Source organism: Magallana gigas, chromosome 1 (assembly GCF_963853765.1).
Source record: "Magallana gigas chromosome 1, xbMagGiga1.1, whole genome shotgun sequence".
Lineage (NCBI taxonomy): Eukaryota > Metazoa > Mollusca > Bivalvia > Ostreida > Ostreidae > Magallana > Magallana gigas.
The window spans coordinates 39,571,054-39,690,436 of record NC_088853.1 but is presented as its reverse complement, the minus strand read 5'-3'; the positions used below and the strand labels follow the sequence as shown (position 1 = coordinate 39,690,436).

Here is a 119,383-nt window from a genome sequence, read left to right as displayed (position 1 = left end):
GTCATTCGTCATTCTCTCTTTGCTTGATGATGTGTGATGTGCCCGTAGACGAGGCACTGTATCTACAATGTCAAAGTCCACCCAGCTATCTACAATGTAAATGTCCACCCAGCTGACATTTGGTATCAATATACATGTACTATAAGAGTTATCATTCGATAAACTGATGTTCTGCGTATCGGAATTCAATGAATATCATCCGCTAACACTACGAAAACCGACCACAATCACCGCCCTTATGTGCCTTCACGCTATTCGTAACGTAGACACACTCAAAAAAGTCTTAGTAATATTCTGTGATTTTGTGATTTTTCTAATATTGCATTTTGTATACGTGTACATTTACATACCTAATTCACTACATACAATTTATGAGAGAGAGAGAGAGATCCACATTATCCTGAAAAGTGTATTCACTGTATGTATTGCATGTTAAATTGGCACAACTATTTTGTGATCCGATTATTTAACTAATATACAGCATCGATCAGACCCAACCTAAACCTAGAGTAAACCCCATCTAAATCCTAGATTTACTTTTGGGGTTTACTCTGGGTTTACTTTTTGAAAACTTGGGTCCACTCGGGGTTTACTTTGGGTTTACTCGGGGTTTACTTTGGGTTTACTTTCAGGGGTATACTTCTGACCGGGTTTACCCTCTGTGTCTACTCTGGGTTTACTCTGGGTCCACTCTAGTGAACATCAAGTATATCCCAAGTAAACCCAGAAAAAAAACCAGTGTTTAGTTGGGGTTTACTTTCTGTTAGGTTGGGTCTGATCGGTACTGTATACTTATAAATGAAGGCATATTTGTAATTAATCTACAAAAGGCCTGCACCAGAGTAACTGCTGACACCTTTGGTAATTCAACACATATGAGATGATGTCCGTAAGGTATAATTGAATTTTAACTGATAAGTTATAATTGTGAAATTAATCAAAATATAGTGAGCCTATTTAGAAAATACATAGAAGTTAATATTTGACAAAAGTTGAATAAATAAAATGAGTCGAATCGTTTCTTCAGTTGAGGATTTTAGTGTTGATACTCATTCACTTGCAAAGCACGACCTCTGGTGAGAGAATTGGATTATAGAACTTTCCAGAACAGGGTAACCAAGAACGCGGATTGATTAATTAGCAAAAGGTGTAGGACGAGTTTATCATGCATCGCTGGTAGATACCTTGGATTGGACTTAAAGCCAAATAATACAAAAAGTTAATAGATTAAATGGAACAATTAATGCTATTTTGTATTGATGGAAAGAACTTTTCAGAACGGGATGCCAAGAAACGGGTTAACTAATTGACATCATGGCGGAACGTGTAGGGCGAGTTAACCATCGAGCAGATACTTTGAATCCGACAACTTTTGTTTAAATTATGCAAATAAATATACATAACCTAGCGTGTTTTAATTTCATACATGTTCATGTCACGTCAGATTGGTAGTTAAAGTTAGACATTAGTTTGTAAACAGTATTTAATGAAAAGATTCTAAGTCAATATGGATATGATGTAATACATGCATTAAACGGGGAAGTTTAATGGGGGCGCCCCCCCCCCCCTCTTCATATTGTTTTTCAAAACAGTCTTTTATTTTAAATACTTATTTGGAATAGCTATAGAAATCTTACTGAAATACACTAAATACCAATTCACTGGTTTCAAATGCACACAATGAAAACGTTTATTTTTTAGTCAGCCGCAATAAACAGAATTATAGCCACGTATATGTATTTATTATCCGTTTTAGTTAAGATTTGTTATCCCTGCCCGCTCCTCTAAATAACTAACAATGCAGTTTTCTTAAATTTCAATTTTAAAGAATAAGTTAAAGAAAAATCCGGGATTCGAACCCGGGACCCTATATAGCTAAATCAACTGAGGTATTTGGCGCCATATTCGAACCGGTATGAGCCTCACATTCCTCCTCCCTTAAATGATCTTTGTCCTCGAAGATCACCCCATGCTCTTTTCCTGGCAGGAGTTCACCTGTCAGTTCCAGAGATTAGTCACGGCACCAAATGTAACGGGATGGGAGAAATAATGACGGAACCAGACCGGGATTCGAACCCGGGCCCCAGAATTTCTAGTCAGGTGCTCTACCAACTGAGCTATCTGGCGCTGGTTTTCGAACCGCTTTGACCGTCACATTTGATAGCTTTATCTTTGAAGTTATGAGTTTGTATCCGCCTCGGGATGTTCATAGTTACTTTTTAAAATTTGTTTAAAACTTATGATTGTCAAAATAGTGCAAAGTTTATAAGGGATTGAAGGACACATACATTTTTTTAGACCAGAGTTTAAATGGTAGAAGTCAAGTTAAAAGACATATAGAAAGGTAGGAATTAATTCTTATGTAAACAAGTTCGAGTCCATTGTTAACAAGTCATAGCAAGTATTGAATTACAATATCGTTCCTGTAGTCATTACTACTTGTGATTACTATAGATTACATTACCAGTATTTGATGGGTTTTTTTTCTTGTTTATTTTAAGTTTATATGATTTTTTAGGAAAGAAAAAATGCATTTTTGATAGGATTATTAATTAAGATATCAAGCTATTAATTTTTACAAACATTTTCTTTCCAATTTATCATCTTAACACTTTGGTTAAGCTTTTGTTTGTGTGCATATATTGCCGTTTAAGATGTATTTGTTTTTCTAACCATCGTTATGAGCGAGCTGCGTAAATTCCTGTGTTTGTTTTAAAAAGAATGGACATTCATCTATCTGCCAAATAAGACACTTTTGTCAATAAATAAAGATCAAAGAGAATACTGTTAACATATACATGTAATCGACTTCGTGGACTGGGGTTGAACTTAGAATAGGATTAATATACATTTGTATGTTTTAACTACAGTTACTTATCTCTATTGAATTATGATTTCAAGCATTCTACTTTAATTAAATCGATTAAATCACGGTTACTTTTGATAGGAAGAAAAGATGATTACTGATTGTTTGTGATTACAATGTACTTAGCAACCAGTGATCGATTACAGTTTAGCAGGATTACTGATTATTAGGGTCTTCCGTTTCCGACGGAAGACCCTCTTGTTATTCTATTGTTTCTTTTCCTTATTATTTTTTTTTTTCTGACTTTTTTCGAACGCTATTTTTCGTGAACTACATGACCGATTTGCATGAAATTTACAGGACACATTGAGCATCAAATATACTTGATATTATAAAATTTCTGGCTGATGACGTCACTTCCGGTTTGAGATTTTGAGGAATTAGTGAATTTTTATGGACCATTTTGTCCACGTAACTTCTCAAAAACTAATTCCGATAGAAACGTGAAACTTTCAGGGATAGTAGATGAATGTCTGTAGATGATCCTATTTATTTGATATTTTGAAAAATGCGCAAGGCGGCGAAGTTCGCCCGAGCTCAAAAATAGGCACCAATTTTTTTCACGAAATTTTCGCACATTTTCGGCCCTAGCTTTTAATGTGTAAATATTTTGTTAAGACATGTAATGCAAAAGTTGTTCAGATTAAATAGGACATGCGTTTGATTTCAATAAAAAAGGGCTGGCCCCTCAAATAAGGGGCCAAAATTGCTCTTAAGTCTTTTTACAATAACTCTTTACTGAAAAATAATTTGTTATCAATTATAGAACCAAAAATGTTCATTGTATATCTGTTTATTCATACAGTACCATGCATAAGTCATATGTTACGTAATTAGGGGTTTCAAGGGGCCAGAAGTTCAAAACTTTGACCTTTAGTATCTAGAAAAGGAGAAATATTTTGATAAGCATTATAGAACAGAAATGTTTAGAATAATGTTCTTAACAATATGCTACCTTAATAATTTTTGTTGGTGGCCCCAGTAAGGATTTTGAGGGTCGGCCCCTAAAGCACAATTGTTCAGATATCTTTAGAACGGTCAACAGTTTCTGAACACTTGTTGAGCAAAATGTGTTTATATTTACAAGACCTTTTATTTGATATCAAGTCATAAGGGCTGGCCCCTCAAATAAGGGGCCAAGAGGGATCTAAAGTCTTTTTATAATAACTCTTTACTGACAAATAATTTGTTATCAATTATAGAACCAAAAATGTTCATTGTACATCTGTTTATCTATACGATACCACACCTAAGACATATGATACGTAATTAGGGGTTTCAAGGGGCCAGATGTCTAAAAATTTGGTCATTAATATCTAGAAAAAGAGAAATATTTTGAAAAGCCCTGTAGAAGAAAAGTTGCTCAAAATAATGTTCTTAACGATATGGGATCTAAAAAATATTTTTTGGTGGCCCTGGTAAGGAGTTTAAGGGTCGGCCCCTAAAACACAGTTGTTCGGAAATCTCTAGAACGGTTAACAATTCGTGAATACTTGTGTAACAAAATATGTTTATATTTTCAAGACCTTTCATTTGATATCAAGAAAAAGGGGCCAGCCCCTCAAATAAGGGGCCAAAAGGGCTACAAAGTCTTTTCATAATAACTTATTTTTAAGCGATAATAAGTTATTAATCATAAAGCAGAACATAAGAGCTTATTATTCATAATTCAAAACTGAAATCCGTTTTAAATCGGACGATGCAATACAAAGATATAGGGGTTTAAAATTTGATTTTTCCGGAAATTTTGATTCCACATTCTTGGTTAAAAAAATAGTTTTATGTTCAGAGTTAAATTAACTCGTACCTAAAATTATTCGATAATTGTTAAATCGTTATTTTACAGATTCGGATCTGTATTTGCTAAGTCGTTCTTGAAATCGATAAGGTTTGTTAATTCGTACTTGGTATCATTCGGATTTCGTTAACTCGTACAAAGAATAATTCGATTTTTTTGGTCTTTGTTTCTTATGTTTGTTGGTTTAAGAACCCTGCTTCTTACAGGAACTTCTAGCTTTACTTTCGACATTACCGGAAGACCCCCTCGTTGCTTTGCAACGAGCTTTGCTCTAGTTATTACTTGTTATTACTTGCAATATATATTTATTTTATAAGTGTTCCTGTATATAGTCCATCAAATATTCGGAACTCCAATGCAAAAAACAAAAAAAGAAACAATCCCCTTTCAAAATCTTGATAATGTTAATAATAAATAATAAAAGTAAAATTTCACTTCTTTGTAAAAAAAAAAGTAAAATTTGTTGGAAAAGACCCCATCACTTAGTTAGGAAACCAAACACAATTTTAATCAGGAAGTATGCAAGCGAAATATAGTGTAGTCTTTGTTTTTTTCCTCTGTTTTGTGGCAACTTTTGTTTTTCTGTTTTGTTTTGATTTTTAAGAATAGCAAGTTTATGAACAAAAATTATATTAGTGTGACAATCCGGAAATTGTCGTTCCGCCTCTAACAGTTTTTCTAGTTAGTTTTTGTCCGCCAGGTGGCGTTGTTTGAAAAGGTTATATAAGGAAGTGTTTCGCGCGTTAAGTCAGTCGATGCTAAAGCTGCGCTACAGGAAGGTTGGAAAATAATTAGGTAACTGTCTTTAGAATAAAATTGTGTTTTGTTTGGGTTTTTTTATATACGAAGTCTAGACGTGACTGAACAAGTCTTTCCTGACTTTGTGTATACATGTATACTTTTTTCTATTTAATTTATAAACAATAATTACCGTGCTGTAAGAGCCGGAGCTACGAAGAGCAGGAGCCACGAAGAGCAGGAGCCGCGCTGAAAGAGCCGGACCCATAAGGGCCGTGCTATAAGAGCCGGAGCCATAAGAGCCTAACCTGTATATTAGAGCTAGCGCATATATACCTGTACATACTTGATTCTACGACAGGCAGTCGATTTGTGTTTATAATCAGTATATGTATATATTGAATATTTAACTACTAGTCCTCAGAAAGATAACTGAGGGTACCTATCCGCTTCCATATTTCATATTCAATAGGGTTGCACGCTACAAAGTTTTGGTGGCAGCGGTGGGATTATCGCTAGTAGTTTCAATTGTATTTAACTGTTATTGCTTGATTGATTGAGCATGGATTTGGAGGACATAAACGCAACAATTAGAGAGCTGGAACAGCAAATCGCTGCGTATGAAATTGAAGAACGCGCTCATTCTACCCCTGCTGGTTCTAGCAGACCTCACAGCAAAATTACTCCTGATTCAGGTATTGCTACTGCCCAGTTCTTGGAAGATGATGGAGCTGGTATAAATGGTGGGAATAAAAAAAAATCAGTCAGATTAGGGTCTAAAACAGTCAACGCTTTTGCAAGGGATGACTATGATCTGAGCCCCTATCTACACAGAGATGATAAGCAGATTCCAATAGATACACCCCGGGCACCAGTGGAAAATATAACATTTAGAAGAAAAACACGTTCTCCGACCAGAAGAGAGCCACGTCTTCCTGATATACAGGACACGAGCTGTGTTGATCCATCGGCGAGCCGAAAAAATGCTCCAAATATCAAACCTGCGACATACGACGGAACAACATCATGGCTTGATTACAAGTCACATTTCGAAGCATGTGCAAAATTGGGTAAATGGGATGAAACAGAAAAAGGTTTGTACCTTTCTGTATCTTTGAGAGGCAGTGCTCAAGGAGTTCTCGGAAATCTGTCTGACGGAAGAGATATGAATTATAAAGAGCTGGTATCTGCTCTAAGTGACAGATTTGCTCCGCCAGATCAGATGGATTTGTATCGTACTCAGCTAAGAGAACGAAGGCAGAAAGCATCAGAGTCATTGCCAGAGCTAGGACAACATATACGTCGACTAGTAAACTTGGCCTACCCCAAGGTACCGGGAGATGTCAAAGAAACATTGGCTAAAGATCACTTCATAGATGCTCTTGCCCTATCAGACATGCGTTTAAGGATTAAGCAGGCAAGACCGAAAAACCTTAACGAAGCAGTTAGACATGCCATTGAGCTAGAAGCATTCCTTAAGGCTGAGCAGAGACTAGGAGCAGTAACTCCTTCAGTAAGAGCGATGGGGCAAGACAATTCTCCAGACGTAAAAGTTACATCAGAGCCGAATGATGTAAATGCATCAATATTAGATCTTCAGAAATCAATGGAGATTATTATGAAGGAGTTAAAGGAGCTAAAGGGAAAATCGGAGAAGAGATTTTCAAATGTGGATTGGAAAAAATCTGCCATATGCCATAACTGTGGAAATAAAGGTCACATTAAGAAAGAGTGCCGCTCGAAGAAAAATGAAAACTCGTCTCGAAGAGCGTTTTCTAACGAAAAGCAAGACCGAACACAGAAGGTTAATCCATCAAACTCTTCCAACAAAGTAGGAGTTGTAGGAGATGCTGGGATGTTTATCGAGGCATCTATCTGTGGTCTGGGTATATGTATGTTAGTTGATACGGGAGTCACTCTATCGGTGCTGAGAAAAGAAATATTTGATAAAATATCTAGTAAAAATACTACTTTGAATTCCTTGGAAAAAAAAGTAGGACACCCTGTGCTATCAGCCAACAGCGAGCCGCTTAAGGTCTATGGAAAGCTGGATTTGCCAATAACCATTGATAAGCTGATATACAGTGCTGCTATCCTGAAAGTTGACAAGGATAGGATAGGATAGGATGCAGGATGCACGATACATGATAGAAATATAAAAGTTAAGTTCTATCCTATCCTATCCTATCCTATCCTGCATCCTGTAGCCAATCAGATTCAAGTATAAATTTCAGAGTTATTTTGCGAAACGAAAATTGGCTAAACAATGTATTTTCAATGTCAATTTCATACGTTTTACAAGTTAAACATTTAAGAATAATTATTATATCAAGAACGCGGTGCTTAACATTACTGCGCGCTAAAATGTCGGCGCTACATCTTTGTCAATTCGTACGCAAGTACTGAGTTACTGCGAGAATTCGATGCAACATTTGACAACGTCAGAAATAAATTTCTGTATTTACTTCATTTAAAGTCTGCACATTCATAAAAGCTTGAATTTATAAACGACCAATTTGGCATTTTAAAAGATAAACATGTATACAAGAAACAGACATTGCTTCACGTTTCACATAATTTCTTCGATGCCCAATACATGTACATGTAACAGGGACGCATATTTCTGTCCGATATTAACCTGAACATATCGAATTAATAAATGTTAGCTAGCTATAAATGTTTAAGAATTTATGCTTTAAAAATAACTCCGAGTGGTTTAACTATAAACGATGTAAACTTCCTAAAGAAATTATTTATTTCCAGATCGTGTTTACATTTATCGCCGAAGGAATCGCTCGAATAACGAGAATTACGCTCAGTTATATGTGATAAGAAAATAATTTGATAAAAATATGTGACTTAACAGTTCCTCAATAAGTGCATCGAAGTTATTTATCTGTTTTTTATGCATAAATATAATTAAATCAAAAATCGAATCACTTACCTGTTTGTTTACGTTATTGTGTCCATCCCGCGTACGATTTAATTTTACGGTAGCACAGGTAAGTAAATTATCCCGCTCGATGAACATTCGGTTTTAAGATTTAATTATTCATTTTGAGTACTACATTAATTGATAAAATCATTTTATTCTTAAATTTCGTTTCATTTAACTTGCATTCCTATATTTTGAAAGTATGGGATAGGATAGGATAGGATAAAGCTTATTTGCAGGATAGGATGCAGGATACAGGATATAGGATAGGATAGGATAGTTTTGTCAACTTTCACGATAGCAGCACTGTACGATTCAACTGTTGCTGTTGCAGACATATCTGTGGATGCTATCTTGGGTTTGGACTTTTTGCTCAAGTTTGATGGTGTTGTAGATGTGACGAAACATATCCTGAAGATTAGAGATAACTCTATTTCTATGATACGGAAGGGCCACATAGGATGTTTTCGAGTTAGCATGGCAGACACCATTCACATACCACCAAGGTCAGAAATTGTCACAAACTGCAATGTTTGCATACCAGACAAAGAAAGATTGCCAGAAGGTGCAAGCATAATTGAAGGTGATGATGAGTTCTTAAAGTCAGAAAAGGGACTAATAGGGACAATTCTTGTTTCTAATAATGAAGTTGTACCTGTGAGGCTCATGAATTTAAGTTCGCAGGTACAAGTTATACACAGTGGCACTGTTGTTGCAAATCTTTCTCTGGTAGATGACGTGATAGAAGGACCTACAGACATCAGTAAGGAGAAAGCAAAACAACTTAATCCAGCTCTGCAAGATTTGTTTAATAGGTCTAGCAGTACACTAAATGCGAAACAAAAAGAAGCGTTAAAATCTCTACTGTTGCGCAATTCTGGGTTATTCTCAAAAGACGACAAGGATTTTGGTAGGACAAATATTGTGAAACATTCTATTAACACAGGTTCTCGGATACCTATACGCCAGTCATTAAGAAGAACCCCAGTGCACTGGAAAGATCACATAGATCAACAAATAGACGATATGCTAAAGGAAGATGTGATAGAAAGGTCATCAAGCCCTTGGGCCTCCGGTGTGATTCTTGTTCGTAAGAAAGACGGAAGCTTTCGTTTCTGCGTTGATTACAGGAGATTCAACGATGCCACGATCAAGGATGCATATCCATTACCAAGAATCGACGAGACCTTGGATCATCTTTCAGGTGCTCGTTGGTTCTCAACATTAGATCTTTCCTCTGGATACTGGCAGGTTGAAGTTGATCCCAAAGATAGACCTAAAACGGCATTTATCACAAAGAAAGGACTCTATCAGTTCAAGGTCATGCCATTCGGGCTTTGTAACGCTCCAGCGACCTTCGAACGTTTGATGGAGACAGTTTTGTGTGGTCTCCAATGGGAAACATGCCTGATATATCTAGATGATATAATTGTGTTCAGTAAAACTTTCGATGAAATGATCGAAAATCTGCAGAAAGTTTTTAATCGGTTGTTTTCAGCTGGTCTAAAGTTAAAGCCAACGAAATGTACTTTGTATGGACATAAAGTGGATTATTTAGGTCATGTCATTTCACAGTCAGGAGTTGCAACTGATCCTAAGAAAATAGACACAATTAAGGAATGGATTGAGCCAACTACAGTCAAAGAGGTTAGAGCTTTCCTAGGGTTATGTAGTTATTACCGGAGATTTGTAAAGGATTTTGGTTTAATAGCAAAACCTCTACATAAATTGACAAACAAAGATGTCAAGTTCAAATGCACGGATGAATGCCAAGTGGCATTTGACAAGTTAGAATAGGCATTGACAAGTGCTCCAATACTTACATTTCCAGATTTTAATGAACCTTTCATTCTGGATACAGATGCGAGTCATTCAGCCATAGGAGCTGTGCTTTCGCAAAATCAAGGAGGAGCTGAGAAAGTTATTGCATATGCGAGCCGAACTTTATCCAAATCGGAGCGGAAGTACTGTGTGACAAAGAAGGAATTATTAGCAGTTGTTTCCTTTGTCAAGTATTTTAGACATTATCTGTATGGAAGAAAATTTCTCATTCGTACAGATCATGGTTCGCTTAAATGGCTCCTAAACTTTAAGCAACCAGAAGGTCAGTTGGCACGTTGGCTGGAAATTCTAAGCATGTATGATATGACTATAGAACATCGTTCTGGCTCTCAGCATCGAAATGCGGATGCACTCAGTCGCCGTCCATGTAATAAATGCAAGTATAATCCAAACTGGGAGATGGAGAAGTCAAAGAAATCCTGTTCAGAAAAGAAAACAACACATCAAGTATGTGGTATTGAGACTAGAAGTAAGGAAACAGATAACGTTTACAACGAAACAGGAATCGATGACATTTCCCTTGCAGATCTTCAAAAAGAAGACAAGGAGATATGTCTTGTAAAGAAATGGCTCCTTGAAAATATAAAACCCAGTCAAACAGAGCTAAGTTATGGAGGAATAATGTCAAAAGCTCTTTGGGCACAAAGAGATATTCTACAGGTTCAAGATGAATTACTGTATAGAAAATGGAAAGATGAGAAGGGAACACGTTTCCAAGCAGTCGTTCCATTTAAAGCCCGACGTCAGATTTTGGAATACTCTCATGACCATAAAACAGCAGGTCATTTGGGGGTCAGGAAAACCTTAAGTAAGATAAGACAGCAATACTACTGGCCCGGATTACAGAAAGATGTAAGACACTACATAAGAGGTTGTGAGATATGCACTAAATCAAAAAGTTCAACAAAAACCAAAAGAGCGCCTATGAAAACTTTAGGTGCCGGTATTCCAATGGAGAGAATTGCTTTGGACATAGTGGGAGAATTACCAAGAACCGAGAATGGGAACCGGTACATACTGGTAATTTGTGACTATTTTACAAAGTGGGTAGAAGCCTTTGCTATGCCAAATATGGAGACTGTTACCATTGCTAGACTGTTAGTTCGAGAAGTTCTGACAAGATTTGGAATTCCGAGCTCTTTGCATTCTGATCAGGGAAAACAATTTGAGGGAAACATATTCACAGAGATGTGCAAAGTGTTGAATATCAAGAAGACAAGAACAAGTCCATATCACCCTCAATGTGACGGACTTGTTATAAGGTTTAACAAAACCTTGATAACCATGCTGAGGTCATTGGTGGATGAACATCAGTCAGACTGGGATGAGTTACTACCATATGTCATAATGGCATATAGATCGGTGGAACAGGAATCAACTGGATTTAGCCCCAATTATCTTATGTTGGGAAGAGAGGTTCGGACACCACTGGATATTGCATTTGAAATGCCGTCCCAGATCAAAGATATCCCATTACAACAATGGGTCTGGGATCTCAAAGAGAAGATGGAAATGGCACATACCTTTGTGAGAGAAAATTCATTTGGCTCCATGTTGAGACAGAAAAGTTTCCATGATACAAAGTTAAGTTGGAAAACGTTTTCACCGGGAGATGAAGTGTATGTATACTTCCCTAGATTTGCAGTCGGAAAATCTCCAAAATTGACTCAATTTTGGAAAGGGCCATATCGTGTGAAAGATAAGTTGTCAGATGAAAGCTATAGAGTAAACTGTGGTCCATACGGATAACCACAAGTCATTCACGTTGACCGAATGAGGCCAAAAAGAGCCCAATTCTTTCAGGATGAGGAGACGAGCTCTTCCAATCCTATAGCAGCTGATGATCAAAATGATACTGCAGAGCTCGATGAGCCCAAAAGTGAAGACTATGAGAAATTGTCAGATAGGTTCAGAGAGCGTCGAAGACCCAAGTATCTGTCTGATTATGTAGTTGAATTGTAGAAAAAAATGTCTAACTCCCAAAATGATATGTTTAGTTAGTATGATTTTATTTTGCACGTTTAAATACATCTTTGAGAAAACTGATATTTGACGATTTGTTTATGTCTTTCCAGAAAGACAATGCCACAAATGAAGACAACTCCCAGAAAGGAGCGGAAATGTCCAATGTGCAAGTTTAAGAGTTTTGATATGGATGAAATCACAAAGCACATTACAGAATGTGGGTTAAAGCAGCTCAATAAGAGGTATATAGTTGTGATCGACAAGATTGTGAATTTGCCACGAACAAGATGGGGAACCTTACGAGACATAAGAAAAGGCATGCTGAGCTGGACCAGCAAGTTTCCCCGAAAGCAATATCCACTACCACTACAGATAAGCAGGACCAGACTACGAAAAGCGTGGTGGTTGTAGATGAAGAGAAAAGAAGAGAACCAGATGTGGATGAAGAAGATTCGGACAGTGAATGGAAAGAAGCAGACCCTGGCAATCTTCACAACATTATTGGTGATGTCTCCGAGACAGAAAGTGAGAAAGAAGTTCAGCACAAAGAGAAAGATCAGGAAGAAGTACATATTGAAATGATCTATAGAAAACCTACTGTGCCATTACCAATTTTCGCTCCAAAGCGATGAGAACCATTTGTATCTTCTTCTGGGGTTCCCGCACGCCCGAAGATTTGCAGACCTTCAAGTTTATTCAGTACTTCGGCAACGCAGACAGAGAAGAAAGTACGAAGAGTTGAGTGGACAATCACCAAGTGGAAGGAAGGAGACAAGGAGATCGAGCACATTGTCATGATCGAGGAAGAGTAATTTAAAGCGAACACTTCTGTCCAGAGTGAACAAACAATTGTTAAAACATTGTTATACAGGAAGCAAGAAGCTCTCCTGAATCAATAGTTAAATTTATTGTTAATGAAACTATTAAAGATTTTAGAGAAATGTTTTGGGTATTTTGTATTACTTACATGCGGGGTCGCATGATTTGAGGCGTTTGTAATGTGACAATCCGGAAATTGTCGTTCCGCCTCTAACAGTTTTTCTAGTTAGTTTTTGTCCGCCAGGTGGCGTTGTTTGAAAAGGTTATATAAGGAAGTGTTTCGCGCGTTAAGTCAGTCGATGCTAAAGCTGCGCTAAAGGAAGGTTTGAAAATAATTAGGTAACTGTCTTTAGAATAAAATTGTGTTTTGTTTGGTTTTTTTTTATATACGAAGTCTAGACGTGACTGAACAAGTCTTTCCTGACTTTGTGTATATACTTTTTTCTATTTAATTTATAAACAATAATTACCGTGCTGTAAGAGCCGGAGCTACGAAGAGCAGGAGCCACGAAGAGCAGGAGCCGCGCTGAAAGAGCCGGACCCATAAGAGCCGTGCTATAAGATCCGGAGCCATAAGAGCCTAACCTGTATATTAGAGCCAGCGCATATATACCTGTACATACTTGATTCTACGACAGGCAGTCGATTTGTGTTTATAATCAGTATATGTATATATTGAATATTTAACTACTAGTCCTCAGAAAGATAACTGAGGGTACCTATCCGCTTCCATATTTCATATTCAATAGGGTTGCACGCTACATTAGTACTGTTACATATACATACTTAATAACAAAACATTCTCTTAATAATAATGCATGACTTATGAAAGATCATTGAAGTTTACCATCATGATTGTATAAATAATTTCTATAATAGGTACATGTAACGAATTAGGTTGGAACCTTAAAAAATCTAGGGCAGTTTTGCTGTGTGAAAATAAATGTTGGACAATATAGTTTTCTGCAGTGTCATCTATTTTGTGAACATTCCTTTGAATTTTAAAAGAGGTTTGGGCGGGGAAGAAAAAAAAATCCATTTAAAATAAACCATTCAATACCAGGCAGTTTAGTCAACTTATATTGCAAGACCTTTAAACACGGAGGAAAAACGTTGCATTATAGGGGATTGTTAGAATTTTGCTGGCTTTAGAATAGAAAAAACCATGTCTGAGGTACGTTTACAATTTGTCTGTCTTCGGAACCTTAAACCATTTTTTTTTTAAGTTTAATCTTAAGATTTTGATAAAATATTCTATTTTAATCCTTACGGGTTTTATCCTGGTGTTTTAATTTATAATACAGGAAAAATATACACAATTTCGATACGTATAATTATGTGATATAAGTGATATCAATATTTTCTTTTAAAATCCTGTATTCTGATCTAGAAATTAAACGTTTAGAGACTAAATTAAAGTGTCCATACAAAATGTTATGGCTGAAATAATATCAAAGCCTTATTAATGATTACAACTTTTAATTTTCTCACATTCGTTTTGTGCCGAATTAATGCTGTAAATGTTGAAGGAAATATCTTTTTGAATTGGCATCAAAAACTTTTTTAATCGCACGCTTTGCATATCTACTGCCCAGGACGAAATTTGGTCCAACTTTGATTTCTCCACACCCCACCCCCCCCCCCCCCCATTACTCGTTAAATGCTAATTTGATAAAACAAGTCAATTTTAATCTGCATACATTGAATAATAAAGATCCTTTAGCAACTTTGCGGTTTATACTTAAAAGGTTGGAAGCTGAAATCTCACCATTAAATAAACCAGACATTACTGAAAAGTATCATTAAGTATCTTAGATTGTATAGCAAAAAGTGTAAAAAGGTTAGCAAAAGGTAAACCTTTAATTCATTTGCCAAATTAAATGAAATATCTTACACCATTTTTTACGCAATCGATTAGACCTTAATTTAAACATAATATGTTTTTAATGAAACAATGAAAGCATGACATATGTCAATCCTATTTAAAAAGGTAACGTGAAGAAAAATAATGATGTGTATATGCTTAAACTTTCTATATTCTTTCATTAATTTTCTGTATGCAAAAATGCAATACCTATCTTAAATCAACTTGAAATTGATTTTTTCGTATAAATTCATGTACCCGGAAGAGAATTAGAATTGTTATTTATTTTATTAGTTTGCATACTACTTGCATTTAAGTGTCCCCACGGTTTTTTCAAAATGTTGGTGTGCATGTTCTTCGTCTAAAAATAACGATTTTGTCATTTTGAATCATAATTTTCCATTTTTTTTTCTTCTAAACGTTCACTCTACTTTAAACCTTTCAAAGAAAGCTGGCAACCGACAAAAGAGAGAGCAAAACGAAGATAAATCAGACTTTTTTTTTTAAGTGGTCCTCTATTTACTTATATGACCTAAATTTCAATATTCAACACCAATAAATCCACAAAATAAAATATTTTTTAGTTTAGATTTTTTTTTGTTTAGATTTTGCGGGATTCGAGCTATGAACAATGTGCTGCTGTTAATAAGATTACACAGGTTAGTACAACTTTATATCATGGAGTATCAAATACATGCAGCATATCATTAAATCAAATCATATGTTTGATATAAACCCGAAAAAAAATTCTAAAAAAAGTTTGCCAGGTAAGGTTAAAAATAACTGCTTTGCAACTACGATGGCGCCTGTGTTATGAAGGCTAATGTTAGGTAAAATGACTGTTACATGTGTATGTTGTTACGAAACCAAAAAAAGAATCATTGTACACGGCTTGAACTACATCTTTATACTAAACGTTTATTGAAAGGTTTAAAAGTAAAAAACCATTCAAAATACATGTATAAATGCTAATGTTAAGATAAGCATTTTTTTAAGAGAGAGAGGGGGTCACAGAAATGTTGATCTTTTCATGAAATATATACATGTACCAAGTGTTCAATTTCTTACTGTATTTGATGTTATTGTCAATACATATAGTTGATTGTAATTAATAATGATGCAAGTCAATATCTCTACTTTTGATTTGGAAATTGACACAGATGTCCTTTACTATCGCAACATGCATTTAAGGTACTTCACTACACCTTCAAATAGTTTCTCAAAAAAATTACTTGATTATGATAGAGAGCATGATGGATAAGAAGTATATATGTCAAATTGGCGAGAAAAAAAATGTGCAATTTTGGATAAAAATGATATTTTTAAAATCTCCATTCAGTAAATATGAACAAAAACCACAGGTGAATTTGAACTCATGCTCTGCGGTTCACAAGCTACAGGATACTCAAACCACTGAGCTATGACGATATACATCTAAATTGTCTCATACAAACAGATTACCCAAACATTAGAATCGCCATCTTGTGATGAAGTGTCTTAAAAAGTATAAGTCTAGGTGTAGTGAAGTACCTTAAATCAATTGATATATAAAGAAAACGCTTTGCAATGCTTTATTTACATTTGGATAATGTTGACAATGTATTTTGTGTTGGTAGCATATCAAATTTTTTATCTCTGTCTTTCACAAGGTATGTGCCATTATCAAAACATTGTTAAATCAATCATATTTCATATAATCAATTTCATATAGTTTTTTTAAAGTCTATAGTGTAGCATTTTAAGTACCAAAAAAATAAATGTTATTATTTGGCGTTTACTGAAATTTGATTTTATTTTATTTTATGTAGAGAATCAGGTTCAAATTAGATTAATTTGGAAAACTTTACATGATATATAAAAAAAAATGTTTACATCGATCTGATTTTGTTTGTTAACTTTAACTAAAATATCTTTCCTTTCTAGGATGAATCCCATCCGGACTATGTTGAACTATCAAATTCTACGTATGACAAAATACCAGATGTAAGTACAATGCAGTTTTTGGAGTGTTTGATGATCGTGGAATTTGTAAGATTGTATTCATCTTCTTTAAAAACAGACCTCGATATAAAACTTTACTCTCAAATGTAACTCTCTAATGTAAACATTATGGGATTTTTCCAAACTAAACAATATTTTATAGGTAAAGAAATTTAATTTGAAACTTTTTGGTATAAATCTGGTAGATAATTTATTCTGTACCTTTTAAATTCATGCATTCATAACGCAAGGAGAACCCCTTCGTCATCATTATTTTTTTAAGTATATATCTATAATGAATCTAATTTCAAAAAATAACAATAATAGTTATAATAATTATATGTAATGTAGAACATGTTATTCAAAAACTTCAGGTTCGATTAAATGTTATTTACTGTTACGTATATTTAACCATGGACATGCACTACTATATTAAAAAAAAATGCCGTCCTATTTTATCTAGCACCATTTTAATGGACAGAATTCTGCTAAGCTGAATGGATCGCAACACGAATATACGACACCGCTGGATTTTCGGGTAATACAATATTTATAGACATTTAGTTGAATGAAGATTAGTAAAAATGAAATAGCAATTATCACGTCGTCATTAACAAAACAAAAAGGTGTGTTAATTTTATCCTCAATTATAAAAAAAAAAAACTTTTAAGGTATTATTTAGATCATGTACAATAATTTTAAGTGGTCTAAAATGGGAAGCGAGTTAGCATGATGATGTATTTATATATATATTTGTTAAAAATATGTAAGTCAGCGGAAAGATTTGTTTACGACATTTGTGTAAAGTTGAATTGCAGCTTAGCTTGTATTTACAATAAAAAGAAAATGAAACTGTACAAAATAAGTTTCCTTTCTTCAAATCTTCAAATTTAAAAATAATTTTCAAAAATAGTGTAAGTGTAGTTCTGCAGAATATTCATCTTCCTTTTTAGGTTATACATTAAGCTTAAGTTTTATTAAGTTTGTAATACATTTCGTGTAATGAATTGCTTCTAGTAAAAAAAAAAGATAATTGACTTTTTTGAAGTTTTTTTTTTTATTAGAAACTTTATTGAGATTGTGATTTGTGAACCTACATTTTATTTTTATTCATGTTCAGTTGGATTATACATCAATAAATAGATGTAAATTATTATTTTTTTTCATTATTTTGGATAAATAAACGTTTCGAATTAGGATATATTGTAAGGAATTGCATACCACATAATTTTTATCCGCTTTCAAAATATGAAGATTGTAATGGTATTTTGAGATGAATTTTTTCACAGTCGAAGTCTTTATTTTTAACTCAATTAACGTTTTTGCACTCTTAACAATGGACCTTGTAGCCTCTGCATTCCTCTTCAAATGGGATAGGCGATTCAAATTAACAAATTAACCGGGACATGGTTTTATTTTTCATCAAACAGCCCAATTTTCACGACACGTAAAACCACAAGTACAAAAGGCATTTAAATCGACGACATGTGTGCTTGAAGGTCAGGAAATAGAGATTTTCAATGGGGTTCATAGTTTACTTCTCCAATACAAACAGTCACATTCTTAACACATGAGACAGCAACACGTCGTTGATTTAAATGATTTTCATTTTGACAATAGTCGGCGGATTTTTTTAATGTATGTCTCGTGTTTTGATAGAATTAATACAATTTTTACAGCAAAAAATAACATGAAAAGAGTAACAGTTTTAAATGGTGAATAATCATAAATACGCACAACATAAAACACCGACCTTTGTCTTTTACAAACACTAAAGTTTTGTCGCTTTATAGTATTCGTTTCAGTTTTTTTTATTTGCATCATTTCAAAATGTCTCAATTTGTGGAGATCCATATTTTACAGGACTATAGTCTAAAGGATTCATTGGAATATGAAAAACCTATACAAGTTGTTCGCCCATTGAGTCAGTTGCAACCACAGAGACAACAAAATAATTATGTACCCGAACTTCCCAGAGTAAGCGAAAATTGTTTTTATTGTCTATACTGACCTGATTATAAAATGACTTTTGTAATATGACATCCCAATTTATTACAAGACTACAATAAACATGACATATAAATGACATGATTTTTAAAGTTATTACTTTTTAACATTGACAGTTTAATGACATGAAATAGTTTGTCAACGTAAAGCAGTCATTTTCCTGTGTATATCTAGAACAATATTGAATAACATTTACCTATTTTTGTAGAATAAAAAATCTACTACCTAATCTAATGATATTACATGTACAACCTTAAATCAATTTATTTTACAGAACCACTCACAAGATATCCACGGAAAAAGTTTGCCACATTTACAGGAACGAAATAGAATACAAGTATACTGTGCTTCACATCTAACATTTAATTGAAATCCTAATTAATGGTTACTGAGATTCATAACCGAAAATAACCTTCAATTGTTGGTACGGTTATTATAAATTTATAATAAATTACATATTTATCAATATAATCCTTAACTTTTCAGGATACAACGCAACGTCATCAATTGGAAACCAAATTGCCTACCAACCTTAACTTCTCTAAAAGAAGCAAACGTCCTTGCATTGTCGCAGTGCTAGTTCTGACAATAATAATTATAGCAAGTGGTGTAGCAACCTTCTTGGTTTTTCACTTCAAGCAGCAAGGTAAAAATCGAACAGCTATGTAGAGACACTAGCATGTGGTATAAAACTTTATTTTATTTTTAGTAGTAAATACAGGTTTTTTTGCATATGTGATACAGATGACATCACAAACTCATACATGTATCAGCATCCAGGACTAACACAGGTTATCAGCCCTTTAGAGCTGATACAGATCCGTATCATACCCCTTGCGGAACTCTGTCTTTTTTGTTTCGGTTTTTATGCAATAAACCATTTGTTGAAGAAGGCATTTTTAATGCAGATGAAAACTTCAAATGGTATTAAATGTTTTGGAGCAGTTAATTTTAAAGCTGAGGAAATTCCGGTTCTGTAGCTACATGTAGGGTAAAACAATAACATCTCATATTTCTATTCTATGCATGTAGAAACGACTTTCAAATAAAAAAAATTTCCAGTTGATTTTTTTTTTCAATTGTGAATGTGCTCCTGTACTAGATTGTGAAATAGTAACATGATATAATAATTAATAAGAATTAATTACATTTTAAGCCCAATTTAATTGGCAATAAATCCCAACCAGTTTCGTAACTGTACATGGTTCAGTGATACCTAACTTTTTAAATGTTCCCAATTGGTTCTGAATCAACTTCACGCAATGATAATTCTGGTATGCATTTATTTGATTTAAACTAGACAAAAGCAACACTGATGGCCAACAGCAGGATACAACTGGAGGTACGTACGCTAATCTTATGACGGATTATACAACAATAAAACATGCATATACATGTATTTCTAATTGACCAGATATTTTTGATACTGTAAGTATGCACCTGTATCATTATTTAAAGATTCGACGGATATCTTGGTATTGCCTAAAAGTACTTAAACAAAGCCTACGTTTTATAAAATAGAATTTTTTCATGATAATTTCGATTTGGGAAACGATTTGCAAGACATGACCAGTATTTTTATTTTAGAGACAACATCGACGATTCTACCAATGTCAGTTCGCACTTCAACCACTATGACAACTAAGACTGCATTCGTATCATCTTCGGTTATCGCATCCACACTTGCCCAAACGATGGCACCTACAACAGTTGCCAAAACAGAAGTTGTTACAGCATCAACCGCACCAACAACTGTTGTTCCCACCACATTTATTACAACAACATTAAGCCCAACTACCAAAACCGTTGAACAAACGGCAAATCCATCTTCAGCTCCCTCCCCGACAGGTTTGATGAATAGTGTATATTGCACTCCAGCTAAACTGGAGATTATTAATTTCTTTCCCAGTCAATCTTTGAGAAATACCGGTTCTTTTTAATTCTATTGCTTATATGTGTGAAATGAATTCTAATTCCAACTTATTGTTAAATGTTGTTGGTGGGTTATTTTTTATAACGGTAGAGTTGCTATTTTGAAGCAAACATGTACATTTATCAAATGCCAAAACTCAGATGTATACGCCAATAAGAAGAATCAACATAATTAAAGTGACTGTTATTTTACAGGTATGTTCAAGGACTGTAAAGAGCTGAAGTCAAATGGCTACAGCAATAATGGCGTTTACTCTATATACCCATACCTGCCGGTAGAAACGTCAGTCAGAGTGTACTGTGATATGACGACGGATGGCGGTGGATGGACGGTATGGGGGTTTCTTCTGTATCTAATAGCAACTATAACCAACAAAAAATATTAGAATAGTGGTTGAATATAGAAATTTAAAAGTCCCCTTGGTGTATGGCATTGAACCGATTATCAAAACTAAATTATTGTTTGAAACAAAACAAAAAAGGCATAAAAGATGCGGGTTTTTAAATCACAGGGATTGAATTAGAAGCCGGAGTATACATGTATATAATGAAGCATGTTTGTTAGGGAACAATTCCTTGGTTAATCTTTGTTACACTATACAGTGATCTGAACTTCTAGGTTTTTCAGCACAGAAGAGACGGATCTGTAAACTTTTATCTTCTTTGGGACAATTACAAAAAAGGGTTTGGAGAGCCAAACGGAGAGTACTGGCTTGGTATGACAATTTAAAATTTTTAAAAATAACTTTAACAATTATATGTAAAACTACTTATTTGTTTTGTCTTTCAAGTATTTTCCCCCTTTTTTTCTTTTTGTGTTGTTTTTTTTAGGTAGAAGGTAAAATTTTAAAAAGGTCTTGTTAAATAAATAAAATTGTGATTGTTAACATTAAATATGTTTGTCAGTTGTATAAATACCTTTTTATTCAGGAAACGATCATCTTCACCAGCTGACATCTTTGGGAACTTCAGATTTTTACGTACGTCTCGAGAAATTCACTGGGGGATGGGCGCATGCAAAATATAACAACTTCACTGTAGCTGACGAATCAGATGGATACAGAATGAGATTGAAAGTCGGATCATATCGAGGAAATGCAGGCAAGGACAAACAATCGTTTATTCTTTTTTGGAAAAACCTACGAAGAAGCATATTAATTATTCGATAAGGTGTAGTTTCTGCCCCCATTTCTATAGATTTGAAAAAAATTATATCATTTAGATGTTTTGATAAAACAAAAAACTGAATCTTCGAGTTACACAAATTTAAAAGTTTTCTTAATTCTGCTTTTTTAACGTCCGCTGAATGGACCATTTCTCGCATATTCTGAAAACCAGGAAAAATTCATCAGTTTTTCTTTATATCTTTTACGGGGCGCTCTTTCCCGTACAGGACTAATTCTGGGCCAACCGTGAGCTTATTCTCTTGTTGTTGGACCCAGCCTCATGAAACCTCCAACAAGCCAACACGCGTTTTAGTTTTTAGACTTTTATATAGACTTTACATAAAATATTCTTTTACGTTAGTTTGGTATGCATCAGCAGCGAAGGCCTGATTCGAACTGACTATATTTTACAATTTCGAATTATATATAATAAACAATGGAATAATACAATGAAGGATTAATATAATATGTACAGAAGTAAGCTTAATTATCAAACAACTATTGATTAAGTTAACCATGCCATTTTAGCTGTATCGTAACGCCTCCAATACTATTTTGTAAAAGTCCACTAGGGGTTATATGGAGTGTTATGATATTTAATTTATATAGATCCTCGAGATCTTTATTCCAGCATGCTCACACCTGGCGGTTGCGCTAGCCAAGGTGTTTCCGGCATGTCTCCACCTCTACATGGGAAGTAGGCCGTGTCCCAGTCTGTATAAAAAGAGGAGGCAGAAAGACAGCTTGCAGATGACTACTCTTTATTTTGATGTTACAATTTAAAATGACATTTTAACAATATTAACAATATTAATTACCATGAAATTTATCAACATTAATATTAATTACAAATATCTCTGACAATAAAATATTATTTGAACCCTCTGAATCTATAAAAAGAGGAGGCAGAAAGACAGCTTCCATATGACTACTGGAGAGCCGTGTTTCCCGCACCCCCATATTATACGCACAGACACTGCGCTACAACATTCTCCTCTTAATAAGTAAATGCGATCAGGTGCATACTAATGATCTGACGCACCGTGGTCAGTAGTAGCGTTTTATTTAGATTTCTGACCCAGCGTCGACAGGCTCATCACTGGACTAAATAACACATTTCTCCAAGAACATAAATAAACATATGCTATCTATATAACGCATATGCTTTAACCAATTTCTAGTATTTCCGTTATGATAGCAGCATGTACATAAAAGGATTAATAAGATCAAAGATGAAGTGTCAATAAACATGAACAGAAATCAATTAAATGATTAGCTGTCCATCTCTGACTCTTCTTCAGGTAGGATTAAGGCTGTGCTGAATTAAAAATGTTTAAAACAGTTGTCGAAATAGGATAAAAGTTTTTTGTACTAATTAACACAAAGTCCGAAAAAGTTCATTTACACAATAATTAAAAATTGTCCGAAATATTGAATTTCACACCGTGACATGTCCAAGAGTAGCAGGTATATATATATATATATATATATATATATATATATATATATATATATATATATATATATATATATATATATATATATATATATATATCGCACCCATGCCCCAAAACAGTTTTCACATATATATTAATGATCATATTATTTTGCATGTCATATCAAAGAATGGTGTTGGAGGAAACATGCCCTCAAAATCTTTTTTTTTTTAAACTGATGGAATATACACATGTACCCGATTCCCGGCTGAATACGTATACCTAATTTTTTTTTAAAATATCACATTTCTGTTATGGCAGTGATTAGACAACTTATCTTTATAAATCTGAAATAAATATATGTTATCCATTCTTTACGCAAATTTCTAAAGCTCTATTCAGTTTGAATTTTATGGCGTTAAAACACTTTAGTTTGCACATTGTCCTTTAGAAAAAAAAAAACTATATATTATTATTGTAAAAACAAATCATTAAATAGTTTAACAGTTGGCCAAATGATACAGGCCAGATATCGTCCATGTATGAATTTGAATTTTTTTTAGAAATGTACAAAAATCTTTTTCCTAAAATCACCTGTGGGGAATACCCTGTGAGTGTTATATAGGTACATGTACATGTATACTGACCATGGACCATCAGATTATCGTTTCCTCCTCTTTAAAGTTATTATTAACAAACCCGTTTGTGATTATGAATGAAAATCATCAACAACGATATGTCTTTTTTTTCATTCCGTCCTATACAAACTATGTTCAATGATATGACCCTAAGCAAAGGCACGCTTCGATTTTATCTGTCCTTATCTGATTCCTAGCGTTTTAACAGAAATGGGTAAATGGGTTTGGGTTTCTTCTTCCTATAACTTTCCTTTTTTTCAACTTTTATCTCACAGGAGATTCCATTGAAAGCCATGGAACTACCAATACAAATGGCTACAAGTTCAGCACATCCGATATAGATAACGATTTTGCTCCCGCAAGCTGCGCCTTCGCACGTCAAGGGGCATGGTGGCATAACGTCTGTACGTGGGCAAACCTGAATGGAATCTATGGAAACGGAAGTTGTATAGTCAGTGGGAATTGTAACTTTTGGTATTCGCTGACCAACAGCTATAGTGGAGTCAGGACGTCCTTTATGATGGTTCGACGTGTTTTATAATGCCGATGATGCTTCTCTTATGGATTTACATATGTTCATAAACATGAGATATAGGAATGTTCCTGTTTTGTTACATAAAGAAGTGTTAGATGTACCGGAATGAATATAATATCGCTTTCTAAAACATCCAATTCATTTGATATTTGACTTTTGTACTTATGAGTAGTTGGACTTTCAGAATAACATAACATATGTAATTAATGCTTATCTCAACACGATTATGTATAATAACGAATTGTTCGTGTGATAGACAGTATAGACACAACTATGACATGAAGTTTTTGCTTATGTATAGAAGGTAATGTAGAAAAGCACAAATTAATATCACGTTTTACTTTTGTGTAAAATACTTTCAAAACACAGTTTAGTTGTATTACAACGTTTAATGATATATATTTACAACATCCAGTGTCTTTGCCTGTGATAACACTACGAATCGATTTTGTACTCTATAACCCATAATACAAATGACGCCAAATCGAGGCTCCAGCAGGGTTTGCTTATTAATATTTAAATATGTAATCGTACGATGGCTTAAAATTATATAAATATAAGTAATAAGGAATCATTCTTTGAATATTATGAGATGATAATTTCGGTCGGGGTGTGATCAAATCTATCACAAAGCCCTTCGGGCTTTATTGGATTTGATCACACCCCGACCGAAATTATCACCTCGTAATACTCAAAGAATGATTCCTTATTCCTTATATGTAAACTGTGTGTCAGAGAATATTATCATATTTATTAAATTTATCGAATGCATAATTGTGTAATTTTAAGAGGTTCTTTGTTAGAATAGATGATTTATTTGAGCAAATCGTTTTTAGCTCACCTGAGCTGAAAGCTCAAGTGAGCTATTCTGATCACTTTTTGTCCGTCGTCCGTCCGTCCGTCCGTCTGTCTGTCCGTCTGTAAACTTTTTACATTTTGAACTTCTTCTCTAAAACCGCTTATCCAATTTCAACCAAATTTGGCACAAAGCATCCTTATGGGAGGGCGAATATAAATTGCAGAAATAAAAGTCCGATCTGTATTCAAAGCGGAGAAAACCTTGAAACTGTAGAAAAAGGGGGGTGCATTTTTAAAAATCTTCTTCTCAAGAACTACTGATTCCAATTCAACGTAGTTTAGCATAAATTATCCTTATGGGAAGGAAAATATAAATTGCAAAAATTAAGGTCTAATTCTGTTTCAAATCTGAGTTATTACGAAAATAATAATAAAGGAAAGGCGTGTTTCAATCAGTTTAATAGCTTCGGATTCGGCATCCGGTAAAATGGGTAGACAAGACTTGGCCTGGGCAAAACAAAAGATTGGCAGTTATTAATCTGCCAATCTCATTAAAATTTCAGGATATTTGATGGACCAGTATATTTGTATTTGCTGTAAATATCGCTGCAAAATAATGCGTATTTGGAATTGACGATTGCCGATCTGCCCCGGCTTTTATTTTGCCACGGCCCGGGTTTGCGTACCCATTTTACAAAGACTCGTATTCCATACTTCTAAAACGAGGTTCTTTGTTTAAAGCAGCCATGACATTATACGAAAAAGGGTCGACCTGACTATGATGAATTTGCTTTTTGTGCAACAGTTCGCGTATGAAGGGAATTTTTTGAAACATGAAAAATATATTGGTGCCTATTTTGTGAAGTAAATTGAGGCTAAATATTTCAATGCGTTGACAGTTTTCACACATGACGTTGATGTTAGCTTGTTCTGATTTTCGTTTCGTTTTCATTATTTATGCTTTGTAACCTGGAAACTGTCGTCTGTATTTCGTGATTTTTACGTATCAAATCAAACAGAGACTTCGGTAAATCAAACAGTTACGTTAACTGTTTACCTGCGCAAATTAAGCAAAATCTGATGTAGGAGTACTGAAATACAATTCATTCGATCGGTAATTCGGCATTATCTTTTGCGTAATGGTAGATTAATGCAATAGGTTTTTGTTGAGATGCTCGGCATTTTCTCTAGTTTATTCAGTTTAAAAAGAGTTTGATATCGCTTACGGAAATATGTAGGTATCTACATGTATATATATGATTCATTTCGAAAAAATAAATTGTGTTCTTTATTTGTTATACATGTAGTGCATGTTTCTTGTGTTTAATTGTTTACAATTTCTATTTACTAACCATATTTGAGTGTTAAGCTTCGAATTATAAGCAAGATACAGAGATTTGCTCACAATTCTATGTTTGTACACAGATCTTAAAAGCTAAAGATTAAATCAAAGTACTGATAGTATTGAAAAGCGCTAACCCAGCTTCTGTATGTATATAACAAATATATGTATATAGCATTTAAGCTTCTGTATACGCACTATATTTCCTCATCACTGCATGACAGTCCCTGCAATGATGTATGTAAGCCCCGTACATTAATTTCACAATAGCCCGTAAATTAGATTCACAATAGCCCGTGCAGTTATGTGCAAAAACCCCTGAAACTGGTTCCCTAACCAGTTTAAATGATGTATACTTTTGCTTATAGGGGGCGGTTATTCGATGCACCGGAAGTTAAAGTCTAACGACAATAAAGCGCTGAGCTATGCTTAGCGCTTTAAAAAGTAAAAAAAAAAATTGTCAATATTTATTACGAAAATTTTCAAAATCTGTTCTTCCAGAAACCAACTTATTGAATTGTAAACTTAACCTTTTTAGCTCACCTGAGGATGGGGCCACAATGGGGGGTCGAAGTTTAACAAATGAATATATAGAGTAAATCTTTAGAAATCCTCTTCTCAGAAACTAATCGGCCAGGAAAGCTGAAACTTGTGTGGAAGCATCCTCAGGTAGTGTAGATTCAAAGATGTGAAAATCATGACCCCTGGGGGTAGGTTGGGGCCACAATGGAGGGTCGAAGTTTAACATATGAATATAAAAAGTAAATCTTTAAAAATCTTCTTCTCAGAAACTAATTGGCCAGAAAAGCTGACACTTGTGTGGATGCATCCTTATGTAGTGAAGATTCAAATTTGTGAAAATCATGACCCTCGGGGGTAGGGTGGGGCCACAATGGGAGATCGACGTTTTACATAGGAATATACACAGTTAATCTTTAAAAATCTTCTTCTCAGAAACTAATCAGCCAGGAAAGCTGACACTTGTGTGGATGCATCCTCAGGTAGTGTAAATTCAAATTTGTGAAAATCATGACCCCCGGGGGTAGGGTTGGGCCTCAATGGGGGATCGAAGTTTAACATAGGAATATATACAGTAGATCTTTAAAAATCTTCTTCTCAGTAACTAATTCGCCGGCAAAGCTGGAACTTGTGTGGAAGCATCCTCAGGTAGTGAAGATTCAAAGTTGTAAAAATCATGACCCCTGGGGGTAGGTTGGGGCCACAATGGGGGATTTAACTTTAACATATGATTATATACAGTAAATCTTTAAAAATCTTCTTCTCAGAAACTAATTAGCCAGGAAAGATAAAACTTTTGTGGAAGCATCCTCAGGTAGTGTGGATTCAAATTTGTAAAAATCATGACCCCTGGGGGTAGGTTTGGGGCCACAATGGGAGGTCGATGTTTTACATAGGAATAAACAGAGTCATCTTTAAAAATCTTCTTCTCAGAAACTAATCAGCCAGGAAAGCTGGAACTTGTGTGAAAGCATCCTCAGGTAGTGTAGATTCAAAGTTGTAAAAATAATGATCCCCAGGGGTAGGGTGGGGCCACAATGGGGGGGGGGGGGGGTCAAAGTTTAACAAAGGAATATATAGGGTAAATCTTTAAAAATCTTCTCAGAAACTAATCAGCCAAATGATTCTTTATAATTGTTAAGACTTTGGCCCCAGGACAATTCTTTGGCCTCACGAGAAGATTAAGAGTTTGATGTACGTTTTTATCCAATATATAAACTATTGTTAGGGATCTTTTTTAGAACTGCAATACTCAACATATGATATGACTATAAAATCATCCTGTTAGAAAAGGGACTAATGATTATAAACATAAGAATATCCAGGGGAAAATGGATTTTATTTATACAGGATTTACATGAATTATTGTACATTGTCCAGATAGTTTGTATTATGACTCCATTGAGCTGATTTTATCATACCTATTGTTCCTCAGGTGAGCGATGTGGCCCATGGGCCTCTTGTTTGAATTATGATAATTTCTTCCATCAGAACATATTAGTGTTTGCCAAAGGAAGTTTACATCAGATAGGAAAAAATATAGGTAATCACAGATTGCAAAGCTCACAGGGACGAATCATCTCCTTAATGTGGCATCGCCTTTATTAGAGCCACTTTATTATATTATATGAAAGTTATGGTATTGGATATTCATGGATACTGTAGTGTGAATTGACACAATATCGTTTATCATATGTTTCAAAAAAAATTTTAATGTTTGATAATCATGTTAATTTTTATACGGTATTGTAAGATACATTGATTAGCATTGCACTAATATAAAATACGATCTTGCATCTTATGATACTATACAATATTGTGTCATATGATACATTATATTATTATAATTCAATTTTAACAGATAGCACATTTTGTGTTAACTTAAGTCAATAATTAAAAAGGTACTTAATTTACAGAAAACAACAACTGGCCTGTTCTGTCCTTTCAAAAGTACACCAGCAGACTTTACACTGACCAACGTGATTTCTGGCACAAACCTAGGCTTGTTTTTAATCAAGAGGATAAAATGTTGTATTCAAATTCTGCAGTTGAAAAAAAAACTACTCTCTAGCTTCATGACGGAAATTTCTAAATCTTTCTTTTGATTACAAAAATCATTTCACCAGAGCTACAAGCATAACAGTTATGGATGTAGGTGGAATAAGTGGGAGCCATATTATGAAGCCACGAACCACAATTCAAAGTTGTCCTTAAATTGAAATTCTAATTTTGTAAGAGATGAAGAAAAGAGATTGATCGTAAGTCCAATTCCTGATGATTTAGTTGTTCAAGCGAGTTGTTTTATCCTTGCTCAATCGAAATTAAATTAAATTCTCTTTAAATCACCCTTATTTGTAAATGCATATAGCCAATATTGATTTAAAAAATCCTTTTGGTAGGTATTGAAAGTTAAACAAATGTTCTTTGCTAGAATGACGCTTAATGATATTTTATATCATATAAAAAGAGTGTTTCCTGTACATTTGTCAATCAGGCTGAATTTGACAAACATACACACACAGCATTATCATCGCGATATCCTCTTCGTAAAGAGATACGGGACGGGAAAATTAGGACAGGTTTGATAATTACTTTTCTTTTTAAAACTTTTATACATAAAAACTTGAAAAAATCATACAATGCGTCTCACATTTTTCCTGCTGGCTTGCTTTAGCCCAACAAGTTCATGTGATTGTCAATAATAAAAGCATAATTATTACGAATTATAGCAACAAATCAGTGAAGAAGACCACAAGAAAACAAATGCTACTTGTTATTTTAAACATTACAGTGTTTAAAAAAAAAAGTCCTCCTAATTCAAACTCTTCACTACACCTAAACCGTTCATAAACAGGGATCAGAACCCACGAAATAAAATAAGTCAAGGAAATGATATATATTTCAAATCCGACTGATTCAATAGCTGTTTTATGCGTTTTAGTTTTGAATCATTATGTTTGATTAGAGATTATCCGTATTAACAGATATCCAGAGTGCAAGTACATATTTGGTTTTTTTTTCTCTGGAGGTATATATATATATATATATATATATATATATATATATATATATATATATATATATATATATATATATATATATATGCCTTGTTTCAGATATCTAAATATCAAGAGCTTGCTTTTTCATTTTTTTCAAAAGGTATGCCCAAGTTTTTGTCAAATATTGCTCGTATTTTCTGAAAATGAATGTTATTCGATGTTCGTTGGTTTTTTTTTGTCATGAAATATTAAAAAAGGTTTGTGTTTGATTGTATATAAAAAAAAATATAATAAAACATGTAAAACATTGCGGCCAATCAAATCGGCAATGTGACGAGTTATCTATTTACAAAACAAAACTTTAATTCAAATAAAAAAAAGAAATTACAACATCCTCCTAAATTACATGTATTTTATATCTTTATATTTAACACCCCCTTCATACATAAGCAGTAGTCGAGTATGCATTAGTAGAATAAATATTTTGTTTTTGTGTGTGTGTGGTTTTTTTGGTTTTTCGGGGGGGGGGTGAGGGGGGGGGGGGGGCTGGGGATGGGGGGTCCCCCTTTTTTTCATTACTTTTCTTTTTCAGCTGCTTTTTTGAATAATGATAAATGGTAGTTCTCATGAAAAGAATAACAAAATAAAACACTTTATATGATATGTGCATTAAGACGCAATGATATTCCAAAACATTCAAGCAGATATTCAAATAATGAATACCTTGTTTGTAAGTTTACGATAGTTTAAATTGTTTCTGTTTCACTTAAGAAAATGCTTACAATAAAAAAATATTCAGAACAGATCTGCTTACAAAAAAAGGAGAATTTGGTAGAATAAAATTCTGCAGGTCACACCATTTGTACTTTACAATTTCAAAAGAGAGTAAGACCAGGAAGAAAAATAACCTATTCAAAAAAAAACTTTCAAAAAACAACCTTTTTAGTTTAGCTTCGTTTGAAGGCATTTAAACAGGCGGAGAAATGTTTGTTGTGTTTTAATGTAACAAATATGTCTGAGGTATGTAACAAATTTAAACTAATAAGGCAAGATTAACACGTTGAAGCATTTATTCGTTATATGTTGATGAATTATTTTTTATATGATTATCATTTGTCTCTTCGTTTTTTTTTTCTTTTTTACATGGGTGTTTCTTATTTAAGTATCGTTGAAATATCAACAAAGTCGGCATGTTGTGAAATTGAAAAAAATATCCCAATCAGTTTTGTATCATGATCTAAAAATTGCATGCATATCGCATGCATATCGCATTTTTCTTGGTCAGAATTGAGTCGAATATGTTTATAGACATGAGTTCTAAAATAACATAACAAACGACTATTTTTTCTTTCGGATTGATAATGTTGTCCTAGTTCTTCTTAAGTCGAAGGAATTTTCTTTAAAATTCGCATTTAGATATAAGAGGAAAAAAACACGAAATAAGATCAAACTTTTCCACTTGTTTTACCCGGTTTAAGACAAGCTAAGAAAGTAAGTCAATTTTCGTTTTAACTGTTTATGATGTTATTTTTATTTATTGTATACAATGTTAATGACTTTTGGATGCATCATTAACGTCAAAGACTATATGTTTATATCGTCAACAATGCTAATATATATACATGTACATACATATGTATCTAATTTACATTTAAGTGGAATAAAAAAAATAGTTATCAGTTAATCAGAAAATGAATGATAAAAGAAGTCTAGTACTTTTGCAGATTAAGTATGCATAGGTTGATATAGGTTAATTCTTACCAGTAGATATAATAAACATGATTCAAAAGTTTAGTAGTTCACACCTGATTGTATATCAGATAATGTAGAAGCTAAGCAATAGGTGATAAAAATCATTTGCAGAGCTTTTGTTTCCGACAACTCCCACGGATGCCATTAAACATTCCTCTGAAAATGATTTCAAACTCTTTTACGAAACATTATATAGCATGAAAAGTGCCCAGCATTTTATTTAAAATCTTAAAGATTAATCGAGAAGATTCGATATCTATATATTTGCATGCTACTTGCTACGCGTTGTCATCCCTTTTTCTGTTAATAATAATTGACTCTGGTCAAATTTTATTTTTCTATTTTCTGTAAATCTCTTATAAATCAACGAATGACGCTAAAATTTTCGTTGCCTATCAAAAAATCATCACTAAAGCATTGTAAACATTAAAATCGAATATATTGTTTACGAGAATTTAAAAAAAAAGTTGACACATTTAAAGCTATTTATATATCTAACCTTCAAGTGGCGTTGAAGTCATTTCTAAATGTCGGTAAATTTTGGGGTTTTTTTTCTATAAATAGAGATTAAATCATTTTAAATCATAAATTTCCCATTTTATTTCTCTAAATGCATCTTACTAAAAATTCTTTCAAAAAAACCTGGCAATTGATATGATAGATATGCAACACAGAAGTATATCTAATTTCATCTTTTCAAAAAAATTCGTGCATTTATTTGAATGACTTAAATCACAATATACGACACAAAAAATAGATTAAAATCAGTAATTATTTACGTTTAAATTGCTTTGTTTAGATTTCAAGAGATTCGAGTTATGAAAAAGTTGAAGCTGTAGAGGAAACAAATGAGGTTAGTATAAAAAAATTCTTAAACGTATTAGATTCTTGTATAAGTGTATCATTTAATGAAATAATTAGTTCAATGTAGATTCGAACAATAGTATTAATGATTTTATCAAGCAATGGTAAGGAAATTGTTTGTATCTACGACAGTGTACTGTAGATTCATTTGAATTCGTGGAGGCCAGTTTTCGTGAATATTTTGCTTATTCGTGGGGATGTAATTTCGTGGATGCGTCGGTTTTCAGTTTAGTCAGATAATTAAGTCTTTCAATTTTTTGTTTTTCGTCGAGAATGTAAATTCGTTGATAAGGGCTACCCACGAACACCACTAAAATTGAGTCACCACGAATTCTAAAGATTCCGCTGTATATTCTTCACTTTTACATTGGATAAAACAAAATATATGTCTGTGAGTCTGTGAGGATAAAGCTTTCATTCAACAGGTCATAAATAATGTGTTGAGGATAAACCTTATAACTGAAAATCACAGCGATTAAAAGTCCCAAAAAACAAAACTATTTTTTTTAAATATACAAGATGTGTACGAAATCGTACTTTCTTTCTGTCATGATATTTGATTATCGAAGTCATTATTTGTGGAGCATGTTTAGCACAGAAAACGGTTTGGAATGTTTTATTTGATAGTTGACGATAATTTTTTTTTTCTTATAAAGAATCAGGGAACAAAAAACATTTGAGAAATAAACATGCGATAAAATAGTTTAGGCTTTGCAATCTTATTACTGAGTTGCATTTCTGCAAAGAATATTTTTTTTTTCTAGTATGAGCGGCATCCAGATTATGTAGATCTATCAGACTCTACTTATGATAGGATACCGGATGTAAGTATATATGCATGTTAATTAATGTATTCATAACACAAAAAACACTCTGTTGTCGTGATCTACTTTATTAAAGAAAATGTTTTTGCATTAATCTCTTTGGAAAAAAATATCTGCAGGATATAAAGTAATTACCATTCCAAAGCATTTGATTTTTATTTTTACACAGCATTTAAGGTTTGCTTGAAATGTTATGATCTCTTTAATTCAATTACAAAGAACCATATAAAATAATTTAACTGTATTACTTTGTTTAAGCAACACTTTGATGGGCAAGATTATGTTGAGCTGAAAAATTCGCATAATGAATATACGACACCTTCGGATGTTCAGGTAATTTAACTGAAACTTCTCTTCATTTTTTTTTATCAACGAAACAACATACAGTTCATTAACTACTATTAGAATCGTTGCTCATTAGTTAGAAGACTTAACGTTTTGTTAAGATCATATACGAATTTATGAATTATTCTGTCATACGGAGTAAATAAGTTTGATATTGTAAATTGATTCCAATCTATACCATTGCTGAGATTTATTCGTTCCTTTTTACTTATGATTTCATTTAAAATATATTAAATTTATGATATGGTACGCAGTAATTTGTCTTGTTCAACTGTATTACTGATTAGTTAAAATAAATTAGCATGTGCATTGAGCAGAATCAAACAAGATTTTTACTGCATTTTAAAAATGTAGCATGTCGCAGTATTTTATGCCGTACATATTAGCTGTCCACAAAAGCTCATACAAGTATTGCACTATTTTAACAATAAACCAAGTAGCATATGCGTATCTGTCTAGCTTGAATAGGGCAATTTTAACAGATTAACACAAAGACAGTGTTTTATTTGTCTCAATAAAGTCCATTGTTCAACTTATGGAAAACGACAAGTATCGAAGGCATTTAAATATATAAGGTCAGAAGATGAGAGTTTGCAAGAGGGTCAAAGTGAAACTTCCCCCTTGTACACACATATTTAACGATTGAGACAACAAAGCGTTGTGAATTTAAAGGGCCTTTTATTTCGACAATATTTGTATGACGAATGACTTTAACCAATCTTAATATCAGACAATACTTATAAAGAGCACAGATACATGCATATATTTTGACGCATAACAATAAAACAAGCGCATATAACTAAAACAAACTTATTTTCGTAAAAGCAATATCACATCTGATTTTACGCGTGAGAGGAATAGTTATAGTTATTTGTGATTCGTCTCATCATACATTTTTTTTTAAATTCCTGGGAGTGTTTCTTTTTACAGGATTATAACCTAAAGGATTCCTTGCAATATGAAAAACCTATACAAGTTGTTCGTCCATTCAGCCAGTTACAACCACCAAAACAACCAAATAATTTTGTACCCGAACTCTTTAAAGTAAGTGGCACTGGATTAAACTCTCTATACCGACTCAATTACAAATTTGCACTTTGTTTTTGTTGTACGGTGTTATTATATACTGCTTGACTGAGATTTACAATACGAACGCGATATCGTTAAAAATGTTCTTAACGTTTTAACTTTGTAACATAATCATGTTTTAATGAAATAGCTATGCATCATTAACCAGTTTTGCTTAAGCATGACTTAAAAAAGACTGTATTAAACATATTTGTCGGCGAAAATTTGCAGTTTTTTTCATATAGTATTACAACTTAAAAAAATCAATTACTTTTAAGAACGGAACACAATATCTACATGAAATCAGTGTGGAACACACCCATGTACACAATGAAAAACAGGTATAGTTTTCTTCCTGTAAACCATTTTCTTGAATTTTTAGTGATTTTTGGTGTATTGAGCTTTACATTCTTATTTATCTTTAAACCATTTGAAGAAAATTTTTACGGTTATCACAAAGACCAAAATCATTTTAAATCTAACAGAATACTTACCAGACTCTTGAAGTGGACAACACAGTTCTAAGCAGCAATGAACAACACTCTAACATAAGCAAACGGCCTTGTATTGTTGGGGTGGTGTTGCTTTTGACAATATTGATAGCAAGCGGCATGGCAATGTTCATAGTTTTCCACTTCAAGGAACAAGGTAAAACTCGAACATCAATTCAGAATGGGTTTTTTTTTATGCAATATTGTCATATAATCCTGGATAAATGAGTGAAGATGATGGGCAGATTAGGAGAATATCAAATTATATTCATTAAAAAGCATTATTTTTTAAAAAGATTTTAACGATATTTGTTTTAACTGATCACTAGAACACTAGCAGTAAAACAAAATGTCAAATGTGAAACTTGTTAATCAATTGTTGTTTAAAACAACGTATATACGAGGGTTGTGCAAAAATTTCGTGGACACGTTATTTTATTCAAAATAATGGCGTCATTATCAGGAAAGTATTAAAATATTCTAATATTGAGTATAATAATATATATCTATAAATATCAGAGCAATGTACATTTTTGTATTGGAGTTATATTTATATATACATTTCCTATGCCGGCCGCACAGCCCAGTCTGACGCTGTGTTATAACGACGTTTCTATAACGCCGTAGTCCTGAGTTTACATGAGAGTAATATGCCGCATTCACCGTTTGGCCAGAGGGTGAATCGCATACTCCATCAAATTATCGCTTGTGCCACTTGCAGATAAGAAAACCTGAACTGTTTCGATATTATTCCTGTTACCTTCATCGTTTGTTTTGTTTTTATCGGTATTTTACCTCAGTCAAAACAATTTTATGACGGCACGCTGTTCCGTGCAGTCAGCTTACGTCGCTTTTTCAGGCGTTTTTAAAGACATGTTTTCGCCGTTATATCTTTTAAAAGTCATCTGCTAGTTTGAAAATAGCTTCAAATGACGTATGAAAATGACGCAACCTCTTAAATTTGATTTGACATTTTATGACAAAGATTAAGATAAACAATATGTTTATATCAACCCATTTAAAATGATAAAAACGCCATTGTCCACGAACTTTTGGACAACTATCGTATGTTTATAAAAATTAAATCGAAACGCATACGATTGTCAGAAATAACTAAACAAACAAGGTGTCATTAAATCCTAAAAATTGGTTCACAAACATGGAACATTATTTGATATCTTTGGTTTTTTTGTTGTTGTTTTTTGTCCATTGGTTGTAGGTAAATAGCATGCAAAAAACTCACGTATGTATTTATCTAATTTCACTGGACAAATGCAACGCTTATGGTCAACAGCAGGATACTGCTGAAGGTAAGTTGATTATGTGATTATGTGATAATTTTAATCAATAAATGCTTTTTTTCTTTAAGAAAACAAATCGACGATGCCAACAACGTCATTTTACACTTCTACCATCATGACTACTATGGCATCATCTGTATCATCGTCCGTTACTACAACATCACTTACCCAAAGTACGCCTATCTCTGACACGATGGCGCCTGCAACACTTTCCAAAACAGAAGCTGTTAATACATCAACCGCAACAACAACTGTTATCCCCACCACGGTTATTACAACAACACTGAACTTAACTACCACAACAGTTATACAAACTACAAATCCAGTAACAACTGTCCCCACTACGGAGCTTTCAACAACACCAAGCCCATTAACAACAAGAATTATACAGACGGCAAATCCGGTAACTACTATCCCCACCACGGAGACTTCAACAACACCAAGCACAGCTACAACAACAGTTATACAAACTACAAATCCAGTAACAACTATCCCCACCACGGAGACTTCAACAACACCAAGCGCAGCTACTACAACAGTTATACAAACTACAAATCCAGTAACAACTATCCCCACCACGGAGACTTCAACAACACCAAGCGCAGCTACTACAACAGTTATACAAACTACAAATCCAGTAACAACTATCCCCACCACGGAGCTTTCAACAACACCAAGCGCAGCTACTACAACAGTTATACAAACTACAAATCCAGTAACAACTATCCCAACCACGGAGACTTCAACAACACCAAGCGCAGATACCACAACAGTTATACAAACTACAAATCCAGTAACAACTATCCCCACCATGGAGACTTCAACAACACCAAGCGCAGCTACTACAACAGTTATACAAACTACAAATCCAGTAACAACTATCCCCACCAAGGAGACTTCAACAACACCAAGCGCAGCTACTACAACAGTTATACAAACTACAAATCCAGTAACAACTATCCCCACCACGGAGACTTCAACAACACCAAGCCAAGCTACCACAACAGTTATACAAACTACAAATCCAGTAACAACTATCCCCACCACGGAGACTTCAACAACACCAAGCCAAGCAACTACAACAGTTATACAAACGACTCATCCAGCATTTACTATTTCATCAACAGGTCTGGTGACATGTGGTTATTGCATCTAGGTTAAATAAAAGATAAATTTTCATTCTCTTCAAATCTTAGAAAAATACATTTTGATGATTATTCTAGTCTATAAGAGTTTACTCGTTAAGTAACATTTTTTTTTTTGCAAAGTAATCGCGATGTATAATATGTTTTTTTTTTGTTTTTCTCTTTCATTCTAACGTGTACATAGTTTTAATTTCAAAAATATACGCCTACATGAAATCTCAATATATGATGTGTTATAGGTACGTTAAGGGACTGTCAAGAGCTTAACATAAATGGCTACAGAAACAATGGAGTGTACACAATATATCCATATCTCTCGATACAATCGCCAGTCAGAGTTTACTGTGATATGAGGACGGACGGTGGTGGATGGACGGTATGGTTTTCTTCTTTAACTTTAAGAACTATCATCAACCAAAACATTAATCTATTCGTTGAATATAGAAATTTAAAAGTATCCTTAGTGTATGACATAGAATTGTAACACTTTGTAATAGTATACAGTGATGTGATTTTCTAGGTGTTTCAACACAGAAGAGATGGATCTGTTGATTTTTATCTTCCTTGGGACGATTACAAAAATGGATTTGGAGAGCCAGATGGAGAGTACTGGATAGGTATGATATATTCTAGAGTTGTTATTAATATCAAATGTGAGAATGATTAATATTTTTTTGTAATTTTGTTGGCTCTGTTGGTGTATTTGTTAGTGTTCTTTTTTTGTGGGGTTTTTTCGAGGAGTGGGGGGGGGGGGGGGGGGGTAAAAAAACAACGGATGTTTAATCGTAAGCTCTAAAGATGTATGTCCATTTTTAATGTCTATTCAGGGAACGATCATCTTCACCAACTGACTTCATGGGGAAATTCAGATTTTTACGTACGTCTCGAAAAATTCACTGACGGATGGGCCTATGCAAAATACAACAATTTCACTGTAGCTGACGAATCAGATGGATACAGAATGAGATTAAAAGTTGGGTCATATCGAGGAAACGCAGGTTATTTACAAACAAGTATTTATCTTGTTAGCTATCTATATACGAAAAGAATTGAAAAAAAAAATAACAACTGTTTTTATTACATGTATATTATCAATATAATTACTATTGGTAAAATAAAAAAAAGAGATAGTTTAACAATCAAAACTCAACAAATCACATGCAGATGTCAGCTTAAATGATGCATGTATTTGAATTTAAATAGATACGATATGTGCAGTTTTTTAATTTATATTAAATAATTTTTAAATCAATATTTAATAGGAGATTCCATTGAAAGTCATGGAACTACCAATACAAATGGCTACAAATTTAGCACCTCCGATATAGATAACGATTTTGCTCCCGCCAGTTGCACCGTCGTACGTCAAGGAGCCTGGTGGCATAACATCTGTACGTGGGCAAACCTGAATGGACGTTACGGAAACGGAAGTTGTATAGTCAGTCAGAATTGTAACTTCTGGTATTCGCTGACTAACAGCTTTAGTGGAGTTAAGACGTCATTCATGATGGTTCGACGTGTTTGATTATGCCGTCGAATTGTGTTTAAAGGTTTATGTATGTTTACAGACAATAAATAAAAGAATGGTCGTCATGTTTTGGTGTAACATGTATGGAAGTGAATATAATATCGCTAACAAACACGTATTATTTTTCCCCAAATTTATTTGATTCTTAACAAGCAATAACGTCTAGAATAATAATCAGAAAGCGCAAATGGGCAACATGACTTTTGTACTTATAAGTAGTTGGACTTTAATAATCCCATTAAATATGCAATTTATGCTAATATCATCACGATTATGTATAAATATTTATGATCAAATATTATGACATTGTACAGGTGACGGACAACATGGACAGAGCTCTGACGTGAATGTACATGTGTATAGTTGTTCCGGTGAATTGTGCAAAATAAAACAACGTTATAATTTTTTGTGTAAAAGATGACCAAACACAGTTTACATGTATTACAACGTTTTAAGCATTTGGTAAGTTGTGTGCCAGAGATCATAATTTTTAAATTTATCGAATGTGCAATTATGTATTTACAACAGTTTTTTTGGTCAAAAAAAAGATAATTCATTTTAACAAATCGCATCATATGTGATTTTCTTATGACAATTTATTTGTGTTTGTCATATGATTTTTACATCAGATAGAAAAAAAATTACGAGTTGTTTTACATTTACATTAATTATTGTTAGTTTAAATTTTAAGAAGAAAATGATCACACTGACTATCATCTTGTCATCTCGAAAGTTCTAAATTTGTAACATAGGATCGTATTTAAATTTGTAGAAATAAATGTTTAATTTTCCAAATTTTAAAGTCATTATTTCCTTTTAATTTTTACACAATAATTTTTTTTATTCGTATGAAAATTGCTGTAAAGAGTTGTAAAGTGTCACCAAATCAGAAGATAGAAGTTATCTTGTGGTTTGGTCCAGATATCATTTATAACGACCCTTCCCCCTCTCCCAATAAAAAAAAACCCAATGATTATCAATGCGTAAAAAATACGTCTATAAAAATGTTCTGTTTTTTTTTAATGCTCTGTTATTAAATCTGATTTTGAAACACCCATCACCACCTTAAATGAATGAATAAAGCATACTCTTTTTTCGGCTTTTTGCATATATCTAGATTACAATAACAAGAAACGATGACTGAATTCCACACGCAACGACGCGAGAGTGCAATTTAACAATGTTAAAGTAATAAGATACGCACTGTAATGTGCACCAAAACAGTATTTTTAAATGTTGTAAACCCATATAAGTAACGTGTTTTAAAAAATCCGATATTTAGAGTTTTTATGCAGCTTACACATACAAATATAATGGTTTCATATCGACACCAAACATATTTTGCGGAAAAGTTAATGTATATTCATCTAAATGTGCATATTTTTCAAAGTAACTAAGTTCTTTGTATGAAAAGTGCACGTTAGTCGCATAGAACTAAAATGACCCACTTCTTGTTAATAAACCTTTTGATAAAAATTGTGTGGATGCGTTTTTACTCTGATGATTTAGCTACCCTTGAATTACAATATTCACCTTGTAAATAACCGTGCATTCATAAAATACTTTACACGATTTATACAACATCAGCGATACTTTTTTAGCGATGCAATCAATAGGAGATCAGTAGATCATGAACCGTTGTCCCAGTAGCTCAGGTAAATGACGACAGGTTTATAAAAGGAACCTGTCCAACTTAATTAATTTGTAAATGATTTTTTGAATAAGCAATGCAACGTTTCTGGCGCTTGTCCTCCGATCCCGGTTTTAGCGTCTAAAAAAACTGATTACAGATCCTTCTACATTCACTTAACTGTTTGATATAAAATCAAAGTGGGATGAATCTTGTACACGTATAAGAACGAAGCGTGGTATAAAAAAAAAAGCTGATTTATTTTCTGCGACTTATTAATTGTCGCAAACACACGGTATTATTATTGAGTTACAAGTTCAAAATAATGTCGATATTTTTCATCAGTAGATGATAACAATGTGAATCACAGCTTTTTAGCATTTTTCGTCGAAAAAAGATATTGACAAAAGTATAAATGTGTTGTAAGATAAAAATAATGGACATGTTACATATCACTTGTTGCTTATTTATAACTTTAGCTCGATCGGTATAGCAATACTTATATATTGATTATCCTTAAAGCTGAACACCGCTCGTAAATAGGCACTGTCCGCCATATTTCTCTTTCAGCACCGCTCTTCCTACACCCCTATATAAGCCATCGACCTCTTAACAGTTCAAAGTATATCGCTGTAGAGGTCTCACCTGTGTGGACTAGATCTTGCCTCGCCATGTTACTCGGTCGCGATGAAATTGTCAAGTTTTACGCACTTTTTTCAAACCAGGAGAGTACTAACATCAAATGAACTGGTCATTGCATTATTTACAGACATAATGTGCACATAAATAACAATTACATGCATAAAAATCCAAAGACAACGAAAGGAACACTACACGTCGGCCACGAGTTTCAGATGTGCAATCGGGTGTAACGAAATCGAAGGGTTTATATACCAGGTACCTGTGTGACGGTTCCTATTTACGAGCGGTCACCCCTGCGAATGTTATTGTTATTTAAATTTTAGACCACGTGGTTTTATTTGACCCTTTCAGTTTCGCAGTAAAAATCGTGCCTCGTGTTTATAGTCTAGTTCATAGAATCTAGTTACTCAGATTGTAGTCAATTATTAAATCTAAAGGTTTGATTTTAAACTTTATCTTCATTGATAGGTGGATAAAATGTGTTCTAGAAATAAATGTAAATATACAAAAAATAGTTTTTGTCTGCTGTTGCAACAATTAACATGCTAAGTAGAGATCCCCCCTGAGGATTAGTTTTCGATCCGCGCCTGACCTAGTAATAGCATCAATAGTGAAACAGACTATACTATTTTATGCAGAATGTTCCTTGAAAATGACTCGATATACTAAGTTTTTATGCAAAACAGACATCCATTATTTTTTTTAAAACATGGTATTGCACACCACAAGCATCAAACATGGATATGATTTTATTAAGCCACGCATTGTTTATATTTTCAACCACTCAACACGTGGTTGAACACTAACGATAACTCTGTTCTGTTTATTATCGTTTAATATAAAAACCGCTAAATGGTGAAATAAAACAAACATATTAAAAGAGTTTCATGTTTTAACAAACACCAAAGTAGGATACGATATGAAAAACGACCAGTACTTACGTATTTTGAGAATATTATCCGAACACTTATACGTCCGCTCGAAATTTCACAGGAACTGTACAAATCTCGGTGAAGTCTCGTGAACTTTCATTCGAGCACCTCTGGATTTTTTACATACTTAGCAACGATAAAGAAAACATTCCGAACACATTCGCAGGGGTGGCGGTGTTCAGCTTTAAGTTTTGTAACAATCAAGGGCAGACAATGAGACAAAACGGCAGTCCTTTGCATTTGATTAATTTTAGCAAAATATCGGTATTAACTCAAATCCGATGAAAGGCAAAAATTCATCCTTTGAGGAACATAAAGCTATCTTTCGGAATAAATAAGACGAAAGGCCGTTTTTTATCGTTATTTCGACGAAATAGAAGATACTTTAAGTAAAGCAATACGCTGATGTAACACACAAACTCATTTACGATATTGTTCTCAAAAGCCGCAGATTGTCCCTATACGAACAATGATGTATTTTCTGAAAAGGTCGTGATAGCCAAAGTCATTTGATTGATTTGCACCATTATTTCAACTATATGAAAAGGTTCATTTATTGTTGGGTATTCAAAGCAATTACAGTGTATATGAAAATATTTTCTATTTAAATAAAGCAAATTGTCAGAAAAAATAATGCATATAAACCTTTATTACTCAGAAAATAGTAAACGATTATGCGTTTTACATACGTTTCGTGTTAAATATTCCGGCTAAAGATAAATCTAAGTTGAAAAAAAATAGCAAACGAAATATGAGCTACATATTGGAGCTAAAGGAACTTATTAAGTACTTTTCGCTTTTGCACATACATGTACTAGTATGATTTAGGACTACCATAACGAATGCCAGACATGTAAATGATTTATGGTTCTACACGCACATCTTGGACGTTGCTTTCCAAAAATATAAAAACGATAACAAGATATTGCCATTGAAAAGGGCTCAACATCGAATATAGCAAACAACTGCCAATATCACGCTTCGTAGCAAAAATAGGGGGGGGGGGGGTTAAATGAAGCACAACCCAAACAAAATCTGTCGTCTCTTTAAATATGAGTTTTAAACGCAGAAATAACAAGGAAGAAGAAAATACGAATTTAAAGCATGACCGACTTTTAACGTGTGTGCACACAAGAAACTTCGCAGTTAAAATAAACAAGGATTCAGCAGTGTATTCCAACATAATAACCTTGTGAAATGGCTGGGGTAAGATTTTTTTTTTCCAGATTAAAAACATTTTAATTAAAATTTTGTTTGCTGTTTACGTATATTATTCGTTTGAGGACAATTCTTACACCCTTAATACATGTATTGTTACATGTAATGTTTGATTTCATTGGCTTTTTTGCATTGCATGACTCGTACATGTAATGTTTACCACTTCATTGATTTTAAATATTGATTATGAAATGGTTGTTTCTGATAAAAACCTGTTTAATTGGTCAAATAAACTAATTATACAAAAAAAAAGAGAGAAACAAACACTAAGAATACACTCGTCTGATGCTTTAAATACTGCTAAACATTCTAACAGTTGAAATATAACTTTTAAAGTTTAATTGTTTCATTTTAACGATCGCCAAATTTAATGCAAGTTGGTACACTGGAACTCAACAACTAAGTTGCATTGACTCTAAGCAGAATTAGCTAGATCTTGCATTTATTCTCTCATTTTTTACTACAGTTTGATTTAATTTACTGGTCTTCCAATACCTTAAATCTAAAGATATGTTGGTAATATTTACATTTTTCTTGTTTTTCTTTCAAACAGATATATTTTTCTGATCTATCCGGTAGACTGGACGAGTCACAACCGCCGGTAAGTTTAGAAGAATTGAACCATTCTTTAATCCTTGCGAGAAGTAGATTTGAAAGTTAAAAAAAAAAAAAAAATAAAGTTTCAATTTTTTTTATAGTACTATCATTAACCTATTAGACAGGTCCAGTACAATCTCCATATTTAGCTATATAGCTTCAATAAGCTAAATAGCTATAACTAGCTATTCAGAGTAGCTTCATTGATTTTCACATCTATCTTGAAGGCATATGATACCTTATTCGAAAGACAATCAGCATCTTCCCGAGAACAAGCTGACACACCATCTAATACACACCAAAGAGTAAGTCAAATGGAATCAATATATTTTTGAATGGCTACAATCTTTCCAGTGAAATTTCGAGTTTTTTCCCCTTTTCAAATTATATATATGGCTGTGATTATTATAAGATATAACGTAATATTCTCATTATAAGCAGTTAGATGAGTTCACTTAAGTCATTGCACATCATTAAAAATTTATACATAAAACATTTTGCAATACGAATGTTTGGTGGGTTTTCTTTTTCTTTAATTTAGTTCTGTTAATTAAGAGGGTGTTTTGTACAGTAAAATTGTACAATGGGTGCATAAATCGACAAAACATTATAAATAGTCCGTGCATCTCCTAATGTCGTGATGCTCTTATTTTTTATTAGAGAATAATTAGGCATTGCATAGGAAAACTAACATGTGTTGTCTCCAAAAGACAGATATACTATTTGAATACGTTAATTTGTACGTTATAACAAATGGTTTTTTTTACAAAACACACACAAACAGATGCTGTGTATTACAAAATGCATTTTACATAATAAATTTAGTTTACATCAGTTTTTATTTGTTTAACTATAATGTTTTGACTTCAAAGACAATGGTATACAAGTAAAACCAGTGCATTCCGATGATAGCTGGAAAAAAGATGTAGATTTTAATATATTTATTTATATTTCTTTGTATTAGACAATTCAGAAAAGAGTAAAACGAACAAAAAGTTCATTTCAAAAACGGTTAGAAAGGAAAGGTATATTTAACATGTTAAGAACAGTAATTGATTGAAAATCTGTTTTTATAGGCATATGATTCCTTATATAGAAGACAGTTTGCACTTCTGCACATAGACCAAGGGACTAGAACGTCGCATACTCACCAAAGAGTAAGTCAACTGCTTTTGCTTTGACCAATACACATGTGGATGGCTAGAATCTACCCCGATATTTCTACCTGGTTTCTTTGATTTTTATAATGTATACCCAAAACCAATTCTATAAGCAGTTAGATGTTCACTCAAAAGATTGGTCATTGAAAAATATATTCATGAAACGATTTGCAACCTTGCATCGACTTCTTATGGCGCTGTATGTAAAAATCAAGATGTTCACGCGTTGTTATTACACTGAAAAGAAAATAAAGAACAATAACATATCAGTTCATATTTTAGGGATATGGTTTTCTATATGGAAGACAACCTTCCACTCCCACGGTACGACGAAACACAACGTCGCTTGTGCAGCAAAGAGTAAGTGATATGATGATAGTAATATGACAAATGGAGAGGATAAGAACTAACGGTATCATCTATCTGGCTAAGAGTTGAAGAAACATAAGATATATATGAAATGATGCTGACAAGCATTTTTCATCATGTTAAATGTAAATACTTCAGGCACTATTTGCACTATATATAGTGTGAATTGACGACGTACAAGGTCAATCTACGCCATAATAAGCGGTTTTTTTTTTAGTTTTATTGTCTGTGACGTAATATGGAAAATTTGATGTTCGAAACTATCTATTTTAAGGTGCGCGACACATCTCACATAGCGAATACGGTCCTTTGCCATAAATGTTTTTACTATACACGCAGGGGTACATGTATGTTTTTTTTGTTTTTTCGATTCTAAGTGCACCGCGTGACTAGACTAAATTCACCTATCCGTAAATAAGATCGTTAAAGCATTACAAAGCTTTTGTTTCCAAAATAACTTTTACACGCTCATATAAAAATGTGCAAACAATCAACATTCTCAGAACAAAGGGCAACTTGAAATTTGAATGTAAACTATAAAAAAATACCTACACACTATCCTGTTTGCATTTTTGCATGTTATCAAAATATCGTCATTCTTTCTAGATTCTTTTTTTTCCAGGATCAGTCTATCCAAGAAGGAACAAGAGAAGCAAATAGAAAATTTAAATATTACATGATTGTGATTGTTATTATATTTTTGGCTTCCATTGCTGCAATCGAAGTGGCTTATCAAAAACATTTCAAGCATAAAGGTAAACTTTAAGACTTTTATATATTGATTAATTTTCATTTAGATGTATAAAGCGGTTTCGTAATTAATTATTGTTGTATGATGTATTTACAAAAAAGAATGAGCTGCAAATTATTTCATGAATATATCATATTTAAATCAATATCAATAATACCACATACCTTGAAATAGCCAAAAGTATAGCCGTTTTTTGGGGTTATACACGTATGCATGTACATTAAAATGTTAATTCAAATTGAATCTAAATATGCGTACAATGTTTTTAATTTTAAGATGACAAGGAAGATACTTCTTCAGATGATATTCAGTTATCACCCACCAAACCTTTCCCAGGGTATTCAACTTCCACATCTTCCACTTACCATCTTCATACCAAACCCTTGCCAGAGTATCCATCAACCACATCTTCCCCATACATGTATCATAATACTACCAAACCTTCCGCAGATCATTTAGCCGGTTTGTATTGGTTACAAGTGACAATAGTTCATTAAAACATACCTTAAAACGCAGAGGAATGAACTACTTTGTAACTTTTGCTTATTGCAAATATGTTTAAACTGTATTTTAAAACAAATATCAAGTTAAGGCATTTGCTACAAATAGCAAATTATCATCACGGCGGCAATTTTTTCCCAGCATACACGTATAAAATGATCATTAATTTGAATAAAATTTATCTTCAATTGTTTGCTTATAGGAAGCTGGGGAACACGTTTTGTTGTGTTGTTCATGAAAAACATACTGAATACGAAGAAATCCATTTACGTCACATCAGTCAATGGAATACATGTAAACATTACAACATCGGGACGTCTAAATAGTTCTCTCAAAAGTGAGATCGACGAAACAGCAAATATATCCTCTTTTGAGCAATTTTTCATTCCAAGTTCAATGGAGTTAGAAAGCTTTAAGATAGAAACGAAATGTATATTAATTGAAACTTCTCAAAATGCTATGGTTGTAAGTCAGGCTGATGTCTATTCATCAGTCGGGATGACAACTCATATCCCGATACATAAATTTTCAATTAAATATGTCATTGTCTCGACAAATCCGGTGAAATACTTCAGTCAATTTGCGATTGCTTCAATTGATGAAAACACAATGGTATGGATAACCTTCCGAATGAATGAGACATTACAAATTGACGGTAAAATATATCGGAGTGGGGAAACTTTTAGGATCAAACTCAACCGTTATGAAACATACCAGATTCAACATACTGTGGACTTGACGGGAACCGTCGTTCAGTCATCTTCACCTATTGCCGTCTTCTCTGGAAATGATTGCAACAAATTAAATGGGCAAGGGTTTTGTGATCACCTAATTGAACAATTGCCACCGACATCCAGAATTGATGCAGTATATGTTGTTCCCCCCCATCTGTACAGCAATACCAAAATACGAGTCATAGCCATCGATAAATCAACAATATTCTACAATTGCACAAATAAGACCTTTAACAAGTCGTATAAGCGTATGGAATACTTTGATATTGATATTTCAAGCAACGGAGTGTGTTATATTCAATCGAACGAACGTATTTTGGTAGCAAGTTTCGGTTTATCTTCCTCAATAAGATACATTGGCGATCCTTCGATGGTTATTGTTCCAGGATTTCATCAGTACCAAAATTACTACAAAATAATAGTTCCTTTTGGATATGATTACAGCTATATTACAGTTATTATGGAACAAAGCGACAGTGTACTGCTTCTAAACGGCAATACTGTAGCAACAAGCAACATTTTATATAAGGAAACCCTCTATTATAGTATTCCTTTCAAGGTAATGATAATACGTGTGTTTGCAGGTGAAATTACGGCCACAACAACGAAGAACGAGAATTTTGGACTAATATGTGCTGGCATGAAATTTTTCCAATCCTTTGCTTTTTCTGGTAATTCTGTATTGTGATGTTGGTTCATTCTTGAGAGTAAAATTCTCTAATTTACAACATATTCTAAACTGGTGTTTCGTGCTAAATGTAGAAAACAGTTAAAAATATGATTTTACGAACATGAACATCAGCAGTGTATTTGTGTAAATTACAAAAGTTGTTAATATGGGTGTTCCTAAAGATATAATGAAATATCAGAATTAGTAATTGAGTATAAATGTTTAACATTAACTTATTAAACGAGAGAGAAAAGAGAGAAAGATAGAGAGAGAGGAAGAGAAAGAAGTTGTATTTACGCATTATTTGGATATTTGTAGAATATAAATATATGTACATTTTAAAGTTATTAAAATATCGATGGTGTTTGTCATACAATTTTAAGTGCACACATATATTGCAAAGTCTATTTTCTGACATATATGATCTATGATTTTTTTTAATATAACATTTATGGACCTTATTAATCAGACTTTAATTCGTCGTTTATCATTTTAAATGTGAACGTGCAATCGTTGTGTAAAAAAAATAACACAAAACGTTTTTAATGTGAGTCAATGTGTTAATATTTGATACATCTTAAAAAGTAAGATATAATTTATATTTTGTTCTTTGCCTTTTGCATTTCCATTACAGTCGGTTCAAGCATATCTTTTACAACATACACGATAGCATAGCATAGCATTGAAATCTCATAGCATAGCATTGAACTCTCATAGCATAGCATTGGAATCTCATACCATAGCATACAATCTCATAGAATCGCATTCGTCATATCATACCATAGCATACCATAGCATAGCATACAACATTCTTTTAACTCGGTTTTAAATACTTTTATTTGCAAAAATAAATGTTTACATAATAGATTTGTGGTAAACTTTGGCTTCTTATTATATTACTTCGAAATGTGTGGAACTCTTCGGTGTATGGAGGCGTTTTTGTTCAAATCTCATAGCATACCATAGCATAGCATACCATACCATATCATGAAGCCCTTTATTTCAATTTCTCATAGCATAGCATACAAATCTCATAGCATATCATTAAGATCGCATACCATAGCATAGCATAACTTTGTAAAAGATATGCATGAAATAACTGTATACTGATTACTGTAAACGTATTATATTTGGCGTGTAAGATATTTGGCGAAAATTAGTTTTTGAACAAGTTGGTGTTGATATGAATTAGCGTATTCCTGAATTTTAACTATTCTTGTGCATCTATGAATGGCATATAGCGATGTACTTGATTTAGCGGAAGCCACATTCCGCAAAATGCGCTAAATAGAATTCACAGCGAAATGTTTTACGTTTACACTACGCTACCGAAATAAAATGCATTTTTATTAGCCCTTGTATTTACATTTATCTATGCACCCTATTTTACACATACGTTACGGCATCCCTTTAACTCTGAATGTTTAACATAAACAGGAAGAAAATAACAGTGCACAATACTTTTTCATTCCTTTTAAATTATTTGCATAAAGATACACAGTTCGCTTACTTTATGTTTGACTCCACATATAAATATTTATTAAACGTTTATTAGAAATAGCAACCAATGCACATTGCTTCATATATACTGCCAAAAATTGGTCAGAGATTGTACCTTTTTCTCTTTATTTGTCTGTTTATTATCCATACACATTTATCTGATATCCAACACATTTTAATGACAGTCAGTTTAAAGGAAAGGCATTTCCATTTATTTATTCTGGTTTTTCCTGTCATATGAGTAAGCATTTTCATGATTTCAGGTCATTTGTTTCACAATTATTCATTGGGTCTTTTAGTTTATTATGAAAATTGGATAAGTGTGTGTAATATTTAAAAAACCCAGCATTCATTACACCAGTTTCATATGACATACTTAAAGCAAGGGGTGTACTGCTGTTTTCACATTATGCAATAAGCTGCTCTGTCGAAATTTAAAGGTGCATACTTGACAAAGGATGATGTTTATGGATGGATAGTTAAAATTATGACAACGATCAGGAAGAGAATTTAATACAATGATCACCAAACTAGGACTCATAAATAGAAAATTCCAAATAAAGTAGCTGAAAAAATCATTGCGAATCAACACGTCAAATCACTGTTTGGGATAGTCAGTCTAAAAAATGTATTCCGATAGGTCTGAGGTAAGTCGTATCTGTGTACGTCTGAGGTAGATTGTATCTGTATAAGTCTGACGTAAGTCGTATCTGTTTAGTTTTATGTAGGGACTAGTATTAGAAAGAAAAATAATGTATTGTATGGTGATTTTAATTTGTTTTGAAGGCCTGACTCAGTCATCTAAGATTTTAGATTTTTTGTAAAGTCATCGAGAATATGAATTTTCATTTTGTTGTTTTGGTTTTTTTTTTGTTCTTTGGAGGGGGGGGGTGTTTTGTTTGTTTGTTTGTTTTTTGTTTTTTTTCTAGAACTTCCTTTTTTTTTTAATATTCACTACAACAAAGTGAGTGTGATGTTATTAGGATGTAAGAGATCAAGGGCTTTTCTCCCTAACATAAGTGGTATTAAATATACATCATAGAGCAAAAACGTAATGTGCCATCTGTTTTTTTTTATTCATTCATGCCAGATATACTGTAAAAGTGGTTAATTATGCAGGTGGTTAAGGGTGTTATTTACTCAGGGTTTGAGTTCTCAAATTCCGATTGTTAAAAAGTTCAATGTAATGAGTAAAATTTGTTCTAAACACAAAAAGTATTTATGAAATGAATTATTATTGACAAAACATTCAATAGTTTTACTTTATTATGGAATTATGCTCAAGCAAAAATTGACTTTTAGCCAAACAGAGGAAATTCTGACTAAATTTTGCAGATTTTGTTTTCTGCTAAAAGTTTTTTGGCAGTAGTCTAATATTAAAAGTTAGGATTTTATATTTAAGTCTACATAATTTTGCATATTTTCCGTTGGTTTTACCTCACTTATTCATTAGAATAATCTTATGGCACGAATAATGATAATATTGAAAAATGCTTAAAAACGATAAAAGACATCATATCTCAAAATTTTGATCATTGACCTCATATAAATTTTATGCCAACAGAATAAGGTCAATATAAGTAGTTCAATATCATAAATGTTTTTGTATTATCATCATTCAATTTTTTGTAAAATTGAAACAAAAATGGATAGGGATTTGAAAACTGATAGAGGAAATTCGGACTGAATTATTTTTAAAAATTGATGCTGAAATCTTAATGTTGTGTACTCATTTAGTGCCACTACCATTCGTAAACTGTATCTTATTTTTTAAAGTGTTTAATTATTTGTAATATTTTCATAATTAAGAAAATCTCAATTGTAGTGTAAAATTTTATGGGATTTTTCTTGATTTTTCAATAAATATTCAATGGCCATTAACTCAAAAAGTAGGTCATTGACCTACTTTTCTGAAAGTGAAAAATAACAATACAAGCAAAGGTCTATAACACACAATAGATGGTTTTTCATTATCATCAGTGGATTTTTTTTTCATTCTGAGTAAACGTCATCCTTAAGTACCCATTTTCTAGGGCAATCAATACGCGTGATTGTTAAATACGCGGTTTCAGGATTTACTATTCTTAAGTTTTAATTTTTTTTATCATACACATGGGGGGATTTTACGCGCTTTTAAGATTACTGCGTTCATGTAACTGGGGTAAATTTCCCCAAGGCGGAAATAAACACTTTTAAAATATTTAATCAGTTGCTGATTGTTTTATCAATTATGTTCAGAGTTCGGGAGGTTCCGGATACGCACGGTTTTCAACTATCAGCAGTTCAATTAATTCAGAACAGGTATGTTATTTAGTTAATAGTGATTAACATTAAAAAATGCATTTTATACCGGTTTTTAATATATTGTAGCTAAGACTCGCTTGCAAAGAATTTTTTAAACTTTAATTTCAAATAATCACATAAAGTTGATGAAGCCAATGTGTTGGTTACGAGTTGTTTTTTTTTTAAGAATACCAAGCGTCGTTAGAATATAGAAAAAAAATGTTTCCTTTTGCAGAGCATAGGGATATACACGGTCATTTCAAATTCAACTTCAACTACGTATGATAACATTTCAGAGGTAAGTATTGAGCTAATTGAAATAGAAGAAACGCTATCCTATGTATGAAATTAACTTTGGTTTTGAATTTGATCCTTGTTCATAGTAAATACTTTGCAATTAATCACTAAATTTTACTGTTTTATAAACAATATTTATGTGAAAAAAATGAGATTTGTACAAGAAAACCTGTAGGTTAATGCTAAATTGTTAATTTAATTAAATGTATATTTTGTGTTTCTTTTTTAAATGCAGGGCTTTTATGACAGACAGATTGGATTCATTACACCAACATCGGTAAGGATTACACTTGATTAACATTAATGAAGATTCTGTTTATAGTTCATTGATCCAGAATGACAAATCACTGGGTTTTTTATTACTGGAAATGTATATATAAATTGACAATCAGGACAATGGGACTTATATGTCCTTAACAGACCTGGATGCAAATGAAAAAAAAAAAATTAAATTCAATTTTTTGGGAAATCAACTCGGGACTTTACATTATGGTACATAGTAGCGACACCCATTGCGGCATAGAAATAGACACAAAACTTTGGCGATATAAACTGTTAAACAGTGCGTTAAAATCGCCATTCTGTGACGTATTGTCATAAAAAATAGAAATCACCCGCCGTAAATGATCTTGTAAATAAGTGTGGAAGTGCTTATTGTTACTCTGTCGCGATGAAAATATCAAATTATACGCACTTCTGTACAGCCAGGGGACTAATTGCATCAAATAAACAGGTTAATGCATTATAAACAAACAGAGAATGCACATAAAAATGAGAGAAATACCACAGATCACAAAGTGAATATAAGACGTCTACTACAAGTTTCGGGTGTAACGAAATCAAAAGGGATCATATATCTGTGTCAAAAGGGATCATATATCTGTGTGACGGTTGTGCCTATTTCCGAGCGGTGTTTTGCTTTAAATTGAGTCTACATTACATGTAACTCTTTTAATCTTTCGATCGATTCAACCAAATATCAATTTTGACTCTCTGGTTCTTTAAAGACAAACACCGCTCGTAAATGGGCACTGTCCGCCATATTTCTCTTTTATAACTAACAGCCCCTATATAAGCTGCAGATTTCTTAATAAAAAATACATCGCTGAAGAGATATCATCTGTACGAACGTACATCTTGCCTCTCCGTGTTACACGGTCGCAATTAAATTACCAAATTCCACGCACTTTTGTCAAGCCAGAAGAATGCTTACATCCAATAAACAGCCCAATGCATTACTTACAAACAGAATATGCACATATAAGAAATGAATGCATAAAGTCCAAAGATCACGAAAAGAATACTACACGTCGGCCACAAGTTTCAGGTGTGCAATCGGTGTAACGAAACAAAAGGGTTTATATACCGGTATCTGGCCTGGGCGACAGTGTCTCTTTATGCATGATATTCAGCTCTAACAAATACATGAACATGTTTATTTATATTATCCTGTTTTGCATATTCATCAATGTAAGAATAATTTTTATTTGCAAGATTATTTGACACAACAAATCAAAGGATAACTAAAGCAATTTTAAAATAATACTAGGCACCTAAATTAACGATACAATGGTTCCATTAATATTCGTTATATACCAATATATATGTATTTTGCTGCTGTTGAGTTGTTCATTGAGAATCAATGATCCGGTAGCATACTGTTTTGATGTGATCGCTTATAGCAAATTCACATATTGTTTAAATTTTGATTATCTCTTAATCAACGAAAATATGTATAAACAAACATTAAAGAAACCATATAACATATTTCTTCTTGTTTTTATAAACAAAACTTTTGTGTTGCAGGGCCGAAACGGGGAACTTCCTAGAATTAGAGATGATAATCCTGTTAGGGTATTGGTTTATTATTTTCACAGAATATTTTATATTTTAAAAAATCAAATTCTAAGATATTTTAGATTCCTTATTTTACGCGAGTACCTAAATCTGCGATTCAACTGTTTAGCATCAAGTTGCAAAATATAAAATCGCAAAAGCCAATTTTATAAAATCATAGTTTTCACTTAGTATATCTGTCCGAAAAAAAGCGAGATTTTTTAATCTCTAATCCGAGGCAAAACAAATAATAATACTGTCTATTTTAATGTCCGTAAATTTCAATTTGTATAAGTAATATCTTTAGAATATGAAATAACTGATAAAGAATAGATTCTACTGAAACACATTGATGGTAATTTCAATGAGCATACTGCTAAATGTTTCTTTTTTAAATTCTCAAACATGTACATGTGTATTAAACAATAAACGTGATTTATCCGAAGTCATATTTAACATGTACCAATAACGCAAAATACTCTGGAATCACTAAAATTCGTAGTGGCTCAATTTTCTTGGTATTTGTGGGTAACCATCCCCCATGTGTTTACTTCCTCCACGAAAATGACTTACTGAAATTCAAATCCGACGCATTCACGAAATTATATCGTCATGAATATTCAAAATCCCACAATCTACGAAACTGCCCCCCCCCCCATGAATTTAAATGATTCCACAGATGATACGCGGCCAAAAAATTAAAACAATCTCAATGTTGATTTTTATAGAGAAACTCCAGTAACCAAGAACATACTAAAAACTCCAAACGTCAATGTTTTATTGTGATCCTGTCAGTTTTGTTCGTTGTTATATTAACTACTGTTGCAACTATTGCTCTCCTGTACCTTCAAGGACAAGGTAAGATTTCAAAAACTATGTGTCAGAAATGTACATACGATATTGTTTACATGTCCAACGCATTGACGGCTTGGTCTTCACAATGCCATATTGTGTAAAAGAACGATTTATTAATTACATGTATGCCTCATCAACCAAAAGTTCTGTATTAACAGTGAGATAAAGGAGGTTAGCACCTAAAATAAAAGTAATGTCAAAAACCACTTGGATAAAAATATTGCCATTTGGGGACCTATTATGTTCATGTATTTTATTTGTGACCCATGTCACATGCCATTTTTTTGGAAATATAGAAACAGAAATGATAATTTTCCAGAATTTTTTGCTAAAATTTGACATAGAAAGTGATAATTTAAAATAATCAAACAAATGATTATAGTTTAAACTATTATTTAGTTATGATTTTAATACCGTATGAAAATGAACATATTTAGAAACTATAAGAGTAAAATCTTAGTCAAAGTTTAAAAATTCTTGCTTCACTGGTGGCTTCAAAGTCCAGTACATAATGAACGCAACAACAGATGTTACAAAATTTTGCAGCAATCAAATTAAAACGGAAATAAAAAAAATATATAGTTATGTAATCTTTCCAAAACTCTGCATACGAATAGACATACATTTAATGCCTTATTTAAAAGTAACACAACTAGTGTGCACATCTAAAACATTAAGATATAGTTTGAAATAAGCTAATTTTAGGCCAAAATTGGAGTTATTTTTTTCCTAACTTCTATGAAATATAAGCTAAATATGCCAATATATATCGATAGAAATATCAAAATATTGTTTAAATATGTTTTTAGAACATTATGAACATATCATAATACACAAACTATTTAGAAGTTTGGTCTTCGCTGACAAAAAGGAAGCTAAAGTAATAGTACTCTAAAACTAGTGAGTTATGAAAATTGTTCATTTTCTTCCTCAAAACATTCCGCCTCAAAATATGGCCCCTTACTAAAATCTGTAAAAATGTAATTTCTTAAAAACAATTTTATTCAAAATAGTTTATTAAACATTGTTAAAATATAAATATACTACTAGAATTAATATGTGATGCAGAATTTTCAGACTAGAGGTGACCCAAAATGGTTACCCAATACCTAATGAGGGAAGCTCTTTAAAGTTAGATTTAGTGCTTCATACTTCGAAGCTCTGTACTCAGAAAAACTCGCTTTTCTCTTAGGTGGCTTACTATACCTGAAAATAGTTTTAAAATCAGTAGAACATTACTTGATTGTGGTAGATATATGTAGCATGATGGGTAAGACATATTTGAGTTAAAAAGGCAAAAAAGTGCATTCTTGCATAAATAATCATATTTTCAAAGATTTGATTTAGAAAATGTAGACATCTGCCCCAGGATTCAAACTTCAGACCTTCAGTTCACAAGCCTGATCTTTTAACCACTCAGCTATGACAATATTTAACCACAGGCACCTGAATTTTTATCAATCAGTCGCTAAATAAGTCATATATCGAAAAATTCTACCCCTACTATATATAAATACACAAGGTGTGCAACGCCATTTTGACCCCCTCGTCGATTCAGGCTTCGATTTGCCACATAAATCAGATATGCCTACCGGTTTGCGTGTAACATTGAGTTCAAATATGATATTTCTCACTATACGTTTCGTCCTTATGTTTAAATCCAACGCATTGATAATGCTATCAACTAAAATTCACGCAGACTTTGAATTTCGTCCCGAGGCTCGATAGCCATCAGCTGACGTCACGAAATTTCAACTCCGCGCTGAATGATTTAATACATAAAATTTTCAAAACAATAATTATAAATTTATTTCATTGACAAACTAAGATCAGAGGCACTAAAGAAACCAAAACACTGTGTTGTTTGTTATCCTCATTTTACTTAACATACGTTTTAAAAAGTTTATGTGTTAGATCATTCAGCGCGGAGTTGAAATTTCGTGACGTCAGCTGATGGCTATCGAGCCTCGGGACGAAATTCAAAGTCTGCGTGAATTTTAGTTGATAGCATTATCAATGCGTTGGATTTAAACATAAGGACGAAACGTATAGTGAGAAATATCATATTTGAACTCAATGTTACACGCAAACCGGTAGGCATATCTGATTTATGTGGCAAATCGAAGCCTGAATCGACGAGGGGGTCAAAATGGCGTTGCACACCTTGTGTATTTATATATAGTAGGGGTAGAATTTTTCGATATATGACTTATTAAGCGACTGATTGATAAAAATTCAGGTGCCTGTGATTTAACCAAACCATTTGATACAAACAATTGAGCAAAAACATTTAAATCGCCATTTTGTGCCGTAGTCTCTAAAAAAGTATAAGTATTGATGTAGTAAAGTACCTTAAGGTTATACCCAATAGTAGAAGGATGTGCGTAATGAGTGTTTTATAAATTGAGTAGTAGCACTGATATAAGAAATAACTTGCGAGTTAAAATTAGAGTTTTTTTTCTTAATAAAACAAATGAGACGTATTTTCAATGTTTTATTTATTTGCGAAAAGGGAATATATATGTGATACAAATACTCATCCTATCAAAATCACAGTATCCATAACTTTTGTGTCTTCGATTTCAGATCCTCCCAACGATATCGGAAATACATTGAGCCTTAACCGAAGCTATCTAAGAAGAATTAACGGAACCGGTACGATTCATTTATGATAGAATAGGATATGGAATCATTATAACATTTTAATAAGACACAAAAAACTAGTAAAAAAGGGATTGTGCGTTTTACAGAAATCTTCAGTGACTGCAAGGATCTTAAGCTATTTGGAAACGATAGTGATGGGCTGTACACTGTATACCCCGACCCACTTACAGAGACGCCAGTCGTCGTGTACTGTGATATGACGACAGACGCTGGAGGATGGACGGTATTAAAACCCATGCGCGGATCTAAAGGGGAGTCTGGGGGTTCTAACCCCCAACCCCCATTGTGAAATTCAAATTTCCTTACATGACATTATAAAAAATAGAATGAAAAAAATATGCCAACCCACTTCACCCCTAGCACCCCCCCCCCCCCAACAAAACGAAAGAAAAACCGCCAGGTCCCCACCCCAGATTTTTTCCTAGATTCACGCATGGAATCAAAGACTTATTGTTAAACCAGCATTATAATAATTAGCCACATGTCTTAGTAAAAAATTAGCAATGTTTATAGTACTGTGATATATACAAAAAGGAAGGGAATAGAAAAAAAATGATAATTTGACAAAAATCATTATACTAGTTTTTCTTGTTGACTGTTGACTCAAGTACAAATTCCCTAAAGTTATTCATGTGCTAAATGTCTTTTTTCTTCGAAAAATGCAGGTGTTCCAACACAGACGAGACGGGTCTGTTTATTTCTTTCAAAGCTGGGACAGTTACAAGAATGGATTTGGAGAGCCATCAGGGGAGCATTGGATTGGTATGAAATCTATAACACATTGGTTTTGACAAAGGCATTTTATTTTCAAAAAGGCAATTTCAACGGAACAAAGCACATTGTTAGATATTAGTTTACGTTCTGAACGTGTCTAAGTGGCCAGCGAGATGCTGTTTTATGAAGTTGGGCTTGATTTTGGGGGTATTTAAAATCCCTTCTTTTTTTTCAATTTAACATATCTTTTTTTTTGCAGGTAACGACAATCTTCACAAACTAACTACTTTAGGAACCACTGACTTGTATGTTCGTCTAGAGGCATTCAGTGGAGACTGGTATTTCGCCAAATATGGCGATTTTAGTGTGGCTGATGAATCTGATGGCTACAGACTGAGACTTAAAGCCGGGTCGTATGAAGGAAATGCTGGTAGGTTGTCCTTGTTATAGTTTGCTTGGGTTCAATAAACGTTGTGAAATTAAATATTAATGTTTGCATAGTACTGTGGAATAAATTTAATTAATAGGGCACATTCTAATAACTTTCAATTTTATAATTCTTTTTTTTTTGGGGGGGGGGGGGGGGTTGTCTGCCTTTTCTTATTTGTGAGAAATTTATCAAGTTTTATCCTTTTTTCTGCAATTCTAAACACCTACTAATGACCTTCTCAGACTTTAAAAAACTAGATGACATAAAAACACACCAATAATTAAATAATTGATTGTCACAATGGTTTGAACACGCTATTAATATCGAAACCCAGTTTGATATTCGTATCAGCTGTTGATACCAAAATAAACAAGATAGAAATATATCTATGTAACACAATCAGCTGAGCAATCGTTTCCTTTACCACTTTTACGTACCATCACGTTTACCATCCCCTTTTCTTTTTTACATGTATCATTTAAGATTTAAACAAAATTATGAAATTATATATTCCTGTTCATTGCCAAATGTGTTATACATGTGTATCATTTTATATAGGCGACGGTATGGACAGTCATGAGAGTACAGATCCAAGTGGCATGAAATTCAGCACCGGAGACATTGATAACGATCACGCTTCCGCAGAGTGTACTAAAGCTCGCATGGGGGCGTGGTGGTATAACGAATGTACGCTGACAAACCTGAATGGGATTTATGGGAACGGAGACTGTTTGAAACCTGGAACATGTAACTTTTGGTATCTGATAAATGATAGCTTTGCCGGTGTAAAAACTTCCTATATGATGGTTCGACGTTTGGAAAATCAATTTTATTGTGCAAAGTGTCCGTCCAGTAAATGACATGATGCGAATACTATTTTGTTATTTCTGTAACGACAGCTTACATACAATAGTCAGCAATCTTTTTCTTCGCAACTGTTACAAATTAGTTGGCTTTATATCAATTGAAAACAATATAAACATGTATCATTTTCATTGTATTGTTACATATGTATTTTTCCTTTTTCCCATGCACCAATACCCATACTTACATATTAATGTTCTTAATCTGATGTATTTAAAATTTTTAGATGAAAAATAATTTAATGTATTTAAAATAGAACAAATACAATGTATGCATGCGTTTGTCCTTGCATATTTTTCTAATTGAATTAGTCCGCCGCTTTTTTATTTGATTGTCAAAAAATTAATTTTCCTTATACCTAATATAGTTTTTTTTAATAACTTAACTTTCCTTTGTGCTAACTATATTAACTTAAAAAAATATTTATACCTTCTTTTTAAGAATAACTTTAAGAATTATTTGAGAATAATCGTAATAATGATTTTAGAATTTTGAAGACAATGTATGAAATCGTGGTCTGATATCCAATAGAAGAACCTCTGCGTAACGACTGAAATTCCCTTCAGTGATTTATTGTTTCAAATGCCGGTCTAATCTACCTACGCACGTTGCATTCAGAATATATATGAGATGTAGATAAACTGCAAAACGTTTAATCTTGGTTATCACTCGGTCTACGTAAAAATTGTTGTAAAAAGTACACAGATTCATCTTCATAATAATCTATCTTCATACAAATACGAATTATATAAAGAATGACCGTTATATTTGTGGTTGAAAGAACAAAACCTAAATTAATAAGGATAACATATCTTATGCAAAGTATTATGAAATGTGTATTATGTTCCGAACATTAACGTAAGTATCGATTTCTTTAGCGCTATTAAGTTGATTTTTTTCACATTCAATATAATATTCAATAAACAAGTTTTATTTTTTTTCGGGGGGGGGGGGGATTTTGATTATGCTGTATTATTGTAAAATCAACATGCTTTCCTTTTGAAAAAGTAGCAATTTTTATACACACAAAGGAAGTGATCAACTGGGATATTCTGCTGAAATTTTCCCGCCTGAATGTCGTTTCTTTGCTGGGATTTTCAAAACGTAAATTTTAAGTCATACAGACCCTGATATTAAATGTATACATAGAAAGAAAATATACTGTTCATTTCTATAAAATGCGGGAAGTAAATTCTTCTGAATCCCGATGAAAAATATTTCTACAAATTATTATTTTAATTATTTAAACACTGATAACGGAAAACAACAAGTAATTAACACACTGTAATTTTCCTAAAATGTACACATGCAATTAATTATTCTTGGAATCTATATGCATGGTACTTAATTCAAATAGATTATGATAGATATGTTGTACGCCGTTATGCGGGGCGCCGGTTATGTATACGAATATTGAGACAAAAATCTAAATTATATTTTATTTTTTGTTCTTTCCAAAATCCGAAATAGTAATGACATCTTTTTTTTTTTTTTTAATCCATTGATTTTTCTCTGTGATATTATGTACGGAACATTTTTTTGCTTTAAATATAAGTACTAAATTAATTTAATTAATAAATTCAATACTTATGTACATATATGTTTCTAATATCAGTATTTCTATTATTTTCTGTTTTCTTAAAATTAATTCTTACTAACAGAGTCAGGGTAAAAATCCAAGAGGACCCGAATCGATCAGGATGAAAGCGTGTCCAAAGCGTGTGAAAAGCGAGCAAATCGTTTCGTGCGAGAATCGTTTCGTGTAAACCGTTCAGCGTTTCGTGTAAATCGTTCAGCGTTTCGTGTGAACCGTTTAGCGAGCGTGTAGCGAGCGTGCAGCGAGCGTGTGGTGTAGTAGTACGTTTCAGGGTCTGTAAGTAGATGAACAGTTATACAATGTCATTCTATTTGTATGTAAACCGCTACAAGCGTATCTTTTTATGTACAGTCGTAAAGGTAATTGTGAAAACTAAATGTACACCCGCATATTACTACTGTCCCGGATACTAAATACATTTTGTAAGTTAAAAGATTGTGTATTCACGTTTCACCTATATTAATATTCCGCTGGCTGACTTTCTTAGCTTTTTAAAAAGATAATCTTGTTATAACTTAAAATATCACTTAATAAGACAATTTATCTGTTTGTTACAAAGTGGAATCTAATGTAGCCATCTTAAATTTGATGCTTACATGTAGCATTAAGAACTTCAAGTACGAATACCTACGTAGCAGCAAAGTTACTTAATTACCGTTCAACAGCATACCCGCGACGTAGTCCTACTCAGCCCCGAACCTGAACGCACCATACGTTTAACCAGTTGGTCATTACAGTCTTCACATTATATGACCTAGTAAGTTTTTCTTGTACTTTTATGTGTAGGTAAGACAATAAATTAGGAAACATAATTCGGATAATATGTTTTTTTGCTGATAAAACGAAATTGTCAACGTATAGTCTATCTACAGATGTTTTCCCAGAATGCCCGTCCACTACACTTGTCTGTAATTACAATACGAATTAATTTTGAAGCCTATAGTCCAATAACTTTATAAAACACGAGTGACACAAAATGGGCGTGTCTTATAGCATTACCGAAAAACGGTATTGACATCGCCTCGTAGTAATACATAGTATGTGCTACTTGAAAAATTGGTGGTTTTAAAATGTTTTAAAGTGTACAAATTTGAAATGGTATTAATATAAGTGATAAGGAATCATTGTTTGAATATTATGAGATGATAATTTCTATGTTGTTCTAGTCGGTTTTTATATCGTTAACAACGACAGAGGAAAACCTGGCCGAGAAATGAAAGCAAATTTACATACCCTTTAGCGAATTATTAATAAAAGTAACATCTCTCCTATTCTTCTTAGATTCAATTTTCAAGAAATCACACCAAAAAAATTAATAGAGATTTAAATAACCTGAGGTTATCGTTCGTAAGATGAGTTATATTCCCATTAGAGCAAATAGCAACATAAACAAATGGTTGACATTTATAAAGGGGTTTTTGTTTGTCTTGTTTTATCAATAATCGATGTAAATTGTCAATGTTAAAAGACAATTGTGCAATTTAAGGATTTTGTAATACCATGAAATAGTAGGGAGATTTTACGAGCGAGCGCCTTAAGTTGTATAACACATGCACGTAGCATCGTTTTGCGGAAAAGTTAGTGCATACATGTATTCATCTAAATATGCATTTATTTATCAAAATGAATAAGTTCTTGGTAAAAACAAAAAAGTGCACGTTAGTGGCATAGAACTAGAATGACCCACTTCTTGTTAATAAACCTTTTGATAAGAATTTCCTGTAAAAGAATGTTTCTGATCGAAAATAATATCGAATTTATATTCATTATGACAATGGCATTAACCAGCCACACTGAAAAACAATAAAGCACCGAGGAGCAATTTAGTTGTTAATCTTAATGCATATCAATCAAAATCTGTCAAAATACTGTACGTCTTTATATTTAGATAATGACATGTTTGGTAGTGTTGTTACTCTGATGATTTAGCTACCCTTAAATTACAATACTCACCTTGTTAATAACCGTGCATTCATAAAATACTTTACACGATTTATACGATATTAGCGATACTTTTTTTAGTGATGCAATCAATAGGGGATCAGTAGATCATGAACCGTTGTACCAGTAGCTCAGGTAAATGAAGACAGGTTTATAAAAGAAACCTGTCCAACTTAATTTGTAAATGAATTTTTGAATAACTTGTATAAATGTGTTGCAATATAAAGATAATGGATACGTTGCGTATCTCAGTTGTTGCTAATTATTTTATTATAATAATTACTATTATAATAAAATTTAGCTCGATCGGTATGACACAACTTAATATATATTTGTTAACCTTGAGTATTGTAAAAGTCATAGAATGGAGAATGAGACTAAATGCTTTGCATTTAAATAATTTTAGCAAACTATCGGTATTAAATCAGATCCGATGAAAGTCACAAATTCATCCTTTGAGGAACATATAGCTATCTTTCGGAATAAATAAGACGAAATGCCATCTTATCGTTATTTTGACAAATAAAAGATAGTTTAAGTAAAGCAATACGTTGATGTAGCAAACAAACTCATTTACGATATTGATTTCAAAAGGTTGTCCCTATACGACAAATGATATATTTTCTGAAAATGTCGTGATAGACATAGTCGTTTTGATTGATGTGCACCATTATTTCAACTACTAGAAAAGGTTTATTTATTTTGAGGTATTCAAAACAATTATATAAAAATATTTGTCAATTTAAATAAAGCAAATTGTCAGAAAAATATAATGCATTTAAAACTTTATTTCTCAAAAAATATTAAACGCTTATGCTTTGTACATAAGTTTCGTGTTATAAATACTGGCGAAAGATAAATCTAAGTTTAGAAAAATAGCAAACAAAATATGAGCTATATATTCGAGCTTAAGGGACTTACTACTTGCTTTTGCACATAAATGTACTAGTATGATTTGTGACTGCCATAACGGATGACAGACATGTAAATGATTTATGGTTCTATATGCACATCTTGGACGTTGTTTTCCAAAAAATATAAAAGCGATAACAAGACAATGACAATGAAAAGGGCTCAACATCAAATATAGCAAACAACTGCCAATATCACGCTTCGTTGCAAAAATAAGGGGGGATTTAAATGGAACATAACACAAACAAAATCGATCGTCTATTTAAAGCATGACCGACATTTAACGTGTGTGTACACAAGAAACTCAGTGTATTTTAACACAGCAGTGTATTTCAACATAATGACCTTGTGAAATGGCTAGGGTAAGACTTTTTCCAGATTAAATACATATCAATGATAATCTTGTTTGCTGTTTACGTATATTATTCGTTAGAAGACAATTCTTACACCCTTAATAAATGTATTGTAACATGTTACGTTTGATTTCATTGGGTTGTTTTGCATTGTATGACTCTTATATGTAATGTTTACTACTTCATTGATTTTTAATATTGATTAGTAAATGGCTGTTTCTGATAAAAACCTGTTTAATTGGTCAATAAACCCATTTACAAACAAATTAGAGAAACGGATATTAAGAAAACATTCGGTTGATGCTTTTAATACTGGTATACATTCTAACAGTTTAAATATAACTTTTAAAGTTTATTTGTTTCATTTTAACGATCGCCAAATTTAATGCAGTGATGGTACACTTGAACTCAACAACCGAGTTGCATTGACTCTAGGCAACAAAATTAGCTAGATCTTGCATATATTCTGTCATTTTTTAAAAAATATCGTTTGATTTAATTTACTGATCTGCTAATACCTTAAATCTAAAGATATGCTGGTAATATTTACATATTCTTGTGGGTTTTTTTCAAACAGATATATTTTTCTGATCTATCCGACAGACTGGACGTGTCACAACCGCCGGTAAGTTTGGAAGAATCGAACTAATATGCAAACTTTAATCCTTGCGAGAAATGTGTGTATTTAATTAGATTTGAAATTTAAAAAAAAAATCAAAATAATGTTACAAATTGTTTTTGGTAGTAGTATCGTTGACCTATTAGACAGGTCCAGTACAATCTCCATATATAGCTTCAGTAAGCTAAATAACTTTGATTAGTTATTCAGTGTAGCTTCATTGATTTACACATCTATCTTGAAGGCGTATGATTCCTTATTTGGAAGACAATCAGCATCTTCCCGAGACCAAGCTGACACACCATCTAATACAAACCAAAGAGTAAGTCAAATGGCATCAATATATTTTTGAATGGCTACAATCTTTCCGGTGAAATTTCGAGTTTTTTTTACCTTTTCTTATCATATTTGTTGTTGTGATTATTATTAGATATACCGTGATATTCTCATTATAAGCAGCTAGATAAGTTCACTAAAAGCAGTAAGTCATAAAAGTTCATACATAAAACAGTTTACAATATGTATTATCTAGCGGCGAAGAGTTGAAGAAACATAAGATATATATGAAATGATGTTAAATGTAAATAAGGTCAGGCACTATTTACACTATATATAGTGTGCATTGACGACCTACAAGGTCAATATTTTGCATAATAAGCGGTTGTCATTTAAGTTTTATTGTTTGTGACGTAATAAGGAGAAATTGATGTTCGTAACAATCACTAATTTTAAGGTGCACGACACATCTGCACATAGCAAATAAGATCCTTCGTCCTTAATAATTTTACCATACACGGGGGGGGGGGGGGGGGGGCTCATGTATTCTTTTTTCACTTTTAGGTGTACTGCGTAACTAGACTGAATTCCCACATCCGTAAATCAGATCTTTTTAGCATTACAAAGCTTTTGCTTCCAAAATAATTTTTACACGCTCATATATAAAAGGTGGAAACAATCAACATTCTCAGAACACAGGATAACTTGATATTTGTATGTAAACTATAAAAAAAAAACCCTACACATTGTCTTGTTTGCATTTTTGCATCTTAACAAAATATCATTATTCTTTTTAGATTCCTTTTTTTTGCAGGATTAATCCATCCAAGAAGGAACAGCAGAAGCAAATAGAAAATTTAAATATTACATGATTTTGATTGTTATTTTATTTTTGGCTTCCATTGCTGCAATCGAAGTGGCTTATCAAAAATATTTCAAGCATAAAGGTAAACCCTCAGACTTTTTTTTTACTTACTAATTTGCATTTAAAAGATATAAAACAGTTTTTTAGTAAACTATTGCTGTATGATGTATTCACAAGAAAATGAGCTGCCAATAGTTTCATGAACATATCATATTATAATTAATACCATTGATAACACAGACCTTGAAATTGCCAAAAGTAGAGTCATTTTTGTTATACATGTATGCGTTGTTGCAACAATGCGTGTACATTCAAAAGCTGATTGAAATAAAATTTATGCCTTCAATATTTTATTTTTAAGATGACAAGGAAGATACTTCTTCAGATGATGTTCGGTTATCACCCAACAATTCTTTCCCGGAGTATTCATCTTCCACATCTTCCTCGTACAATGATCATACCAAACCCTTGCCAGAGTATCCATCAACCACATCTTCCCCATACATGTATCAAAATACTACCAAACCTTCCGCAGATCATCTACCCGGTTTGTATTGGTCATTAATACATGCCTTAAAACGCAACGCAATTAACTAAGTTTTAACTTTTGCTTACAGATATGTTTAAACTGTATTTTAAAACAAATATCGAGTTAAGACAATTGCTACAAAAAGCAAAAAATCACTACGGTGGCATTTATTTCCCAGAATACACGTATGAAATAATCATCAATTTAAATAAAATATATCTTCAATTTTGTTTGCTTATAGGAAGCTGGGGAACACGTTTTATTGTGTTGTTCATGCAAAACATACGGAATACGAAGAAATCCATTTACGTCACATCAGTCAACGGAATACGGATAAACGTTACAACGTCGGAACGTCTCAATAGTTCTCTCAAAAGTGAGATTGACCAAACCACCAGTATATACTCTTTTGAACAATTCTTCATTCCAAATTCAATGGAGTTAGAAGGCTTTAAGATAGAAACGAAATGTATATTAATTGAAACTTCTCAAAATTCTATGGTTGTAAGTCAGGCTGATGTCTATTCATCGGTTGGGATGACAACTCATATCCCGATACATAAACTTTCAACTACATATGTTATTGTCTCGACAAATCCGGTAAAATACTTCAGTCAATTTGCAGTTGCTTCAATTAATGAAAACACAATGATATGGATAACCTTCCAAATGAATGATACATTACAAATTGACGGGAAAATATATCGGAGTGGGGAAACTTTTAGCATCAAACTCAACCGTTATGAAACATACCAGATTCAACATACTGTGGACTTGACAGGAACGTTCGTTCAGTCATCTTTACCTATTGCCGTCTTCTCTGGAAATGATTGCAACAAATTAAATGGGCAAGGGTTTTGTGATCACCTAATTGAACAATTGCCACCGACATCCAGAATTGATGCAGTATATGTTGTTCCACCCCATCTGTACAGCAATACCAAAATACGAGTCATGGCCATCGATAAATCAACAATTTTCTACAATTGCACAAATAAGACTTTCTACAAGTCGTATGAGCGTTTGGAATACTTTGATATTGATATTTCAAGCAACGGAGTGTGTTATATTCAATCGAACGGACCTATTTTGGTAGCAAGTTTCGGTTTATCGTCTTCATTAAGCTACAACAGTGATCCTTCAATGGTTATTGTTCCAGGATTTCATCAGTACCAAAATTACTACAAAATAATAGTTCCTTTTGGATATGATTACAGCTATATTACAGTTATTATGGAACAAAGCGACAGTCTACTGCTTCTAAACGGCTACACAGTAGCATCAAGCAATATTCTTTATCAGGAATTCCTCTACTATAGTACTCATTTCAAGGTAATGATAATTCGTGTGCTCGCAGGTGAACTTACGGTGACTACAACGAAAAGCGATAAATTTGGACTAATGTGTGCTGGCATGAATTTTTTCAAATCCTTTGCTTTCTCTGGTAATTCTGTATTGTAATATTGGTTGGGATTTTTTTTTCATTGTTTAAAGTTAAAGGGGCATGGTCACGATTTTGGTCAAATTTTATTTTTCTTTTTTTATTATTTGCAATGTTTAGGAATGCATTTCTAATGATCAAATGCAATTTGGGTGCCAGTCGTTGAGTTTTAAGCAAAATACAGGGCTTACAATTCTTCGTCATGTAAACAAGGCTCGTGCCCTGTTTTTGTTTACATAGGTTCAATATACCAGTACAAAATCTTTTTAAAGCTGGTTTGTCTATCTAATTATTCATTTTAAGCATAAATGAACAGTTCCTAACGATTAACAGATTCATTTTAGGTCTAAAACTGGAATTTTCACTTTAACATTCAAAATGTAAACAAACGCTTTGTTTACATAGCGAAGAATTGTAAGCTCTGTAACTCGCTTATGACTTATCAAATGGCATTCAAATTTTGGTTGCCTATTAAAAATGCCTTACTGAAGCATTGTAAACATTAAAATCGAAAAAATAATTGTTGACCAAAATCGTGACCATGTCCCTTTAAATTCTTTAATACACAACATGTCCTAAACTTGAGTTACGTGTTACATATAGAGAACAGTTAAAAATATGATTTTACGAACATGAACATCAGCATTTATTTGTGTAAATTACAAATCTGGTTAAAATGGGCGTTCCTCGAGATATAATAAAATATCAGAATACATGTTTAACATTAACCTATTAAACGAGAGAGAGAGAGAGAGAGAGAGAGAGAGAGAGAGAGAGAGAGAGAGAGGTTGTATTTACGCATTATTTTGATATTTGTAGAATATAAATGTATATAGATTTTAAAGTCAATAAAATATCCGTGCTGTTTGTCGCACATATATTGCAGAATCTATTTACTGATATATATGATTTAGAATTATGACATCATTATGCTACTAATTGATCGGATTATAATTCATCGTTTATGTGTCATCATATTAAATGTGAACGTGCAATTGTTGTTTATGAAAATAAAACCAAACGTTCATAATTAGTATTTTGATTATTTATATTTTTACTGATCACAATAGTGGTTTACAATGTAACTGTTTTTGAGATATTGCCAATTATACTTTGATATCTCCCCAAACAAAAGAAAAAATTGTTATTACAAAGAAGATTTTTGTTTAAATCAGAATGTTTAAAATATAAAAAAAATGACAAAAAGATCTTTTAATCAAATGTCTTTCAAAGATCTATTAGATCCTTAATTCAAATATCATCAACGATTATTCCGCCTACTTAAGGTCTGATATTTTTTATCATTCCTTTCAGAGTTCATATAACAAATTACATGAAGTGAAATATATTCCCAATCAATATTTAACAGATGAAAATCTAATTTATCACAGTCAATCTGTTATCATTTGATATATCTCATAAATAAAGGTATCAATTATCTTTTGATCTTCACCTTTTGCATTTCCAATAAACTGATTACCCTACCGAAATAAAATGCATTTTTATTAACCGTTGTATTTACATGTATCTATGCACCCTTTTTTTTACGTTGCAAAGTCCTTTTAACTCTGAATGTTTAACACAAACAGGAAGAAAATACCAGTGCCTAATTCCTTTTCATTCCTTTTAAATTATTTGCATAGAGACACAATTCGCTTACTTTATGTTTGACTCCACATATAAATATTTATCAAACGTTCATTAGAAATAGCAAGTAATGCACATTGCTTCCTATATACTGCCAAAAATTGGTCAGAGACTGTACTCTTTACTCTATATTTGTCTGTTTATTATCCATACACATTTATCTGATATCCAACACATTTCAATGACAGCCGGTGTGAAGGAAAAAAAAAGTTTCCATTGATGAATTCTGATTTTTCCTTTCGTATGAGTAAGCATTTTCATGATTTTGAGTCATTTGTTTTAGCATTAATGTTATTCATTGGGTCTTTTAGTTTATAATATTGAAAATTGGATAAGTGTGTGTAATATTTAAAAAACCGAGCATTCATTACACAAGTTTCATATGACATATTCAAAGCAAGGGGTGTACTGCTGTTTTCACATTATGCAATAAGCTGCTCTGTCGAAATTTAAAGCTGCATACGTGACAAAGGATGATGTTTATTGATGGATAGTTAATATTATGACAACGATCAGGAAGAGAATTTAATACAATGATCACGAAGCAAGCACTCGTAAATAGAAAATTCGAAATACAGTAGTTGAAATTATCATTGCGAATCAACACACCAATTAACTGCTTGGGATAGTCAGTCTAAATGTATTCAAATGGGTCTGAGGTAAGTCGTATGTATATAAGTCTGAAGAAAGTCGTATCTGTATAGTTTTATGAAGGAACTAGTATATGTACTACAGAAGAAAAAAAATAGGTCAAGGTCAGAATACTCGTAATATATTGTAAACTGACTTTTATTTGTTTTGAAGGCCTGACTCTGGCATTCATTTGCAAATTTAGATAATATGTAAAGCCAACAAGAATGTGTAATTTTTTTCCTTGTTTTTGTTTGTAAGTTTTTTTTTTTGTTTTTTCGGTTTTTTTCGTGTTTTTTTTTTATTGGGGGTGTTTGTCTTCTTGTTTCTTTAACTTCCTTTTTTTAATATTCATCTCAACAAAGTGATTGTGATGCTGTTACGATGTAAGAGATTATATGCCTTTCTCTTTAGTATAAGTGATATTAAATATAGATTATTCAGCATAAACGGAATGTGCATTTCCCTTTTTATTCATTCATACCAGGTATACTGTAAAAGTGGTTAATAACGCTGGTGGTTAGGTAAGTGTTCTATGGTCAGATAATACGCAATACACGTAGGTGTTAAATACGAGGATTCGTGATTTACAACTCTTAAGTTTTGATTTTTATTTTAAACGTGGGGTATTTTACGCGCTTTTAAGCTTACTGCGTTCATGTAACTAGTCTAATCGTAACACCCCCCCAGGCGTAAATATCACATTTAAAATAGTTTAATCAAGTGCTGTATTTAATGTATTAATACGTTGTTTAATCAATTATGTTCAGGACTCGACAGGTTCAGGATACGCACGTATTTCAGCCATCAGCAGTTCAATTAATTCAACACAGGTATGCTATTTAGTAAATATTGACTTTTACGAGATGTCAATATAACAAAAAAATGCATTTTTATATATTATACATTGTTGCTAAGACCAGCTTTGTAATTTTTTTTTTATTTTAAATTATCATATTAAAATGACGATGCCATTGTCAACTCTTTTAAAGTATTTTAATCCGTTACTTTTTTAAAATGTATTAATACAATGTGTAATCAATTATGTTCAGTACTCGAGAGGTTCAGGATACGCACGTTTTTCAGCTATCAGCAGTTCAATTAATTCAACAGAGGTAAGCTATTTAGTAAACAATGACTTTTACGAGATGTCAATATAAAAAAAATACATTTATATATATTATACATTGTTGCTAAGACCAGCTTTGTAATTTTTTTTTTAATTTTAAATTATCATATTAAAATGACGATGCCATTGTGTTAATGAAGTGTTTTATTTAGCGTACTTAGCGTCGCTACAATAAAGAAAAAAATGTTTCCTTTTCCAGAGCATAGAAATATACACGGCGATTTCCAGTTCAACTTCAACTACCTATGATAACATTTCCGAGGTAAGTATTCAGCTAATAGAAGAAACTTTATCCTATGTAAGAAACTTTTTTTTTAAATTTACCTTTGTTTGTAGTAAATAAGTTGCAATAAGTAACTAATATTTATAAACAATGTCTGTGAGTATTTTTGAGATTTGTACAAGAAAAATAGTGAAAGTTAATGCTAAGTTGTTTATTTAATGAAATGTGTATTTTGGGAATTTTTTTTTTATTTGCAGGGCTATTATGACAGACAGATTGGTCAATTCATTACACCAAACTCGGTGAGGATTACACTTGATAGAGATAGACACAAAACTTTGGCGATATAAACTGTTTAACAGTGCGTTAAAATCGCCATTCTGTGACGTAATGTCAGGAAAAATAGAAATCACCGGGCGTAAATGATCTTGAAAGCTGAAAACGGCTCGTACATAGGCACTGCTCGCCATATTTCTTCAAGCATTGCTTTCCCTACAACCCATATATTATTTTTTTTTTTTAAAGATCATTCAAGTATTTTGCTGTAGAGTTATTACCTGTGTTGAGGTGCATATAACCACGCCGTGTTACTCGGTCGCGATGAAAATTATCAAATTCTACGCACTTTTGTACAGCCAATGGACTAATAACATCAAATAAACATGTTAATGCATTATTAACAAATAGAAAATGCACAAAAAAGAGACAAATACATAAACTCCATAGATCACAAAATGAATATTACACGTCTACTACAAGTTTCGGGTCTAACGAAACCGAAAGGGATCATATATATCTGTGTGACGGTTGTGCCTATTTACGAGTGGTGTTTTGCTATAAATCGGGTGTACATTAAATCTTTTAAACCTACGATCGATTCAACGAAGTACTAGTATGGAAGGTAATCGTGTTAAAAAATCCAGACATGTAAACTTGTAAATCCGAATATGCAATCGTGTTGGTGTGTGAGCCTGAGTAAAAATGACTGTAATTTTGATCGTGTAATCTATAAAACTCAGGGATAAACACTTTAGAGTTGACCCCGCAGGCTTTCAATCTAATTTCTCCTACAGCTGCACGCTTAATTGCAGGTGTAAAATGCTCTTTGTAATTTACATGTACATGTAACCTGCCACTTTAGTAAACACTTTTCATCTGTAGTCTCTGCAGTTGTATTTCCGTTTTCGAAATATCACGGCTGACATGTTACAAATCGACAAATGTAAAGTCTACAAGTTTGCCGAATTTTAACACGACCATATATGGAAACAGTGACGTCACCGATAGAAGCTACAGGCATGTCGTAATAGGGACGGAATAAATAAGAAAAGTATTAGGAAGGCCTATAATCTTATCTCTGGATAACAACATTTCTTAGAAAGTATTATTTTTCGGAAAATAAATTATAAGATTGGTGTACATTTTACATGTATCAAGAGAATGTATAAAAGATGCGAGTGAAGAATTCGGTCGGCTTTAGATATCTTTTTAGAACTGGAAAAATTACATATATTGACTTTGTTTGAATATACGTGTAAATAGATATACAAGCATTTTTATTAGAGTACATGCAACAAATTGTTACCTGAACCTGAAATTTATTTATTTTACAACGATTGATAAGCAAGTTCTACAACTTATATTACATGTAATATCTCTCGTTGGCACGGATGTTAGCGCGAGGGGGTCATTGGTGTGGGAAGAAGCCGGAGTACCCGGAGAGAACCCACGTGTCCAAGCGGGCGACCGCTATACCCTATCACATACAACCACTGTCGATCACGGGGATCAAACTCGTTAAGTTGTTAAAGTATAGAGCTGGGCTGAATTAAGAAAACATTTCCAAAAGCCTCCTTATCGCTACCACAAAGTTGGGACAAGACCCCTCCCCCCATCCACCCTCCCCCGTGAAAAATTACACGGGGTCGGCCAGTTGGTCAATTAAATAACTGCAAAGTTACCGATAAGAAAAAACTATATTTAAAAACATCTGTTTTGAGATTTTGATTAATATGCAACATAAGAAGGACACCCCCTTTAAAAATACATAAATAAAAATTCCGAATAAAAAACAACTAATTAACTGTCGTGAAAATTAAAATGTGTACAAATCATATTGAAAAAATTTCATTTTGCATTGTTGGCAATATATAGGGAAAAAGACTATCATGCAGGTGAAAATTGGCATTTTTCTTTATATCAAGCAATTATTGCGGGATATGAGTATGACATCCTGAATGTTGGTCCAATACAGACTCACTTTGTGAAGTTCTGAATGTCGGTTCAATACAGACTCACTTTGTGAAGTTGGTTGATAAAAAATTTCCGGGGAGCTATGAACATATACTGTTTATCTTTCACCTGCACAACAAAATTATTTTGATATTTTAAAAAGGTATGAATACATATAAATATAGTTACATACGTTTTTCTGCGAAAATTTACCAAATCTTTGCAGGTCGTTTATTCTAACTAATTCAAAAAAAAAATATAACAAAAATAACAAGAAAAAAGCTGTCAATGTGACAGGTAACCGGGTTTTCTTAGTGTGAACAGTATCTATAATCCATTTGAAAATCCTGAATTGATAAATACTACCTATCTTAAGAAATGGGATACTTTATATGCAATGTTTTTGCCAAAAAATGAAGTTCAACAGCTGATATTTTTTTAAAAAAATTACATTATATCAGAAATCAAAATCCTACCAATGTGCATACAAATGATATATGTATGATTGATCTGCAAAAGAACAGTTACTTCGTATCTTGAAAACTGTACGAGGTGTTATCGGTACAATAAGGGTACTTTTTTGGCAGCCACTCGACCGCCCGCCATTTTCACTATTTTAATAATCGAAAAACCCGGTTAGAAATTCTCTCTAAAAATTCTCAGAATTCAGAAGCAATGGAGCTACAGACTGTACACGGGACCTCAAGGCGGTCTCCGAACCCCATGCCGCTCAAAATATATTTACCCCCTTAGGAAATTTCTTAATCCGTCTCATTTCTAGAAAAAGAGTATATTTATCAAAGAAAATGTTTTTAAAAGAAAATGATTGTGTGTAACCTGTCCTTTAACTCATATTCCAGTTTAAACATGTCAAATTATTTTAGAGAAATAAGATATTAGGCATTTCTTTTTAACCTTTTAATATCATATAATACCATGAACATTTTTTTTAACAGAAATTAGCGCATTCGTCATATCGGCAACGATTGTTATATACATGAACCTCTTCCTGTTTGGTCCAATTTCAAAAAAAAAAAAAAAAAAAAAAAAGCTTTTTGCAACAGTTTAGGTGGATATTATGTTTATTTTTCGTCCATTCCGGCGATTATGGCATTCCTTTTTCCGCAGCAAGGCAGTTGCCAAGGTCATGTTAAAACTCGACAAACTTGTAGACTTTACATTTGTCAATTTGTATCATGTCAGATGTGCTATTGCCGAGCCTGAAGACACAAATGCAGTAACTACGGATTGAAAGTATGCAGAGTTGAAAGTTTAATTAACCAATGAAAACAATAAAACTGCAAAATGTGCATCATGAGTCAAATCTTACATGTGTTTATGCCCGAGTTTTATAGGTTACACGATCAGAATTACACATATTCATACTCAGGCTCACACATCAACACGATTGCATATTCGGATTAACAAGTTTACGTCTGGATTTGTGAACACGATTACCCTCCATATATTAATGCCTTGTATTTTGACTCTCTGGTACTTTAAAGACGAACACCGCTCGTAAATGGGCACTATCCTCCATATTTCTCTTTTATCACCGCTATCCTTACAACCCCTATATAAGCTGTAAAATTCTTAATACAAAATATTTCGCTGAACAGGTATCATCTGTGCGGACGTACATCTTGTCTCTCCGTATTACACGGTCGCAATGAAATTACCAAGTTTTACGCACTTTTGTCAAGCCAGAAGAATGCTTACTTCCAATAAACAGCTCAATGCATTATTTACAAACAGAATATGCAAATGAAATAAGAAATGAATGCATAAAGTCCAAAGACCACGAAAAGAATACTACACAAGTTCAGGTGTGCAATCGGTGTAACGAAATCAAAGGGTTTATATACCGGTATCTGGCCTGGGCGGCAGTGGCTATTTCCGCATGATATTCAGCTCTAACAAATACATAAACATATTTACTTGTATTATCCTGTTTTCCATATTCATCAGTGTAAGAATCGTTTTTATTTGCAAGATCAATTGACACAACAAATGTTATATCAAAGGATAATTAAAACAATGTTAAAACAAGCATTCTGAGAGTATTGCATACGCAATACACGTCCTCTACCAATTTGTAGAAATTTGTGGAAACAATGCACTGTTATGCAGATTATCATTCTTACCGTCTTCTGTACTCCGAATCAACAGACCAACCCGATAACGAACCCGATTGTAATTATACCAAAAAAAAACCTTTCGATTATATAACAACACAATGCTTGAAACTATTTTAGAGAACTTATTTGTTTTGTTAGAAACAATAAAAGGAACGGTCCAAATAATGCACAATATCATTATTGACTACATATTTTCCTCGTTTATTCATTACACACCGAACCCGATACCGAACCCGAACATTAAAAAATTGGAATATAAAAAATTAATTTTCACGATAATATGTCAACCAGACGCTACAAAAATGTAAACTTGATATGTAGTTTGACATTTGGAAGCTGTTCAGCAAATTTCATGTTATTCCTCAAACGCATAAAGAAAAAAAAGCGTGGAAAACTGAAGTGGGACAGACAGACGGACGGACGGACAGACAGACAGACGAACAGACGGACAGACAGATAGACAGACGGACTGACGGACGCAGAGGAAAGCTATAGTCCCCTCCGGTGAAAGCGGTAGGGGACTAATAATACTAGACACCTATATTAACGATACTGTGATTCCATTAATATTCGTTATATACCAATATATATGTATTTTGCTGTTGTTGAGTTGATCAATGAAAATCAATGATCCGGTAGCATACTGTTTTGATGTGATCGCTTATAGCAAATTCACATATTGTTTAAATTTTGATTATCGCTCAATCAACGAAAATTGGTATAAACAACCATTAAAGAAACCATATAACATATTTCTTCTTGTTTTTATAAAAAAAAAATTGTGTTGCAGGGCCGACACGTGGAACTTCCTAGAATTAGAGATGATAATCCTGATCATGTAGATCAGGTATTGGTTTATTATTTTCACAGAATATTTCATATTTTACAAAATCAAATTCTAAGATATTTTAGATTCCTTATTTTACGTGAGTACCTAAATCTGCGATTTAACTATTTAGCATCAAGTTGCGAAAATATAAAATAGCAAAACCCAATTTTATAAAATCATAGTTTTCACTTAGTACATGTGTCCGAAAAAAGCGAGATTTTTTAATCTCTAATCCGAGGCAAAACAAATAATAATATATTCTATGTTAATGTCCGTATAATTCAATCTGTATAAGTAATATCTTTAGAATATGAAATAATTAAAAAGAATAGATTCTACTGAAACACATTGATGTTAATTTCAATGAGCATACTGCTAAATGTTTCTTTTTTAAATCTCAAACATGTACATGGGTATTAAGCAATGAACTTGATTTAGCCGAAGTCATATTTTACATGTACTAATAACGCAAAATACTTTGGAATCACTAAAATTCGTAGTGGCTCAATTTTCTTGGTATTTGTGGGTAACCATCCCCCATGTGTTTACTTCCTCCACGAAAATGACTTACTGAAATTCAAAACCGACGCATCCACGAAATTATATCGTCATGAATATTCAAAATCCCACAATCTACGAAACTGCCATCCCCCCCCCCCCCATGAATTCAAATGATTCCACAGATGATACGCGGCCAAAAAATTAAAACAATCTCAATGTTGATTTTTATAGAGAAACTCCAGTAACCAAGAACATACTAAAGACTCCAAACGTCAATGTTTTATTGTGATCCTGTCAGTTTTTGCCGTCGTTATATCAACTACTGTTGCAACTATTGCTGTCCTGTACCTTCAAGGACAAGGTAAGATACAAGCGATTTCAAAAACTATGTGTCAGAAATGTACATACGATATTGTTTACTTGTCCAACGCATTGACGGCTTGGTCTTTACAATGCCATATTGTGTAAAAGAACGATTTATTAATTACATGTATGCCTTATCAACCAAAAGTTCTGTATTAACAGTGGGATAGAGGAGGTTAGCACCTAAAATAAAAGTAATGTAAGAACCCACTTGGATATAAATATGGCCATTTGGGGACCTATTATGTTTATGTATTTTTTTTGTGACCCATGTCACATGCCATTTTTTTTGGAAATATAGGGCCCCCAAACAAAAATGATAATTTTCCTGAATTTTTTGCTAAAATTTGACATAAAAATTGATAATTTAAAAAAATCAAACAAATATATATAGTTTAAACTATTATTTAGTTATGATTTTAATACCGTATGAAATTGAACATATTTAGAAACTATAAAAGTAAAATCTTAGTCAAAGTCTAGAAATTCTTGGCTCACTGGTGGCTTCAAAGGCAGTACATAATGAACGCAACAACAGATGTTCGGAATTTTGCAGCAATCAAATTAACACGGAAATATATATATATATATATATATATATATATATATATATATATATATATATATATATATATATATATATATATATAGTTATGTAATCTTTCAAAAACTCTGCATACAAATAGACATTCATTTAATGCCTTATTTAAAAGTAACACAACTAGTGGGCACATCTCAAACATTAAGATATAGTTTGAAATAAGCTAATTTTAGGCCATAATTGGAGTTATTTCTTTCCTAACTTCTATAAAATATAAGCTAATTATGCCAATATATATCGATAGAAATATCAAAATATTGTTTAAATATGTTTTTAATACATCATGAACATATCATAATACACAAACTATTTAGAAGTTTGGTCCTCGCTGACAAAAAGGAAGCTAAAGTAATAGTACTCTAAAACTAGTGATTTATGAAAATTATTCATTTTCTTCTTAAAAACCTTCCGCCACAAAATATGGCCCCTTACTAAAATATGTAAAAATGTAATTTCTTAAAAACAATTTTATTCAAAATAGTTTATTTACCATTGTTAAAATATAAATATACTACTAGAATTAATATGTGATGCAGAATTTTCAGACTAGAGGTGACCCAAAATAGTTACCCAATACCTAATGAGGGAAGCTCTTTAAAGTTAGATTTAGTGCTTCATACTTCGCAGCTCTGTACTCAGAAAAACTCGCTTTTCTCTTAGGTGGCTTACTATACCTGAAAATAGTTTTAAAATCAGTAGAACATTACTTGATTGTGGTAAATATATGTAGCATGATGGGTAAGACATATTTCAGTTAAAAAGGCAAAAAAGTGCATTCTTGCATAAATAATCATATTTTCAAAGATTTGATTTAGAAAATGTAAACATCAGCCCCAGGATTCAAACTTTAGACCTTTAGTTCACAAGCCTGACCTTTAAACCACTCAGCTATGACATTTGACAGCAAAAACATTTAAACGCCATTTTGTGCCGTAGTCTCTAAAAAAGTATAAGTATTGATGTAGTAAAGTACCTTAAGGTTATACAAAATAGTAGAAGGATGTGTGTATTGAATGTTTTATAAATTCAGTAGCAGCACTGATATAAGAAAGAACTTGCGAGTTAAAATTAGAATTTTTTTTTAATAAAACAAATGAGACGTATTTTCAATGTTTTATTTATTTGCGAAAAAGAATATATATGTGATACAAATACTCATCCTATCATAATCACAGTATCCATAACTTTTGTGTCTTCGATTTCAGATCCTCCCAACGATATCGGAAATACGTTGAGCCTTAACCGAAGCTATCTAAGAAGAATTAACGGAAGAGGTACGATTCATTTATGATAGAATAGGATATGGAATCATTATAACATTTTAAGACACAAAAAACTAGTAAAAAATGGATTGTGCGTTTTACAGAAATCTTCAGTGACTGCAAGGATCTTAAGCTTTTTGGAAACGATAGTGATGGGCTGTACACTGTATACCCCGACCCACTTACAGAGACGCCAGTCGTCGTGTACTGTGATATGACGACAGACGCTGGAGGATGGACGGTATTAAAACCCATGCGCTAATCTAGAGGGGAGTCAGGGAGTCAGTTATAACTACCAACCCCCATTGTAAAATTCAAATTTCCTTACATGACATTATAAAAAATAAAAATGAAAAAAGTATGCCAACCCACTTCACCCCTGGCACCCCCCCCCATTAAAAAAAAGAAAAACCGCCAGGCCCCCACCCCAGATTTTTTCCTGGATTCACGCATGGAATCAATGTCTAAATTTATTTTCTCGGTTAAAGACTTATTGTTAAACCAGCATTATAATAATTAGCCACATGTCTTAGTAAAAAATAAACAATGTTTATAGTACTGTGATATATACAAAAAGGAAGGGAATAGAAAAAAAAATGATAATTTGACAAAAATCATTATACTAGTTTTTCCTGTTGACTGTTGACTCAAGTACAAATTCCCTAAAGTTATTCATGTGCTAAATGTCTTTTTTTTTCTAAAAATGCAGGTGTTCCAACACAGACGAGACGGGTCTGTTAATTTCTTTCAAATTTTGGACAGTTACAAGAACGGATTTGGACACCCATCATGGGAGCATTGGATTGGTATGAAATCTATAACAGATTGGTTTTGACAAAGGCATTTTATTTTCAAAAAGGCAATTTCAACGGAACAAAGCACATTGTTAGATATTTGTTTTCGTTCCGAACGTGTCTAAGTGCCCAGTGAGATGCTGTTTTATGAAGTTGGGCTTGATTTTTGGGGTATTTAAAATCCCTGCTTTTTTTTCAATTTAACATATCTTTTTTTTTTTTTGCAGGTAACGACAATCTTCACAAACTTACTACTTTAGGAACCACTGACTTGTATGTTCGTCTAGAGGCATTCAGTGGAGACTGGTATTTCGCCAAATATGGCGATTTTAGTGTGGCTGATGAATCTGATGGCTACAGACTAAGACTTAAAGCCGGGTCGTATGAAGGAAATGCTGGTAGGTTGTCCTTGTTATAGTTTGCTTGGGTTCATGAACTTTGTGAAATTGAATATTAATGTTTGCATAGTACTGTGGAATAATTTTAATTAATAGGGCACATTCTAAAACTTTCAATTTTATAATTCTTTTTTTTTGGGGGGGAGGGGGGGGGGTTGTCTGCCTTTTCTTATTTGTGAGAAATTTATCAAGTTTTATCCTTTTTTTCTGCAATACTAAACACCTACGAATGACCTTCTCAGACTTTAAAAAACTTGATGACATAAAAAAAAACCAATAATTAAATAATTTATTGTCACAATGGTTTGAACACGCTATTAAAATCGAAACCCAGTTTGATATTCGTATCAGCTGTTGATACCAAAATAAACAAGATAGAAATATATCTATGTAACACAATCAGCTGAGCAATCGTTTCCTTTACCACGTTTACGTACCATCACGTTTACCATCCCCTTTTCTTTTTTACATGTATCATTTAAGATTTAAACAAAATTATGAAATTATATATTCCTGTTCATTGCCAAATGTGTTATACATGTGTATCATTTTATATAGGCGACGGTATGGACAGTCATGAGAGTACAGATCCAAGTGGCATGAAATTCAGCACCGGAGACATTGATAACGATCACGCTTCCGCAGAGTGTACTAAAGCTCGCATGGGGGCGTGGTGGTATAACGAATGTACGCTGACAAACCTGAATGGGATTTATGGGAACGGAGACTGTTTGACACCTGGAACATGTAACTTTTGGTATCTGATAAATGATAGCTTTGTCGGTGTGAAAACTTCCTATATGATGGTTCGACGTTTGGAAAATCAATTTTATTGTGCAAAGTGTCCGTCCAGTAAATGACATGATGCGAATACTATTTTGTTATTTCTGTAACGACAGCTTACATACAATAGTCAGCAATCCTTTTCTTCGCAACTTTTACAAATTAGTTGGCTTTATATCAATTGAAAACAATATATACATTTATCATTTTCATTGTATTGTTACATATGTATTTTTCCTTTTTCCCATGCACCAATACCCATACTTACATATTAATGTTCTTAATCTGATGTATTTAAAATTTTTAGATGAAAAAGAATTAATTTAATGTATTTAAAATAGAACAAATATGCATGCATTTGTCCTTGGATATTTTTCTAATTGAATTAGTCCGCCACTTTTTTATTTGATTGTCATAAATTAATCTTCCTTATACCTGATAAAGTTTTTTTTTTAATAACAACTTTCCTTTGTGCTAACTATATTAACTTTAAAAAAAATATTGGTCTTCTTTTTAAGAATAACTTTAAGAATTATTTAAGAATAATCGTAAAAATGATTTTAGAATTTTTAAGACAATGTATCAAATCGTGGTCTGATATCCAAAAGAAGAACCTCTGCGTAATGTCTGAAATCCCCGTCAGTGATTTATTGTTTCAAATGCCGGTCTAATCTACCTACGCACGTTGCATTCAGAATATATATGAGATGTAGATAAACTGCAAAACGTTTAATCTTGGTTATCACTCGGTCTACGTAACAATTGTTGTAAAAAGTACACAGCTTCATCTTCTGAATAATCTATCTTCATACAAATACGAATTATATAAAGAATGACAGTTATATTTGTGGTTGAAAGCACAAAACCCAAATTAACAAGGATAAGATAGCTGATGCATAGTATTATGAAATGTGTAATATGATCGAAATAATTACGTTAGTATCGATTTCTTTAGCGCTATTAACTTGTTTATTTTTCACATTCAATATAATATTCAACATGCAAGTTTTATTTTTTTCGGGAGGGGGGGGGGGGTATTTTTTATAATGCTGTGTCATTGTAAAATCAACAAGCTTATCTTTTGAAAAAAGTAGCAATTTTTATACACACAGAGGAAGTGATCAACTGAAATTTCCCGCGGGAATGTCGTTTCTTTGCTTGGATATTCAAAGCGTAAATTTTAAGTCATAAGTAGGTGAACAGTTATACATTCTATTTGTATGTAAACCGTTACAAGCGTATCTTTTTATACACAGTTGTAAAGGTAATTGTGAAAACTAAATGTACACCCGCATATTACTACTGTCCCGGACACTAAAGACATTTTGTAATTTAAAAGATTGTGTATTCACGTTTCACCTAAATTAATATTCTGCTGGCTGACTTTCCTAGCTTTTTAAAATGATAATCTTGGTATAACTTAAAATATCACTTAATGAGACTGTTTGTTACAAAGTGGAATCTAAAGTAGTCCTACGCAGCCCCGAAACTGAGCGCAACCTACGTTTAACCAGTTGGTCATTACAGTCTTCACACTATATGACCTAGTAAGTTTTTCTTGTACTTTTATGTGTAGGTAAGACAATAAATTAGGAAACAGAATTCGGATAATATGTTTTTTTTCTGATAAATCGAAATTGTAAACGTACAGTCTATCTACAGAAGTTTTCCCAGAATGCACGACCATGAAGTCGGGCATGCCTCCTCTGAAATAAGGACTAACGTAGTTGTTAGCGCTCTAGAGTGCTACATGCAATGTAGCAATAAAACCTTGTCCATTTTCCGAAAAATTAACATTTTCAACTACTCTTGTCTGTGATTACAATACAAATCAATTTTGAAGCCTATAGTCCAATAACTTTATAAAACATGAGTGACACAAAATGGGCGTGTCTTATATTATAACCGAAAAACGGTATTAGCTTCGCCTCGTAGTAATACATAGTATGTGCTACTTGAAAAATTGGTGGTTTTAAAATGTTTTAAAGTGTACAAATTTGAAATGGTATTAATATAAGTGATAAGGAATCATTCTTTGAATATCATGAGATGATAAATTTTAATTTTAAAGTTCAATGTTGTTCTAGTCGGTTTTTTATATCGTAAACAACGACAGAGGAAAGCCTGGCCGAGAAATGAAAGCAAATTTACATACCCTTTAGCGAATTATTAATAAAAGTAACATCTCTCCTATTATTCTTAGATTAAATTTTCAAGAAATCCCACAAAAAAATCTTATTAGGGATTTAAGTAACCTGGGGTTATTGTTCGTAAGATGAGTTATATTCCCATTAGACCAATTACCAATATAAACCAATGGTGATAAAGGGGTTTTTGTTTGTCTTGTTTTATCAACAATCGATGTAAATTGTCAATGTTAAAAGACAATTGTGAATTTAAGGATTTTGTAATACCATGAAATAGGGAGATTTTAATTGTATAACACAGGCACGTATCATCGTTTTGCGGAAAAGTTAATGTATATTCATCTTAATATGCATTTATTTATCAAAATGAATAAGTTCTTTGTAAAAAAAAAAAAGAAGTGCAGGTTAGTGGCATAAAACTAGAATGACCCACTTCTTGTTAATAAACCTTTTGATAAGAATTTCCAGTAAAAGAATGTGTCTGATCGAATATAATATCGAATTTATATTTATTATGACAATGTCATCAACCAGCCACACTGAATAACAATATATAACTGAGGAGCAATATAGTCGTTAATCTAAATGCATATCAATCAAAATCTGTCAAAATACTGTACGTCTTTATATTTAGATAATGACATGTTTGGTAGTGTTGTTACTCTGATGATTTAGCTACCCTTAAATTACAATACTCACCTTGTAAATTACCGTGCATTCATAAAATATTTTACACGATTTATACGATATTAGCGTTACTTTTTTAGCGATGCAAACAATAGGAGATCGGTGGATCATGAACCGTTGTACCAGTAGCTCAGGTAAATTAAGACAGGTTTATAAAAGGAAGCTGTCCAACTTAATTAATTTGTAAATGAGTTTTTGGATAACTTGTATAAATGTGTTGTAAAATAAATATAATGGATACGTTGCGTATCTCAGTTGTTGCTATTTTTTTTATAATAATTATTATTATAATAATAAACTTTAGCTCGATCGGTATAACAAAACTTAATATATATTTGTTATCCGTAAGTATTGTAAAAGTCACAGAATGGAGAATGAGACTAAATGCTTTGCATTTATATAATTTTAGCAAACTATCGGTATTAAATCAGATCCGATGAAAGGCACAAATTCATCCTTTGAGGAACATATAGCTATCTTTCGGAATAAATAAGACGAAATGCCATTTTTATCGTTATTTTGACAAATAAAAGATAGTTTAAGTAAAGCAATACGTTGAAGTAGCAAACAAACTCATTTACGATATTGATTTCAAAAGGTTGTCCCTATACGACAAATGATATATTTTCTGAAAATGTCGTGATAGACATATCGTTTTGATTGATGTGCACCATTATTTCAACTACTAGAAACGGTTTATTTATTTTGAGGTATTCAAAACAATTATATAAAAATATTTTTCAACTTAAATTGTCAGAAAAATATAATGCATTTAAAACTTTATAACTCAAAAAATATTAAACGCTTATGCTTTGTACATAAGTTTCGTGTTATATATACTGGCGAAAGATAAATCTAAATTTAAAAAAAATAGCAAACAAAATATGAGCTACATATTGGAGCTAAAGGGACTTACTACTTGCTTTTGCACATACATGTACTAGTATGATTTGTGACTCCCAGACATGTCAATGATTTATTGTTCTACATGCACATCTTGGACGTTGTTTTCCAAAAAATATAAAAGCGATAACAAGACATTGACATTGAAAAGGGCTCAACATCAAATATAGCAAACAACTGCCAATATCACGCTTCGTTGCAAAAATAAGCGGGGATTTAAATGGAACATAACACAAACAAAATCGATCGTATTTAAAGCATGACCGACATTTAACGTGTGTGTACACAAGAAACTCAGTGTATTTTAACACAGCAGTGTATTTCAACATAATGACCTTGTGAAATGGCTAGGATAAGACTTTTACCAGATTAAATACATATCAATGATAATCTTGTTTGCTGTCTACGTGTATTATTTGTTTGAAGACAATTCTTACACCCTTAATAAATGTATTGTAACATGTTACGTTTGATTTCATTGGTTTTTTTTACATTGTAGAACTCGTATATGTAATGTTTACTACTTCATTAATTTTTAGTATTGATAATTAAATGGCTGTTTCTGATAAAAACCTGTTTAATTGGTCAATAAACCCATTTTAGAAACAAATTAGAGAAACTGATATTACAAATGTAAGAATACATTCGTTTGATGCTCTTAATACTGCTATACATTCTAACAGTTTAAATATAACTTTTAAAGTTTATTTGTTTCATTTTAACGATCGCCAAATGTAATGCAGTATTGGTACACTTGAACTCAACAACCGAGTTGCATTGACTCTAGGCAACAAAATTAGCTAGATCTTGCATTTATTCTGTCATTTTTTTAAAAATATCGTTTGATTTAATTTACTGATCTGCCAATACCTTAAATCTAAAGATATGCTGGTAATATTTACATATTCTTGTTTTTTTTTTTTTTTCAAACAGATATATTTTTCTGATCAATCCGACGGACTGGACGTGTCACAACCGCCGGTAAGTTTGGAAGAATCGAACTAATATGCAAATTTTAATCCTTGCGAGAAATGTGTGTATTTAATTAGTTTTGAAATTTTAAAAAAATCAAAATAATGTTCCAAATTGTTTTTGGTAGTAGTATCGTTAACCTATTAGACAGGTCCAGTACAATCTCCATATATAGCTTCAATAAGCTAAATAACTTTGATTAGTTATTCAGTGTAGCTTCATTGATTTACACATCTATCTTGAAGGCATATGATTCCTTATTTGGAAGACAATCAGCATCTTCCCGAGACCAAGCTGACACACCATCTAATACAAACCAAAGAGTAAGTCAAATGGCATCAATATATTTTTAAATGGCTACAATCTTTCCGGTAAAATTTTGATTTTTTTTCCCTTTTCTTATCATATTTGTTGTTGTGATTATTATTAGATATACCGTGATATTCTCATTATAAGCAGCTAGATAAGTTCACTTAAAGCATTAAGTCATAAAAGTTCATACATAAAACAGATTGCAATATGTATTATCTATCGGCGAAGAGTTGAAGAAACATAAGATATATATGAAATGATGCTGACAAGCATTTTTATCATGTTAAATGTAAGTAAGGTCAGGCACTATTTACACTATTTATAGTGTGCATTGACGACTTACAAGGTCAATATTTTGCATAATAAGCGGTTTTCTTTTAAGTTTTGTTTGTGACGTAATAAGGAGAAATTGATGTTCGTAACAATCACTTATTTTAAGGCGCGCGACACATCTGCACATAGCAAATATGATCCTTCGTCCTTGATAATTTTACCATACACGCTGGGGCTCATGTATTCTTTTTTCACTTTTAGGTGTACTGCGTAACTAGACTAAATTCCCACATCCGTAAATCAGATCTTTTTAGCATTACAAAGCTTTTGCTTCCAAAATAATTTTTACACGCTCATATATAAAAGGTGGAAACAATCAACATTCTCAGAACACAGGATAACTTGATATTTGTATGTAAACTATAAAAAAAAAACCTACACATTTTTGCACCTTAACAAAATATCATTATTCTTTATAGATTCCTTTTTTTTTGCAGGATCAATCCATCCAAGAAGGAACAGCAGAAGCAAATAGAAAATTTAAATATTACATGATTTTGATTGTTATTTTATTTTTGGCTTCCATTGCTGCAATCGAAGTGGCTTATCAAAAATATTTCAAGCATAAAGGTAAACCCTAAGACTTTTATTTACTTAATAATTTGCATTTAAAAGATATAAAACAGTTTTTTAGTAAACTATTGTTGTATGATGTATTCACAAGAAAATGAGCTGCCAATAGTTTCATGAACATATCATATTATAATTAATACCATTGATAACACAGACCTTGAAATTGCCAAAGGTAGAGTCATTTTTGTTATACATGTATGCGTTGTTGCAACAATGCGTGTACATTCAAATGCTGATTGAAATAAAATTTATGCCTTCAATATTTTATTTTTAAGATGACAAGGAAGATACTTCTTCAGATGATGTTCGGTTATCACCCAACAATTCTTTCCCGAAGTATTCATCTTCCACATCTTCCTCGTACAATGATCATACCAAACCCTTGCCAGAGTATCCATCAACCACATCTTCCCCAAACATGTATCATAATACTACCAAACCTTCCGCAGATCATCTACCCGGTTTGTATTGGTCATTAATACATGCCTTAAAACGCAACGCAAATAACTAAGTTTTAACTTTTGCTTACAGATATGTTTAAACTGTATTTTAAAACAAATATCGAGTTAAGGCAATTGCTACAAAAAGCAAAAATCACTATGGTGGCATTTATTTCCCAGAATACACGTCTGAAATAATCATCAATTTAAATAAAATATATCTTCAATTTTGTTTGCTTATAGGAAGCTGGGGAACACGTTTTATTGTGTTGTTCATGCAAAACATACGGAATACGAAGAAATCCATTTACGTCACATCAGTCAACGGAATACGGATAAACGTTACAACGTCTGAACGTCTCAATAGTTCTCTCAAAAGTGAGATTGACCAAATCACCAGTATATACTCTTTCGAACAATTCTTCATTCCAAATTCAATGGAGTTTAAAGGCTTTAAGATAGAAACGAAATGTATATTAATTGAAACTTCTCAAAATTCTATGGTTGTAAGTCAGGCTGATGTCTATTCATCGGTTGGGATGACAACTCATATCCCGATACATAAACTTTCAACTAAATATGTTATTGTCTCGACAAATCCGGTGAAATACTTCAGTCAATTTGCAGTTGCTTCAATTAATGAAAACACAATGATATCGATAACCTTCCAAATGAATGATACATTACAAATTGACGGGAAAATATATCGGAGTGGGGAAACTTTTAGCATCAAACTCAACCGTTATGAAACATACCAGATTCAACATACTGTGGACTTGACAGGAACGTTCGTTCAGTCATCTTTACCTATTGCCGTCTTCTCTGGAAATGATTGCAACAAATTAAATGGGCAAGGGTTTCGTGATCACCTAATTGAACAATTGCCACCGACATCCAGAATTGATGCAGTATATGTTGTTCCACCCCATCTGTACAGCAATACCAAAATACGAGTCATGGCCATCGATAAATCAACAATTTTCTACAATTGCACAAATAAGACTTTCTACAAGTCGTATGAGCGTTTGGAATACTTTGATATTGATATTTCAAGCAACGGAGTGTGTTATATTCAATCGAACGGACCTATTTTGGTAGCAAGTTTCGGTTTATCTTCTTCATTAAGCTACAACAGTGATCCTTCAATGGTTATTGTTCCAGGATTTCATCAGTACCAAAATTACTACAAAATAATAGTTCCTTTTGGATATGATTACAGCTATATTACAGTTATTATGGAACAAAGCGACAGTCTACTGCTTCTAAACGGCTACACAGTAGCATCAAGCAATATTCTTTATCAGGAATTCCTCTACTATAGTACTCATTTCAAGGTAATGATAATTCGTGTGCTCGCAGGTGAACTTACGGTGACTACAACGAAAAGCGATAAATTTGGACTAATGTGTGCTGGCATGAATTTTTTCAAATCCTTTGCTTTCTCTGGTAATTCTGTATTGTAATATTGGTTGGGATTTTTTTTTTCATTGTTTAAAGTTAAAGGGGCATGGTCACGATTTTGGTCAAATTTTATTTTTATTTTTTTATTATTTGCAATGTTTAGGAATGCATTTCTAATGATCAAATGCAATTTGGGTGCCAGTCGTTGAGTTTTAAGCAAAATACAGGGCTTACAATTCTTCGTCATGTAAACAAGGCTCGTGCCCTGTTTTTGTTTACATAGGTTCAATATACCAGTACAAAATCTTTTTAAACTGGTTTGTCTATCTAATTATTCATTTTAAGCATAAATGAACAGTTCCTAACGATTAACAGATTCATTTTAGGTCTAAAACTGGAATTTTCACTTTAACATTCAAAATGTAAACACACGCTTTGTTTACATAGCGAAGAATTGTAAGCTCTGTAACTCGCTTATGACTTATCAAATGGCATTCAAATTTTGGTTGCCTATTAAAAATGCCTTACTGAAGCATTGTAAACATTAAAATCGAAAAAATAATTGTTGACCAAAATCGTGACCATGCCCCTTTAAATTCTTTAATACACAACATGTCCTAAACTTGAGTTACGTGTTACATATAGAGAACAGTTAAAAATATGATTTTACGAACATGAACATCAGCAGTTTATTTGTGTAAATTACAAATCTGGTTAAAATGGGCGTTCCTCGAGATATAATAAAATATCAGAATACATGTTTAACATTAACCTATTAAACAAGAGAGAGAGAGAGAGAGAGAGAGAGAGAGAGAGAGAGAGAGAGAGAGAGAGAGAGAGAGAGAGAGAGAGAGGTTGTATTTACGCATTATTTTGATATTTGTAGAATATAAATGTATATAGATTTTAAAGTCAATAAAATATCCGTGCTGTTTGTCGCACATATATTGCAGAATCTATTTACTGATATATATGATTTAGAATTATGACATCATTATGCTACTAATTGATCGGATTATAATTCATCGTTTATGTGTCATCATATTAAATGTGAACGTGCAATTGTTGTTTATGAAAATAAAACCAAACGTTCTTAATTAGTATTTTGATTATTTATATTTTTACTGATCACAATAGTGGTTTACAATGTAACGGTTTTTGAGATATTGCCAATTATACTTTGATATCTCCCCAAACAAAAGAAAAAATTGTTATTACAAAGAAGATTTTTGTTTAAATCAGAATGTTTAAAATATAAATAAATGACAAAAAGATCTTTTAATCAAATGTCTTTCAAAGATCTATTAGATCCATAATTCAAATATCATCAACGATTATTCCGCCTACTTAAGGTCTGATATTTTATATCATTCCTTTCAGAGTTCATATAACAAATTACATGAAGTGAAATATATTCCCAATCAATATTTAACAGATGAAAATCTAATTTATCACAGTCAATCTGTTATTATTTGATATATCTCATAAATAAAGGTATCAATTATCTTTTGATCTTCACCTTTTGCATTTCCAATAAACTGATTACCCTACCGAAATAAAATGCATTTTTATTAACCGTTGTATTTACATGTATCTATGCACCCTTTTTTTTTACGTTGCAAAGTCCTTTTAACTCTGAATGTTTAACACAAACAGGAAGAAAATACCAGTGCCTAATTCCTTTTCATTCCTTTTAAATTATTTGCATAGAGACACAATTCGCTTACTTTATGTTTGACTCCACATATAAATATTTATCAAACGTTCATTAGAAATAGCAAGTAATGCACATTGCTTCCTATATACTGCCAAAAATTGGTCAGAGATTGTACTCTTTACTCTATATTTGTCTGTTTATTATCCATACACATTTATCTGATATCCAACACATTTCAATGACAGCCGGTGTGAAGGAAAAAAAAAGTTTCCATTTATGAATTCTGATTTTTCCTTTCGTATGAGTAAGCATTTTTATGATTTTGAGTCATTTGTTTTAGCATTAATGTTATTCATTGGGTCTTTTATTTTATAATATTGAAAATTGGATAAGTGTGTGTAATATTTAAAAAACCCAGCATTCATTACACAAGTTTCATATGACATATTCAAAGCAAGGGGTGTACTGCTGTTTTCACATTATGCAATAAGCTGCTCTGTCGAAATTTAAAGCTGCATACGTGACAAAGGATGATGTTTATTGATGGATAGTTAATATTATGACAACGATCAGGAAGAGAATTTAATACAATGATCACGAAACAAGCACTCGTAAATAGAAAATTCGAAATACAGTAGTTGAAATTATCATTGCGAATCAACACACCAATTAACTGCTTGGGATAGTCAGTCTAAATGTATTCAAATGGGTCTGAGGTAAGTCGTATGTATATAAGTCTGAAGAAAGTCGTATCTGTATAGTTTTATGAAGGAACTAGTATATGTACTACAGAAGAAAAAAAATAGGTCAAGGTCAGAATACTCGTAATGTATTGTAAACTGACTTTTATTTGTTTTGAAGGCCTGACTCTGGCATTCATTTGCAAATTTAGATAATATGTAAAGCCAACAAGAATGTGTAATTTTTTTCCTTGTTTTTGTTTGTAAGTTTTGTGGGTTTTTTTCGTGTTTTTTTTTATTGGGGGGTGTTTGTCTTCTTGTTTCTTTAACTTCCTTTTTTTAATATTCACCTCAACAAAGTGATTGTGATGCTGTTACGATGTAAGAGATTATATGCCTTTCTCTTAAGTATAAGTGATATTAAATATAGATTATTCAGCATAAACGGAATGTGCATTTCCCTTTTTATTCATTCATACCAGGTATACTGTAAAAGTGGTTAATAACGCTGGTGGTTAGGTAATTGTTCTATGGTCAGATAATACGCAATACGCGTAGGTGTTAAATACGAGGATGCGTGATTTACAACTCTTTAGTTTTGATTTTTATTTTAAACGTGGGGTATTTTACGCGCTTTTAAGCTTACTGCGTTCATGTAACTAGTCTAATCGTAACCCCCCCCCCCCCCCCCCCCCCCGGCGTTAATAATCACTTTTAAAATAGTTTAATCAATTACTGTATTTAATGTATTAATACGTTGTTTAATCAATTATGTTCAGGACTCGACAGGTTCAGGATACGCACGTATTTCAGCCATCAGCAGTTCAATTAATTCAACACAGGTATGCTATTTAGTAAATAATGACTTTTACGAGATGTCAATATAACAAAAAAATGCATTTTTATATATTATACATTGTTGCTAAGACCAGCTTTGTAATTTTGTTTTTTATTTTAAATTATCATATTAAAATGACGATGCCATTGTCAACATTCTTTTAACGTATTTTAATCCGTTACTTTTTTAAAATGTATTAATACAATGTGTAACCATTATGTTCAGGGCTCGAGAGGTTCAGGATACGCACGTTTTTCAGCTATCAGCAGTTCAATTAATTCAACAGAGGTAAGCTATTTAGTAAACAATGACTTTTACGAGATGTCAATATAAAAGAAATGCATTTATATATATTATACATTGTTGCTAAGACCAGCTTTGCAATTTTTTTTTAATTTTAAATTATCATATTAAAATGACGATGCCATTGTGTTAATGAAGTGTTTTATTTAGCGTACTTAGCGTCGCTACAATAAAGAAAAAAATGTTTCCTTTTCCAGAGCATAGAAATATACACGGCGATTTCCAGTTCAACTTCAACTACCTATGATAACATTTCCGAGGTAAGTATTCAGCTAATTCAAATAGAAGAAACTTTATCCTATGTAAGAAACTTTTTTTTTTTAAATTGACCTTTGTTTGTAGTAAATAAGTTGCAATAAGTAACTAATATTTATAAACAATGTCTGTGAGTATTTTTGAGATTTGTACAAGAAAAATAGTGAAAGTTAATGCTAAGTTGTTTATTTAATGAAATGTGTATTTTGGGAATTTTTTTTTTATTTGCAGGGCTATTATGACAGACAGATTGGTCAATTCATTACACCAAACTCGGTGAGGATTACACTTGATAGAGATAGACACAAAACTTTGGCGATATAAACTGTTTAACAGTGCGTTAAAATCGCCATTCTGTGACGTAATGTCAGGAAAAATAGAAATCACCGGGCGTAAATGATCTTGAAAGCTGAAAACGGCTCGTACATAGGCACTGCTCGCCATATTTCTTCAGAAATGCTTTCCCTACAACCCATATATTATTTTTTTTTTTAAAAAGATCATTCAAGTATTTTGCTGTATAGTTATTACCTGTGTTGAGGTGCATATAACCACGCCGTGTTACTCGGTCGCGATGACAATTATCAAATTCTACGCACTTTTGTACAGCCAATGGACTAATAACATCAAATAAACATGTTAATGCATTATTAACAAATAGAAAATGCACAAAAAAGAGACAAATACATAAACTCCATAGATCACAAAATGAATATTACACGTCTACTACAAGTTTCGGGTCTAACAAAACCGAAAGGGATCATATATATCTGTGTGACGGTTGTGCCTATTTACGAGCGGTGTTTTGCTATAAATCGGGTGTACATTAAATCTTTTAAACCTACGATCGATTCAACGAAGTACTAGTATGGAAGGTAATCGTGTTAAAAAATCCAGACATGTAAACTTGTAAATCCGAATATGCAATCGTGTTGGTGTGTGAGCCTGAGTAAAAATGACTGTAATTTTGATCGTGTAATCTATAAAACTCAGGGATAAACACTTTAGAGTTGACCCCGCAGGCTTTCAATCTAATTTCTCCTGCAGCTGCACGCTTAATTGCAGGTGTAAAATGCTCTTTGTAATTTACATGTACATGTAACCTGCCACTTTAGTAAACACTTTTCATCTGTAGTCTCTGCAGTTGTATTTCCGTTTTCGAAATATCACGGCTGACATGTTACAAATCGACAAATGTAAAGTCTACAAGTTTGCCGAATTTTGACACGACCATGTATGGAAACAGTGACGTCACCGATAGAAGCTACAGGCATGCCGTAATCGCCGGAATAGGGACGGAATAAATAAGAAAAGTATTAGGAAGGCCTATAATCTTATCTCTGGATAACAACATTTCTTAGAAAGTATTATTTTTCGGAAAATAAATTATAAGATTGGTGTACATTTTACATGTATCAAGAGAATGTATAAAAGATGCGAGTGAAGAATTCGGTCGGCTTTAGATATCTTTTTAGAACTGGAAAAATTACATATATTGACTTTGTTTGAATATACGTGTAAATAGATATACAAGCATTTTTATTAGAGTACATGCAACAAATTGTTACCTGAACCTGAAATTTATTTATTTTACAACGATTGATAAGCAAGTTCTACAACTTATATTACATGTAATATCTCTCGTTGGCACGGATGTTAGCGCGAGGGGGTCATTGGTGTGGGAAGAAGCCGGAGTACCCGGAGAGAACCCACGTGTCCAAGCGGGCGACCGCCATACCCTATCACCTACAACCACTGTCGATCACGGGGATCAAACTCGTTAAATTGTTAAAGTATAGAGCTGGGCTGAATTAAGAAAACATTTCCAAAAGCCTCCTTATCGCTACCACAAAGTTGGGACAAGACCCCTCCCCCCATCCACCCTCCCCCGTGAAAAATTACACGGGGTCGGCCAGTTGGTCAATTAAATAACTACAAAGTTACCGATAAGAAAAAACTTTATTTAAAAACATTTGTTTTGAGATTTTGATTAATATGCAACATAAGAAGGACACCCCCTTTAAAAATACATAAATAAAAATTCCGAATAAAAAACAACTAATTAACTGTCGTGAAAATTAAAATGTGTACAAATCATATTGAAAAAATTTCATTTTGCATTGTTGGCAATATATAGGGAAAAAGACTATCATGCAGGTGAAAATTGGCATTTTTCTTTATATCAAGCAATTATTGCGGGATATGAGTATGACATCCTGAATGTTGGTCCAATACAGACTCACTTTGTGAAGTTCTGAATGTCGGTTCAATACAGACTCATTTTGTGAAGTTGGTTGATAAAAAATTTCCGGGGAGCTATGAACATATACTGTGTATCTTTCACCTGCACAACAAAATTATTTTGATATTTTAAAAAGGTATGAATACATATAATTATAGTTACATACATTTTTCTGCGAAAATTTACCAAATCTTTGCAGGTCGTTTATTCTAACTAATTCAAAAAAAAAATATAACAAAAATAACAAGAAAAAAGCTGTCAATGTGACAGGTAACCGGGTTTTCTTAGTGTGAACAGTATCTATAATCCATTTGAAAATCCTGAATTGATAAATACTACCTATCTTAAGAAATGGGATACTTTATATGCAATGTTTTTGCCAAAAAATGAAGTTCAACAGCTGATATTTTTTTTTAAAAATTACATTATATCAGAAATCAAAATCCTACCAATGTGCATACAAATGATATATGTATGAATGATCTGCAAAAGAACAGTTACTTCGTATCTTGAAAACTGTACGAGGTGTTATCGGTACAATAAGGGTACTTTTTTGGCAGCCACTCGACCGCCCGCCATTTTCACTATTTTAATAATCGAAAAACCCGGTTAGAAATTCTCTCTAAAAATTCTCAGAATTCAGAAGCAATGGAGCTACAGACTGTACACGTGACCTCAAGGTGGTCCTCGAACCCCATGCCGCTCAAAATATATTTACCCCCTTAGGAAATTTCTTAATCCGTCTCATTTCTAGAAAAAGAGTATATTTATCAAATAAAATGTTTTTAAAAGAAATTGATTGTGTGTAACCTGTCCTTTAACTCATATTCCAGTTTAAACATGTCAAATTATTTTAGAGAAATAAGATATTAGGCATTTCTTTTTGACCTTTTAATATCATATAATACCATGAACATTTTTTTAACAGAAATTAGCGCATTCGTCATATCGGCAACGATTGTTATATACATGAACCTCTTCCTGTTTGGTCCAATTTAAAAACAAGAAAAAAAAAGAAGCTTTTTGCAACAGTTTAGGTGGATATTATGTTTATTTTTCGTCCATTCCGGCGATTATGGCATTCCTTTTCCCGCAGCAAGGCATTTGCCAAGGTCATGTTAAAACTCGACAAACTTGTAGACTTTACATTTGTCAATTTGTATTATGTCAGATGTGCTATTGCCGAGCCTGAAGACACAAATGCAGTAACTACGGATTGAAAGTGTGCAGAGTTGAAAGTTTAATTAACCAATGAAAACAATAAAACTGCCAAATGTGCATCATGAGTCAAATCTTACACGTGTTTATGCCCGAGTTTTATAGGTTACACGATCAGAATTACACATATTCATACTCAGGCTCACACATCAACACGATTGCATATTCGGATTAACAAGTTTACATGTCTGGATTTGTGAACACGATTACCCTCCATATATCAATGCCTTGTATATTGACTCTCTGGTACTTTAAAGACGAACACCGCTCGTAAATGGGCACTATCCTCCATATTTCTCTTTTATCACCGCTATCCTTACAACCCCTATATAAGCTGTAAAATTCTTAATACAAAATATTTCGCTGAACAGGTATCATCTGTGCGGACGTACATCTTGTCTCTCCGTGTTACACGGTCGCAATGAAATTACCAAGTTTTACGCACTTTTGTCAAGCCAGAAGAATGCTTACTTCCAATAAACAGCTCAATGCATTATTTACAAACAGAATATGCAAATGAAATAAGAAATGAATGCATAAAGTCCAAAGACCACGAAAAGAATACTACACAAGTTCAGGTGTGCAATCGGTGTAACGAAATCAAAGAGTTTATATACCGGTATTTGGCCTGGGCGACAGTGACTATTTACGCATGATGTTCAGCTCTAACAAATACATAAACATATTTACTTGTATTATCCTGTTTTTCATATTCATCAGTGTAAGAATCGTTTTTATTTGCAAGATCAATTGACACAACAAATGTTATATCAAAGGATAATTAAAACAATGTTAAAACAAGCATTCTGAGAGTATTGCATAAGCAATACACGTCCCCTACCAATTTGTAGAAATTTGTGGAAACAATGCACTGTTATGAAGATTATCATTCTTACCGTCTTCTGTACTCCGAATCAACAGACCAACCTGATAACGAACCCGATTGTAATTATACAAAAAAAAACCTTTCGATTATATAACAACACCATGCTTGAAACTATTTTAGAGAACTTATTTGTTTTGTTAGAAACAATAAAAGGAACGGTCCAAATAATGCACAATATCATTATTGACTACATATTTTCCTCGTTTATTCATTACACACCGAACCCGATACCGAACCCGAACATTAAAAAATTGGAATATAAAAAATTAATTTTCACGATAATATGTCAACCAGACGCTACAAAAATGTAAACTTGATATGTAGTTTGACATTTTGAAGCTGTTCAGCAAATTTCATGTTATTCCTCAAACGCATAAAGAAAAAAAAGCGTGGAAAACTGAAGTGGGACAGACAGACGGACGGACGGACAGACAGACAGACGAACAGACGGACAGACAGATAGACAGACGGACTGACGGACGCAGAGGAAAGCTATAGTCCCCTCCGGTGAAAGCGGTAGGGGACTAATAATACTAGACACCTATATTAACGATACTGTGATTCCATTAATATTCGTTATATACCAATATATATGTATTTTGCTGTTGTTGAGTTGATCAATGAAAATCAATGATCCGGTAGCATACTGTTTTGATGTGATCGCTTATAGCAAATTCACATATTGTTTAAATTTTGATTATCGCTAAATCAACGAAAATTGGTATAAACAACCATTAAAGAAACCATATAACATATTTCTTCTTGTTTTTATAAACAAAATTTTTGTGTTGCAGGGCCGACACGGGGAACTTCCTAGAATTAGAGATGATAATCCTGATCATGTAGATCAGGTATTGGTTTATTATTTTCACAGAATATTTCATATTTTACAAAATCAAATTCTAAGATATTTTAGATTCCTTATTTTACGTGAGTACCTAAATCTGCGATTTAACTATTTAGCATCAAGTTGCGAAAATATAAAATAGCAAAATCCAATTTTATAAAATCATAGTTTTCACTTAGTACATCTGTCCGAAAAAAGCGAGATTTTTTAATCTCTAATCCGAGGCAAAACAAATAATAATATATTCTATGTTAATGTCCGTATAATTCAATCTGTATAAGTAATATCTTTAGAATATGAAATAATTAAAAAGAATAGATTCTACTGAAACACATTGATGTTAATTTCAATGAGCATACTGCTAAATGTTTCTTTTTTAAATCTCAAACATGTACATGGGTATTAAGCAATGAACTTGATTTAGCCGAAGTCATATTTTACATGTACTAATAACGCAAAATACTTTGGAATCACTAAAATTCGTAGTGGCTCAATTTTCTTGGTATTTGTGGGTAACCATCCCCCATGTGTTTACTTCCTCCACGAAAATGACTTAGTGAAATTCAAAACCGACGCATCCACGAAATTATATCGTCATGAATATTCAAAATCCCACAATCTACGAAACTGCCACCCCCCCCCCCCATGAATTCAAATGATTCCACAGATGATACGCGGCCAAAAAATTAAAACAATCTCAATGTTGATTTTTATAGAGAAACTCCAGTAACCAAGAACATACTAAAGACTCCAAACGTCAATGTTTTATTGTGATCCTGTCAGTTTTTGCCGTCGTTATATCAACTACTGTTGCAACTATTGCTGTCCTGTACCTTCAAGGACAAGGTAAGATACAACCGATTTCAAAAACTATGTGTCAGAAATGTACATACGATATTGTTTACTTGTCCAACGCATTGACGGCTTGGTCTTTACAATGCCATATTGTGTAAAAGAACGATTTATTAATTACATGTATGCCTCATCAACCAAAAGTTCTGTATTAACAGTGGGATAGAGGATGTTAGCACCTAAAATAATAGTAATGTAAAAACCCACTTGGATATAAATATGGCCATTTGGGGACCTATTATGTTTATGTATTTTATTTGTGACCCATGTCACATGCCATTTTTTTGGAAATATAGGGCCCCCAAACAAAAATGATAATTTTCCTGAATTTTTTGCTAAAATTTGACATAGAAATTGATAATTTAAAAAAATCAAACAAATATATATAGTTTAAATTATTATTTAGTTATGATTTTAATACCGTATGAAATTGAACATATTTAGAAACTATAAAAGTAAAATCTTAGTCAAAGTCTAGAAATACTTGGCTCACTGGTGGCTTCAAAGGCAGTACATAATGAACGCAACAACAGATGTTCGGAATTTTGCAGCAATCAAATTAACACGGAAATATATATATATATATATATATATATATATATATATATATATATATATATATATATATATATATATATATATATATATATATATATATATATAAAGTTATGTAATCTTTCAAAAACTCTGCATACAAATAGACATTCATTTAATGCCTTATTTAAAAGTAACACAACTAGTGGGCACATCTCAAACATTAAGATATAGTTTGAAATAAGCTAATTTTAGGCCATAATTGGAGTTATTTCTTTCCTAACTTCTATAAAATATAAGCTAATTATGCCAATATATATCGATAGAAATATCAAAATATTGTTTAAATATGTTTTTAATACATCATGAACATATCATAATACACAAACTATTTAGAAGTTTGGTCCTCGCTGACAAAAAGGAAGCTAAAGTAATAGTACTCTAAAACTAGTGATATATGAAAATTGTTCATTTTCTTCTTCAAAACCTTCCGCCACAAAATATGGCCCCTTACTAAAATCTGTAAAAATGTAATTTCTTAAAAACAATTTTATTCAAAATAGTTTATTTACCATTGTTAAAATATAAATATACTACTAGAATTAATATGTGATGCAGAATTTTCAGACTAGAGGTGACCCAAAATAGTTACCCAATACCTAATGAGGGAAGCTCTTTAAAGTTAGATTTAGTGCTTCATACTTCGCAGCTCTGTACTCAGAAAAACTCGCTTTTCTCTTAGGTGGCTTACTATACCTGAAAATAGTTTTAAAATCAGTAGAACATTACTTGATTGTGGTAGATATATGTAGCATGATGGGTAAAACATATTTCAGTTAAAATGGCAAAAAAGTGCATTCTTGCATAAATAATCATATTTTCAAAGATTTGATTTAGAAAATGTAAAATATTTCAAGCATAAAGGTAAACCCTAAGACTTTTATTTACTTAATAATTTGCATTTAAAAGATATAAAACATTTTTTAAGTAAACTATTGTTGTATGATGTATTCACAAGAAAATGAGCTGCCAATAGTTTCATGAACATATCATATTATAATTAATACCATTGATAACACAGACCTTGAAATTGCCAAAAGTAGAGTCATTTTTGTTATACATGTATGCGTTGTTGCAACAATGCATGTACATTCAAATGCTGATTGAAAAAAAAATTATGCCTTCAATATTTTCTTTTTAAGATGACAAGGAAGATACTTCTTCAGATGATGTTCGGTTATCACCCAACAATTCTTTCCCGGAGTATTCATCTTCCACATCTTCCTCGTACAATGATCATACCAAACCCTTGCCAGAGTATCCATCAACCACATCTTCCCCATACATGTATCATAATACTACCAAACCTTCCGCAGATCATCTACCCGGTTTGTATTGGTCATTAATACATGCCTTAAAACGCAACGCAATTAACTAAGTTTTAACTTTTGCTTACAGATATGTTTAAACTGTATTTTAAAACAAATATCGAGTTAAGGCAATTGCTACAAAAAGCAAAAAATCACTATGGTGGCATTTATTTTCCAGAATACACGTATGAAATAATCATCAATTTAAATAAAATATATGTTCAATTTTGTTTGCTTATAGGAAGCTGGGGAACACGTTTTATTGTGTTGTTCATGCAAAACATACGGAATACGAAGAAATCCATTTACGTCACATCAGTCAACGGAATACGGATAAACGTTACAACGTCGGAACGTCTCAATAGTTCTCTCAAAAGTGAAATTGACCAAACCACCAGTATATACTCTTTTGAACAATTCTTGATTCCAAATTCAATGGAGTTAGAAGGCTTCAAGATAGAAACGAAATGTGTATTAATTGAAACTTCTCAAAATTCTATGGTTGTAAGTCAGGCTGATGTCTATTCATCGGTTGGGATGACAACTCATATCCCGATACATAAACTTTCAACTACATATGTTATTGTCTCGACAAATCCGGTAAAATACTTCAGTCAATTTGCAGTTGCTTCAATTAATGAAAACACAATGATATCGATAACCTTCCAAATGAATGATACATTACAAATTGACGGGAAAATATATCGGAGTGGGGAAACTTTTAGCATCAAACTCAACTGTTATGAAACATACCAGATTCAACATACTGTGGACTTGACAGGAACGTTCGTTCAGTCATCTTTACCTATTGCCGTCTTCTCTGGAAATGATTGCAACAAATTAAATGGGCAAGGGTTTTGTGATCACCTAATTGAACAATTGCCACCGACATCCCGAATTGATGCAGTATATGTCGTTCCACCCCATCTGTACAGCAATACCAAAATACGAATCATAGCCATCGATAAATCAACAATATTCTACAACTGCACAAATAAGACTCTCTACAAGTCGTATAAGCGTATGGAATACTTTGATATTGATATTTCAAGCAACGGAGTGTGTTATATTCAATCGAACGGACCTATTTTGGTAGCAAGTTTCGGTTTATCTTCTTCAATAAGATACATCAGTGATCCTTCAATGGTTATTGTTCCAGGATTTCATCAGTACCAAAATTACTACAAAATAATAGTTCCTTTTGGATATGATTACAGTTATATTACAGTTATTATGGAACAAAGCGACAGTCTACTGCTTCTAAACGGCTACACAGTAGCATCAAGCAATATTCTTTATCAGGAATTCCTCTACTATAGTACTCATTTCAAAGTAATGATAATACGTGTGTTCGCAGGTGAACTTACGGTGACAACAACGAAAAGCGATAAATTTGGACTAATGTGTGCTGGCATGAATTTTTTCAAATCCTTTGCTTTCTCAGGTAATTCTGTATTGTGATATTGGTTTAATTTCTTTTTTCATTGTTAAAAGTAGAAATCTTTAAAATGCAACATGTTCTAAACTTGTGTTACGTGCTACATATAGAGAACAGTTAAAAATATGATTTTACGAACATGAACATCAGCAGTTTATTTGTGTAAATTACAAAACTGGTTAAAATTGGCGTTCCTCGAGATATAATAAAATATTAGAATACATGTTTAACATTAACTTATTAAACGAGAGAGAGAGAGAGAGAGAGAGAGAGAGAGAGAGAGAGGTTGTATTTACGCATTATTCTAATATTTGAAGAATATAAATGTACATAGATTTTAAAGTAATTAAAATATCCATGCTGTTTGTCGCACATATATTGCAGAATCTATTTACTGATATATATGATTTAGAATTATGACATCATTATGTTACTAATTGATCAGAGTATAATTCATCGTTTATGTTTCATCATATTAAATGTGAACGTGCAATCATTGTTTATGAAAATAAAACAAAACGTTCTTAATTATTATTTTTATTATTTATATTGTTACAGATCACAATAGTGGTTAACAATGTAACTGATTTTGAGATATTGCCAATTATACTTTTATATCTCCCCAAACAAAAGCAAAAATTATTATTACAAAGAAGATTTTTTTAAAAACTCAGAATGTTCAAAATATAAATAAATGACAAAAAGATCCTTTAAGCAAATGTCTTTCAAAGTTTTATTAAATCCATAATTAAAAGAATCGTCAACGATTATTCTACTTAAAGCCTGATATTTTTTATCATTCCATTCAGAGTTCATATAACAAACTAAATGAAGTGAAATATATTCCCACTCATTATTTAACAGATGAAAATCTAATTTATCACAGTCAATGTGTTATTATTTGATATATCTCATAAATAAAGGTATCAATTATCTTTTGTTCTTCACCTTCTGCATTTCCAATAAACTGATTACCCTACCGAAATAAAATGCATTTTTATTAACCGTTGAATTTACATGTATCTATGCACCCTTTGTTTACGTTGCAAAGTCCCTTTAACTCTGAATGTTTAACACAAACAGGAAGAAAATAACAGTGCACAATACCTTTTTTCATTCCTTTTAAATTATTTGCATAAAGAGACACAATTCGCTTACTTTATGTTTGACTCCACATATAAATATTTATCAAACGTTCATTAGAAATAGCAAGCAATGCACATTGCTTCATATATACTACCAAAAGTTGGTCAGAGATGCTACTCTAAATTTGTCTGTTTATTATCCATCCACGTTTATCTGATATCCAACACATTTTAATGACAGTCAGTTCACAGGAAAGAAGTTTTCCATTCATAAATTCTGGTTTTCCCTGTCGAAGAATTTTCATGATTTCAGGTCATTTGTTTCACAATAATTATGTTATTGTGTCTTTTAGTTTATAATATTGAAAATGGGATAAGCGTGTGTAATTTAAAAGAAAACCAGCATTCATCACACAGATTTCATATGACTTACTTAACTCAGGGGGTGTACAGTTATTTTCACATTATGCAATTAGCTGCTCTGTTGAAATTTAAAGGTGCATACTTGACAAAGGATGATGTTTATGCATGGATATTTACTATTATGACAACGACCAGGAAGAGAATTTAATACAATGATCACTAAGCTGGCACTTTTAAAAAGAAAATTCAAAATAAAGTTACTGAAAAAACCATTGCGAATCAACACATCAGATCATCAGTTTGGGATAGTCAGTCTTTGAAAAATGTATTCCGATAGGTCTGAGGTAAGTTGTATCTGTATAGGTCTGAAGTAAGCTGTATCTGTATAAGTCTGAGGTTGTATCAGTATAAATCTGAGGTAAGTCGTATCTGTATAGGTCTGAAGTGCGTCATAACTGTATACTGTGGAATCCTTTCATTTCGTGGGAGTCAATTTTCGTGTAAATTGTTGGAGAAGTCGTATCTATATAGGTATGAGTTAAGTCGTATCTGTTTAGAAATATATGTCAAGGTCAGATACTCGTTATGTATTGTTTGGTGAGTTTAATTTGTTTTGAAGGCCTGACTCGCTCATTTAAGATTTTAGATTTTTTGTAAAGTCTACGAGTATAAGAACTTTCTTTTAGTTATTATTGTTTTTTGGTTTTTTTTTGTTTTGCGATCGGCTTCGGCCGATCACAGTTGTGTCCATACTAGACATCCGGCAAATTTAACTATTTGCGCACGCATTGCGCCTTGCACTATTTTATTTACTATGCAATGACAACCTTATTCAAATCTTTAATTAGATGTAGAGTACTGAAACAGTAATCTTATCCGTTTACCTTTAAAATAAAACATTTATTGTGTTTCATACAGAGTGATTTAAATCACGTTTTTTTTCACATATTCGTAAGAATATTAGACGGAAGTATAATTCGCCTACTAAAAGTAAAGCTCATTCATGCCTTGCCATTTCGGAAATCAATAAAACGGTGCTATATATAGTTTACTGCATGTAGCGTATATGATATAAACAGAGCTGACAATATATAAATAGTGCCTGTTTGGGAGGGTAACAGTTGAAATTGACATCCCCAAGGAAACCATTGTCAACCGACGCGACAATCCTCCGAAACAGGCACTATTTATTTTATTATACCGAATGTCTTAATTTTAGAAAATATTTTTACTGCTTTTATATAGAAATGACGTGAATTCTCAGCGAACCGATCGCGCATAATTTACGCGCACGAAACATTTCGTTGTGTTACCCGTTGCTAAGTGTGTTGCTACCGCTGAGGGTAATAGAACGGATTATAAACTGAGTCTAAACCAATCAGATTTAAGTATTTAACATGAAAGTATAATTAATGATATATAATGCCGACCATTCCTTTAAAAGGAATACTTGTTTTTGTTTCGGGTTTTGTTTTTGTTGTATTGGGGTTTGTTTTTGTTTTAGTTGGGGTTTTTTTTTAGGGAGTCTTGTTTGGGTTTTTGTTTTTGTTTTTGTTTTTTGTTTCTTGAAATTTTTTTTTAATATTCACTACCACAAAGTGATTGTGTTGATATTAGGATGAAAGAGATCATTTGCTTTTCTTTTTAAAATAAGTGGCATTTTATATACATCATATAGCAAAAACGTAATGTGCCCATCTGTTTTTTATTCATTCATACCAGGTATACTGTAAAAGTGGTTAATTACGCAGGTGGTTAAGTACGCGTTTTCTAGGGCCAATCAATACGCGTAAGTGTTAAATACGCGGTTTCAGGATTTACTATTCTTCAGTTTAAATTTTTGTTTATCATACACGCGGGGGTATTTTACGCGCTTTACTGCGTCCATGTAACTGGGGTAAATTTCCCCTTGGCGTAAATAAACACTTTAATAAACACTAAACAATTTAAAGAATTTAATCAGTTGCTGATTGTTTTATCAATTATGTTCAGGGTTCAAGAGGGTCCGGATACGCACAGTTTTCAGCTATCAGCAGTTCAATCAATTCAAAACAGGTATGTTATTTAGTAAATAATAATTTTACGAGAATCAAACATTAAAAAATGCATTTTATACCGGTTTTTAATATATATTGTAGCTAAGACTCGCTTGCCAAGTATTTTTCAATTTTAATTTTAAATAATCTCATAAAATTGATGATACCAATGTGTTGGTTAAGAGTTTTGTTAAAGATAAAAATGTTACCTTTTGCAGAGCATAGCAATATACACGGTGATTTCCAATTCAACTTCAACTACATATGATAAAATTTCAGAGGTAGGTATTCAAATAGAAGAAACGATATCCTATGTATTAAATTAACTTTGTTTTTGAAATTGATCCTTATTTGTAGTAAATACATGTACGTTCCAATAAATCACTAAATTCTATTTTTTATAAACAATATATGTGTGAAAAAATGAGATTTGTACAAGAAAAACCTGTAGGTTAATGCTAAATTGTTATTTTAATGAAATGTATATTTTGTGTTTCTTTTTTAAATGCAGGGCTTTTATGACAGACAGACTGGTAAATTCATAACACCAAAATCGGTAAGGATTACACTTGATTAACATTGATGAAGATTCTGTTTATAGTTCATTTATCCAGAATGGCAAATCACTGGGTTTTTTTTTTATTACTGGATATGTATATATAAATTGACAATCGGGCCAATGGGACTTATATATCCTTAACAGACCTGGTAAAATATTCACATTTAAACCCACTCTACTAAATTACATCAAGATATGGTTTTTTAACAAGCGCAAAACATGCAAATGGAAAAAAATCACTTTAAATTTTACCGCTCGTCATGAAAATAAAGTTTCCTGTGATCTTTAAACTGGAGACTTTACGTTATGATACAGAGAAACAACACTTTATTGCGGCATAGAGATAGACATCTAAATGTCGCGATATATATTGTTACCCAATGCGTTAAAATCGCCATTCTGTGATGTAATGAATTTACCGGGCTTAAATGATCCTCAAAGCTGAAAACGGCTTGTAGATAGGCACTGCCCGCCATATTTCTGTTTTCTAATCGCTATTCCTGCAAACCTCATATTACAACATATCCATTTAGGCCTGTTCATGTTTTTGATTAGATCCGTCTGAAGCCACAAGGGAAATGTATACCCGCAAACCTCTTAATAGTTTAAAGTATTTCGATGTAGCGGTACATTGTATCACCTGTATGAAGCTAGTATATTTGGCCACTCTGTGTTACTCGGTCGCGATGAAAATTATCAAATTTTACGCATTTTCGTAAAGCCAGGGGACTAATACATGAAAAACAACAGGTTAATGCATTATAAACAAACAGAAAATGCACATAATAAGAGAGAAATACATAAACTCCATAGATCACAAAGTGAATATTGCACATCGATTATAAGTTTCGTGTGTAATGGAATCAAAAGGAATCATATATCTGTGTGACGGACGGTGCCTTTATACACGGGGTGTTAAGCTTTAAATCGGGTGTAAATTTACTCTTTTAAAGTTCCAATTGCTTCAAATAATTATAAATGCCTTGTATTTTGACTCTCTGGTACTTGAACAAATACATGAACATGTTTATTTGTATTATCCTGTTTTGCATATTCATTACTGTATGACAATTTTTATATGCAAGATCAATTCACACAACAAATGTTCTATCAAAGGATGTTTAAAGCATTGTTAAAATAATACTAAACTGCATTAATGTTTGTTGAATACCATTTTATATAATTTTTGTTGTTGTTGATTTGATCAATGAAAAGACTATGTGCGGTATGGTCAAATATCTGCCCCCGATTTCAACCAATTTTTAAATAGTATCGTATAAAAATGAAATCTTAACAAATCATTGTAAAGAGGATGCCTATAATTTTAATTATGATTTTAGTCATCATTGCTCACTCCCTGTGTATCTATGACGTCACCTAAATGACCTAATTCCCGCAAATTTGCAAACCAATGAAGATATTCTCATTTTTGCTCTATATTTTGCATTCGGAAGTATAGAGCGCAGGCCTGCTCAAGTGCGATTTTAACATATGTTTTTCTTCAGATAGTTATACATATTATACTAAAAAATGGTACTTGAGCAAGCCTGCGCTCGATGTTTCCCAGTCGAATAACCATCGGAAAACACCCATATTTTGCTACAAAACATCAATTTATCAAAATAATGCAATATTCATGACGTCATTTCTATATTATGACGTCACTGTGGTGATAACCTTTTACACCTTTATTTCCAATATGATTTTAACTATCTTTCACCTTATTTTAAAGCTCTTTCTAAAACTTTGATTTTTTGGGGCAAAAATTGCATAAAACCGCACTTAAGTCCTTTAATAATCATTGATTTCCAAAATCCTGTAGCATACTTTTTTGATGTGATCGTTAAAAGCAAATTCCCATATTATTCAAAATTTGACTATCCCTTAATCAACGACAATTGGTATAAAACAACAATTAAAGAGATAATATAACAGTTATTTCGTCTTTTTTAAAAACAGCAGTTTTGTGTTGCAGGGCCGACAGGGGAAACTTCCTAGAATTAAAGATGAGAATCCTGATCATGTAGAACAGGTATTAGTTCATATTAAAAAAAAATCCTAAGATACTGGACATTCCTCATTTTATGCGAGTACTTAATTTGTTTAGCATCAAGTTGAAAAATATAAATTCGCAAAAGCCGATTTTTTTAAAATCACAGTTTTCACTAAGTACATCTGTCCGAAAAAAACAAAAAATGAGATTTTATTATCTATGCTTTTTGCATGGTTTTACATGGCTAATAATTCCTTGCGTTTATTTCGGAATTTAAAGTAGTGGTGATGACAATATACTCGTTTAATATTTCAATTACCGGATAATACTGCTGTAGAGGCAGACGTATTCGTTGAGGATATAATTTTGTTATTTTCGTTGGCAGTATAAATAAATGAAATTAAATCCATGACGCATTTTTTAACCAAAGTATTAATAAATACAGAGTTGATAGGTAATACATTTTAAAGATAACGATATGACGAAATTAAATGCCAACGGAATTTTATTTGGTTTTAGAACAACGAAATTTTAACCCAACGAAAATATGTGCCTCTACAGTATGTCATTCAGATTGCTGATTGATTATTAAACGTATGGAAAGTTAACAAATGGGAACTGTGAGCTTCAGATATCAAAGAATAACAGTCATAAAATATCTTTGAAAAAAATATAAAAAATAAAACAAAAATATATAATATTATTGTTCATGCTAATGTCCGTGTATTTGATTCTGTGTAAGTAATATCTGTAGAGTATGAGATAATTGATTAAGAATACCTTGTACAGAAGCATATTGATGTTGATTTGAATTAGCGTACTGCTAAATGTTTCTTTTATTTTTTTTCTTAAACATATACACGTGTATTAAGCAAATGTACTTGATTGAGCCGAAGTTGTATTTGACCAATAACGCAAAAGATAGCGAAAGATAACTTCCGCTAAATCAAGCACATCGCTTAATGCCATGAATATTTGCATATGAATAATCACATTCAGGAATACGCTAATTCAAATCCACGCAAACTTGTTAAAAATCTAGTTTCCGCACAATATAGCTCACACGCCAAATTTTATATGTTTAGAGCAATGAAAAATAATCTCAATGTTGATTTCTATAGAAAAACTCCAACAGTAACGAGGAATATACTAGAGACTCAAAACGTCCATGTATTATTGTCATCCTGTCAGTTTTTGCCGTTGTTATCTCGACTACCGTTGCAACTATTGCGGTCCTGTACCTTCAAGGACAAGGTAAGATACAATCAATAACTATGTGTCAGAAATTTTCGTACGATATGGTTCACTACTCAAACGTATTGACGGCGTGGTCTTTTCAATGTAATGTAACATATTGTTTTAATTATGCTTTATCGACAAAGAGTTCTATATGAGCAGATCTGTACTCGGAAGAACTCGCTTTTCTTTAAGGTGGCTTACAACATCTGAAATTAGTTCCTCAGATCAGCAGAAACTTACAATATTATAATAGATTCTGTGATGGATAAAAATTCCAATAAGTAAAATAAATGCGATTTTGCATAGAAAATCATATTTTTAAAGATTTTATTTAAAAAATGTCAACAATAGCCCCGTACGGATTCAAACTTTTGTTTTGCAGTTCACAAGCCCGGTCTTCTAACAAATGTTATGACGATATTTGACCAAATCGCAATCTTATGACGTAGTGTCTTAAAAAGTATTAGTCTAGTTGTAGTGGTGTACCTTAAGGATATACACTATATGAGAACGATGTGTGTAATGATTGTCTTATAAATTCATTGGTCGCACTTAAATTATTATTTTAAAATATTATTCTAAAAGGCAAGTTAAAATGAGAATACTTTTCATAATAAGAAAATAAAATGTATCTTCAATAATTTATTTATTTGAAAAATAAAATATAAATGTGCTACGGATTCTTATCTTTTCAAAACCCACAGTTTCTATAACTTTTATGTTTTACAGATTCCCCCAACGATGACGGAAATATGTTGCGCCTTAACCGAAGCTATCTAAGAAGATTTAATGGAACCGGTACGATTCACCTTTGCTTGACATAATAGGGTATGGAATCATTGATAAATTATGTCTAGAAATAATACGCTAGTAAAAATGGAATGTATGTTCTACAGAAATCTTCAGTGACTGCAAAGATCTAAAGCTGTTTGGAAACGATAGTGATGGGCTTTACACTGTATACCCCGACCCACTTACAGAGACGCCAATCGTCGTGTACTGTGATATGACGACGGACGGTGGAGGATGGACGGTAATAAAATCCAAGCAGATCTAGAGGGGGGTCAGGGGATTTTAAACCCCCTCCCCCATGTAAAACTCAAATAACCTCAAATTACATCATAATATGACCACACATATGCCCCCCTCCCTTCCTCAGGCAAAGCATTAACCCCCCCCCCCCCCACCTCTGATTTTTTTTCCTGGATCCGCGCATGGAATTGATGTGTAACTATCATTTATCAGTAAAAGATTAGAGCCTAACCAGCATTATATTATTTGATCACATGTATCAGTAAAAAAGAAAAATAGTATTGTGAAAAGCAGTAATACGGAATATAAGATAATTTTAAAAAAAAATGATGAGAAAATGAATAATACTTCAAATACACATTCTGTATAGTTCTGTATGTGCCAAAATGTCTTTTTATTCTTCTAAAAATGAAGGTGTTCCAACACAGACGAGACGGGTCTGTTAATTTCTATCGTCAATGGGTCAGTTACAAGAATGGCTTTGGAGAGGCATCAGGAGAGCATTGGATTGGTATGGAGTTTATAACTTATTATTTACTATAGATGCGTGTGTATTTTTCTAACGAATTTCTTTTAAAAAGGAATCTCATTGAGGCGTTACACACTGTTATAATTTTGTTTTTGGTTTGAATGTGTTTTGGTGTCCGGCAAGATACTGTGCTATGAAGTGGGGTTAGAGTTTTTATTTGTACTGTTTCTTTTGTTTCTTGATTTTTTTTATCATGATTGAATACCTTACGTTTTCTATTCGACATACCTTGTTTTGCAGGTAACGACCATCTTCACAAGCTAACTTTTTTAGGAACCACTGACTTGTATGTTCGTCTAGAGGCATTCAGTGGACTCTGGTATAACGCCAAATACGGCGACTTTAAAGTGGCTGATGAATCCGATGGCTACAGACTGAGTCTTAAAGCCGGGTCGTATGAAGGAAATGCTGGTAGGTTGTTTTTGTTATAGTTTGTATAGTTTTTTTGATAAAATGAACGTTTTGAAATTAAATGTAAATAATTGCATAGAACTTGTTTAAGCATTTTGATTAATGGGGCACATTTTCATAACTTTCATTCATTTTTTCTCTTCCTTTTCATATTTGTTAGAATTTGATTAACGGTTTTATCAGTTTTCCTGCCATAGCGAATAGCTACTGTAAACAGGAAACTATTCGCCCCTGTATTATTTTCGCCCCTTTTGCCCTCGTTCTCAGCGTGCGAATTTAAGACTGGGCGAATTCCAATGTTCCAAGTTATCTCTTTTATACAAATCGTGTCTGGGCGAATTTTAGAACATAACCCAGTTATTCAGCCAATCAGATGTCCCAAATTCTCGCTAAAATGCAGTCTTCGTGAAGAAAGTTTTTTTCTTTTTTTCGAGTACCGAAGACTTTTTGATTGGTGGAAACTTTGATAAAGGGTAGTTTCGTATAATTTATCTTTGCGTGACTTTACGTTTTTATGTAATGTTTATGCAATTGTTGTAGGGCGAAAATAACCTGGTATACATTATTACAAATGTAACTTTAAAAAACTAGATAACAAAAGAAACACCAATCATTGAATAGTTGATTGTCACAATGGTTAGCAAACACTCTTAAAATCCAGACCCAGTTTGATATTTGTTTCACCTGTTGATACATGTACCACAAAAGAAAAAAAAAAACACATGGAAAAAAAAAATCTATATAACAAAATCAGCGGAGCGATCGCTTTTCCCCACCCCCTTCCGGTTTTATTAATTAATATTTAAACAAAATTACAAAATTATATATTCCTGTTCATTGCCAAGTTTCTTATTCATGTGTATAATTTTATATAGGCGACGGCATGGACAATCATGGAAGTACAGATCCAAGTGGCATGCAATTCAGCACCATAGACATTGATAACGATAACGCCCCCGCGCGGTGTACTTTTGCTCGCCAGGGGGCGTGGTGGTATAACGTTTGTACGCTGACAAACCTGAATGGGATTTATGGGAACGGAACCTGTTTGACAACTGAAACATGTAACTTTTGGTATCTGATAAGTTCAAGCTATGTCGGTGTGAAAACTTCCTATATTATGGTTCGGCGTTTAGAAAATCAATTTTATTGTGCATCGTGTAAGTCAAGTAAATGATCTGATGTTTGTACTGTATCTTCATTATTATTCCGATGGTTTAGGAATAGTTTTGATTTATGGTTTTAGGTAGTTTTTTAATTTACAAACTTTTTTGTTTTTTTCATATTATAACAAAAATGTGTATTATATTCTGAATCATTGTATTGTTATCTATACATTCATATATAAATTAATGTTATATGATCAATTAAGTATTTCTATTAATATTTCATTGTGTCTTACATCAGACATGCAATTCTAGTTAAAATGCCTCGTATCATGTTCAGTTATTTATTGTTTACCTGTCAAAAATCTGTTATAGACGTGATTCACCAAATCATTTACATGTTCTGAATTATCGTTCGTGTTTTGACACTACCCCCGTACATTGTTTACATTTTTACGAAATCAATTTATTTGCTTTGACACGTAATTAGATCGAGTAAATGCATGATAATTGTTTAAAACATGTTTATATTTACAGAATTAATCACCCTGTTCAGTTCCATGCTATTTTAATGCCATTTCCGCGAGATAATCGTCATTTTACCGCCCAAAAATTTCTATGTACGGAATATGCTTCACGAACCGCTTCACTCTTCAACATGCAACACTTATTTTTGTGTTAGCAACATTTCTTAATTTTGTGTTATATCATGTATTATTGTATTTAGATGCTGACCACTATTTTCCCGTATTTTTACCTCAGTGTGATCAGTGATTGCTTTTATCGGTCACCTTGATTGATGAACTGTGTCTTCATAGCGAGCTTCCATATTCAAGTGTATCAATACGCGCACTACTACAGAAGGTGCTTAATTTCATTTTTTTTTTAGTGTAAAATATTGCAAGGATGTGTATTAAGGCCATATGCGTATTTTGACATAGAAATATGTGTCCGTGTTATTAAATTAATCCTGACAAGGCTTTGTAAAGGAATAACATGTTTTTTTTATTATTTAAAATTTAAAAATAAAATATTTTAAATATGCTTGTTCTGAAATATAGGATACTTGTCCGGAATGTCCATGATCCGTACAGATTTCTGATTGGTTGTTTGTGTCCAGACAGAAAAGGACAAGTATTCGTTGTTTGGAGAAGTGTATACCTATATACTAGTTCCAGCAGCAGTATCACTTGAACACTCGTTCACATCCCGTTCGGCTAAGCACTCATAAGTTCAAATAGGTTATTCATTTTTATAACGAGTTGTCCGGATGTCCGGATAAGGCTGACTGGATTATTTACAATTTACTGGAAATTATGAGGACTTAATTAGCATACCTACACTGTAGTACAAATGGGAAGGGGGTTTGATTTTACCAGATTAGACTGCGTGTTTTGACTAAAGCTTCCCGATCGGCGCAAGTTTATGCATTTAATATTTATTAATTAAGTACAATTTCTATACGCTGTTTATAGTTGATACTGAGCTTGGAAACGACAAAATCCGTCAGATACGAGAACTTGTAGCATTTTATTTTCTTTTTGAAGAGTTTTTGAAACGTTGATAGCCCCGGGTTTCAGGTTGTATTGTTTGAAATGGTCAGCATCTTTGTCTGTGTTGTGATAATTATATATTTAGCCATCCTTAATAAATCGATGTGTGTTAGAAAAACGGTGTTTTTCTTTTGTAGCTCGACTTGTTACAAACTGGTGTCAAAAGTGGGATGCTGTATTTTTTAAGCAGCGTCCAGGATTCTAACTTTTTCTGTTGTTTAGTTGGGGATTTTGATAATTTTTCAAGGTTGATGTTTTCTTTTCAAGTATCTTCTTGTGGTTGAGTTTTATCCTGGTGTTATAATGGCATCCCCGATCCTGAACTTATTCTAAATGTTCAACACCCGGAAGTTGACGACGATCGTCCGAATGATCTTCAGGAATACTTCAACGCTGACCAAGAAAAACGAGGTGGCGGTGACTGGAGGCGAGACTCGGAGCAGCGAGAGGGTTGAAACTGAAACCGGAAGTTTTACGGGTGGTTATGATTGGCAGGAGTACATTTCACATTTTGAGGTGTGTGCGGAAATGGGAATATGGAACGTTGGCGCTAGTAGCTTGTATCCAATGTCCCGCTCGCACTTTTTACATAAGTCTACCCATTAAGTCCAGACAGACGTACTCCGTACTGGTTGACAAACTAGAGCAGAGATTTGGAAGTTCTAGGCAGCAGAGTCGTTGGTTATCTAGATTTGAATCTAGGAGACGAACCCCTAATGAATCCATAGTGGCACTTGCCGATGATTTAAGACAAATGTCACAGAAAGCCTTCCCTAACTTTGATGCTTTAGCACAGGAAGCACTGCCTATTAATCAGCTTTATAAAAGTATTACATTTGAAATGAAATGCTGTTGCATAAACAAGGATTGCCAGAACATAACAGATGCGGTAGAGGTCATTGAGCGTTACGAGACCGTTCTTGGTGAAGGAGAAAAACGGAGACAGACTGTCAGAGTGATTAGTGACGATACGGAAGTCAAGAGGAGTAACTCCGGAAGCTGTTTAGATACAATCCAACTAGATCTGACGGATACCCTAAAGCAAATAATGACGAGATTGGAACGCTGGGAATCCGGACAGACAGCGAAATTTGGTGGACGACAGAATCAGAACAACAGGCAATGATTCATCTGCCGCGCCCCTGATCATTTCATGAGGGAATGTCCGATGGATCAACAAAAAAAGAGACCAAGAACAGACCATACGGTGGCAATGGAAGGCAACAAGGATCAAACACCAAACAAACAAATTTATTTTATTTACGGCGGATGATGGACATAAATGACCTAAGAAAATTTATACTAGGATGAATAAATTTGTTTAGGGCATATTAGTAAAATTAAAAGAAACGGGATGATGGCCTTCAAACCGTCGAGTTTTTAGGTCTGGGTACGGCGGATGATGGACATAAATGACCTAAGAAAATTTAGACTAGGATAAATAAATTTGTTTAGGGCATATTAGTAAAATTAAAAGAAATGGGATGATGGCCTTTATGTATCTGTATTGGTTGGTAGAATTTACGTAAATTTTCTAGATGATACTGGATTGACAGCAACGATCATTTCAAAAAGCATTTTTGACAACATGGCCTCTGATGTCAAACCTCGACTCAGAGAGGAAGAGAGGACACCAGTGAGTGTGAACAACAGAGAAATTACCATCTATGGTCATACAGAGATTCCAGTTACTTTTGGTTCAGTAAAATACAGTTTAAAAACCAGACATGTATCTGTCAATAAATAGAGAGTTGGAAAATATGTGGAATTTAATAATTGAACACCGTTGTTATCAAGTTTTATCAAAGCATAAATTACCTTGAAGATAGGCCATGATTTAAATTGTTTGATTTCGAATAACCATCGATCGAAAATAGAATGTATTTCAGTTATCGGAACAAATTAAAACGTTTCAGAAACTTATTTACAACGGTCAAATAAACAGCGTCATTTTTTTTCACGTAAGATTTATTCAAAATCTTTATACAAATTCAGCTTTTTACAACAAAAGACAAGTATTTTCTTTATTTTTTAAAAAAAAAATCTCTTAATTCTTCAATTTCACATTCACTTTACCAGTTATTTACTTTAGTAGCCTCTGACTTATACGTACGTCTAGAGGCACTCAGTGTAGCCTGGTATAATTCAAATATGTTTTGTTTTCCGATGAGATAGAGTTTTCTTGGGGAAAGTGTTATTTGACTTTTTTTATTGGTTTCTTCATTTTTTATTCAAAAAAAAGGATCTCAAGTTTTCAATTTGACATGCACGTTTTTTTGCAAGTAACGACGGTTTTTGCCAGCTAACGACTTTAGGAACCTCTGACCAATACGTACGTTTAGGGACATTCTAAATAAATTATATCGTTAAATGCCATGTATATATGTAAAGGAACAGCCACATTCAGGAATACGCTAATTCAAATCTACGCCAACTTTTTCCAAAACTAATTTCAGCGAACTATCGTAAACGCCAATTATTATACGTTTACAGTATCATTTTATATAGGCGACGTCATGAAAAAGCACAAATCCGAATAACCAGAAATGCAGCACTATTGATATAGATAACGTACGAGAACGCCCGCCCCGCGCGGTGTACTACTCCTCGCCAGGGGGCGTGGTTGTATAACGTTTGCACGCTGAAAAACCTGAATTGGGTTTAAGGGAATGACAACTGAAACATGTAACTTTTGGTATCTTAAGTGAAAGCTATATCGGTGTGAAAACTTCCTATGTGATGGTTCGGCGTTTAGAAAATCAATTTTGTTGTGCATTGTATCCGTCTAGTTCTAGTGAAGGATATGCTGCCTGTACCATTCTGTAAATTTTGTAACGACAGCTTACAAATAGTCATCATTCATTGTTAAATGTTTGTTTTTGAATGTATATCGAATTACAATATAGTTTGCTTTTATATCAATTGGAAACATTCAATCCTTGTTATCACTCGGTCTACGTGTAAAATCGTTGTAATAAGTACACACCTTAATCATCAGAAAAAGTATATCTTCATTAAAAATTAATTATATAAAGAATGACATATTTATATTTGTGGATGAAAGCGCACAAACCGTAAAATATCCGTGCTTATTCATATAAAATGGTTGATTGTTTAATGTATTATAAGTTATTCTGACCGCTGAAAAATTATTATTTCTTCAGCACTATGAAGTTGATATTCTTAAATATTCAATATACACTTTTTATGAACTGATATTCTTAAATATTCAATATACACTTTTTATTAATTATTTTATTTTATTGTGTTTTTTGGCCATGTTCTTTAGTGTACATGGATGAAATTGGGTCTCATATTGTTGATCAGCGCAGTTGTGGTAATATGCAATTATGCAAAAATCATTTTAATGCAAATGTGCTAATTGATGGCAATTACGCAATCATTGTGTTAACTTGTCAACTTTTGTTGCATTGCTTATTAAAATGTGGGGTGAAATTAAATGTGAATATGCATGTCGTCGAATATAATAGCAATTCTTGTTACATAGGTAAACAGTACTTTATTGTAAGGAAATTATTACAGTACTATACGACGCCGAAAACATGACCCAGACAGGAGCACATTTGACACACTTTGATAAAACTGGTTGTTATTTAGAAATTGTAAAGTGATACCCATTAATCATAATTTCCTTTTGTTTCGGGTTTTCTAACACCAGTTGTTTTCACATATTTCAACTTCATACAATTGATTGTATCTTTTTTACTAGTAAACTCTCACTTTAATTGCATATACCATTTCAGAAAATCATCAGTTTGTGTATTATAAAAATGTTATGACTGCCAAAAATAAATAACATGAAACGATGTTAATCCTCTGTATAGTGATGTTCTGTAATTAAAACTTGAAATATCTACTACAAAATTTTCTGGGGTTTTCCCCAACTATCAAATTTTCTTAAATTACATTACAATATTGTCAAAAATATAACTCGAAACGATCCCTCCCAAAAATATTTCAATTCATGAAATGAACGTTGAACTAAGCTATCATTGTTTCAAACGCCTCGTCTAATAAAACCATCATACAACAGCAAGCCCCGGTGTCACTACAAATCTTTTGATCAAGTCTTAAACTCAAGTCCTTAAACGCAAAATGCATACATTTAAGGTGATTTAGACTTTAGACTTTAAGACTGAATTTTGACTTTTAAAATATTCTGAAAACAGATATATAGGTCATTGTTTTGTTTGTTTGTGCTCGTTTTAAATTTACCAAATGGTGTGCATCAAATTTGTTCAATAATCGTTAAACATGGGCTCCGCCAAATGTTCGAAAAGACAAAAAATATTTCTGTAACCATATCTTTTCATTAAAATGAATTCAATTTCAAAGAAATGTACAGTTTTCTTTAATTAATC

The 119,383-nt window shown here is 32.6% G+C and overlaps 5 protein-coding genes across 20 annotated transcripts; all 5 read left to right on the top strand.

The window, feature by feature from the left end:
- The first annotated feature begins 15,436 nt into the window (after nucleotides 1-15,436).
- On the top strand, nucleotides 15,437-25,010 carry LOC105327043 (microfibril-associated glycoprotein 4). Its single transcript, XM_066066953.1, has 12 exons — nucleotides 15,437-15,486; nucleotides 16,751-16,810; nucleotides 17,271-17,345; nucleotides 18,671-18,784; nucleotides 19,089-19,151; nucleotides 19,301-19,460; nucleotides 20,115-20,156; nucleotides 20,402-20,662; nucleotides 20,942-21,078; nucleotides 21,366-21,462; nucleotides 21,677-21,847; nucleotides 24,262-25,010. Exons 8-12 carry the CDS (start codon nucleotides 20,425-20,427, stop codon nucleotides 24,525-24,527), a joined length of 909 nt encoding a protein of 302 aa, XP_065923025.1. The 5' UTR covers nucleotides 15,437-15,486; nucleotides 16,751-16,810; nucleotides 17,271-17,345; nucleotides 18,671-18,784; nucleotides 19,089-19,151; nucleotides 19,301-19,460; nucleotides 20,115-20,156; nucleotides 20,402-20,424; the 3' UTR covers nucleotides 24,528-25,010.
- Nucleotides 25,011-31,092: 6,082 nt separating this feature from the next.
- LOC105327044 (tenascin-R) lies at nucleotides 31,093-40,121 on the top strand. Its single transcript, XM_066066942.1, has 12 exons — nucleotides 31,093-31,199; nucleotides 32,731-32,784; nucleotides 33,560-33,619; nucleotides 33,878-33,952; nucleotides 34,895-35,008; nucleotides 35,311-35,373; nucleotides 35,518-35,680; nucleotides 36,893-37,951; nucleotides 38,209-38,345; nucleotides 38,490-38,586; nucleotides 38,797-38,967; nucleotides 39,232-40,121. Exons 1-12 carry the CDS (start codon nucleotides 31,191-31,193, stop codon nucleotides 39,492-39,494), a joined length of 2,265 nt encoding a protein of 754 aa, XP_065923014.1. The 5' UTR covers nucleotides 31,093-31,190; the 3' UTR covers nucleotides 39,495-40,121.
- Nucleotides 40,122-43,776: 3,655 nt separating this feature from the next.
- LOC136269508 (IgGFc-binding protein-like) lies at nucleotides 43,777-49,242 on the top strand. 5 transcript variants are annotated; one of them, XM_066067056.1, is made up of 8 exons: nucleotides 43,777-43,907; nucleotides 44,473-44,520; nucleotides 44,744-44,821; nucleotides 45,593-45,673; nucleotides 45,959-46,036; nucleotides 46,668-46,800; nucleotides 47,073-47,258; nucleotides 47,500-49,242. In XM_066067056.1, exons 1-8 carry the CDS (start codon nucleotides 43,899-43,901, stop codon nucleotides 48,717-48,719), a joined length of 1,833 nt encoding a protein of 610 aa, XP_065923128.1. In that variant the 5' UTR covers nucleotides 43,777-43,898; the 3' UTR covers nucleotides 48,720-49,242. The 5 variants fall into 5 exon arrangements, with proteins under 5 accessions (XP_065923128.1, XP_065923139.1, XP_065923132.1 ...); XM_066067067.1 differs by lacking the exon at nucleotides 44,744-44,821; XM_066067060.1 differs by lacking the exon at nucleotides 45,959-46,036.
- A 1,256-nt stretch (nucleotides 49,243-50,498) lies between these two features.
- Nucleotides 50,499-103,566, top strand: LOC105331963 (IgGFc-binding protein). 12 transcript variants are annotated; one of them, XM_066067051.1, is made up of 21 exons: nucleotides 50,523-50,848; nucleotides 52,440-52,502; nucleotides 52,720-52,782; nucleotides 53,017-53,058; nucleotides 54,588-54,635; nucleotides 55,346-55,475; nucleotides 58,059-58,127; nucleotides 58,223-58,359; nucleotides 58,802-58,898; nucleotides 59,110-59,280; nucleotides 67,069-67,254; nucleotides 80,176-80,244; nucleotides 80,337-80,473; nucleotides 80,942-81,038; nucleotides 81,254-81,424; nucleotides 85,122-85,175; nucleotides 86,878-86,925; nucleotides 87,162-87,239; nucleotides 87,999-88,131; nucleotides 88,410-88,595; nucleotides 88,818-91,078. In XM_066067051.1, exons 1-17 carry the CDS (start codon nucleotides 50,828-50,830, stop codon nucleotides 86,889-86,891), a joined length of 1,569 nt encoding a protein of 522 aa, XP_065923123.1. In that variant the 5' UTR covers nucleotides 50,523-50,827; the 3' UTR covers nucleotides 86,892-86,925; nucleotides 87,162-87,239; nucleotides 87,999-88,131; nucleotides 88,410-88,595; nucleotides 88,818-91,078. The 12 variants fall into 12 exon arrangements, with proteins under 12 accessions (XP_065923105.1, XP_065923123.1, XP_065923116.1 ...); XM_066067044.1 differs by lacking the exons at nucleotides 85,122-85,175; nucleotides 86,878-86,925; nucleotides 87,162-87,239; ... (1 more) ...; nucleotides 88,410-88,595; nucleotides 88,818-91,078 and adding an exon at nucleotides 81,983-82,558 and having other exon boundaries at nucleotides 50,524-50,848; XM_066067029.1 differs by lacking the exons at nucleotides 80,176-80,244; nucleotides 80,337-80,473; nucleotides 80,942-81,038; ... (5 more) ...; nucleotides 88,410-88,595; nucleotides 88,818-91,078 and adding an exon at nucleotides 67,478-69,693 and having other exon boundaries at nucleotides 50,531-50,848.
- Nucleotides 103,567-104,735: 1,169 nt separating this feature from the next.
- On the top strand, nucleotides 104,736-114,333 carry LOC105327045 (microfibril-associated glycoprotein 4-like). The gene is made up of 11 exons (XM_066067083.1): nucleotides 104,736-104,887; nucleotides 106,536-106,598; nucleotides 106,798-106,860; nucleotides 107,091-107,135; nucleotides 109,114-109,170; nucleotides 110,253-110,385; nucleotides 111,100-111,168; nucleotides 111,267-111,403; nucleotides 111,817-111,913; nucleotides 112,172-112,342; nucleotides 113,218-114,333. The coding sequence occupies exons 1-11, from the start codon at nucleotides 104,867-104,869 to the stop codon at nucleotides 113,517-113,519; spliced, it is 1,158 nt and encodes a 385-aa protein (XP_065923155.1). The 5' UTR covers nucleotides 104,736-104,866; the 3' UTR covers nucleotides 113,520-114,333.
- The last annotated feature ends 5,050 nt before the right edge of the window (nucleotides 114,334-119,383 follow it).

Excerpts from the sequence above, each read along its gene's own strand:
- LOC105327043 (XM_066066953.1), top strand. The coding sequence starts at position 20,425 with ATGTCAGTTCGCACTTCAACCACTATGACAACTAAGACTGCATTCGTA. Across the intron at positions 20,663-20,941 it reads TTCAGCTCCCTCCCCGACAG|GTATGTTCAAGGACTGTAAA; the intron begins GTTTGATGAATA and ends GTTATTTTACAG. Across the intron at positions 21,079-21,365 it reads CGGATGGCGGTGGATGGACG|GTTTTTCAGCACAGAAGAGA; the intron begins GTATGGGGGTTT and ends CTGAACTTCTAG.
- LOC105327044 (XM_066066942.1), top strand. Across the intron at positions 35,009-35,310 it reads TTGTACCCGAACTCTTTAAA|AACGGAACACAATATCTACA; the intron begins GTAAGTGGCACT and ends ATTACTTTTAAG. Across the intron at positions 35,681-36,892 it reads TTTCCACTTCAAGGAACAAG|AAAACAAATCGACGATGCCA; the intron begins GTAAAACTCGAA and ends TTTTTCTTTAAG.
- LOC136269508 (XM_066067056.1), top strand. Across the intron at positions 45,674-45,958 it reads CGTCGCATACTCACCAAAGA|GGATATGGTTTTCTATATGG; the intron begins GTAAGTCAACTG and ends TTCATATTTTAG. Across the intron at positions 47,259-47,499 it reads TTCCGCAGATCATTTAGCCG|GAAGCTGGGGAACACGTTTT; the intron begins GTTTGTATTGGT and ends GTTTGCTTATAG.
- LOC105331963 (XM_066067029.1), top strand. The coding sequence starts at position 50,828 with ATGTATTCCGATAGGTCTGAG. Across the intron at positions 52,783-53,016 it reads CGTATGATAACATTTCAGAG|GGCTTTTATGACAGACAGAT; the intron begins GTAAGTATTGAG and ends TTTTAAATGCAG. Across the intron at positions 59,281-67,068 it reads GTCGTATGAAGGAAATGCTG|ATGACAAGGAAGATACTTCT; the intron begins GTAGGTTGTCCT and ends TTTATTTTTAAG.
- LOC105327045 (XM_066067083.1), top strand. The coding sequence starts at position 104,867 with ATGTATTCCGATAGGTCTGAG. Across the intron at positions 106,599-106,797 it reads GTTCAATCAATTCAAAACAG|AGCATAGCAATATACACGGT; the intron begins GTATGTTATTTA and ends TACCTTTTGCAG. Across the intron at positions 109,171-110,252 it reads ATCCTGATCATGTAGAACAG|AAAAACTCCAACAGTAACGA; the intron begins GTATTAGTTCAT and ends TGATTTCTATAG.